This window comes from Ornithodoros turicata, chromosome 7 (assembly GCF_037126465.1).
Source record: "Ornithodoros turicata isolate Travis chromosome 7, ASM3712646v1, whole genome shotgun sequence".
Taxonomy (NCBI): domain Eukaryota; kingdom Metazoa; phylum Arthropoda; class Arachnida; order Ixodida; family Argasidae; genus Ornithodoros; species Ornithodoros turicata.
In genome coordinates, this window is record NC_088207.1 from 48,035,055 (window position 1) to 48,165,971 (window position 130,917).

The following is a 130,917-nucleotide window of genomic DNA, read 5'->3' on the forward strand; positions in this document are numbered from 1 at the left end:
AGGGGGGTCCGTGAAAAATGGTTGCCACAACGGAGTCACCGTTGTATTGCAACAGACGCGAAGAGCGGACTGCAATCAACAAACAAACACTGGGAAAGGAGAATGGGTGAAGAGGGAATCGGTGTAACGGCAACACTTATCGGAGGTACTTTGTTCTCATGCGGCTGAAAGAGAACAGTTTGACAGAGGGCGCTTTTTTCTGCGTTTAATGTCTTAAGGGGTTGAGCCTTGCGTAAAACTCGGGGAATGTCGAAAATGAGACAAGGATACGCTCAACGCGAGTAACAAAAAGATAGAAACAATGAAACCTTGAATACTGCGACGCTGAAAACATTGAAACATTGGTACCTACCTGATGAAATGCGGACCACTGCATGAAAGTTTGTACGATAATAAACAGTAGTGTCAGTGTGGAACAAAGTGAGAAATCGAGCTCTTTGGTGATCCATATAGGAAACGTTAAAAACCAAGCACATGTGGTGTTTGTCTCACATTGGAATGGGAGGGGCTTGAATTTTGGTATTTTAAGCGCAAGTATGTCTTGATTAAAATAATTGTTTGTCAGTCAGTGCCTTGTCGTGTTCCTCTTATTTATTTGTTTTTTTGAGTGTGTGTGTGTGTGTGTTCCCAAGCACTGGAGGTCTAAAATTTCCTAAATTTTCAATGTTTTTACCTTTTTAGCGCTTGTGAATGAATGAACGAACGAACGAACGAAGTTTGCAGTGCTGCTTGGAAACAAAGCCTAATCGAATGAAGGAATTGACATTCTGATTTGATAGGCGCAATAATTCATGCAGCTAATGTACTATTTTTTTATAATTACGAAATTCTTATGCCTCACTGACGGATACGACGCATGATTATAAGCATTCCTTCTTTTGTACCTAAGTGCTATCAAGGTAACCAAGTTGTGTTTCGCTATCGCTCCTTTACGTGCTCGTGTTGCCTGCTGCATCTGGGGGCATTTTCTTCTGTTATCGGACAAAAAATTCTGGCCGCGCGCAGTGACTGTCCTTACCTCTCTTCACCACGTTAGGACGCAATACGTAACTTTACTATCTCGGGGTGCAGGCAGATAAGCACGCATGCTGAGCGCATGCGTTGCATGACTTGCGCGTGAGAGGCACAGGACGAGAAAGAGCAAGCGGCATTGAAAGGCACTGAAGTCGTGTCATGTGCGACAAGTTTTGCGCCTTTTTCAGTCTGGTTCTATTGATGTGGTGTGAAGGCTGTGATGGTGATCAAATGGGAGTTAACTGTGACCGCGATACCGTCCTGGATGTGAGGCGTAATGGTTTGGGTTTCATGATTGCGTGCAGTTTCAATTTTCGCTGTTTTGAATAACTGAGACGTACTGTGGTTAACCATCAGAGATTTGAATGCCGGCCGAGAAGAACACACCTGGACGCCAAAGTGATGAGTAATGGCTGTCTTGGACTGTATGATCATCATGTTAGGCCACATGTTGGTGAGTAGTTGATGACAGTTATATCACGACGTAAAACCGCGAATTATCATCATAAATTCATGAATTCAAGCAACTCAGGGAAACGGGAAAGGGCCTTGGAGGCTTACGTGTTTGTGTCGTCCATATTTGTGGCCTGCCTCGGCTAATTCTCTTTATGATTACAAACTTATTTGTTACTGTCTACAACTTGTTCGCACACCGTGCTTAGTATCAACATTTCCACTGTCGGAATAATAGCACTTCAAATTATAGTTTTTACTTCATACCCGTGATGTGGCTTGTCAACGTGAACAGCTTGCATGCTTTAGACCTTTGATTTAGCGTGATTTTTTTACACGTTTCATCTTAAATTTCACATATCTTGGGCACCGTGGAAAATAGTAGTACGCAAGAAACTCTCGGCTTGTGATGTGCTTGGCACTATGGTATTGTGTACACGTTGCAGAAGTATGTTGGTATTGTTTCCTGTTATAGACTTCTAAAACTACCTCTTTACTATCTCCCACATTTTTTTCTCTTTCCTGTATGCGCGAACCTCATATTACCTGTTTTGCTCTATAGATGATTGATTGATTGGTAAAAGAAAAAGATGGAGATGTTAGTCCCAAACTACTCAATAGATGTGCTGATACGTAGAAGACAGAAGAAATGTGGAGTTCCTTGGTGTCTTTCTTTCATTGTGGTATCTTGCGGTCCACCTAAGGAAAAGGGGTGTTAGTAATCAAGAAAATAGTTGCGGCTCCATTTTATTTTCTCTTCCATCAAACTAAACAAAAACCATTATGAGAAGAGTACCCTCTTCCCGTTATGATTTTTGTTTTGCTTGTTTAGGGGTGTTGACATCCCTTAATGGGTGCAGGTACTGATGCTATGTCGCCTTTTGCAGCTTGATCCCCACAGAAGTTTTTGTGGTAACGTCGGTATTCACTGAACTAAATGCCCACCGACATAGCGGCATGCTGCCCGTGTGGAAATGGTGTGTCCAAAATATGCCGAAAAGAAATCCAGACGGCATAATCGGTGGCAGGAATCGGATGATACCGACTATGCTGTCTTGGAATACTGAAGCATTGAAGACAGACACCAAAAAGCCGGGAGACAAGTTATTGCATTGACAAAGTACACAGGCTTGACATAACTTGAGAAAACAAAATTAAAAGTTGCACGCTTCGATGCCTTTACGGGAGTTATCCTCAGCACAAAACAAGGGTATCAACAATGAAAAGGTATCAAACAACCTTGGTACAATGTTACCAGGGTATATTAAAAATGATTCCCGTTTTGGTTTCGTTCTTCAGCAAGACCTGGATACCGTCTTGTACATGTGCTGCTGATGATGCCCGTGTATGCATCGAAGCGTTCAACTTCTAGCTCTGATTTCTAAAAGCGGATGTATTTGATCAGTACAAGGATACTGAAACATTTTCACCTTTCTCGTTTAGTTATCTGCCTCTGCAGACACTTTCATACGTACTTAACAGTAATTTTTAACTGGGAAGTTTGAACATAACTTCGCTCCCTCTCCCCAAGCAAGGAGTCACATAAACTGAGCGCCAATCAGCATCGCGTTTTTTTCGAAACTCACTTTTGAAACATGGACCGTCTCCCGTCCAAATCTCATTCCACTTGCTCCTAATCGCCGCCCTTTCGTTTCGCACTGCTCATTCCAGAACCTGAACATAATGGAGATTAATTTCTGGCCATCTTTTCTTCTGGTATCACCGCCGCGCCGCCGGCATTATCGGCAATTACAAATCTGGGGATACGAAGTCGAGATCGTCAAAAACGACGCTATTATCGTGACGCTAATCTGCCGCATATGTGACGGGAGATTGCGCAAAAGTTCGTTTTTAGGAAGCTGATTTGTACTCCACGAGAGCGAGATGTTTTTTTCAGCTGAGTGAGCCGTATGTAGTTGTCGGGTGCCCCGAATATTTTTTTCCAGTGCAGTAATTTTGATGGTGCGAGTTATCAGCGTGAGGAGTGGGGTTGTGGGTTTGGCTGCGGCAATTTTCCGCGCGTGCGTTGGCGAGCCGCGCGTGTTGGAGGAAAGTTTAGACTCTATCCTGCAGTTTTGCAAATGAGTCTCTTGGACTTAATAATTTTGGGAAAGAGTTGCTTTGGAAAGAGATTTCCCCGCCTTGGGTATGTGTAAGGCGTTTCCTTCGAGATTGTCTAAATTGAGCCTCAGCAATTTAGACGATGTGAAGTAAGCGCTGCAGAGAAAACTGTATAAGGGGGGAAGTTGTGAGGCGAGAAGAGATGTCTTCTGCATAACTGCTATTGAATTTGGCAGCCGACCTCTGTTCGGGGCCGCAAAAACAGGGAATTCTTTTTACATGCGTTTTTACGCGTTTTACTCGTGTATGTTGGTCAAGAAAACGATGTGTTTCGTAACTACAGTAAGCGTTCTTTGTAAGCGAAACCGGCTTCATTTGAAATACACGCGTTTCGTACCAGTTTATTCGAGTTATTGTCGCCGGCTCGGCTTATACAGTGAAGAGTAAACCGACGGAAGCCTGTCAGACCCGTGGTGGCAGGCCCAGCACTCCTTTGCACTTCAACTAAAAGGCTGCCAAGGTGCTCACAACGAAGATTCGTTTATTTGCTTCAATATTTTCTTTAAGGTCCCCTCGCTGTTTCCACGCGCTGCCGAGGCTACTGCCACTGTATCGAATCATGCTCCACTTGTACCGAACTGCCTGTTATATCGAATTTCCCCTACCCAATCCAATCATGTATCGAATCATGGTCCGCTTGTATCGAACTGCCGTTTATACCGAATTTTCTCCCGCCCCCATGGAATTCGTTACAACGAAGCCTTACTGCATATCTTTTTCAGCCGATTACGCAACAAATATCAACATAAACAACTTTATTTTGGTGATGATGACTGGGGCGTTTGCCATACTGATGATGAGGATGGTACCTAGTGGAACAGTCTCTGTTCGAAATATCCGCGGCACCCGGCCTATGAGAGTACTGCTTCAATCTACTTGGGTTCTCAACGTGGTACATCTATCACGCATAAACCAGATCCTACCGGCCAGGACAGGGCACGGTAAAGTAAGCACCCATTCAACAGTTTTGTGACCCTTGCTTGAATGCCCTTCCGCAACCGTCCTCGCATTATCACAGCCGTACACACAGACGTCGGCAAAACGTGACAACGCCTCGTTCACCGTCCTTCTCGCCTGCAGCTTGTCCATATATCCTCTTCATTTAGACTCCCTGTTATCTGTCGCACATCTATAGTGTGATGTTCTCAAAGTCTTGGCATCACGTCACTCCTGTTCTGGCGAAATCCCTGGCAAAGCCGGCATCGCTTCTTTGTTTTCTGTTTTCAGGGCTCTAACGAGCGTCGTCGGCCGAAGCTTGTTTCGAAGCGAACTTCGAATGGTGTTTGATTTGTGGCACAAAGCCTATAAGGAACGTGTTTTTGGCCTTATTGGCGCAATCTGGGCCGGCTTGCTTGTCTGCTGTGGCGGGAAGCATTCTCCTTATGGGGCGGCATTGCGCTTTTTCCCTTGCCGGGGGAATTTGTGCAGCGGGATCCATTCTGATGACATTTGGGGTCGCTCTCGCGTTAGATGGCGTGGAGAATTAGTGGACAACAAATCTCTTTTCGGTCGCACCCGGTCTACTGCGTATTTCTTTCTTTCTTTTTTTCTGAGCTGCAGAAACGAGAAATGTACGGAGTTTAGTTTGCTGTTTGGTGTTTATGCCTCTGTCCTTTTTTTGTTCTCGTTGAATAGTGAGAGAGTGATTAACACCTGACAAAAAAAAAATCCCTGGACGATTACGGTTGGGTAACGCGAATTTCAGCGACAGCATCGCCGCTTGCCTCTGACGCCTCTTTGCTTCCGCGTCTTACCTCTTCTTTTCACCCTCCTTCTCTTTCCTTCATCTTCTCTCTAAGACTGTTACGGACGGACGGACGGACGGACGCGGCTGTCGATGTTGTTGGGCCATCGAGAAAGAGCGACATGAGGGTAGAGAGTCGCGTCAACCCATCCATATTTTTCTTTTTTGAACCAATCAGGTAGAAAGGTGTCCAAACGTATTAATTTTACCGTAGTTCAATGTGAAACGAAACTTGAGAGGGCTTTAAAAGAGCTGTAGAAGGCCCAAGAAAACTCCTAGTTTTATTGCGGTGGAACATTCGATCATGATGTACTTGAGCGACACATTTAGCAAAGCGCACAGCAGACATCTGCCTGCCCGTTACATCCTTCATACCGCTCACGTCACATGTCACGAGCACGTCAGGATGTGACGAATTGTGTGAACACTGTGGAAGGCAAGTGTCGCGTGTCCTGAGCCAATGAGGTGAGAGCAGGGTCACCTGTCGCAGTTCCCGAGCGCTAATGCCGTGATTGTCACTGCTCAGCAAAGGCAGTTTTCGGTTGGGAATTCCCACCACAACTCCTTTAAAAGGGCTGTATGCGACAACCACCAGAAGCACGTTCTGAGAAAAAAATATAATTTTGTTCAATACAGAGCCCACATCTGCATGTATGTGAACTTATTTCTTCGAACGCGGTATACAAAGTAGCACAGCATCCCTCATACAAGCAAAATAAAAATAAAGCGAAAGAAGACGAAGAAAAAGAAGAATACGGGAAATGAAGTAAACGAATGTCTTTACATCTCAACCTTCAAGAATGACCTGCCCGTCGCTGAAGCACCCATTCTATATGGAGCTCTTTCACATCTCAAGGTCTTCTGACGTCAGATTTACCGCCACTGACCCAGTACTCGCGTTTCCGAGTTACGTCTTCGACAATACGTTCTTGGACCGTCTTTCAAGTGATTTCCTTGTCCTCCGCAATGTCAGGTGGCCATCAATCAGAGAACCTAAACCTGGACCAAAACCCCACTCTCAGGTGCGTCTCCCATCACAAAATTGAAACTCTATTCAGAATAACAAACACTCAGATGGTATTGGATGACTCTCCGAATCGGGCGCAGCTATAAACGTTTAACAAATGGTCGCAATTCAAGAAATAGGATTCGTACAAACAGCCTGCGCATCCGCTATGACAAACACTCGACATGTATCGGCGGCAGAAAACCGACGAAAGCTCATCTGCAAGCGGACACTCCAAGGTCTCGTTTCGTTTTTGTCGGCTAAGCTCTGCTACCTTCTTCCAACCGCCAAAGAACTTTCTGCCTGCTGTGGAGGCTCGGGAACCTTGACGCGAACTTCCCTTTTGTGTCCAGCCCCACAGGCCGGGAGGACAAACAACAAGCTTCTCAAATGTCAGCCGATCGCAGCCACCAGTCTGTCATTTATGTCGGCTCCACCCTTTGGCTCGACTTTCAGCACAAACGAGTCGGACAAACAAGCCAAAACGAATCGTATCCGCCGGCAAAGCCCGGGGTTCGAAACCCGTCCTGTGGCGTATCGGGTTTCCGAGGGACCACTGTCGTCTGCTGGCCCGTTGTGTCTGCAATCTGTTGATCTGTTTTGCCGCTAGGGTGACTGGTTACTTATTGATGGCGTCGCTGTGCAGATATTCGCTTTAGTGGGGAGATTTCCTTTCAACTGGGGGTAATTCGTGCGGCTTTTAGTGTGCATGCGAACTAAAGGCCAGAATGGTATACGCAGTGTTTGGATAGGGTGAATGGCGGTTAATGTATTGGGGTACTTTCGGGTCCACGCTGGTAAAGGGTTTATGGAGGGCTAAATGAGCGTGATCCGTTGAGGATAGGAAGCGACCCACGAAATACATCCCGTGTTACACCGCGTCGTTGTGTTGCTGATAAGATTTTATAAAGTGGATAATGTGGCTAGAGCTTGTGAACTTCAGCCGTTGCTTGATTGGCCACAAGGGTCTTTTATGGAATGTGATGGTGGGCGGGCATGTCCCTCTCCTCACAACTTTCGGGTAACTGCGGCAGTAAAGCGTTCATGTTCCTGGGTATCTATATAGTCGACCTTCCACTTGTTTGATCAGAATGTCGAGGAGCTCATCTATCGCTATTTCAAATGTGTGGACTCTTGATGTGGTCGACTCCAGCATGCTAACGTTATACTTAGGATGCTGTAAAAACATGTCTCGAGTGGCACACAGGACACACTGCAGTTTGAAGGAGGAACGTTTTCAAGCTTGAATACACTCGGATGCTGCGAGTTACGTGTAGTAACACCCAATGGATGACTGCGTTAAAAGCGTGCTATTGCGTACCATCTGTGCGCCTCTTTCACGTTCACACTCGCAAACCATGTCTTTCCGCGTTTTCCATATGAAGCACACTCAACACTCCCAGATTCACACCTCATAATAATCATCACTCAGCCTGACACGTACGAGATGGTAACAAGCTGTTTACAGTGTGAGTAATCGTAACACGCGCGAACGTATCGGTGTACATTCGTGAACTTTTAACGAGTAATCTGCACATTCATTTAAAGCCATCTTGCACCAGGCCGCACGTATGGATATAGATACTTGGATAGCCATTCCGGTAGCGGGAGTGGGGACTTGGCAAGGCAGGCTTTCGGATAGAAGGGTACGAGGGGTTAATTATCGTATTAAAAGCTCATTTGTATCCAAATGAACCGTTGGATTCACCGCCCACCACTCGCCGCGCCTCGCGAATGGCTTTATGTCCCGCCGAAGTGCCACAGAGAACCACCAAATGGTCGGTGCTTCAAAGGCTCCCACCAGGCGGCCGAGTCCTCTTATTTTCTGCAGGAAATATGTGCGTAAAACGATGTCACTCTGTGTCAGCGTCATGTAGCGCAGGGTGCATGCTCCGCTCGTGACGAAGGGTTCTCCTTCTGTTGGAGTCACACTTAATTTCGTGTCACACTTAACCCGTAAATTGTATGAAAAATCTACTTGTCTGAACATTTTTATCTCAGGGGAGACTTTGCCATGACTTCTGAGCACTTTTATCAAATTTAATTAGCGAGAAATTGTATCTTCCCAACTAAATACCGAAATTTTACAAGTGGACCTCACGTTTTTTTGTTTTTTTTCTGGCAGAAACAGAAAGCGCATGCCGGGCGCAGGTGTCCTTTCTTGTGTGCTCCAGCCTCAGAACATCAATTTCCGCCATGTTCACATGAACGTTTTATCTCGTACGTGTGCTGTCCGTTCTTTTAACGGCCATGCAGCATATACGGACCCCAGCAGCAGACTATACGGGGATGTTCACACATTCTTTTTTTTTTTTTCTTCTTTCTTAGCGGAACTTAGCGCATAACCCGTTTCCGAGGAAAAGACATGCTGATGGACGGGCGTAAGCGGGGTGCAAACGAACCCTCGGTTTTTCGCGTCCAGTATTCCAGGGCGCAAAAAACGTCCCGTTAATTCGTATGAGTCCGGCCTAAATACGGACATAGGCGACCGTCTGTTTACAAACATGTGGTTCGAGGTTATATTTTGCTGTGGTGGGCAAGAAAAAGGGAAAAACGCGTCGGCTGATAGGCTCATGAAGGTGATAGTTTCTACCGCATGATTTGCGCGGCGGCGTTACGTAGTCAATGACGTAGGGACTCAGGGCGTCTATAGCCAGTTTTAGTAGATCGTAAGGTGCACACGATAACCGCAACGAAAACTTGATAAGCCAGTCGCCTTACCTCTTCAAAGGGGATCGGGTTGATGACATCGCGTTGCTGATCTTTGATTTGACAGCGTCGTTTATCGTATTGCTTTCATAGAGTGCTTACGATTTACTGAAACTCCCCCGTTTGTATGTCATTAGCGAGTTTTAGTGAATCGTTTTCAGTCAAAGGTTCGCGAACGGTTTCGCGGAGAGCCAATGAGAAGAGGGACAGACTGAAGCACGGAATCACCTGATTGGAGTCCAATTCCCTGTCCAATCCCATGCAGTCCCTGTCCAATCATTGGACAGGGGCCAAACCGTTCGCGAACCGTTTGAGCGAAAACGATTAACTAAAACTCGCTATTATCTTTGGCAGTCCCTTGGAACGAGACTTGCGCCTCCATTTCCTTCCTGTTCCCATCATCATCATTATCATCATCATCCCCTAGGAAGATAACCATCAGTTTTCCAGTACCGTAGAAAATCCAGCGAATCGATGAAGAATGTTTGAGACAGGGGCGAACAGAGACAGAGCCCAGAATAAGAAGAAACAGCCTTTGTTCGAAATATCTGCATCGTTTCTGCGACTAAATTCTTGACATGTACATTTCATGCGGTGAAACACCTCATCCCATCATCATACTAGTTGTTGTTGTTCACATGCATGTATTGGTTAAATGACGCAAAATGTACCTGTTTCGTCATTCTCTTTTTTTTTTTTTTTTTTTTCATTTGCAATATTCTAGACACTCCTACTGACAGCTGTTCGGCTTCTGGCAAAGCATCCAAGGTCATTTGAATCGTACATGTCGTGCATACTTTGGTTTCAGTCGTTATACCCTCGATACCTGCTCACGAACTTGCGATACAGATGCTTGTCATGCCCTTGACGCTCCCTGCAACATAGCAATACAACGCGTATCTACGATGTTGTTCCTCTCTGTATCGACACTGCCCTATATATAGGTGAACGGTTACGTATGCTGCACTCTGGGGTCACAAAGCCTGCTTGTGTCAGAGTCAAAACAGCTTTAGGACGTCACCGCAGCCTCCGTTTCGGTTTCCCATGTTGCTGAGTCATTACAAAGGGGAGAACCAATTGAACCACGGAACCTACAATCTGTATCCCCCCCACCCACCCCTACACAATCTCCTGAGTGCGATGTTCGGTTCCCCCCTCCCCTGTATATATACCCCGTAGAGCTGGTTGCGCAGATAAAAGCAAATTGGCCAACAAAGAGACAGGCCAACAGCATTGGGACTTTTAATAGACGGCTTCCATGAGATAGAATAAGCACTTATGCAGGGAGGGACCCCCGTCACTGTATATACCGTATTTCCCGATACGTAGTCCTAATCTATGCTTGCTCCCTTCATCCCCGGGCCTGATGTAATAATGATGGTACTTTATCGTGCAAATCCTCTTACACATAAACACGAGAAACAAACAGAAAAAGAAGGTCGTGTTTTAATATCGAGCATTCTCTACGGGGAATAATAAGGAGGACACGGAGAGCATTTTAAAATACTTTACTTTGTGGGCTCTTACTTTAAAGAACTACTCGTGCGTACTTACTCTAAGGGGTCAGTGATAACTCTAGAGATATTTTTTAAACAATTAAATACCATTGTGCCGTCATATTAAAGTTCGTTAAATTTTAGTGCACCCGAATACGTTCCCACGTCCGAATGAAATACGCACGTGCATGGGACGTACCGTACGATGCCTCTAACTGGCTGAGAATTTTCAATGAAAGTTTATTTCGCTTTCTGAAAAGAGGGTCTCTGCGGCGAACACGAAGCCATGGAAGTGTCTTTGCAGTCGCTGTTTGTGTGAGCGTATTTTTCAATAGGAGAAGCTGCACGCATCCGGGATTGTGGCACAAAAGACCGCTTTAAAGTCCATCATGTTGTTGCAGACAGAATGTCGTCTGCTTTCACTGGGAGCACAGAGTCTGACTCAGGCGCCTCTGCGAGCTTTGGAATGGGGAGGAAGCCGTTCGTTGAAGATGTGTTCAGATTTATGCTTTGAAAAGACCAATTGAAATCAATCGCTTGTCAGCAGCACCCCCTGGTGGCGTTCATTGACACCGTTCTTCGTCCATGCTTGAATGTCTGGTCTTTAGCTTCCTGTCTTTGATGAAATTCTGAAGTTTGTGAAGTATGATATATGGTGTTGTGATGTGATGTGATAAAGAAAAAAAATGGGGATGTGAGTTTCGACGAAGCCGAACTGGCCACCACAGTTCACTTACACACCGAAAGTTCAAACAGATGATGAGATGATGAAAAGCAGCGATGATGTCCAGAGAAGAACAGAGATGGTAATGGAGTCCAGCATGTAGGTCAAAAGTTTCGATCAAGTGAGAGTAAAATGTCGGAATCGCTGGGGGCACACACAGGACACAGCACCCATTCAGCGAGTCATAGAATGTCCATAAGCGCGGTTGTATACATAAAGTCTTCAAATGCCCTTAGCGCCTTGTCGGACGGCGGAGGGCCTAACAGTTTCGCGATGTCGAAGGCTCAGGAGTCCACACGAGAGAGGCCTATCCCTAATGCCCTTCGAGCATCAATGTATATCTGACACCTGAGAAGGATGTGTTCTGCATCCTCTACAACTCCACACTCACTACAGTTCGGAGAGCCTCACTTTCCAAGTTTGAAGAGGAGACGTGCGCTGTACGGTACATTGAGCCGTAGCCTATGTAGGACAGTCGTCGTTTGTCGCGTGAAGGAGGATGGTACTCGAAAGCGTAACTCTGGGTCGACCTTGTAGAGAAACGAATCCCGAGCCGATCCTGTTAACCAGGAGGTACTGTACATTTGTTGCTTGAGCTCGTTCAGCATTCGCCCCGCGTCGCCCTTGGTGAAATAAATGGGCATCATATATGGTGTTTATAATTGCTATACTGATTGGAAGCTGCAAGATGTCCTTATCTTCACGAGTCTGTTACGGCAAAGACACTCGATTCAGACGAGTATTCTTTTGACAGTATGCATGTCCCTTGAAAGTTCTTCGGATGTGAAGAGAGAGGCGATCGAATATCATTTGGTATGTAGTTGACTTTGTTCGGACGGCGGGAATCCGAAAGCTCGCACCTTTCCTTGTTCATCCGAAAAATATGTGCTTCGACAAAATGGCAGATATATCTGAACGTATACAGACCGATTGGAGCCCCCGAAATAGTAGACATCCAGGTATAGATCACCTCACGCGGTAAAAAGTGCCATATATGTTTCGATAGAGAATACAACATACATGAGAAACCGATGCAACGGAGACAGGACAACACGACGCATAAGACGTACTCTCTTCACACAGTCTTCTGTGTGGTGTTGTCCTTTCTCCTTTGCACTCGTTTATCACGTATACAGTAACTACCAACAAGTTGAGACTGTGTTGGATGTTTCAATACAACAAAAATACAATGGTTGATTGATTGATGAGGAAATTGCCGCTTAATGCCCTATGGTGCATTATAGTTAGTTCTTGGGTATGAAATTACGCCGTGATGGGTGAATAGTGGTTCAGGTTCTTGGTATGTCACAGCGCAGAATAACATGGAATACCTGTCATTTTAGGACCTCCAGGTTCCAGGTGAGTTCTAGGTGATCTGCTCGAGGGCATTCCGCGACGAAACCCACGTTCTTCAAAGTTTATTATAGTGCCAGAAAGGCTAAAGCAAGGACTTAATGATGTGTTATCTGTGGAAGTTTACGAAACGTCCTGGACTCATTTGGGCATCTTGTAGCAGTTAAGTGAACACCGATTGACACCGCAGTGAGTTACAATAGGTGTTACTTCACGTATAAGGTATTCCTGGCAGTGAGGAGTGGTGGGATTCTAGCATTCGTTAAAGAGCCCTCGGGTGGGTAAAATTAATCCACCTACTAACCCTGTCTCTCGTAATCATGTTGTCTCGCAAGACAAAGTCACGAATTACGCTCGTCGATTTGACGGTGACCACTAGTCTAGTCATGTTTCGTTTGCTAGTTACGTTGTACGTGGACAATGAAGCATGTCGAAGTATACGCGCCTTGGCCATGTTCTTTCCGAATACGCCGTGTGCTTTAATAACTCGACTCCATTATTTGACAACTCATTTGTCAGTGTGCATGGCACGTGTGGTCAAATTAGCTCACTGGGGCCCATTTCACATGACTTGATGCCTGCTGCACACCACTGGTTATGACTACGCGCACGAGGAAAATTGATTTGGCCTTTGGCTTCCTTTGCAGGGAGCACTGGCGATTTTTCAGTATTTTGACTTTGCAACTTTGCGTGCATCAACTGCGGGGCTTGATCCTCTGTGTCTTCTGCATCTTTTTGTAGACCCAGTCCCGTGAACGTATTTTAACCTACGAACATAATTTAGTCATAATTATCTCACGAGTGGGGCTAGCCTTGATGGCAGATGACAGTCACCCTTCAACATCATTTCTGTATCTATGTTTACGTGGTCAAATGGAAAATAGAAATGGTCAGTGGTCAATGCAAGTTGCTGCCAAATGATTGGGGTCTCCATACATTCAAGCACAGTAGAAAGACAACGTACCTTTCACGCCTTTCGCCTAAAATGCGATGTCTCACGCTCGTCTTTCCTTTTTATTCTTTAACGATAGTAGGAACTACGTGGCCTGGAGTCAATTACATTTCATCCAGTCCGTGTTGAATTCATCGTAATTTTTACCAGGCTTGTAAACACAATAAGCAACCTAGTAAATTATTGCAATTTATTTATTTATTTTCACACCACAAGTTAAAAAAAAAGTAAGCGGCTAGCTGTGGGACTAAAGGTCCCCTGTGCTATACCGGGCCCTGTAACGTGCATTTAATAGCGGACAGGAACAATACACACGGACCCACTTATAACAACGACGTGCAGCAAAACCCTGTCACGCGCCTCGCAGACCTTGTGTCGGAACCCACGCCAAAAAGTCACAGGCTTACGCCCCAGGGTCCTGCCAAATCACCTACAGGCGTGTACACATCCACAAACGCTGGCATTACGTCAAAAAAAATGAGGAAGGGAGGCCATCCAGTCACGCAACGCACACGCGTATTAGACTCTCCTCGTAATCCCGTTGCACTTCACCTCCTACCATTCGAGGAAAATTAATAAACCCTAACCACCCGCTGTTTGAGATTCAGCCACGTGCCCGTTTCCCAAGCGCACCCCCGCGAGCAGCGCCCCCTGACGATTCATTTTTAATATTCCCCGATATGTGGCGGCGTTGTTCTCACGGTATCCCGAAACGCCGGGAGTGACTTCGTGCTCACGCAGCGGTGGTGTGCCCCGGTCCAGCGTACCCACCCTTAACAACAAACGGTGATTCCTCGTACACAATGGAAAGCAGAGACGCCGGGGAGCCTCTGTTGGACCACAGAGGGTTTTGCTGCTATCTCGTTTAGAGAGTTCGGTGTGCTTGCAGTTGGATTCACTCGAAAAGTATCCACGTGGCCCGTTCGGCTACTGGGAGCAGAGGAAGTGCAGATAGGCATCAGGGTTAGAGAGATGGGACATTAAGTGTGAGTTAGCACGAAAAGAAAGGCTGGGGGAGGTAGCTCTTTAGCGACACTGCGTAAGCACTTATCCGGTGCATGTTCGACAGGATGAAGGATAAGCACATGTAACACCCGGATGTCGGAGCTCGTCGGACGTCCAATATGACGTGAGAGAGGTTGGAAGGATGTGGATGGTGTAAGCACAAGGACTTTTTTTTTGTGTGTGTGATCGTTAGTACTCGAAGATGGTACGTAGTTGTTGTGGTACTAGATTATATTTTTGGTTCAGGTCATGACTGACGACTTTGTAGCTTACGCGAAAACTTCTACAAGAGGTACTACCTCAGGGGGAGGAAATTGTACCTTAATATGAAAGTGTACCAAACTGTACCGTATTTATAACGTCACTGCTGTGGGAATTGTCCGATGAACCTTCCGGTAACTCTTCTGAAAATCAAAACGAAAGAAGAGAGGTGAAATTATGTTAACAGAACGGTCATATACTTCGCTTGAGAAATATGCAGGAAAATCTGTAAAGGTCTCGCTCGCATTGCGTCTCTATATTTTTTTCAGGGCCTCCCTAAAGGTACACGCGTCTTGCATATAACACGACGTCTTGCATATAACATCCCTTGCATATAACACGATGCCCTCAATACACGCGAGGGACACAAATTTGAAAACTTTGGTGGCGATGAAGCCATCATCCCCGCCTGCCACAAATGTGGGAGGCAACTCCACATACACAAATCAACAGTTTCCAGCAAAAGGCTTCAACAAAACAGTGCCCTCTTCAACACAAAGCAAACAAACCGATACTTCACAACAACCGAGCAGGGGAAATATTGTCCGTTGTCATCCCCGCTATTTATCTCTCCCAAGGCCCATCGTACACAGGTCCTCGTGCCACCAGTCCGCCAACAAAAGCGAACTCTTCTCATCGAGGCTGCTAAAATATCAATCCAACCCGTGACAGTAGCAAGGCCTTCTGATGGTAGGGGTCATCCACTTGATCTAGGAGCATGGTTGTTACGGGTCTGTCCACTGGACCACACCGCAGGGCTTGCGTTTTCTGTCGCAACTTCCTAAGGGTGCACCCCATGAATCATCCGCCCTCTCACAGTCCCATGCTCTGTCCGTCCCTATGTTGCCCATCCTGAGTAGATGGACGAGCTATAGGCTTGTTTTTGTAGTGCTTCTGTTGCTGTAAGGCTCACAGAGGGTCGTATATACTGTCACAGAAATGGTCAGCGTCTCGCGGGGCGGAAATGACGTGATGATTGTCGGAAGCTTAATTAGAGGCCTGCATCCACGGTTTGAGTGTTTCTGTCTTGCCTGTGAGCTTTTTGTCACGTTAGTGGGAAGATACCGTACGCGATTCTTTTTTTTTTCTCTCCCTCTCGCTCTTCGTTTTCAAGAATCGCGTCCCTTTTGTATGATTGAGATGAATGTAGTTATCTGGAAACAAGGTCTGACGTGTGATTTAGGTGAAAGGTATGCAGCGTAGGGCTGTTCCAATTATTTGACCGAACTGTTGGGTAAGCCGTGGAGGAATGAGTAATTTATTCTGGTACACGGACATCCGGACGGGTTCTTTTATTTCTTGTTGGCTTAGTACGGAGGGGAAGTTGTGTGGGGATTTGAAAGCGTACTGTGACATGGAGCTCTGCTTTATGCTGCTTGCTCATGTTTACGCATTGAGCTGCTATACTTGTTTAGCTTTGATATTACGTTTCTTGCCTCTTCCACATCATCATCATCCATTCATCTATGTTGTTGTTGTTGTTGTTGTTGTCAGGCTTCTTGGGGTGAGGCCATGTCCTGTAATGAGTACACTTTCCTCTATGACGGAATTGCTCTGTTTGAAAAAAAAAAAAAAAAAAAAGCCTAGTTCCTGTATAAGTCAGAGTAGTTTTCTCGTGGACAATAGCAGCATGGATGATACGCTTCCTGGCATAGGTGTTATCGGGAAACATCGGTAGGAGATAGTGGTACGGCTCGATAACAGAGATACTTGTTTCTGATAGGATGATAATGACAATTTTAAACACTTTCTAATACTAGCTGGCAGGATTTAACATTTTTGAATAGGTTTAAACTTCCTGTATTTCCTGTACTCGGAATCTTCCAGAATTATAAGTAAGAGAAAACAGTCCTGTACGTTCCTGAGTGTCGTGCTCATGAAACCTCACGTGCTCTTGTGAGATGCAGTGTTTGTTTAGATACTTTTCCCGCGGTGTGATTTTTTCTAACAGTTGTTGTTCTCCTGATACTTCGACGTTTAAGCACCGGTACTTGGTAACCCGATATATGGGCCAAAGATCCATCCCACGAAGCTGCTCGAGGACTTACAACCATATAATAATCTCCGTACGTTTGTTTAGACAGCATTCCATACAGTCATTCATTCATAATGTTAGATACCACAAGATAGTGTCTTGCTCATATCATGCCACCTCGGCAAAGCACAATTCGGCTGAAGTCTCTCAACTGTGTACTTGTGAATCTGGTCTTAGTACAGTGGCTCAGGAGCACGTGCTTGTATCCCAGCGGAGGTATAGATGGAGGCCTTCTTGTTGTGTGCCCACTGCTCTATTGTTCTCTTCTGACTAAACCTGAGTTTTGGGCCTCTCATCTGACTCTTTGACCCTTAACAAATTTTGTTCTGATACCTCCAAGCACGGAACGCACGTGAGCTGTCCATGCTCGTAAACCGCAGCCATTCTGCCATTCTTGGGACTTTCTTTCGCGCCTGTACTGCACTGCACTGCGTGCCTGTTTTTCTTTCATTTTTTTTCCTTTCATTTCTTTTTGTTTATTTTGCAGTTTCTTTTTCGGAATAGCAAGCTGGCAATAGCCTGGCTGACATTTTCGTTTTTCTTTTCTTCCTCTTTTTCTTTCACTCTATTAGACATATCCCCCCCCCCTCCCCTCAATTCTGCCCACGTCTGCTTCCTGGTAGCACAGCCAAGGCACGAGGTGAAGCACTCATGTACTCTGTTATGCTTCCAATTTCCATCCACATGTATCCACCTGGTCTGATGGAACAGGTGTGCTGTCGTTGTCCACAATGTACTTAATGTCATTGGGCAAATGTCTGTCGAAAGTCAGCTTGTGTTGTATGTCAGCGTTGTCGGGCCCTTGGCGTGGGTGGTCGGAATCATTCGGGTTCCCGCGCCTGCTATACCAGAAAGCACTTCCTAATTACGATTAGTCTCGGAGGTTCCGTTTGGCAACCCCTTTGCCGTTTCGAAAATGCCGCTGTCGGTTTCTCTTTGATGTGACTTCACGTACACGGTTATGTTCCTTTACACACTTCCGAGATGTCGCCCCTCATTCTGAATGTCGGTCGCGTTCTCTGTCGTAATCCGCATGGGAAAGAATGTGTCCCTTAAAGTGGCGACGATTAACTGATAGTCGGCACTCATTTGCATTAATTTATTGTGTAGCAGTCAAGGAGGGCCGGCGACATATGGGTTAGATGGAAGTTGATCAGCTGCGGACCTCTTAAAGTGCGTGGAAAACGAGCTGACGTCACAAACATAACAAAGACACCTTAGCCTTGCGTATTGTTTTTGGAAAAGAAGAAGAAGAAGAAAAAGAAGCCTAGTAAAGGGTCGCAGATGACGTATAGTCTAACCGCTAGAGGGACACATAGACACCCATGGAAGCACATGTTCCATGTCATCGTCATCATTTGTTCACGTTGACATCGGTGCTATAGGTTCTTGACCCAATGTCATAGCACCGTCACACACTGCTTTTCTACCCGGAGTCTAAAGCCTCCGATGTTTTTTAGTCTTGAGTAGAACTGAACTTACATCTTCGCCTTTATTCCTTTTTGGACTGACGTTATCTGACCATGAGGGCTCCATGCATTACGAGGGACAATGATTCAGTCATTATTCAACAATCACCCAATCACCTTATCTTTGATATCTCATACTGAACTGTGTTCAGTATAAGGCTCACTCACAATTCTCACTCCACACTCATCATGTGTCTGTTGCTGTTGTTCATTAATGGGTGCGGAAAATATGTCTGTTAGTTTGTATTCTTTATTTTTCAGAAAACTCGAGGAGGTGTTTTATGTCTTCTTCACGAGGTGATCTATTTGAGAATAAAACTGTGAAAGTACTTAAGCTATACTACCGCATTTACCGGTGGCCAACCTTTGCCCAAAAGTGAGTCTTCAGTGTCTGTTTCGAGCTGCTTGTACAGCTTTGCTTCTCGTACATCGTCCGACCTTGTATTCTTCCTTCATCTCACAAGCCACGCTATATACGCCCGCGACGCGTGAGTGCCCGCGAGCGCCTTCTATACATTGTTAGTGTTTCTATATAAATAACATTAGCCGGCTGGTGCGACCCTTAAAGTGTCCTCCGCTATATATGCGAGACCTCGGTGCACGAAAACAATCTGAGCGAGAAGAGAGCTGTTAGCCGTGACAGGCTGTTCAACGTGTCTCGCTTCGTTGTTACAAAGAAGTCTTTCAGTAGTCGTAATGCGGAGTAATCTATGGAGTAGACGAGTTTGTCTTTGGGCTTCTCGCTGTCGCGGCTTGCGAGCTTGTTCCACAGTTTCATTTAGGTCTGATGCAGCGGTACACTGATAAGAACGTATTTTAGCAGGCGTGGTATTTGGTATACTTCTGCGCGTGGTGTCGACGCGTATCAATTTTATGTTTGGGGTATGAACGCGGGCTTGCACAATATATTCAAACTTTGCATTTAGGTTAGGGTACTGAGTACCAGGTAAAAACGTAACTGAATAGATTATTAAATACTAAATACTCACGAAAGTAACTGGATACGTTTAAGGTACTATGAAGTCACAATTTGTGAAATTTTGCCAAACAAATAACAAAGTGAATATAAAAAAGGATACTCGTTCGGATACTTCTGTTTTAATAACTAAATTAATATAAATTTATTTACTCTTGTTTTCCCACGATATCTTCTTGGTGCATGCTCTTATCGTCGATCTTCTCCGCGGACAACTCACCCGACGATGTCCCTCGCGCAGATACCCAACGTTAACATCAACGAACGTAAGCGAGCAAACCACATGAAACTGCAACTATTGTTTTCATCAACTCTTCGCTTCAGTTATTAACATTCGTCCTCGCTCGCTATGACTTCATGAAAAAGCGGTCCTCTCCTCTAGGTTCCACGGAACCCGAGCATTCAGCAACATGCCCTTCATGCCGACACTGTTCCGTGTATCCACTAAACCTAAGCGCCGCCTTAGGTTTAATTAATTTAATTGAACATGCATTTAATAGACCTACTTTACCGTGTCTCGATTCCATTGGCAGACGTTAGCCGTGCCTTAATCCTTGTCCAGTACAGGAACAGAAACTGTGCCCGGTATACGCCTAGGCATCCGAATGAGGCTAATGTGTTTAATAAGTGCTGCAGTATACGAAGCTATACTTCAGCATAGACCGTCAAGGCAAAGGTAGGTACGCTAGATGATAATTTAGAATGTTGGTACACATAGAGATGCATAATTGATTATGTGGGACTGTCATTTGCCTTGAAGGTTATAACCTCGTCCCCCATTTGCTTCTGCAGAAGGCGGTGAGATAATTATGATTAGGTTATATTAATAGATTGCAGTTCGCTCGGATGACAAATCACATATAATTGTGCTTTGTTTCCTTTCTAAAGCGTACTCCCTGATTAAGCACTGCATACGTGCCAATTGTTGATGGAAACATCTGAGTTCAAATTGCTTCCCGCGCGTATATACAATATCAAGATGTTGGCGCTTTCCTTTCCTTTTCTTTCCTTTCTGAGGGCCACCGGCCTCCTTCACGAAATGTAGGGATTTCATTCCCTCGTCATCCTTTCATATGAACCTTTTTGGAATGGGGTAGGGTCCTGCACTCAACGCAGGGAAACATCCCACATCATCAACATCAGCCATTCATCTATGTTGTTTTTGTTGTCATAAGGCAGTTACTCGCGGTGCTTGAAAGTTGACAAAGAAACGTGGGTGAACAGGTTATGACGAGAATATTGAGAGAGAGTCACAAATTTAACTTAGTACACCAGCCGCCATATCCCCTTCCGTCCTCAAAAGTTTAGACTTGATTCGCCAAATTTCGCACTTTGTCTAACCCATCTGCCGTTGCCAAAGTTCCGCCGCAGCCTCAAACAAAGCAGCTATTTGTGCCGTTATTGTTTATATCTTACCCCTTTCTTCGCTTTGTCATTGTATGTTTTGATCTTGCCGAACCCAATCCGCTGTCTCGTGTATCTCTCACTGGTGGTCCACAACGAGTGAGTCAATGTGCAAGCATAAATGACCGCCGTGTTTGCGCCATGGTAGGGCCGTGTAAATAATTTTGTAGAGACCTTCGTACTCGCAGGCCGTCCTTCATAATAAACAGGCCCTGTTGTGGCATTCGTATAGTGAGGCTGCACAGGGTCCCTCTTCGGCCTATTCCCCGACGACTCTTGCTTGGTGCGAGGTGTCAGTTCTGATGAAGCACAGGGCAACTACGCTGCTGTTTGACGAACTTGTGACAGCGAAAGGGACCAGCATGGTTTTGGTGCGGGGGAGGGCGTTTGGCTGATGTGTTGGCGTTCTACTTAGTATATGTCTCCTTTTATCTTTGGCGAATTTTTTTTTTCTTTTTTTTTTGTTGCACGTATATTGCTCTGTGCATCTTGGTGCTTGGGCAACGAAAGCCTGTTTTGCGTAAAGCATGCGAGTTCGCGATTCGTGGCAGGCGTAGAAGATCACGTATGTTCTACGTACGAACAAGCCATGGAAGCTTTTTGCTCGACTTTTATGTGAGACACTTGGACGTATGTGCACACACATACGCCAAAGTGCCAGATACACCTGGGATACGAACACACACAAAAACTAATAGAAATAATAACAACAGCTGTTGCGAGAGAATACGTGATTAAGTATACACAGACGCTGGAATATGTCTGTGCTGGTAGTGCGTATTGATCTTCTTCAGAACTTCTTCCCGGTACTCGACCAAAAAATTTCGGTTTGATATGATCGAGTTGAACGGATAGTAGGATAGCTCAATTGGTCCATTGCCAACGCCAAAAAGAAAACAGCTTCGCAGGGATGATGGGAGAGAGGGGTACGCCATCATGCCTTAAACTATACCTCACCGCACTTCGATCGATGGAAGTCAATCATTGCCTGTAGGTACCACTGTCGAGTAACTCGTTAAGCATAATCAACGCCGAAGTGTAGTCCGCGCACACATAAAAAAAGAAGTACATTGTGGAGGAATTACAGCTTCTAATCCCCTATACACTTCAGAACAGAACTTCATTGCATAACACGACTCTAGATGCCCATCATTATTGAATGACATCAGCACACATCGTTCTCTCTCCTTATTTGTGCAAAACGGGAGTAGTACGCCTTTTCGTGACACTTATGCAGTTATGTTAGTTGCCAACGTTGCAATCACTCCCCATTTTGGTCTCCTGATCCAGATTGTTAGTCCCGAACACTGCAAATAGTTCTCAGGCTTTGCAGAAACTTTCGTGCATTTAGTCCCGAAAGGAAGTAATGGTTGTGGCAATGTGTCTAGCCACCAAGAGGACTAAAATTGTTTTTTTTTAAAGACTACAATAACTGCAGAAGAGTATGAACAAAAAAGTGGAAACGAAATACAGGACACACTGAGAAGAGCAGTTCTGAGCTACCATAACCTCCATCCCACCTGCTCGCTGACGTATCTCCCTTTAATACGTATTGGCCTCACATTAAGAACCTCAATGTTAACAACCTGTCTACAGCGCAAACCCCTTCGCACCGCCAGCAACAGCCTTTCACGCCTCGTCAATTAAACGCAGGCGATCACGCACGTCCAACCGCATCACGCACAAAACCGCGGGGAACTATATGACGTTATACCGAGACATGCCATCACAGCACGTCCTCGGCGTCCTCATTTGCTCGGTGATGCCTTCATCCACGATAAAACACTGACTCCCATTTTTTTCTTTGCTGCTTAGCATTTCTTCATTTCGAAGCGGGCAACATTGTTTGTCCTTCTCGATGACTGACACAGCAGCTTTGGTGCATGAAACATGCGTGACACCCAAGGATATATTCCCGTTGGTTCTGGCGGCGTTCTCAGCCCTCCCTGAGTTGGGGTCACTTTTTTTTCAAAGTTCGTAGCTTGTGGCATCGCTTGACAGCTCGCAGGGCATCGAGTCAGTGTGGCAGCTGTTTCCCGTGGTTTCTGACCCCTCTGTCTGGTGTCGACACCCCCGCGCCAACACCTCCTGTGCTCTTGCGCTTCTGGTGCCTCCCTGCCCTCAGAGCTGTTATGCGAAACGGAAAGTGCTAAATGTTATGCTTCGGGGGGTTATTGAAACGTCTAGTGCGTAGCCTTAATGATGATAAATGAAGGCTACATCGACGTTTGTACACAGGCGTCGGCTACCGACGCGTGCTGTTGCTTTGTGTTGTGGCTCGTGCGACGAATAAGCGATGAAATGTGTAACGGGTCGTGCGATGTTGTCCTTTTGGGTGTTGTGGGTGAGGTTTGTAAGCGGTAAACAGGATACAGATGGGGGGGAAAGAATGGGTAACGGTGTTGCGGTTTTGCGGTCTTTATACGACTGTCCAGTTTTCGTGGTAATATAATGTCTCTGCGCGGGTTTTGCACCGCGCTTGTATTAATGAATATTGAGTCAACGTCTATGTAGGTGCTATGTGTAGATGGTCTATGTATAAAGGTCATTATGCATCGTAAAAGGGAAGTTCCAAAGTACAATTACGTCATTGGTACTTTGCACCGAAAAAAGCAGTAATATACACTGTCATATAGATAGGAAATTTATGAAGATGAAGTTGGTGATAGCTCCAGTATCATGCTGAAGATTGAGGTTCTCTCTGGTCCTTCCGGAAGATTTTCTGCACAGTTCCCCGTGTCGTCTGCCCAGGATGCGAGCTATATCCCTAACATCCTATTTCTTCCTGCTGTCCTCCCTCCAACTTGATATTAGCGACATCGCTTACTTATGAACGATGATGTCATGAGGACAAGAAAAGAAGAAGAAAAAATAAAAAAGAAAGAAACGGATAAAAGAGATGATGATGGTAGGAGAAAAAAAAAATGGATATGTGAGCCCGCTCACCGCGGGGCAAGCTACTCCAGATCTAGTAGAGAGAGAGAGAGAAAAAAAAGAGGAAAAAGCAAAGTCTAAAAAGACGAGGGCTCTGCTATGCTCTAAACGAAGGAGGTGAGTGAGCGGTGTGCACCCTGACAATGAATCGCAGGCCATTCGCACAGCACTTTCACGACGTCAAAGGGTTGGCTATCAAGACCCAAGGGCCAAGCTACACTGTTTAGCTGGATGAAACGAGTAATTTTATCAATAGGTCCCCACGCATGATGATTGTGACGCAGTTACGTAATAAATGTATACGCAGATTGCGTTGTACACGCACGCAGCAAATGCATGTGTCATCGATAACAAACTGTCTCTTTCCAAGCTTCCAAGCATATATATACGATCGTGCATTGCCTTTAATTGTTGACGTTACTTTTTTCTTTTATTCTGCTTGTACGTTCAGATACCCAAGCGAGGCGGAGGCCGTCCATCTTCGGCGATAGCTCGGGACGTGCATAAACAGGTGATGGTTGGTATACACGCATATATGCTGCCAAGTATAGAACTACCCGTGATGGATGGACTGGCGACAGATTGGCAGAGTCTTTCCGTTGAGCCGCTTCTTGCGTCCCTCTCCTGTTGTTTCTGCTTTGTGATAATGATGTGTGTAAACGGAATGTGTTCTGCGTCGTGTATTCCGCCGCTGCCTGTTGTAAAAGATGCGATCGACGAGTACGTGTAGGCGTCTCTACCATATAACATGCCCTTACCGCGCCATTTCTCTTTTTTACATCGGATTATCATTATCACTTGGGAGAAATTTATGTGAAAGCGACAGTTCTATCTGGACTGATAAGGCCCTGATGCCTCCTCATTTTGAGCTTATGCGCCATACAGCGGATGTAAGTATCGCTTTTTCAACGAAACAAAACGTATTTGAATATTTTTAAATTGTGTGTTAGCGCCGCGAAGCAACTGTGGCTATGAGCTGCATACAGACGTGAACAGATGGAGACAAGACAGCAGGAAGGAGTGGGGAACAGAGGGTTGAGTGCGCGTCCTGGGCCGACTTCAAGGGGAACTGTGCCGTCATTTGTCTCATGTTAACCGTTAAAAATGCGATTTTTCATAACTAATTGCTCTGAGGCTTGAACACACGAACTGACAAACACAACACTTAGCTTCATCGGTAATCAAGAGGTACAGGCTCGATTCTTGCAGGTGCCCGGCTTTTCCGAAGACTGCTGCGTTTCAATAGTTGTAATATCAAGTACATGGAGGCATGTTACAATTTTTCTTCCTCAAGAACAGGCCGGTTTTCGGGGCGAGCGCAGCTCGATGGATGATTCTGTCCCTGATCTCGTCTCAGCCGCGGACAGTGTCATGCGTCAGAGGAGGATATCGGCGGCAATATTTCTGCACCTATAGAGAGCTTATAATACACATCCATTCTACAATATTCTCTACACGTCCATGCTGTGTGCGCCGTTCCAGAATGGAGTTTCACACAAGGCCCCGCTGTGGCTCAGAGACTCTCCGGTGACACAGAACAGCTCCACGTCCCTCAAGGAGCTCCACAAGGAAGCGTATTAAAGGTGGAATTAAGTGACTTTTAACGCTGCTCGGAATCCTGTTTCGTTCATCCTGGACGTTCCTATAGATAGGTCCTTCACACCAGAGAAACTGGCTGTCACTGTTGACCCATGGTGCATGGAAGAATGAATCTTTATTGTCGTCGTCTGCATATCAGTTCTAGACCTTGTTTTCTTCTGCAGGAAGCTCCTTCAACCCCCCGTTCCAATCCGGGATAGACGACAGTTCATTCTCTTAGCCGTAGAGATAAATTACCAAGTGTGGATTGCGCGCTGCATAGCAGTACACGGCGGTCGCGCTCGGGGGACGTCACACGTTCTAAGCCTCGTTCGAGCGGGTGTTCGCAGAGTCTTGCAGAGGGAGAGAGCAGTCCTTGGTGCTATGGAGTTCGGAAGACGCTGGCTAACTTCGTCTGTGCTATTCGAAGAAACGCATGGAAGGTATGTTGTTCATTACTAAGCGTTACTTTCTTTCGTGCCGTTATCCCGTACGCAACTCTCCGCAGTCTTGGTCTGTTGCATGGCGACGACAAGCACGAACAGCAATCCTTAACGTGACGTGATTTCACAAGCAGGAGTTGGCATTGCACCAGTTCTAGTTTTAGTTCTAGCTTGTTGAGATAGTTATATGGGAGCCAGTCCTTGTGACTGGTCTTCCGCCTCGATGCCAATACATGTCTGCAGGAAGCCTGCCCCTGTGGCCGGCCTTTCATTCATTTGATGCCACACACTGTAAATCAGTAAATTAAGGATATAGGGAGTGGTAGGCTCAAAAGATAAGGAAGATGGGCTCACTAATTTTGTGACTCATCTAATCAGTCAACAATACAACAACACACAGATGCAATACACTCTCTCTGTCTGTCTATAACAGCTCGAGACAGAGATATGGCTGGTCTTCCCATGAGCCCTTTCGTGTCAGAGGTGGCGCTTGCGATCCCAATGAAGGCTTCTGAGGGATCTCAGGCGGTTGCTATTTTGTGGTCTATTTTTGAAGCGTGATGTGGGCAAGCTAACGCTTGTCCCATCCTACAGTTGGCGATACATGGTCTTCCACCATGATGCCAATACATATATCTGTCCATAATCCATGTTACATCCCCCCTTCTAAGATACAAATATATACAAAAGAAGCAACATGAGAGAACAAATAAAACCCAAAACTTCGTCGTTCTCTGGATAGCGTTTAGGAGGGCGCCTTTCACGTGTTGACCTTCTGCATGAGGTTTGAGCTTCCGCGCTTTCGCTTTGGTGATGTTCTCATGGTTCGTTGACCAGCTCGCATGGCTCAGTGGTTAGCGTGCTTGCCATGTCACGTCGAGACTGGGAGGTAACCGGGTTCGAATCCCGGTGCCGGCTGTGTTGTCTGGTGTTTTTCCTGGGTTATCCTCAGACGCTTCCAGACGTATGTCGGCACAGTTCCCTTAGAAGTCGGCCCAGGACGCCCATTCCCCAGGGCGCGTCAGTTGTGACGTTGCCCACCTCTGTGAGGCCGACAACGGCAAGCCCTCTCGCCATCACCATCACCACTACCACCACCATGGTTCGTTGGCTTCAGGGGAAGCTGCTGTGGACATTCCAGTTTCTCGAAGGTGTTCTCGGGTGCGAACACAAGACCTTTCAGGCATCTGTACGATCTCGGTGTTTTTGCTTTGCCTACAACAACTGCCGGCGACCGCGTCTTGCTGAAGGTGTCGTAGACTGTGACGTTGGAGTTCCTTTCGAGATCCGGCGTGCGCTTGGAGGATCGATCGTAGTAGAACTTTTGCTGTGTTCGTATTTCTTCCAGTCTTTGTTTGACAGCTTTGGGTAGAACGACTCGCGGTTCCAATCGCTTTGCATTCGTTAGGAGAGTCCCTGCCATTCTACTCATGAGTCGTTGTGTCGGTGACTTGAGAATGTTCTCTCTTGGGAGTGTTCCTCCACTCCAGCATTGCGTAGAAAACTTCGTCCTCACTTTTTGTCTTCCGTAGAAGTTGTTTCGCTTAGCGCACCGCACGTTCGGCCATCCCATTTGATATTGGGTGGTATGGGCTGGAGTAGACATGTTTCACTTGTATTCTGGTTAAGAAGTCGTTGAATTCTGTACCGGAAAACGGTGGACCATTATCGGTAATCGAGGCAATTGGTAGGCCATGTGTTCCGAATGTCGTTCTACAAAACCTGATGATGGTACTTGTAGTTGTTGTTTTCAACTTTTTGACTTCGAAGGCCGGAGAAGGAATAAAAATCCGCCATCACAACGTATCTTTCTTGATTGTGTGTAAACAAGTCCATTGCGACACGTTCCCACGATAATGTGGGGACTTAATGGCTGAGTAATGGCATCTTGATGTTTTTCACTTGATATTTTTGACATTGATGACATTCGTTGCTCGATGTCCGCATTCATCTCGGGCCACTACTGTCTCTCGCGCCCTTCCTTTCATTTTCTCTATACTCCTGTGTGCGCAGCATGAAGCAACAGATAAGTTGATAACTAAATTTAAAAGAACGCAACTTGGTTACTGTCCCCCTTAATTTGCTCGGTGCTATGATTCGGTTTGATCTAAGCAATATTCCGTCTTCGAGATGAACGTTGTCTTTTGTTGTGGGCCACCCTGAGGTCGTATACTTGTTGAGCTGTTGTAACCCCTCACCTGTATGGGTCGCCCCCTTGATATCGCGAAGTTTTTCTTGTGAGACAGGCACGAATTCCAGAGCATTCACGTAGACATTTTCTTCAAGGCCGAGCATCCTCTCGGTGTCTGTAAACCTTGACAAAGCGTCCGACAGAACTTGTTCCTTTCCTGGCCTATACTTTACTTCGATTGAGTATAGGCTTGTCGTAAAAGGCGCATATATGCTTAAGCCTCAGCGGGCACTGGTGTAGTGGCTTCTTGAAGAGACTTGTAATCCGTTTCCACCGTACAGGCTGTCCAAATGGGTGCTGACGAAGCTTTGTGCATCCATGAACTATAGCTAACATTTCTTTTTCTATTTGAGCGTAGTTCTGCTGAGTCTTAGTCAACGTTCTCGAGGAATAGCTGAGGGGCTTGCCTCTTGCAGTATGACGGCTCCAACACCAGTCTCACTTGCATGCACCGATAAAGTGATCGTTTTTTTTTTCCGGCTAATAGTACTCCAGTACAGGGGCCATTGTTAAACTCTTCTTGAGGTCTTCAAGGGCGTGCTGGTGACTCTCAGGCCGTACCTACGCTATGTTCTTCTTCAGTAATTCTCGTAGTGGCGTTGCCCTTTCTGATAAACGTGCATGGGAGAAACTCGGAGAGGTATTAATCATTCCCAAGAATACTCTGAGTACATCCAGCCTTTAGCTGAGCTACCGCAGCTAACTTGGGTACTTTGCAGCATCTCCTTGTGCATCGTAAGCATCGCCATCTCGTTCACAAGCTACGTATAAAGACGACCGTACTCCTGCGGTGTTGTTCCCGGGTAGATTTTTTCCCTAAAAATCTACGCTTGCATTGGCTTGTGTTGGCTACTAACAGTAAGCACAAATCGGTCGTGCTGATGAGAGCCAACAAGCTCGAAACGGCCGCGTTCCTTCAGATCGGCGTTCTAATAATCGTCGTGGAGGGAGACAAAGTAGCGCATGCCTTCTCCTCGCTTTTAGGGCGAGGGCAGTACTATTTTTGAAGTGTGATGTGGGCAAGCATTGCGCTTGTCCTATCCTACAGTTGGTAATATAATCTGATATGGCGATCTACGCTTGCATTGCATCCCTGATGCCATGTAATCAGAAATTCATAGTGAGATCAACGTCGCACGATGAACGTTATCATCACTGGTCATCTCTGCTTCTGTTCCTGGCGTACCAAAATATGAGTACCAGCTCAGCGATCTCAAGCAGCTCCCACTCGATTTCATGCACGAGACATGAGGACACTGCTGCACATGCAGATGGCTCATCCACCAAAGGAACGTCATCCACAGTCTTTGCACTTCCTTTCCATTCACCAGCGCGTGGGCATCGGCCCTCGCATCGTACGTCGGCATTTACCGAGCTGGACGCAATCCTGCTGCTGTTTCTGCAGTATGTATTACAGTCGGGTCCCCTTCACTGATTCCAAGGCAGCCTTTCAGGGTATGGCAAGGGCATTCGCTGTTCACTCGCTCCGGTAGTGATCGACATCTTGCGTGGTCCTGAAGACTTTGCAAGACAGAGATCACATCTTCATATTCTAATTGATCAATGGACCCTAGGCTACTGCAGAGTATCCGGCAACAACGAGGCTCAGCTTCGCTCAGGCTACACGTTTGTGTCACACAGAAATCCGTGCTTCGATTCGTACGTACTCTTACACCGATCAGGACGAGCCTGAAGAAACCGACATTGCAGTACATTCAAGTAATTAAACAACGGTGTGTCGCAACCACGTCGGCACCCAGTTTATAATAATTGCAGCGCACTTATTAAAATGCTCGAAAACTTGTATTCGGGCACACTGTTTAGAACACCCCTTGGAAGTGCTTGACTTGCGATCCAAGCGTGAATTCGTTTTCCGGGTCAGACGGGCTCTGAACAAGGGGGAGGGGGGGGGGGTAGACGAGCTGTCCGACAAGGGATATTTATTATTCGAGCTGACACGTGCAATTGCTCTCCGTCGAGATTACGTTAGTGCTTCAATTACGTCCTTGTTAAGGAAAATTTGGATGGAAATGCCCGATGTCATGTTACAGAATTTGCTGTGTTTGCCCCAGCAGGTTTAGTCGTTGTCAAACCTGCTGTCGTTCAACAAATTCACTTCCCTTTGGTGTTGCGTCGTTGTCTCAGACTGCCCACTGCAAACGTGACAGCTCACTCACTAACTAAATCTACACGCACTTGATCTCACTAGAAGCACAGATGGTAGTTTGGCAACCGGCGTTTAAGTAATGCAAAAGTCTCGATTTATAACTTTGCACCCATCTTGCGAGTGTCGCTTAAGAACATAGTCGATTCACGAAGTAAAGATACGACCACGACTTATCGTCATCTTTATCATAATCAACTTACAGCGATATTGGCACATAACGCCGACGAAGTATTGTGCAGTTTTAAATAGTGAAATATTTTTAAACGTGTGCTATGTGTTAAAGATCCAGGATGATTTCGTGTGCGCGTCAAGAACACTGTAAAGATCAGACCCCGTCGAAGGTGCTTCAGATCATAATATGCCGTGTGTGCTTGACTTTAAACTGATATCAATCCAAATCTCATACGACTGGATATTTGACACACTATACGAGCTATGCTATAAGAGAGGTGTGTGTCGTTCATGATCATTCAGACACACATGTGAGTTCCCGCGCCAGGGATGATCACAGGGACTCTGAACTAATCCGCGTTTGACGAAGGATCCCTGGTCTAAATAATCCGCAGATCTGCGAACTACGCAGTCTCTCTGCTATCCCCGATTACTTCTCAAACTACAACGCTGTAGATGAATATTGTTGTAGATTATGATGTTGAAGATGAACAAAGAAATAGTGATCAGCCGACATTAATATTCGGTTATCAGTCGTAGTACCATTTTTTGTTCAAAACAAAAAAAAAAAAGTAAGAAATACGCAATTTTTGATTAATATTAGAAGTATATCATTTGTCGAGTTGTCGTTATTATGCATTGATGTAGACACGTATAATTAAGATATAATGATAGATTCCTACCGCAGGCTTGTCGTGGAGTATTATTCAATCTTCTTCTGCATTCACTGCTTCGCTCTACATCTCTTAAACAATGAGTGACAGTCGGTCGAAAGACTATAGTGCTATTCTCCACCAGCAAGACTGCATCGCGGTCCATCATGATTGCGTCCCTGCAGTCACTTCCTCGGAGCCCATATTGAGGGAGCGTAAACTTCCTCATCGGGGAGAATTTTTCGCGCTGCCCCGGCGCAATGAAGCCCAATTCGGATTTCCGCTCGCCCTGATGCCTCGCCCAAGCCGTGCCCTATACGAACCGTTTGTTGTCGCCCACCTCATCATGTGCTGACCTCTATACAGCGATCATATATACGGACGGCGGACGGTTCAGCCGCTTGAATATCGCTTTGTTTTAATAGATCTTGTATTGCTAACCGTATAGTGTGTTTCGTGTAGCATGCTATTTATCGTGAAAACACGAATCATGCGGTCCGCAGCGTTTTTATGTTCTCGTTGCCGGCAGGAGATCGGCTGATTTAGCCGAGAAGAAAAAAAAAAGGGGGGGGGGGGGTTATTGGTCCAACTCTACACTCTTAGAAATGAACTTCACTGCATAGCACGCTCCTAGCCAACCGCCATTTCGAATGATATCGTTATCTGCCCTGATTTGTTGAAAACGGGAGGCGTACGCCTTTTTTGTGACAATTATGAACAGCATAAGTGTCACAAAAAAGGCGTACGCCTACCGTTTTGAACAAATCAGGGCACATAGCGATATCATTCGAGATGATGGTTGGCTAGGAGCGTGCTATGCGGTGGAGTTCATTTTTAAGAGTGTAGATTGGTGCTGACTACTCTAGCAGGAGGTCTCGCTATTCCACGTTTTCAATAGTTTCTGCGCTGTGTCGTTTGCTAGCGTACCATTCCACCAGGAAGAGACGAAAAATGCACAGCGCTTCTTTTCCTTCAGTCGGTCTTTCTCGTATTGGTTGAATACATCGGCAGTACACTGAGGAATTAGAGAACTCGCCGTCCCTACGCTGCAGGGGGTTCAGCAGTCCGTGATGACAGAACTCTACTTACCAAGCGCACGTGCTACGCACGGCGGCGCCAGTAGGTAGTCTAGCCACAAGGAGCGATTTTTATTGGTAAAGATAACGAATGCAAAGAGATGACATCAGTCTGCACGGTTTCCCACGAAACCTGCACAAAATGCATGATTTTCAGCAGTAGCAGCCTGTATCCGCTGGACAGGCAGATTGCTCGGTAAACACATCTCGAGTGTGTGTGCATGCATGTAAGAAAGATATAGAGAAAGAAAGTGTAACTTGGGGGAATCATATTAGTCTACTACCCTGCACGAGGAAGTATTTAGTTGGCTTAAACTTTAAATAAGTCTTCATAAAAGCTTTAATAAAGCATCCGGGAAATAAAACGCTATATGCCAAATGATTGTCGAAGCAATGACGCCATTTATCAAAATAGGTGAGGCTCTACAACCCTAAAATCTACGTTTTGTATGTGATTTACTTGATATGTTTTATTTGAAATATTTTCATGTTTTTCTTTCTTCCAATTTCATTAATTCTTTATTTTTCGATACTCAGAACGCCTCAGAACGCCAGTCAACTTGCACAGGATTGCTGATATAACTTTTGTGTTTTTTTCTTTCCTTTGGTATGTGACTGTGTGGGTATATCAATTGAGTCATAACCGCCTTACGTATATCGCTCCTATATCAAACACTTCTCATGACACCTAAAACAGGTTATCGCATTATGAGTGCGATTTCTAGCGTGTAACCGCTTGCGTGAATTTCTCGTGCATCGAAAACTTAACCTCGCTTCACTTGTGTCCATTAAATTTCACAGGGAAGAACATGGACCTCCTTCTTGGTTAGCTCTCCAAACCCCATCCAACCCCTTTCTCTCCGACACCGCCCACTCTCGCATTCGCACAAAGGCTGTAAAGAGAAGGATTAATGGTTGTAACCGCAAACATCTGCTCCTCACCTCAATGATCACATCATGGGAGACTGTGTAACAAAACCGTTTTTGTTATGAACTGGTTCGTGATTCCTTTCTACCAGAGATGTCCTCTGTATAATTCTCTCTCTCTCTCTCTCTGTCTCTTGAAACGAGATGTAACGGATGGAATAAGACTTGAAGCATTCTACATGTAAGTGGGTGAATTATATGTCTCCTTTTTACACTGAGCAGAGAGAAAAGGCTGAAGCTGGTCCTCTGACTCTACGGGGTCATGCGCGTCAGCCACTGCTGACTGTTGCCCAATTGAGTATGACACGCTCAATTGGAAGTGATGTCGCCTAAATGGATCCGTCGACGCACAACTCGATGCCGTTTTGACGAGCACTGCCGCGTTTTTCTTCCTACGAGCTCTACCATCTGCTTTCTTCACTGTAAGAGCTAGAAGGAAACGTTCTTTCTGCAGCAAAGCATCGTTATAACGAAGTGAGCCGGACCGATAAAAAATTCGATATAAGCGCGGCAGTTCGATACAAGCGGATATCTCAGAAAAAAACCTATTCATCTATATAAACACCACTATATATATATATATATATATATATATATATATATATATATAGGCTAGTCTTAAATAATGAATTGAAGGAAGGGACGGAATGCTGGTTATGAGCACTTTTAATTTAATTTAATTTAGCACCTTTTACTTTAGGTGCGAGAAAGAAAAATGCATGAGCTGGTTTTCACCATACGGGCTTCTGTTGGCTCACCCTTCGCAAGTGGAGTAGGCGAGCAGAAGAATTCGAATAATACGGCTCCGAACGCATGCATCTCGGTCGGGTCTGCGTAACACTTCGAATAAAGCGATAATTTGAAGCGGTTTCGTTATAATGGGAGTTTACTGTGCGTATCTACTAAAGTTCCGTATACTTCAATTACGCATCAGTATGAAGTTTCCCATTAACTTCCATGATGATATAGTTCACGACTGGCAGTTAATTTCGGTCTATACCTCTCTGTTCGGATATTAAGATGTACAGAAACATCACGATGCAAGAAAAAAAAATATATGAAATTATAAAAATTGTGACTGTTGCCGTGCCTTCTTACGTATCAACTACTGCAAACATTGCTGCTTTTCATACTTAGAACAACGTATACAACCGAGTATAGGACCAACGCGAATGGGGTGCGTATATAATGCTTTTGTTTACCCCGTCTTGTTCCCAAACCCGATAGTATATCGTCATCATGCATTTGTTGTTGCTGTCGTTTGTCTTGTTCTGTGTTATCATCTTAAAACCCTAATATTCCTCGGGGTGGAATCTATCAGAGCTACAGTACGACAAAGGGGACACGCACTTGTTCTGGTTCGACAATCACTTCCTTTTTTTTTATGTTGTTATTACGCGAAACTGCTGGAGCAATCAATAGATTCCTATGAAAAATAGAAAGAAGAATAAGCAAATAAGAAGAGGGTTAGAGTTTTTATGCGATATGTGTAAATTGTGAGTGCCTCTTTTTATTTTTCCTTCCTTAAGTTAGCTTATGCGTCATTTCTTGAATTTCAATATGCTGTCATGTTATATGTGAGTCTTCGTGACTCATATGAGTCTTCAGTGAGTGAGTATTCGCAGTCTGCAATTGACAAAGACACATAATCGTCTAACGATACGCGGGCAAACAGCGCAGAAAGATGTTTTACTAGCCTGTAATTGTATTCATGTGAAACTATAGGAATAGTTTGTAGCCCCGGGTAATACAGCCTGTTGGAAATACTCGTTTACTGCTTATGAATTGCCTGGTAGACATCAAACCTCGTATCAAGACACAGGGAGGAGTATAGAGTGGTCTGTGAATATCCATATTTATTCGTACATGTGGTTTACAATTGCCTTCTTCAAGTGAAGTTGTAGAAGCACTAGAGGAAAACCGGATTAAAGGCGCACATCATCCAATAAACCCAGAACTGTCAAATCACTGTCTTGCACTTCAAACTGACGAACGCGTTACAGACGCTTTAATCCTTATTTCTCTATGCAAATGAGCGAATACGAAAGCACAAACCAGATTCTTTGACGCATTTAAAACCCCTCATGTCCCTCGCGATACACGTTTGCCATGACAGGCGTCTGTCTATGTCACATAGGCTGACATAAAAGGGCTTTGTGAACTTGCCTGTGACACCTTAAAGCCCTTCCTTCCAAGTCCCATCGCCGGATGGAGGTTGACACTTGAGGACTCTTTTCAGCATACGCTCGATATCGTTGCGGGATCAACAGACAGAAAGCGAGAATGGCAGCTCATCCGCTCCCCGCTTCAGCCCCTCCTCCCCGGCTCCATCCCGCCTTCAAACACCCCTCATTGGACGATTCTCTGTCATCATAGTCGACAAAACCTTCCACTTGTTCGTGATTGGTTGCAGCTGGCTTTGGAAGGCAGTAGCAGTTCCTTCTTGAATTCTTTCTACGCGTTCGGCTCCTCCTCCTCTATTTAACGGGTGAGTCTCCGGGTCGGGACTTTCAGTCTGTGCTGCTGCCTCTTCCGGAGCGGAGCGTGCTGCGTCTGTCTGTGTTTGAGAAAAAAAAAAAGTGATTTGAATGACGATGGTTCGTATGGACGGCTGCCCTGCGGCCTTGCCTACCACGGCTTTGAAGGAAGCTCGGAAGTCTTCATTCAGTATAAGTAGCCTTATAGATGATGATCATCCTGCTGCATCCAAGCCCGATGTTCCCGTTGCGGAGAAAAGTGGATCCTCAAGCAAGATGGCAGAAACAGTGAAGAAAGAAGATGGCAGGTCTACTAGTGAAAGTGACAACAAACCGTCCACAAAGAACGGAAAGTTCGAGAAGCCTCCTTTCAGCTACAACGCTCTCATCATGATGGCTATCCGACAGAGCCCCGAAAAGAGGTTGACCTTGAACGGTATCTACGAGTTTATCATGAAGAACTTTCCCTACTACCGTGAGAACAAGCAAGGATGGCAGAACTCCATTCGACATAATCTCAGCTTAAACAAGTGCTTCGTGAAAGTTCCCCGTCACTACGACGATCCTGGAAAGGGCAACTACTGGATGCTGGATCCATCAAGCGATGACGTCTTCATCGGTGGGACAACGGGCAAGCTCAGGAGGCGGTCCACAGCTGCTTCCAGGAGTCGACTAGCCGTGCTCAAGCGGGCCGGCGGTGTGGGGCCACCAGGACTGTTACCCGCCAACCTCTGCTGGCCACCGTACGCATCTGCGCTTCTCAAGTACCCCTTGTCGTCCTTTCATCACGCCCTGGGAGCGGCGAAGCTGTCCGCTGCTACATCGGCAGCAGGGGCTTCAGGATTCAGTGTGGATAGGCTACTCTCTGCCCCAGGGTTGGGAGCTCATCCTGGCGGTGTGACTTGTCTGTCCTCGGCGTGCTGCGGAGGGTACGTCATGGGACCGCAACCCAGCTTGTTTGGCTTAAGGTCTCTGGCAGCCTTTGGTGCTGCGGCTGCAGCTGCATCTTCACACGCGACATTTTCTGCGGCTGCTGCAGCAGCCTCCGCGGCTTGGGACTCCAGTTCACGTGGCGGTTCCCCCCCTACGATCTACAAGCCCATACCGATACTGTCGAAGCACAGTTAGTGCAGTGTATATACACTTATTGTTTTCATATTCTTTGCCAAAGCCACTGCTGCGAAACTGTCGGTGAATGCAAGCATGGCTGCGAACAGTCCCTATAGTTATGACAGAAAGATGCCGGAAGACTGTTCAACCTTGGTTGCAGTGCGTTTGTGTTACGTTTACCCTTCTAGTCTGATGTTGTAAAGTGTATATGATCTGGGCTCGTATGTTTGCGACATCCAGCAGTTTATTGTTTTCGTGCGGGCTTCGCCAACGAGAAGACTTCAACGGTGGCTGGTGCGCAAGAACTAAATACTGAACTGTGCCCTTCTCTGGTGTGCGCACTGTCACACAGTGGATGGTGCATAACAACCGTTGTGAATATGTGTAAATATCGTGGTATGTGTACGAGCGGCGACTGTAATTACTGCATGTACATCCTCGAGGGTGTCACATATAATGTGTAATACCGGTTGATATCTCAGATGTGCCTCTACTGTACAGATATGAAAGAATATAGGAAACAGTAAAATGTTTTGACCACTTCTATTTGGTGTTCGAAGCCGTTCTTTACCAGCAAACACTTATACTGCCGTATACGGTCAAATATGTTCCCGAAGCTTTATAGTCACTGAATCACGTCCGTCACTTCCGTGTGTCAATAATAACAGTACACATCTCACGAGTCAGTGAATTAGCGACCAGCAATGAAGATTTATTTCGTAACTACCTATCTCATGGTTTACGATGGCTTGTGTGTGGTATTGAGAGTGAAGATGTTATATGAGTTGCTGAAATACCACTCAGCGGTAGCATGTGAGATGATGGACCGACTGGGAAGCCCTTCTGGCCTCACTCATTCTTACGCTGTTGAATTCTTTTTGTCTTACGTCTAGTGTTCGGCTTATAGAAGCGCCATTTGCAAACAGGTTCAATCCAGTGCAACCAATTTACGAGCGAAGTCAAATGGAATTTATTTTCTTCTCTAAATACAGCTCAACGCACCCTCCGTATTTGATTTCGTTTTCGGATAATCATATCTTGAAGCAGCTTATGTACCGTGCCATCAATTTGTAAAGTCCCTGGAAGGGATAGAATCTGAGACTCAGGGGCCGGTGTAGATATTCCAAAAGCGTGAATTAGCGAAATCCGAATGTAAAGCAGAACACGAGAAAGCCGGCGTTGATCATCTTTGTTGAAGCGTGATGGTACGAAATTCTTCTGCTTCGGTTCTTTTCTGCCGGGACCTCGAAACGATATATTTTGGCGTTATGAAGGTTTCTTTTAACTTGATAACATCCGCCACATGCTTAAGTAATCCTGTCGACGTGCAGGCTCTCTTATTCCTGCCATGTACCAAACGGATCCTTACATTTCCTTCCTTTCTCTTATTCCATGCAGCTATTTATATTCGATTCCATTATGGAATAGTTTCACGCTTGCTTCCTTTCGTGCTTGTTTCTACCGCACGGGTTCTATTATACTGTACATAATATAATAATGACATTTGCATCAGCAGCTTTCGAATGCTGATATGCACGTGCTTTTTGCTTGCTCCGCATAAAGGGGTATATCGCCTGCTCAAATTGAGTACATTGGGTTGCGTATCCGATTTTTGTTTATTACACCGACTGTTAGTTATCCTTTACTTCCTAATTCTTTTCTTTTTTATTATTTTATTCTTCTTTCATTAATTTTCTTTGTTGCGGAATAGCAAACCGACGTCCCGTTTGGCTGACCTTTCCCTCGTTTTTTTTTCCTTTCGTCTAATAAATATCCCCCCCCCCCCGATTTTTGTTCAGTACATTTCTCAACCACTTGCTTTGGAGCACATACAATGGTACACAGTGATGAACGCGAAACTAAGTACATGGTGGTGCATCTCGAGCGCATCTGAACATGTTTGAGCACACAGCACATTTTTGTCTATAAATACGTGAGAGGCAATGGATTTTGCCTGTCTGTCGCAATTTGCTCCCGTCGTTAAACACGCCTTCCTTAAAGACAAGAAGAACTTCCGCGATGCCCTCGGCAGATTTCAAAGCCTATAGACGAAAAAGAGCAGTGCCAACTGTCGTCGTTATGGGTTACACGAAAAATTTACAAACACCAACTTACAGTGCCGATGAAGCATCCACATTTTTCCGACAAGTATCATCGTGCCTCGCACGAGGCCACCGTTTGTTGCTAGAAACCTCGCAATGTTTTATAACGTTTTTCGCAGCTGTCAGCTTGTGTCTTGTGTCTGCCGACGAGGGGCATCGTATAAAGTTGCGCTCCCGCTGTGGCTGTTCTCCCGCCGAGCAGCCACCGCATGGGTCATGCAAGCATTGCTGAGGCGGCGGCGGCGGGGAGCGGCCAATTGAGCTCGTCAGCGTTCGTTAGCGAAGAACCCCGGCGATGCTGGTCGTTCCACGCAGTCCCTTCTCATGTTGGAGATGTTCCGTCGGGAACAAAAAGCGCGGCTCTGCTTCGCGTCGCTTTTCCATTGGCAACAGTCTCGCCTCTTTCGTGATGTTGCTACTACGTACATCCTTTTTTGTACCGTATCTTTTGGCGTTGGTATTGTAACGTGGTGAGTAGGTGTGTAAATGAGTGGGTTACGTATGTCACGCACTCATAACGTACACATTTAGAAGAAAGAAATGTGAACATTTTGTAGACAAGCGAAATAAATATTCTATTCAGAAATGTGTACGGGAGTATGTTGGGGGAGCCCTTGTTAAGTTTTGCTACCACCTTCATCCCTCCAGTTTCGTTGGACGCGAGGACACTTTTATGGAAACGAAATCCCCCTGCTTTGTCTAACGAACCCCAAAACCGTATAAGACGTGTTGAGGGCACTTGAGAGTTTTCTACATACATCCGGACTTGTGGACATTCTATGACTCGCTGGATGTGTGCTGTGCGTGCCCCCAGTGATTCTGACATTTTACACTCACGTGGTCGAAACTTTCGAACTACACGTTGAACCCCATCATTTTGACTCTCTCATCTGTTTGTACTTTCAATGTGTAAGTGGGGTATTCAGTTCGAGTTCGTCGTAACTCACATCCCCAGTTTTTTTTCTTTATCACATCGCCATCATCATCAAGACATGTTCTTGTTCTGGAAACGGCTCCGCAGTTGTGGATGTGAAGAACATTCCAAGTTGTCTGTGAACTCTGGGCTGGTCGCTATCTGCAGTCGGAGCTGGCAGCCCTGGACGACCATGCCTTTTCATCATGGTCAAAATGATAGGGTCGTGGGACCCACATGGCAGGCATCGAAGGTTTCACGCTCTAGTCAGATATACCTCTGGGAGATTGGGGCGGACATTGCAGAGGCTGAAGTGAACACAAGTGGAACTTGTTCAGCTTCCTCGCTTTGTATAGTGTCGCATACTCATGCGACAACTCATTTGCTTCCTACATTGCATTTTTCTTTGTTTTTTCTCTTGACATTTTGCTGAGCACTCAGCTTTATATGTCATGGAGTAGATGTATCGACGTTTGTGGAACTACCTTCCCATACGCGTATATTGTTGTTGACGAGATACTGTTTGCAACACAACAGGAAGTTCAATTCTGAGAGTATGGCCTAGATGCAGGCCAACTGGTGGACAAACTCCATGCGTCTTTGTCCTGTCGCTTTAGTTGCTGCCAAGACTCAGGCTTTTCAAGTTTCAAGTTTATTAGGCATTAATTGACAATTTGTTACATTGGACATGAAATTTACAGAAGGAGGTCCCAAACATTTCACATCATGAAGGTGAATTCAATGTTCATTAACACAAGTGCGGGGGAAGACCCAGTTTATTGGGAAGAAGAGCATTTATTTCTTCATTTTTAAGTACGTACCCTTAATTCAGGGCAGATCATTACGGAAGGGACTGGGTTAGCACGTATTAAACAACAATGGGGGGGGGGGAAGCAAACAGGCAAGAAAATGACTACAATGCGGGAACAAACATATAATTACACACACTACGCATTGACAATGACTTGTGGCTAACAATTGATAATGTCTACTGTTTACAAGTTACATTCAAACTCAAAAACAGGTTACTATTTACAGTACCGCTCCGGTCAAGTTCGTGTGTATTGTTGCCCAGAGCAGACAGAGAGTGCTGAAAAATTATTAGCTGGGCAAAGTGATGCGTTAAGGCGGCGTATGGCGCGCAAGCGCCGAAGCCCTCGTGTTTTCAGAAACAGGAAGTGACGTCATCTTCGACAGGTAGCATATACTTCCATAACGCATGCACGAACTGTCGAAATTAGAATTAGGAGACCAAGAACGAATGAGCCTAAGAAGAAAGACTTAAGAAGGACACAAAATAAAAAAAGTGGGGCCGCCTTACTTCTTTGTCATCGACACAAATTTTGGCCGAATTTCGGTAAAAAATTTTTTTACGTTCAAGGGGCTGCGATCGTACCGTTCGGGCTCGTTCGAACGAATGTGACTCCAAAAGTGTTAACTTTCGTGCGAATGAGCATTCCTTACACTTCGCTTGCACTCTCGCATTTGCACGACTTTTTCAGCTTCAGTTTCTTCTCAAAAACGGACCTTGCAATGGGTTTCGCAGAACGCGCGCGCGGTTCGTAAAAGAAGAAGAAGACAAAGCGCCGGTGTGAGCAACGTAACAGACTTTATTGATGAAAGACGAAAGTCACTGAAAAGGTTAGCCAGCTGTAGGACTCGAACCCACATCTTCTGGATTACCGGTCCAGGGCTGGATTACAGGGCGGTCCAGGGCTGGATTACCGCTATTGGCTGTGCCTCTTCTTCTTTAAATGCGGGAACAGCACGAGCAAGAAATAAACGTTCGTGCGAAACAGCCCTTAAACTCAACGCCGTTACTCATATACAGCGCCAGATGTCACCTCACTGAATGCATACGGGCTTAACATGTTCTCCACGTGCCGCTTATTCCCAATCCGCTCACTTGAGCACTATAGAAGACATGCAAAGCCGTCTCACTCTTTCTCCCGAGCCGGTAAATCGCGAAGATCCGAATGTCATGCGCGGTAGCTGCGACCTCATCTCATTTAGGCAACCCTAATCGTTTATACGGATACGCACAAAATATTTATCCCCTCGTCTTCCCGGCAGGTGGCAGCGCATCCAACCGGCTCCCGCAGCGCACGGTCGCGTCGAAGCAACCACAGCTTTCAGGCTTCCTCCTCCTCTCTTCAAACCACGACTTCGTTACGTCCGATGTCTTCGTCTTTTCTCGGCTTGACGTCATTTGTCCCTCCTTTATTCCGCGCGCGCGTTTTCAAAGGCACCGACTGACACTTGTCAGCTGCAAAACTTCCCGCTCGGCTTCTTGCTCATTGACACCTCGCGACGCGCCGTCAATGCCACAATACCTGACACCATGACACGCCGAACGTCTCAATCGGTGCGCGGCCTTTTTCCGCTTCTTCTTTACAGCCTCGTTTATGCCTCATACCTGCGGCGTGGGGAAAGGCAAGGACACATGTACGTTGGAGTTATGTTTGTGTCCCGTCTTTTCAATTGGTGGCTACGGGGGGGCATGTGTTTGTGCCTGCGATTATGACACGACTTGACCTTTCCCTGCAGTCGGTTGCCGCCTTTGAAGTTGTGTGTGATCAGGCGCGAGGCTTCTTTGTGTGAGAAAAAGTATCCGTGTGGGCTACCGAGGAAGGTTTCAATATGGCGTCCTGTTTGGGGCTAGTCATATCCGTAAACGGTACCTACATGTGTCAGTTGGAGCATAAATGTCTTCATGTCGGCTTCCATCTCTATTGTGGGCTTCTTTCCTTGTCAGGAATGTTGTATGCTATTTCGGCGCGGCTCCGAGCGCGTCTACATATTCGACAGGAGTTTTTTTTCTTTCTTTCTTTCTTTTTTAGCGAACGGAATGCAAAAGCAAAGAGATGCGCGATTGCTCTTGTTGCCACAGTTTATCGTGCAGCAACCTATCCGCTGTCTTCCTTTCAGCAATCTTGGACAATTTAAAGAAACAAATTGGATATTTCTATGAACACTGGAATATGACTCGAAGAGAGTTGAGTAGCTTGAAGAAACATAAAAGTACCTGAAGAGTTGTCGGATCACTTGTCGGAAGACTGCGTTATGGGAGATGAGCAGGCTCACATCGCCGGCGTTTACTAGTTGTATTTGGTCATTGCATTCGCGTGATTCCATCGAGCGCCAAATGGTTTAGTATATATATAAAAAAGAAGAAAAGTAAGATCAATTAGTTCAGTGAAGTTTTTAAAACGAACAAATCAGTATGGTGCAAGAGCGCTGGTGTATACTGTAGAAACTGGTGCTGTTTCCTTGAGTTTGGGGGGTGCATGGACAAAACGATGCAAATTTCGCTACAACAATTTCTCATTGTAACATGTAAATGGGTCTGAAACGTGATTTGTTAGATCTGGCATGATTCGTGAAAGTCATAATTACCGTAGCGTTCGAGACGTTAAGATTTACTAAGGGCATCAGTGTCACAACCAATCCAATCCAATATCCAAATTTCATATTCAATCCAATCCAACCCAAAGCATCCGCAATAAAAAAACTATTGTGAACCTGCATTTTAAGTATGTAGGAGAAAGGGTGGCAGGCGGTGATATACTTTAAAGATTTGAAAGACTACAGAGCTCGCAGTACGTGTAGCCTAGGGTGTTATAGTATATCAGCTCATTGGAGGCAGCTCCAGCGCCATGGCGAAAGAGTGCTCGGTGATAACGGGGAATTAATACCTGCACCGCCTCTGCTGTCTGAGGTTCCCGTGACGTCGACGGTCCCATGGTCTACCACGTCTTCCTACTAACCTCTCTCCATGCGCCCCCGTCTGTACACCGGTATAGCTGCAGTTGCTTCGCAGTGCGAACAAGGAAATACAAGAGTACCACAGAGTTGACGTGCAGATACGCAGACTGGAAGGTCTCACTTTGTTTTGTACGCTACAAACAGAACAGGTCGCCCAGTTAGCGCAACCACACACGTCACCCGATGATGTTTCGGTTCTTTATCGTCGCCCTCCCAATCGAGCATATCAGCAACCGTTTCACGCTACCCGCTCCAACGCCCTTTGCCGCTTCATGGTAATTTTCCGAGCAGCCCTCGTCTAATCGTTTTGCATACTTGTAAAAAGTGAGCCAAAAGCCACTAGGGTTGCCCCACATCCGCCTGAACCGCTATAGCAGATGTCGCAACCACCAACAATGTGCTCACTTTCCGCTGCGTTGACTTCGATGAACATGACAACGCCTCTGATCCGACAAGCTCACGCGACGTTACGCGATGGCGGTGCCCTTTGACTCTAATTCTTTTCTCATCCCTCCTCGTCAGGGCTTGTACCTTAAAAAAGGAACTAATGACCCGAGCACTCTCGGAGCAAATCGTCGGGGTCAGACGGCAAATTCTGCTGGCGGAAGCGCGGGACCTGCAAAGGACGCCGACAAGGACATGCCCGACGTCCTCCTGGACGTCTCTTTCACCACCAGGCTTTCTTTCCAGAGGCCCATCTTTTACGTATATTTGCACTCTGACACCTACTCCTCCCCTCGTTGTGTGTACCCGCGGGCAAAGCATCTTTGTCGGCAACCATGTTGTATAGAGGAGGTTGCTTTGTCACCTTCTGGGAGCGGCTCTGTTTCCCTTGTCATGTTCTTGAGACTCGCCGCTTTCTTCGGAGAGCTTCAAAAATCGCTCCCGAGACCGCAAACTGCGACGGGGGCATAATCTCGTCCCTCGCCAAAATAGGGGTCGCCATCCTCTGCGGCCGGGTGTGGGGCTCGAAGCAGGCTAAGTAGCTGGCTGGGCATTTTTGTTGTTTACAAACACAGTCGACTTGTTTTGAATGGAAACACGGATAAAAGAGGTGGGGGGGGGGGGGGAATTTTGTGTTTTTCGAGAGTTCGAAACTCAGAAAGGGAGAGGGGGATTAAACCGCAGGATTCGGCAGACATTGTGCTCGCAACGCAAACAAATGACATGATTTTGAAAACTGTTCCACAAAGGCCGGTGTCTCAGCGCTGGTTGTCAGCTCAGCCCCTATTGTTCAGCTCACTTTGTGGATGGATGTAGGGTTTTGTAATCGGCTCTTTGGGGGTGTCATGATGCTAGCCCCCATCCCCCTCTCAATGGCTACCTTTCGTTGGTAGTCCCCTGCTTTGATCTTTTCTGCGCGGGGGAACCGGGGGATGGAACTAGCGGTCGGGGCTCTGCCAACAGGCGGCTTCTCTCGGAAAGAAGCGAAACGTGTTGGGGGAAACGTTGCACATGTTCCTCTGCGGAGCGAGAGACAAATGTGAAGGTGTTAAGTAGCCCCGCGTGTCGCATTGCGGGTGGCGCCACCGTCGGCGGCTTTAATCTCTCAGTCCCTTTCCGTCCCCTGTATAGGGCACAGCGGAAAGTGACGCGGTATGTCAAAGACTTTGCTGGACAACAAGTAAGCTGAGAGGGGCCCACTCCACTAGAATTGCGGAAAAGTGAGAAATGTTTCAAATGTAGCGGTAAAGAGCTGGGTCTCTTTCTCTCTCTTTCTCTGTCTTCTCCCTTGGTCTTCCTTCTTCTTGTAGGATCATACGGGAAAACGTGCCTTCTGCGAGAATAGTGCACGCTATACTTGAGCCCCAGAAAGAAACCATAACATATTGACGTCGATGTCTCATTGATGTCCTCCGCCAGAACAATCTGTATAGTGTTCATGTTATGGACGGCATTCGCCACTTCGTTAATAGTCTTTGTCGGGATTTGCTGTCGACTTCATTTCGACGGGTTTTTGGTGAGTCTGACACCTGCGAAGTGTAGACGATGAGGAGGCATGAGGTGGGACAGAGAAAAGGAGGAAAATAAGATTAGTCACGGTTAAGGTCTGCAAGGGAACAGGCCAACAGCACTGTTCATTAGGGACACAATACATAGTAAGACAGGCATTGCATGCGATCTTGTATACGAAACTTGAGTGAAATCCAAGTGGAAGTCGTAGGACAAGGGCTTAATTTCTGTGTCGATCGGGTACGTGATTCTGTGACGTGTCTGTGACGTGTCGATCTGGTACTATTAAAGAACAGCAGAAGCCTCATGTGCACCAACTCCTCCACTTCAGAATTGTTTCCAGTGGAATGCAGAAGTAAAGAACGGTCCACCTGCGCTGGCTGGCTTTTTCGACCACTGCGTCATGTTTCAATTGTCCAAGAAGATCCCCTGCTCGTTGAAAACCGTGCATGACTTAGTGCCCTTGACCAAGTATAGTCAGGCTAGGCCGTGAAGCCATTTCCCTGTCATTCATTCAACCTGTTCAGAGACCGGAGAACATTAGCAATAGATGATCGATACGCGGAAAGAGAGAATCTCAGGGGGAATGGATTTGTCATGAGAGCCGAAATCGGCGAACTGAGAGCGCTATATGCTCTTGGCCTTCTTCCAGTCGTATATACGGACAGTTGCCGCACACACGAAGACCTGATAAGAGGTAGGTATAAGAGGCATATCCCGCTCTTCCCTAAAATGTCCCGCCATCTAAGATAAACCTGCAACATTCCTGCTACATTCGGACTTAGCGCAGAAATTTGGAAACAGAGCTTATGACAATCTTGCTAGCTATTCGTAGAGTCCTCCCATCGTGCCCACTACTATTGCTAACGTTAGGCCCTCTAGCGGGCTCATCGACTATAACAGCGTCGAGTGCACACCAGCTCCTGGAGGGCCGTTCAGGGAATCTACCAGAACGTGCTCAAAATTATTCTTGCCTCAATCCCTGGACATGCTTTCATCTCCCTAAGCGGAACAGTGGATTCATCGGCTAACGTGCCTCTGGCGATGGTGGTGAGGGAGGGTGTGGTGATGGCATTGAATGATAGGCGCTGGTCGACTCGCACTTGTGCCAGCGGCAGCAAAAGCGTGCTAGGTTTCGGAGGCTATAGTAGGCTAGTTGTCTCGTAAAGTAAAGGAATTATATAATCTAATTATTATAATGAATTTCCCACGTGGTTAAGATGACAGTTATCACATACGTGTACCCCCAACGGCTGAACCCGTACAATTCAAGAGCACGCATCTCTGTGTAATTCCGAGACAGCGTGTTCTGTCCACCACTATGACGATGGCTTTCAGCTTCCTTCTTGAGTGGGCAAACGAGCGAATAAAGTCGTCAGCCCGCTGAAACATCACGCTCAAACGCCCAACAACAAAAAACGCCACCAAGGGGGCAACTACAACACTTCCCTTTTCTTTTCTGTTCTTTGCGTACTTTTCGTTTCTTCGGCGGTGGCGTGAAGGCGCTAACCACGGCACCCTCCTCTCCCATGTATCTCACCACACTTCATGGGCAAACATTCGAAACGGCCTTCTGTCTACCTTGAATACCTGAAAGTTTGCCCGCCTGTGTTATGCTTTCTTTGCCCTTGTTGTAAGCCTTTGTTAAGGGACCCCAGCTTTGCCGGCTGCGGCTTGCCTTTGTGGTCGCGACCCCAAACACGGTGTATGCTTGTTGAGGTTGACATCTTGCTCCGTGTTTTATGTCCGCCTGAGCAGCTCTATTGATTCGGCGGGAGCTTTGTGGCACCGCGTGGGGTTCGTGTTGTGGTTGCGTTTGTTTTCAGGTTTTAGCCTGCATATCCGATTTGCGTCTGGCCACTGTGGCTTTTATAGCGAAAAGGTTTGTGCTGTGTGAATCGCATCGTTGCGAAGTTCGCTTCTACGGCTTCTACAATGTAGCTGCGAAAGAGCAATGGTACGGATGAGGGACCCGATTGCAGCTGGCTGTTTTTAGAGGGCCGTGTTTTTGGTATGGAGGGGGATGTTCTTTGATAGCGGAGAAAATTGGGATTGCGTTAGGACGAATACAGACATCATGTCATTGTGGTGAAAGCATCTGGTTGGCCGGTGCCGTGGTTATGTGTTGCAGGAATTGTTTGCTGAGGGCAAAAAGGTAACAAGTTGTACGTTGATGTCTCTTGTTGCTGTTGTTGTGGACCGCCGAAGGTGAATTGAATCGTTGTATCTGAAAGACTGAAAGTGTGACGCGTTTAAAAAAAAGAACTTCGCCTTGTATCTAAAATCTGATTCTGATTGTCTGGAGTTCGTTGGTGCTTTGACATTGATTGAATGATGTGTGACATCTTTTTCTTCATCAAAAGGCACATATACACTTTCATTTTTCTTACATTAACTGGTCAGATAATCCCAAATCTGTCCTTCTGGTTGTGAATTTCGCCAGTATTATACTATGTGCACGAGCACAGCAAACTCAAAGAGTCTCTTCCGTAATTTGAATTTCCCTTGAAGGAGTTGAGCTTAAATTCCTGTATTGATATTAAAAGGACACTAAAGTGGCAAAAATTTCTCATCGCAGAATGAAAGATGTAGGTAAACCTTTACACGAACACAGAAGGAATGGAATTCACCGGTTGCGTCGTCCGTGATTTATGCGCGAAAGAAACCGCAATTTACGCTTTCCCTTTCCCTCTCAAGAAGGCCGTCAATGCGGACCGGGCCCTCATTCGTCCATCACAGGATTGCGGGAGGTGGATGGACCAATCCGAGGCCTCTCCGCATTGACGGCCTTCTTGAGAAGAAGGAGAGGGAAAGCGCGAATTGCAGTTTCTTTCGCTCATAAATCACGTGCGCTGGAAGCGGCGAATTCCGTTCCTTTTGTGTTGGTGTAAAGGTAACGACATCGTTCATTCCGCGAGGAGAAATTTTTGCACTTCAGTGCCCTTTAACGTCGTATTCTGGAAGCAAAATGGTTAATTCTGGCCACGCGCATTGCTGTCATCGACAGCAATCGACGTCTGTTGCTGTTGGCGACATTGCTGTTATCGACGGAAAGCACTTCAGCCACTACCCTTTTCTTAAACCATGCCGTCAACTTGCCTATTAAGATTCATTCTACTGATGCCTAAATATCGCAGAATTCAATTTTAAAAGTCGGTTCCGACGGCCGCTTTGACGGTACGGCCCGTTGGATGGATCGGAGAAATGTCGTCTGCTACACAGAGAGAACAACTGGGAGAGAAACGAAAAAAAGAAAAAAAAAAAACCCGGAAAGCTCTTGTCACCGTAATGACATTACCGGTGACGTTTTGCTTCCTCCTCCTCCTCCTCGTTTCATCCTGCAGAGCGAGACGAGCTGAAACGCGATCGTCGATGTTCGGGTGCGTTCTTTTTCGAGCAAAATATTGCATACAGATTTTTTTTTTTCTTTTACAGCGAGAGTCGTTAAATGCTCAATTTCGTGAAGATCCTGTCCCGTACGTCGCACCGCCGAAAACCCCTCTCTCTCTTGGTGCGAGATGAAACGAGAAAAAGCCGCGCGATGCAGATTGGTCATTTCTGAGAGTCACTTTGGCTGTGACGTCGGCGTCACGTGCCTCAGAGAAAAAGCGCCACCAGCGGCTGCCGGTTCACATGCCATGGCATGTGAAGAGTTGCGCCGCGCGCGTATCGGCTTCTCGTCACCCACAGCAGCAGCGCAGATGGTATGCGGAAGTGAATAGCGGAATTATGGGCCGTCCGACAGGAAGTATACGTACGGAAGAAGATCTTGCTGCCGACCACAATCGACAGGGCGAACCATGTACGTAGCGGCGACGGGCGAGCTCAAATTAACAACTCTGCCGCTGTCGTTGATTTGATGCCACCGTAACTTGCATCATGTCTGCCAGTTTTTTTTTTGTGTGTGTGTGTGTGTGTTATTCCCCTGTCACACGGCAAACTGAATGGCATTCCCAGCGAATGACAGTCGCACCGAAGGTCCCTCTTCTCGAAGAAAATTGTACACTCTTGAAAAAAGAAGGGTGTGTTGTAACTCCTTTTTGGGGAGTACACCCTTGCCACATATATCACTCCCTTTGCAGTGTACAATTACTCTCCATTACCCTCGTTAAGGAGTCGCACCACACCCTTGAGAAGTCTCATCACGTGGGAGTGAGGACTCTCCTTAACTAGGATGACGGAGAGTAATTGTACTCTCCAAAGGGAGTGATATATACAAGGGTATACTCCTCAAAATGGAGCTACAACACACGTTTTTTTTTTTTAACAGTGTACTTCTACCGCCTTATACGGTACACACCTGACGTGTCGTCTCTCCGTATTAAACAGACAAGGAGCCGTGTGATAATACGTATCGTAGCAAAAATCAGAACGCTGAAGACGTGGAAATCATATACGGACGATTCTCCCATATTTCCCCCACACACTGGCTTCTCCGCTGCACGGGAGGTACAGCTCCGGTCAACCTTAATAATAACACTGCAAAAAAATTCGTTCTCGCTTACCGGCGCGATAACAGCCACCCTGGCGGCACTGGCGGAATGTTAAGTGAACAGAATCCTCGCGTTAAACTAACAGAATAATTTTGTTCCAATCAAGATTTCCTCATGGCACCAGGAGTTGGTGTAATCGCGCTCGGGAACGAGACCACATTTTTTTTTTCTAGTGTTATTATTAAGGTTGACCGGAGCTGTACGTAATCGGTTGTTGGCCTTCGCTCCTCCCGCTCCACATACCTCTATAGCGGAAATCCATCCAGCGGTGCAGTTGAAACGTCCACCATATACTTTAAAAGCGGATCAATTTCAACGGGAGATGTTTTCCGCATCACTAAGCTCGTGTTGTCAAATGAGGCTTTCAAAGTTACACTTCTCAACTACCGGTATGAACTTCCAAAAACGGATCGTTCACGAGTGTATTTTCGTCCGTTGTGGAGCGTTTCACACTGATATTTGGTTCGTTGGTACGTGGGCGCACGGATATAATGTTCCTCGCCCGATTTACTTTCGCATCAATTTCGATCTCACCATTGTTGATCAATCAATAATTTATCTATCTTCTTCGTTTCTCGAGGAGGGGGGATTGTTCCGGCTGGCTTCGCCAGAAATGGCAAATATATATTTTCTAGTTTACACTAAAGAGCACATCACGATGCATTTCGATTGCTTGTGCCTAGAAGCACGTGGCGAGTGCGGAAATTGCCGCTCGATAAATGGGGTAGTTTTACAGGGCCATCGCTGGCGGTATAAGTATTTGGCGAAACTAAATTTCTGTCGAAAGCCGTTTAATGTTTCGTGAAATCGTGGATTTTTTTTTCCTTTTATTGTTACTGTGGTGGTTACACGGGGAGCAAATATCTCTATTATATTTATATACAGGAACAGGATCGAGCGGACAGTTAGCCACACAGGTACTAGTCGGCTTGATGAACTGTCTTGTCTGATGAAGGGTTGGAGAATGGGGTCATCCATTCCATTCCAATTCCATTTCGAGGAATTGATATTTCTGATAATTCCATTCCTTCCAATTCCTCGGAATGAAAAGATATGACCAATTCCCACTCCTGGAATGGGTTGCAACCCCATTCCATTCCGTTAATTCTATCAATAAAAGAAAAGGGACCGGTAACCGTACTGGCTAGCCCAGCAGCTACCTGGGCGCCCAGACCATTCCATTCCAATTCCATTCCAGAGAGAAAGACTGACTAATTCCATTCCCGTTCCATTCCTAGGATAGTTTCCGCCATTCCATTCCAATTCCATTCCAGCGAGAAAGACTGACTAATTCCATTCCCATTCCATTCCAATTCCATACCGGGCTCTGATAAATCTCTAATAATTCCGGAATCATTCCAACTCCGGAGTGGCAACCCTGGTCTGATGCACAATCATAATTTACACTGTTCCCTCACTGCTCGCTGTTGGTGGAGACATTTTAGGCTTGTCAAGAAGTTCTGTTTCCCTATGAGGAACCTGAGTATAGCGCTGCAGTCACATCACCGTATTGGGTATAGGGCCAAGCGATATCGGTAATGAGATGTCGTGATATTCCAGATAAAAGAGGCGGTGTCGGAGTCCTGTATACGGTGGCTCACATAGCGCTGGCAGTTGATGAGTTGATGAGGAATTGAAACGCATTCTGCTGGCGCTGCGTCACGTGGCCCTGTAAAGCCACGGACGGACCTACCCCTCTTAAAGCTTCAAAGAAAAATGTCAATAAAGCTTTAAAAGATCAAAAACGATTTTTTAACGATGGGCATAGCTATGGAGAGCTAGCCATTGCAGTAATGCATGCGTCGCTTCATAGTTCCCCGACAGCCATACGGAAAGTTACGTTGTGGTATTTCCAGGCGGTAACTGGAACCGTGTAATACATACGCATATTGCCAATGACAGCTTTGACGACCCTCTACCGCGTATCATCGTCACGTGATCGTTGTCTATCAACGTAGACGCCATCGCCTGCGGTTTTGGTTTCCGTGCGGGTCCCCCAACTGGAGGCCAAAAATATACGTGCTCACCAACCCAGCGCTATGGTATAACTTCGGGCAGCTGAGCTGAGAAGATACACGCGAGTACATACACATTTTATCCGTCTCATGTATTGCCTCGCACTACTATATATAAAGTATATGCGGAGATTATGGTGTAAGAAGTGCGACACAACTTCACAGGTGAAAGAAATGCGAATGCGAAATGCGAATGAGTTCGCTTCCTAAGCCGCTGTAAGACATACACGCAGGTATACATATGTCGCGTGTCCTATCCGGATAACGGACTTGCGTCTGCCACATTCGTATTCAGCTATATCGCAACTTGAAATAAATTACCTGGGTACGCTGCTGTCGTTAAACACAACAAAGGGACAGAAACAACCTTCTACTACACTCCAGGAAAAAATTAAAGGAGTGAAATGGGGAGTAATAATTGCAGCTTCTAGTCCCCTAGACTGCAATTGCTAATCATTTTTCAACTCAATTCACTTACAATTCATTTTTATTTTCACCAATCAGGTATGGAGGCACGGAGAAAAAGCTGTAAAGTACAGCTTGACGAGGGTCCGGCTCCGTACAGCATACGATTAGTATAACATAGAAATAAACTAAATCTCTAGAATTCACAATGCACATCCGAGTAACACATATTGAGCACATATTTTAGTCCCCTAACCCCGACATTTACTCTCCAGGACTGCAAATTGTCACTGAACTTCGCAAACGGTCTTCCGAATGCAACAGTCTACGTAAATATGTGCTCTTGGTCAATTTGATGGCATAAGGCTGCGAAACACAGCCAACTTAGCAATTTTCCAACCACACAGAGTAAGAAACAGTTAGCGCTTCTTTCTTCGCAAATTGTGCCCTATGTATGTCGCAAGATTTTATATCACTATTGACGGTTTGATTCCAAGTATTTTCATGCATGCACACGAATTATGTACCTGGGACTCTTAGCGTGAAGTGCAGTCCCCACTCTGTGACATTCATTTACTCCCGTGCATTTACTCTCGAAAGGGACTATTTTTTGTGGCAATGCATTTAGTCTCCAAAAGGAGTAAAATTACTCCTTTTTTTCATAGAGTGTACGGAAACAACCAGCTCACCGACCAACAAACGTACAAACCGGATAATTCCGTTCTGGTCCTAGGGGCTGTTCAAGAGCGACTCTCCTATACCTTCGCGGTGTACTAAGGGATCGGAAAAAAAAGGTGTCAGGTCTCTAATCCTCCACTTAGATGTGAGTCAAGAAACAGCTTCAGCCCCACATGTATTCAATCAAAGGACCGGAAAGGCCTAAGCACTATACGCATATCCTCTTCCCAGAGCCTTCTTTCGAAATGAATGCCGCGGTAGCCGACGATCCCATGGCTGTCGTCTGCTACCCGGAGGAATTATCACCCCTCGCTTATAGCCTCGGTGACAGTGTAAACAGATGGGGAACGTTTACACTCTGAGGTGCTTCATTTGCTGATGTATTTAGTGAGACGGGGAATGCACCTATCCACGTATACGTTGCATATTTTCTCTGCGCATCCTGCGACACTTCGTGAGAGAAATTGGAAGCCGTAAACGTCCGATATGACAGATGGTGTGACCGTACATGGAAGTAAAAGTGGGATCATACGTTGGTCAAATGAGGTTCTTAATCTTACAAGGCGGTGTCGTGTGTCATAGTTCCCGTGGAAAGAAACGGTTCACGTGGAAGTGACTTTTGAAGCGCTGAAGATACGTTATGCTCATGTGAAGAGCTGAAGACGGGGTAAGTTGTGCAAGCCAATAAGATGAAGCTGTGCGTTCTGAATTTCAGGAATAGCGGCAGCGGTATATTTTGAGGGCGACGAGGGTGAGTGATATTGTTCTATTTTATTTTTTTCTTCTTAATACCTATATTTATACGTTTTTTGGAGCTTTATAATATTGGTTTAATTCCACCACATCAAAACAATTATACTCACTACACAAGAAAAAAACGCAAAATCTGGTAGCAAAAACGTAATAGTAAAACCCCGAGACTAGGAACTACAAAAACAGACAGACACAGACAACGTCGTGTTTAGCGTTTCTGTATAAGGCACTACAGAGCTGATGAAGCTCTTTGTCAGCTTGGAACTTACATTGCTGCACTTCTCGAACTACATGAGGAGTTCCAAAATAGCGTTGATGCGAGCGAGTTGGTTAACGAGAACATGGCACACACGCACAACCGTTATATGTGTGACAAGAAAATAAACAAAGCTGGAAGGGTTCAGTGGAAAGCGTGTCGCAGGGAAGGCTATATAAAATTAGGTACATTTTGTGCCATTTTATGGATGCTAATCATTTGTAACAAGCACGGGCATCGTAGGGTGCAATGCTTTTCCAGAGATATGTTTCGGAAGCTACGAAGATGTCAACAACAAGAGGCGCAAGTGAAGCACAAACGTGCCGTCATTGGGTACGTTATTAAAAGAAAGCACCTAACTAACAGTTACAGCCTTCAGAAATAGTAACTAAGTTAAGTTTTATAGTTAACCAAAAGCGCTACAGCTACAAGCTACTTTTGTAGAAAACTAACTACTTACTGGAAAAAGGTCAATTGTAGTTACGGTTGCGAGATACTTGACACTTGATCACTACCGAAGACTGCGAACGCCATCCTGTCCTGTAGGAAGCTTAAAAGGATCGTGTAACGATTCTTCCACTTTTAGAGGAATTGGAATTGGACACGAAAGAAAAATATGGAGGTGTTACTCCGGACCCAGTCAGGACTGGCTACTCCAAAACGCGTTTGTGGATGGAACAATAGAGACAGAAAAAAAAAAGAAACAAACAAACAACCAGGAAAGAGGTAGAGTATAGAGTAGAGCTTTGGAGGAAGGTTGTTGCAGATAAGATATGGTGTTTTATCTCGTGTATATATACCAAGCAAAGGCATATGCTTATGTGACTGCGCGTTTGGAAGTTATCACACACAAGAAATCTGAAAATTGCGAGAGAGACTCCTTCGCACTCGCCCACAGTACACACGAAGATAATACGCATTGTCGTAGTAAACCACGCGTGCGCCTTCTCATGGGAAGGTGCGAAGCGAACCTGTTCCCATGGTATCTGACTGCTCCTCCGCAGAAACATCCCCGTTTGGGGTCGCGGTCTGTCTATGGAGTTTCTGAAAGCGCATTATTTGTAAATACCATTAAAGAAAGCAACGCTATTCAGAAACAAGTGTGGACTCATGTATTGCAATACATTACAAACAATGCACTGAGCGTACGTTGTCAGACATCATCTCTCAACCACTTCAGCAAATTTAGCCTTGTTGAGCTGAGCATTTGTAAACACAGAGTGTATTAACTCAATGCTTGAACATTCGTGGTGAGTTCAACTCCACATTGGCTCGCTGTTCTTCACCCTCCGGAACAGTGCCGTTGATCTGGGGCTCCGAAACGAAAGAAACGGTGCAGGTGCCTGACGTACCGCACGGAGCCTCTTCTTGCTCGACTACTATCAATTTGTTGTTCCGCTTCAAGTACACATATGGTACGTATAGTGTGACTTGAGGACCACGTTCCGGCCAGTAGCGGCCCAACGGATGCCCGTTCAGGTAAACGAATCCCTGTAAGACGATGAAAGACGGAAAATTAATTCTAGGAGCGCAGACATTTAAACTGCACGTGACTTGTATCAGTGCAGTATAACGATAGAAGGGGCATCCTCTCTTGAGGTCTTGCTGTTTCTCAAGCAGACACGATTGGAAAAAGCTTTGCTGCTGCTATACAGGGTGTTTGCTCTAACGTGTCCAGAAATTTTATTTAAAGCGAGCGGTAAAAGAGAAACGAGCGCTACTTTTTAGCTACTTGACTAAGAAACAGCTGCTACTAGTGAAGCAGTACCTGTTTCTTACTCAAGTAGCAGAAAAGTACCACTTGCTTTTCTTTTATTGCTCGCTTTAAATAAAATTTCTGGACATATCAGAGCAAACACCCTGTATAGGTTTATAATAGGTCAAGCAAGTTGGTGCTCAATATAATTAATTGAGCTACACTACTACAAACTACAAAACTACAACTACAAAACAGGAAGAGCTTTCGTGAAAGAGCGTTGGCTTCATATTCATGGGCGACAGCCTAGCTCACAACATAACACACTTCAAGCCTACCGTCATCCCGGCATCGTTTGTGTTGTCAACTCGTTTTGTTACCAAATCATTTGTTTTGGCAATCGTTCTGTTGGCAACGTGTTGTCCTTTCCCTTTTCTCTGTCTCCGTTTACAATTCCGTTGCCATGGTTGTCTCGACTGATTTGAAAACTAGAGGAGGAGCCTGCCTCCTTTGTGTCACACTTGACAGCTGCGTTAATTGTTACAAAGAAGCGTAAGCCCGCCGTTTTCCACAAGTCAGGATCATTCTGCGCAATGGTGATGTGGTAAAGTTCTGGTTCAAGGGTTCAAGAGTTGTAACCTATCGCAAATGTATTTCTACCACCATCGATTCATGCTTCGAAAGCCTAAGCACTTCAGCTACTTACTAACTACTAACTCAGCACGGACCTTTCTCCAGCCGTCTAGCCTCATAAAGGTGTCCAGTGGTTCAGGATGGGCCAATTCAAAATCGGCAAAGTATATCCCGAAGCCTTCGCGGTTTTGGAGATTGTTGCTTGCTGCAGTTACGTTGACCCTTTTGATCAAGGAACTGTAGTCAGGCTGTAGCATCGGCAACATTGCCCAGTCCGTTAGTACCTGCGACCCGAGGGTGACATCGCCGATGATGCCCTGTGACGGTGAAAAGCCAGGATGTGGAAAAACGAAAAAAGAAAAAAAATGAAGTGACGTGCTTTAATATTGTTTACCTTTCTGCCGAGTATCTCAGGACCCACGCTCACGCGTCCCTGATTTTCCACCAAAATCCATAAGGCTGATCCTCTCTTAACTGGAAGCAGCATTTCGTACACGTTGTCCATATGTGACAGCATTCCTTTGTATACCTTTTATAGGAGAAAGAAAACACGGTTGCAATTTGCTCGGACCTTCAGTTTTCTTTTAAATATGGATGACGAGCACTCCAGGTGGAACCAAAGAAATATGTCGAACAAATGCAGCGCTGATAAATTTCTGCTAATACATGAAGGGTAATAAGCTCGGGGAACTTTTCCTGGAAAATCTATTCAACATCAAATTCATCAATGATTTAACATCAAATCAAGGCGGGCCTTACTCAGGGCCCACCACATCACAACATCACCACAGCCCATCAACATCGTAATCCATCATTCAACAACAACATCACAACCCTTGAACTTTCAAACCCGTCATATTCGGTTTCATCACATCACATCACCCCATAGGCTGTCATTCAACATCACACCACAGGATTGGGTATCATTCGGCATCACGTGATTCTTCGTTTCTTCTTCATTTTTTTTTTTTTTTCAACTGTTGCTATAAGCGGCGTACAGATGTGAACAGATAGAGAGAGGACAGCAGGAAGGAGTGGGAGACAGGACGGTTAGTATCCGTCCTGTGCCGACATTCGTCTCTAAAGTCTTCGGAAAAACCAGGGAAAACCTCAGACAGCACAGCCGATGGTAGGATTCGAACCCACTACCTCCCAGTCTTCCCAGGCTTTGGCTACCACAACGAGCGGGTCACCTTAATCCGCCCGGTCATGCCGCTGGTCTCTCCATGCTGTAATGCCGAATGATGTTCTTGATGGCCATCACGAGTGAATTTTCTAATGTATGCTATGGGTTTTTGTTCCTGTATTTCCTGTGGATGCTTCTGGCAACCATCTTCCTTGGCATAGTTTGGATAGTATAACAACTAGCTTCTACCTAACAGTAACGTGCGGTTAGCTTTATATCTGTGATGTATAGTTCACTTACACCATCAACGTATACGTAGCCTCTGTCACGTAGTCCTGGTACCTTTAACACTGCAGGATAACGAGCTCGAAAGGTAACGTTTGTCATATACACCATAAGACCATGGCCCTGTAAAAACGTGACTCCATTTTATTAGGAACTGGGTAATGGGTAATTGGAACTGGGTAATTAGAAACTGGGTAATAGTGCGAAGGTGAACGTGGATGACTTACGTGGCCCACATCCTCAAAAGAAAGCGGATGCTTTGATGGTATTGATGTGTCACCAGTCTCCCGTATGATTAGCGGTAAGCTGAGCACCTGGAACATGCAATCGTTGATGATAGTTATTTACCGAATAGACATTATGGCCTTCGTCGCATATGCGCCAAGAAAATCTGAATCATCATCATCATCATCACCATCACCGAATAGACGCGCGTACCTGCAACGCCTGCTTCATCGTCTGGTTTAATATTTTTGTCAACAGGAGTCGCGGGTCACGCTTTTATTGGCCTTGAGTATCAAGCTATGCCGAATTCATTCTCTCGTATAGCTCCGCCAACACTGTGCTATTACTGTGCACTATACTGTTATGTCACATCTTAAACATGGCGTTACATTAACATTGAATGTAGTCTTCATTGTCATTGCTCGTGTCGTCGTCAGTCTTTTGAGTGGCTCGGTAGACATCGGATCCCTCCGTGTTGCTGAACCTCAAGAAAGCATCCAATTCAGTCCTGATTTCTTTGACCAAATATCTCCTGCCTTGTAGAGGGTGTGCAACGGAGGTACCGTGTGCCTGGGCTTCTGGTTGCAGGGCCATATAATTACTGAGTGCAGTTATGCAGCGATATATATCGTCCGTTTTATTCCCCACAGCGAAGAAAGAAGTCAAGGAGGAAAAATTCCGAGTTCATGCGTGCGTGAAAATGCCTTCTGCATGATTGCGTTGATTCCTCGATATCTCAAATACTGACTCCCCACCCGTCTATGCAATATACGAAATGACTGCTTTTGCATAATTTGCTTCATTGGCATAATCATTCAAGGAGTTTTTCACCAAAATAACTGGTGCAAGTGATGTGGAGTTGCGGGCCTCACATTAGTGAGGCCACATTTATTTTTTCCTTAAAACCAACCAACCAACTGCTTTTGCGTGACTTTAATTTCCACTTACTGTCACAGAGGCCATTCATACAAAGGACACTTCACTGCAGCAAGGCTCGCATTGATGCGAAGCCTCCTTTACAACAATGACCGGTACATTTTTCGCTACCAAGAACAAAATGCAGCAGGACCGTTAGTGCGCTATACCGAACATCGACCACTAAAGTTTCTATCACTCGTTTTATGCAGGGATGTTACCACAAGAGTGTGGCGTGGACGTTCGGGTTGTCCGTGCTGCATGAATAGGGAAGAAATGCTTACATAGGTAAACTCGACAGGCCCCAGGCTTATCTTGGGCTTTGGACGTGGTTCTGGCATGTGAGGCAGGGGTAGAAACTGCAACAAGAGCGTTTAACGTGGTTGTTAGTAAAATATTGTAGTGAGAGAGTCTGTCACTGGGGAACGTGTTCATAAAACACACGCACGCACGTACGCAAACAAACACACAAACAAAAAACAAAACAGAAACAAACAAAACGGATAATGGGAGCGTCACTATCACAACCGCACGGCGTGTTATTGTTTTTAACGAATGTCTCTGGGTACGATCACCTGTCTGACACAGGTCCTATGGATATATGAATAAATGGCTGTAGGTACGGCCTCCTGTTGTTGAGTTTGGGAGTTTGAGCTTGATTAAAAAAAAAAAAAGAAAAACACAGGCCCCCTGTTGTCTTCATATAGTTCGGACATACTGAAGGCCAAATAGGGGTGTTAGAGTCGAAAAGACAAAAACCACGGTAACAGGAAGCACGGTTCCGGAAAAAGCGTAATATATAGGACACACACAGGATCTGAAGCCTCTGCGATCAGCATAGCACATTTTTACCTATCTATCATAAAACACACAAGGGTCTGAAATTGCGAATAACAACTCGCACCTGGCTAATCACTTTGCGCATGAGAAAATATTTTGGTGTTGGGTCTCCAGCTTCCGTCATAGGTGCGTCGTAGTCATAGCTCGTGACGCAGGGCTGGTACTTGCCACCAGACATAATGGCTCCTGGGGTGATCAATCGATCAATCATGGGGTGATCAGAAAGTCTCCTCGTCGAAGGTAACCAATCTGGTGGTGTTTGTTCCTTACCTGATGTGAATCCAAATGATGTTCCTCCGTGAAACATGTACCTGAAAAATATCCGCTCGTACGTAACTGCGTGGCAATTTCTCCAGGTTCCGCAGCGAAAAATTAGGGGTGTTTCCGCTGTTTATCCTCAGGACAGTTTTGTTTTCTTCATCTTCGTGTCGAGTCTAATGCGTTTGAAGTGAAGTGTTTTTGGGGGTGGTATCATCTCTTAAGGTCGTCAGGACTCTTCATTTATATTTTTCCTGCTGGTTTGCTGTAAATTGCCCCGAACTAGCAAACGCTCTGCCCTCAAAGCGCTTTTGGCATTTTTGGTCATTATTTTATTCCCCACATCACCACAAGCGATGGGGGAGAGTTAAAGTTGTTAAAAAAACAAAGTTATAGTTTGAGCTCTATATCTCCATATTTTTTACTCCCAACACCACAATCGTCATAGTCGTCAATCCTTTATCAAGAACCTTAACTGCCTACAGGTGACGAGACACGGCGTTCGATATAAACCGGATGCTTCGGTAGAAAAGTGATAAAAGCTTTGTACGTTTTAGATGCGATATTATGAACTATACTCACACGTTGACAGAAGCATTCCGACGAAGCATGGCCTCCAGTGTTAACGCAACTAGTACTGAAGGCACTTGCACGTGAGGTTGTCCCCACACGTCAAGCCATCCAGGGTAGTATTCAGAATTGACCAATGGTCCTCTCAACTGGTGTCGTCGTTGCACTGCATACGCTTCTATCACGTCGGTTGCTGCAATACAGAGGCGCATTCCTCACAAATATACCAACATATTCCGCAGGCAGTGCTACCTATATTGCTTTGCAAGAGGGATTCAAGTCTGGTGCTTGGTATTACCTGGTCCAAAGTCAACTGTGGTGTACACCCCCTCGTTCTTTCCGCACTTGACCAGGGAGTCACTATCGCCATCGGTAGAATACAGTATGACGTCGTCACCTACATAGCTTCTCACCACGTCTCGCAAGTGTGCAGTGTATTTGAAGTCGCAAGCCGGATAGCTACCGTATTCGTTTTCTACCTGGAAGACAAGATGCACTCAGGGTTTCGATGGTTCAACAGGAACAGAGGTGCGTCGAGGTAGTCCCGTACAGGTGTCTCGTCTCCCCATCGCGTTTCGGATAGGAATAAAGTTTAACCTGTAAGAAGTACCTAACTTTATTGCCAAGATTTTGTATAGAGACTACCAGGTATCATGAAGTGTAGTTCGTACAGAAGAGCAAGTTTATAAAGACCGGTATTCTCGAGAATTACATCCTTCGCGGACCTGGTGGCTTTTTATATTTTGTTGAGTTCCGTGTCCGGTCGTCAAGTGTGACGTCAGTTAGAGATTAGTTGTATAGAAAACAACCCAGGGGGCACGCAAGAAGAGATTCGTTAAGCATCCTGCCCAAATTGCTACCCCTTGGGTTCTTTCCGTGGAATGCAGATCTGAGCTTGTAGAGATTCTGGAGAAGCCAGGGGAATCCTGGAGCTCAAGACTGCTAAAGTTGTCTGATACAGTCAACTTATTGTTCCTGGTCACATCACCGTTGCTACTGTGATCTTTCGTTCTACCGTTCGTCAAATAGACAAATACAACACGCACCTGCAGCATAATCACCGGTCCACCATTGGAATACAAAAGTGGCTTCAGCAGAGGCAAGAGCTTGCTGTAGTACCTATCAACGTACTGAAGGTACGCTTGTTACGGAGTCAAAGCATGAAAGAGAATTAAAAGAGGCGAATTCGTATCCCATAATTAACTTTATTCGGACGGAGCTGCTAAGGGAAAGAAGGATAAAAGACTTACATTTACTGCTGGTTCTAAGTTTGATGTCCGTATTGTTCGACATCAACCAGAATGGAAAGCCACCCTAGAAAATATGAAGTGGTTTCAGCGCATGCTCGAGAGGCACAAACAAGATATTCCGTGGTCACTTGCCATGTCTCTCTCGGCGTCTATGAAAGGGCCCAGCCTTAGGAGGACCAGAAAACCGACGGATTCAGCTGTTCTTATGAACTTGACGATGTCATTCTGGCCTTCGAAGCTAAATTGGCCGTTCAGTGGTTCGTGCGTACTCCACTCGATGTACCTGCAAGATTAACGTGTTACTTGCGTTTCAGTACCAGTACAATACGCAGCATTTCATGGAGCTGTCATGGCTATGTACCTACGTGAACTCGGACCATTGCTGGTGTGAACACCCAGCTATGTGGACTGTCATAAGCGATATGTGTGTTGTAACTTCAAAAACGTTATTGACTGTAATTTGACTGGCCAAATCTATACTCATAATCACCTACCAAATTGGGTAGCCGTCCGCCTTGATAATGGGCAACTTCGTACACATGTGTGTCTATGCATGCACGTTATTGTGTTATATTGTTTGAGTAAAAGGTTCTGAAAGAATAGTAGTAAGACGGGAAATATTAAACACGCTTTGTTCTGTTCTACGCAAGTCATGATGCCGCGCTTGCGGAGAACCAGAACTTGTTACGAGAAAAATGAAATAGAAATCATGCGGCTAATCAACACATGATTTGATTCAGGGGTAATTTTTATTAAATTTCTTTATCAAGTTTCTAAATATTTATTCAGTCTTAAATATTTTCGTATGCTATAAAGAAAATAATTTAGGTGACCTGATTAATACAAGAAAGCGGGAAACAGATTATTTCAACTTGAGATGCCTATGTGCATTGTCACTTAAAATACGATTTTGGTTCCAGAATCCCAAATATTGAGAGCCTAAAAAATGCGTGGTAGATAAAAGACAAACTTGCTTTCCTGCCATGCATTTCTGCTGTACACACTGCATCGCCCGCATTTGCGCAGTTTCGTCGGATGTGTTCAAACAACAAAGACAACACAACATTAAGTTGCCACTACAGACAAAAACAACTTATCCATTGTTTATATTACATTACATTACGTATAATTATTATTATAATTATTACATTATAATTATAATATAATTTAAACATGTAACAATGTAAACATTATTAATTATTATTATTACGAAATTATTACATTAATTTCGTATAATGTATCAACCTCGTTCCGATATTCTGTACGGGAAATGAAAATGCAATCTGTGAACATCACGCCGCTTCCACAAAAAAAAAAAAAAATAAAAAAAGGAAATCAAAATAACCGCAACGCTTCATGATTTCGGATGTTCTAAGAGTTAGGGTGACGTCACAGAGACCCTCGGCGTCTTTCTCCTACAGCGCGCGTACCTTTATGGTCTCCGCTCTCCACTCCACGTTGGAAGACTGCAAACAGCTCTCGTGAGGAGACGCAAATCGGCGTTGGAAGAGCAATGTTGCCAGACGTGTGGCAGATCGTCCTACACTATGCCGTCATACCTTTCAAAACTCGAAATTAATTTTTGTGATACTTCCGCGTCACATCGAAAAAAAATAACAATATACATTGTAAGACACGTGTATTGCAATGTCATAAATTGGATAGGATTCTGAAGTCACGAGACTCATTGTCATAGTCCGTAGTGATAGTCTAACTAGAACTACGTCGTACGTCATCCAGAAAGTGACACATCAATCCAACTTACGTTTGAATGGCGTTCAGTCCAGCGGCCCTCATGGTTTGCAGTCTGTCCAACCAAAGCTCATGGGGAACTCTGAAGTAGTGGATGGAGCCCGACACATAACGGAACGGTTTCCCATCCTTGAGAAACACGTCTCTCTCGTAGTCGATGGTAAAAGACCGGCTTTCCTATTGTATAGGGCAGAACGTCATGATTGTCATGACGTTGTATGACTGTATTGGGCGACTTCGACATCATCGCGTTCAATGTCATTCCAATCTGACGCGTAGCACGACTGTCGTAAGAAATGGCATTCGGGACTCGACAGACATTACACGCTAATGTCATTGTTTTTGCTCGTGGCGCACGGGTATTAGCTTGCAATTTGAAGCACGAACATCTTACTCATTAGTCAATAATGTGCAGATACTGACCGACAAGGTGAAGAACCCGCATAACAGGAACAGCACACTCGTTAGCATCTTCTCAGGGGCCATGTTTCATTGACACTGAACTACACAAGCAGATAGTCTGGACTCGTATGTTATCACATTCTAATCTGAAGCACTTGTGATACAGTTGGCTTCCTTAGGTGTCGAGTAGACACTCAGTCTTTATCTCCTCTCATTCCCAACAACATAAGAAAGTGGTGCCAACGACTCAACGTCTTTTGAATAGCTCAGTATCACGACGGTCTTTGAGGCTATACAATGCAAACACTTTGAGGCTAGTTTCAAAGTGTCGTACATATACGCAAGTGAGATGGAGCGTTGGAAAGAATGTCCCTGGAAGAGGTTTCCTGGAGGAAATGTCCATAGCTATTGTCGTTATACTTGGTGTTCACGGAAGAGCAGCAGGGTTCTTCCGTTCTTTCTGACACCTAGCCATTCCGGAAATTCGTAAGGGTGAAGGAATTCCGCGTGTATATTACTAGAACGTTTATTTTTCAAAAGCTTAAAGCTGTCGTGTATCTTTGAAATGCCCAAGCATATAACCACTGCTGAAGACAAACAGTGGCATCGATCCTGTAATTCAATGAAAGAAAACACTAAAACCTGGCATGAAGAGAAGATAATGGAGACGTAGTCACATTTATTAACACGATTTTCCTCTTCATTCTATCGGTGTCTACATATATCATCAGATTGAGTACTAGAAGCGGATTGTGCAGTCGGTGCCTCGGGGACATTGCTTCACTGTCTTCTCGTAGTGACGGTGGTGGTGATGTGATGAAGAGAAAAATCGGGTTGTGAGTTTTGACGAAGTCGAACTGGCTACCCCAGTACGCTTACACACAGCACAGGGGTTTCGCAGCTTTGTCCGAAAATGCACAGCCGCCATCGCACCTCATCCTTTTTTCTGGAAAAATTCCTGTGGATTCTCCTCGAATCGAGGCGGACACAACAGCTGATTACATACCCTATGACAATGTTCCTGAACAGTACAGACTGGGAGCCACAGGGACAAGGACACAAGCCACAACATGAGTCTGCACTCTAAGAAAAAACGAGTAAAACTGGGAGTAATTGCAGCTTCTACTCCCCTAGTCTGCCAATTACTCCCCATTTTAGTCCCCTAACCCGACATTTAGCCCCGACATTTACTCCCCAGGACTGCAAATTGTCACTAAACTTCGCGAATGGGTCTCCTGAATGCAACAGTCTACGTAAATATGTGCCCTTGGTCAATTTGAACGACAGAAGGCTGTATAACTCAGACAACGTAGCAATTTTCCAGCCACACAGAGTAAGAAACAGTTAGCGCATCTTTCTTCGCAAATTGTGCCCTAGTATGGCGCAAGATTTTATATCACACGATATATCACGGTTGACGGTTTGCTTCAAAGTATTTTCATGCATGCACACCAATTATGTACCTGGGACTCTTACAACAGCGTGTGAAATGCAGTCTCCACCCTGTGACATTCATTTACTCCCGTGCATTTACCCCCGAAAGGGACTATTTTTTGTGGCAATGCATTTAGTCCCCAAAAAGAGTAAAAGTACTCCTTTTTTTCTTAAAGTGTGGGCACGCAGTCTGGGCCACAAAACGATATCCGGTTTCGTTTTGATGGTCCCTGCCTTTTTCGTATTATTCCTCATAACGTTGGCTCTATCCCAGACGGCTCACCCATTTACATATGGTGTGTAACTTCTCGGCTAGAACCAGGTTCCATCCCATGCCAACCCTGCGAGTCAGTTTTCGTGTGTCCCGTGTAAAAACCCTGTCTGTCCTACAGATTAACTTTCGACTTCACAACTACAGTGCACTAATGGAGCATACAAACGCTATGATCGTCATAGGCGACATTCACACACCTGGTGCGTGAGCGAATCAAGTACACCGACTGATACCAAGAGACCAGCACTCAGAGACTCGACTCAGTGTTGCCAGCCTACATTCACATTTTTCCCCCGGATTGGACGAAAAATTTCCCCAGATTTCCCTAGACTGCGAGTTTCTCCGGTGGCGGCTCATACACTCAGTGAACTACCGGCGACGGCGTCGAGAACAAATACGAGTAAACGATATCACCTAAGCCCAACCTTGTCCTGTGGTGACAAGCCAGTCGGAGAATACGAATAAATGTGTGAGAAAGTTGTATTTGCGTCGTGCTTTCATAGTACACTCAACACTTCATAACAGTTTCTCTCCCATCAGAAACAACCATGAGATGCCAAGGGCGACTTGGTGGGCAGCGGCAAGCGGAAAGGAAAACAAAGCGTGGTTCCCTGCCCGAGAGTCGACATGTGGAGCACATCGGCGCGCCGATCTTGAAGTACCTGCCGTCGGTGCTTGGGAAAATTACGGTACGGAGTGAGATCAGCGATCAGCCGAAGTCCTTCTGTGGTTGCGTTTTTCCTTTGCTTGGGGCAGGGAAAATTGCGCATCATGAAATTTTCGGCAGTAAAATTCCCTAGATTTCGAAGGAAGTGTTTTTCCCCCAAGCAGACTTCAAATCTCCTAGATCTGGGGAAGTTTCCCTAGAGCAGGCAACACCAGACTGGCAGCGCCACCTCTGAGCCGGCGTCACAATCAGACAGAGCTACTACTCCCGTTCAAAAATGGTTCAGGAAGATTAATGGCGCCTGAAGAGAAAGGAGAATGTCTTCCTGACAAGCGGTAGAACGGGATGGAGATTTACGACGCACGTTAAGGAGACTGAGGCGCCGGTGGTGAGGGAAAGCAGGTCGTAGTCGGAATTATCCGGAGTCCTACCCTGCGCGGCACGGGCAAATTTAGCCACACCAGTGTAGGCGGACTCGCTTTACGTGCAAACCTTCGCGATTATTAATATACGATCCCTTTAATCGTATCTCAGTAACTTCACATGATTCAGTCCAGTTCTTTCCTTTACGTATGATAGTTCGGTCGGCATGTCATATCAGATATTTCACGTACTCCTTATCGACACCATTCAGCCTTACCACAGTCTTGGCACTCTATGGCCTTTGTTGCTTTTGTGCCGATAAACTTCAATCATCATCATTATCATCATCACACCTTTCAGCAACACAGTTTCGTATGCCTCAGAAGTGAAAGGAAATTTGGGACATTGGACGCTTCTGATGTCCCATTGGAAATCTTTTCAGTACTCCCCACAAAGTTCACAGGCAAAGAGGAATACAGTATATGAGGAGGAATGCACGATGCTATGCACATGCGTGCGACAGACAGAAGAAGGAAGAAGAAAAGCTTTCGAATACCTAGGCATCATCCCTCATTGTCGCACCGCTACGAACTCCATGACCTTCTGCAGGACGCGAGCGATGGATATACCCGGTTTATCCCCCGTACCAGCACCGAGAACAATATTTACGAAGTCAACGGATGAAGCGAAGGCAAACTCTTCAAGATTTCGAAGCGAAATACCAACTTCAGAACCATTCACAGACGGTGTCACTGTCACGTTGCATCGTTCGTCTAGTGACTCTCTTCACGGAAGTCCTGATTGCCTCTCTGCAAGAAGCAACGCAACCTATGTGCTTACCCCGTCGGGAATGTCCTCATGTGCAAGTATTACAAGTCGATGCAGCGCCGCAAATGCCCCTATGGAAACTTCAGCCGACATACCTGAAAAGCCAGCTCCCGTGGAAATGGAACACGAAGAAAAGCAAGAACATCTATCACTAAATTTCCTAGAGCCAAGCGCAGAACATGGCAACGCAGCAGCTTCGAGGTCGGAACAGGTGAGAAATGACAGCAGCTCGAAAGAGATCCTTCAATGCCGCAATATTGGAAAGCGCACTCTCCAGGTTGAGCTTCATATTGATGACAGCAGAGCTGTAGATAGAACAGCACAGAAGGTGAGCATGAGGTCGATCGCATCTTATCTGCAAAAAATGGTTCACAGCATTCTCGGTCAAAAACAAGAGGACGAACGTCTTGTGGGCAGCAAATATGAACTCGGCACTGCGGGTGCTGAAGGAACGCCAAGAGTCCCTCGTTTGCCGTCGTTGGGCCACGTTCCTGCTACAGCGCATCAAAGTACGGCGAGGATGAATGAAGGTTCAGACAATCTGTTTTCTGTCCGTGCTCTTTCCAATGCCACAGAACGAAAGCCGTCACAAAAACCGCAACCGTCTGCCATGAAAACCGACACCAATGGGAGACGGGTCAGCGACCAAACGTCAGCACGAGCGGCCAGCAAATCTCTTCATCAGCCATCAACTCCCATTACAGATCGCACACACGCAATCAAGTCCTGCGACGACGGCCTTTTAGCCGACATCGGGGAAACTCCACGCAGAAAGGGAACCATTCACCGGGACCTGGAGGATGGCACTTCTTGTCAGGTAGCCACAGCACCGATGTCTTGCGATGGTAGTAGTACGTCTACGAAAGGTTTGCCACAGATGCTTCACCATACAACCCAGGGAGGTAGCGTACGCAAGACGAAAAGTACGGGCGAAGAGTACATCGCCCCGAGAAGCGCCGCATCGGTTGGCCTTCGTCAAGTAGAACTAGCGAGAGATTACAAAAGTGCTTGTCCTCTGCTTCGTGATCCGGAGGTTGGATTAATTGTTGCACAATGTGCTGATGCACCTAGACAAACTGCGAAGCCGTGCATCAGCGTGTCCTTTCGCGACGATCGTAACCCTTCGCAAATTGCCACTTCAGTGGCGTGGAAAATGACGTGCGCAGAGGGCGCGCAGGACAGAGGTGACGACGAGAAATTCTCGAATGACGCGCCGTTGATGCCTCCTGTGGCTGCGCAGCAGCAAAGTTCGGAAGAACCATCAAGAGCAAAGGGAAGCCGTGGAATGGTCGACAGCAAGATTGACTACCAGCGCGAAGACACCGACGAATTGATGCAACGACCTGCAGTTTCATCGCAGCATACACCTGGCAGTGTACAGATCACTCAGGCCAGATATGATTACCAGATGCGTAACCAAGACACACTGCTGCACGACAAGATTGACGTTCCGCAAGCCAGCAAGAGCATGTACGAGTACCACGCAGAAAATGCTGTCGAACCGTCACAGACTCCTGCAGTGGCGCTGCACCGTATAACTGACAACCAACAACCCGTTGAGACCAAGAATGCGTACCAAAGCGATAATATGGAAGCGCCGTTCCTTACTGCGTGGGAACGCTCTGAGCGTCTAACCGGGAAATCTAACGCAGAGAAGAGTACCGCGCAGCGCGTTCATGAAGCTGCTAGGACGCTAGCTGAAATTCACCGCAAGAAGGGTTCACGCTTCGTCAAGCTAGAATACTGCCCGAGTCACAGTGTGGCCAGAGAAAGACGTGCTCTTGTGGAAGGTAAGCCACAAGAGAACGGGCTCGATTCTGCCGAACCGCCCATCACAAAATACGTAGTTCTTGTTCGCGCAGAAAGTTCTGAGAAAGCTCCTGCTGAAGCCGCTGCTTACAAAGGGAAAGGAGTACAGAATGCACAGCTCATTTCAAAACAAACGTTTCAAAAGGAAGTTGAAGTAGAACATCGCGACGCTGATTTCAATACAATATTGATTGCATTCTGTTGCTGTATTGCGTTGATCGTAGCACTCCTGTTGCTCCTGCTTACTTTGAAGTTCAGTGTCTTCTTCAGGCCGCGCACAACGACAACGGTTACTGGAGGCACCACGACCGTCAATCCTGGACCCACTGTGTACCAGTGTTCCACCACTGTGTGCGCCCTCGAAGGTGAATACATCAAGTCACTGCTTAGCACGAATACGAAGCCGTGTGATAATTTCTATGACCATGTCTGCGGGGAATGGTTAAAGCAACACCCACATGAAGCAACGGGAGTCGGCAGCTCCATGTCGTCAGACGCCGTATTGGAGTCCGTCATTGCCAATCAAACGCTGCCTTATCTTATCAACAGTACTCTGAATGATGTGCGGTTAGCATCCAGCTTGTACAAAGACTGCGCAGACAGATCTAAAGTGGGAACTGCTGTTGTTTCAGCCAAGGAGGTGTTTCGGCAGTGGACCATCAGAGACTGGCCTCGCACTGGTGGCACGTCAAGCTTAGACCAAGTATGGACCTTGGCTGGGGAACTGTTTCGTGACCTAGGAATCGGAGGCATTGTGGGCATAGAAATAGGTGTGAACCCTCAGGACACGTACCGTAGCATTATCGAAATGGAAGAACCTCAACTCATATTCTTCAGGGGTGAGGAGACTCAGAAACAGATTGTCGACGTTTTTCGGGGAGCTGTCAAGGAAATGGCTGAAGATTTTGGACTAGACAGTGCCGCGCAGGAAAGCACGGCAGATGAGGTGATGACGGTGCTCGTAAGAATGGCGTATACGGTTCACTCCGTGAACATCAAGGGTCAAGCTCCAGGACCGCCTGTCGTTCAGCTGACAGACCTTGATGGAGGAATGCAGACGATGTTAAATGTCGTGTTAAAAAACGTCGTCCTTATACAGCCTTCTGCTTCAGTAGTCCTAAGGTCCCCAAGGTTTCTTCGATACGAACTTCCGAACGCCATGAGAGACCTGAATCCGAGACACATTTTGAACTACTTAGGGTTCTTGGCACTAATACGTCTTGCACCCTTCTTTCCGGAAAGGATGCAAAATGTAAGGCTGCTGTTCAGCAAGAAAGTTCTTCGTCGCGCTAGCAACGTTGCCACCGATTCCAGGTCACTGTGCCTGAGGCTCGTCGACAAACTCCTTCCTGCTTGCCTGTCCAAATCGTTCATGGAATTCAGCAGTGCCACTGGATCACCCGTCGTTGCCCGTGAGTGGTTGTCCCAGCTAGAGTCCGTTTTTCAGAAACAGATATATCACTTGCAGTGGATGGACGACTTGTCTGCATTACTGGTGCGATATCGCATGAAGCATTGGCAGTTAGTCCGCTACTCGCCATACATGGTACGAGGTGAATGCTCACCTAGCTATCGTACACCTGCAACCAGTCCGCTTCATTTTTACCACGGAGTATCTATTTTACGACAGCAGGAGGAGATACAAAACATACTGAGGAAAGGCGAACCCCGATTCTGGAGATCGACACCATCCATTTTTGAGACAGATTCGACTTACGACCACATGAGACAGGTGGTCTACGTTCCTGCAGGCATTGTCAACTCTTCAGTTTCTGCTTCTAGTACGCTGTTTACGTTTCACCTGGCCCGCTTTGCGGTGCGCGTTTACCGGTCACTGGCAGAAGTTCTCTTTGATGACAACATCTACGTGCGTGAATACCCCCTGCGTTTTACTGAAGAGTCTCGCCGGAGTCTCAGCGAATTGCTCGACTGCTTTGAGCGCGATATCAGACAGCTTCCTTTCTCGCTTGGACCTGGTAGCATTGTAATGGACAGGGACTCTGTTCGACGTGCTGCCTTGGCGCAAACCGTTGCGGTACGTCTGGCATTCCGCGCGTTCCGGCAACTTTTGCATGCAAGACGTATTTGGAAGTTGGACTTCCGTTTCAGTACCCTGCCCGGAGTGTCTGCTGATATGTTGTTTTTTGTTTATTTCGCTCTTGACAACTGCGAGTCTGCGGATGACGTGTACCAGATGGAGAAGGCCCGCTTCCGGTTGCCTGCTGAACATATGGTTAACGTGCCGTTGCGGCACCTCCCTGAGTTCGCGGGGCTATTCTCCTGCAAGAATGATACCAGTATGATTTTGCCCAAGATTGCTATCTGCGATGTAGGGAAACAACCTTGAGAGGCTTCGTACAATGAATTAGGCAGAGCATACAAAATATGCATCTGCCAATCTTACCTCCATATGGCGACCCTATTTTATATGAGGCCTTTGATCACCAGGTATCGATTTATATTAAACACAACATCATATTGTTTGGCTTGTCAGTGTTCCATGTATTTTGCATGTGAGGTGGGGAACCTATGTCTGCAAGTTGAATCTGACCATCAGAACAAGCATGACTGGTTCGTGGACTGGGTGGTGTTGGTCCTCCGAAGGGCCGTAGGATGTCCCGAACGGGCCGAATGGGCTGGGGAGCTGCTCCACTCCCAGAGCGTTAGTCGTGATGTTGCCCAGCTCTGATGCCGACAACGGCGAGTCCTTTCACCATCACCTGCGGCGACATTGCCTTGTTCTTTGGCGCGCGCGGTCCGCGTCGTCGTCGTACCCGGGCCGCCAGAGGTTCTTCGGTGTTAGGTCACGTGGGGTCACTCTGCTGGAACATTCACTTTCTTTCATACCCACTGACACATACCGAGCGACTGCGTTCGCTTGGTCAAAACGTAGAAATCTCGTGTGTTCTCGGTGGCGCTTTCCGAGCGCGAGAGTTTGCTATAGCTAGCATTTTTTTTCTCGCCCGGCCTCGAAGTGACCGGCCAGCGGATTGCCAAGTATATATCCGGTGTCATCACCTTAGCACCGCGAGGATGGCAAGGACCCCCATTGGCCCCCACGTCGATGGTCACGTGGGTTAGCAGACGACGGTACCCGAAGACGAGCAACCGCGCTGCCCCTTTAGCGTGATCCAAGCGATTAAAACCGGTACATTCCTGGCACTCATATTCAGGAGGCAAGTGTCACGTGATTCGAGCGCTAGGCCATGTTACGACGAAATGACCACCCGAATCCGCCATTAGATTTGCTTGAGTGTAGAATATGGGCACAGGACGTCTTGACACAGGACAGGACAGAACATGAACGCCTGACGTCATTTATTTCTATAGCCCATACGCGATAGTTTATTGTGTACTATAATTTTCTTACTCGAAACTATTGAAGTGAAAAATGACAAGACACGCAAGCATGGTGAGTGAGGTGGGGCAACTCGTGGTAGTCGCCCTTTGACTGGGGATGAACCGAAAGGAGCGGTAGATGGGTCGAGCGCTTCCCCGTGCCGGTGCTATTCTTGTGTTGCCGGCTATGTCCAGTTTACATCGGGCGTGCTTCAGCTGACCCTTCAGGGTGCGGAGCGCCTCCAACTGTGCAGAAGTATACATATAGGCAAACGATGGAAACAGTCCGTCGTGCAGAAATCGCGAAAGAAGCTCGCTTACTTGGCTTTTACCGATGCTGACTGCCCTCTCGAACACGACGGTGATGAGACGTTCGGTACAGGGCGGAAATGTGAGTGAGCCGGAGTAGAGGTAGAAGTTGATGGTAGACTGGGGCATGAATGACGACAGGTAGAAGTTTGGAATGGTTGTGGGTTTGTCGGCGCTGGCACGCACTTGTGGAATGTTCGATATAAATTCATCCAGTTCGGAGTTGTTGGCCGGAACTTGCTGCGGACGAGAAATTGTTGATGAAAGATTGAAAGTTGTTGATGAAAGTTGATGAAAGAGAAATTGTTATTCGGCGCACGCGTGTTCCTCGTATGGTTTTCAGTTAATGGGGTTACACAGTATTGACCACGGTGCTTGACTTCTGTGGATCCTTTCACATACTTGATTCGGTTTCAATTGCGACTGACTTGAGCAATCATAAGGTTTGTGTCCATGCATTGTGTCCAGATGCCTTTCCGGGCACAGACGAAAGCAATATTTGTAGGTAGAGTATATAGGGTGTTTGCTCTAACGTGTCAGAAATTATACTTAAAGCGAGCGATAAAAGAAAAGCAAGTGGTACTTTTCTTGATTACTTTACTTGAGTAAGAAACATGTACTGCTTCAGTAGTAGCACCTCTTTCTTCGTCAAGTAGCTGAAAAGTAGCGCTGGTTTCTCTTTTATCGCTCCCTTTAAATAACATTTCAGGATACGTTAGAGCAAACACCCTGTATGGTAAAGGCTGAAAGTGCAAAGGCATAAACAAGCAAAATCCCGAGACACAGGGACGTGTGTCGTCCTTTTCGTTCCTGTATATACAACAGCATGTTTTGCGCTTTGACCTGATGGCTGGCGCAAGGAAGCAATAACACCATCGCAAAACGCAAAGAAAGCTTACAGATTGCAGATTACATGAAATAAAATAAAAAAGTGTGATTATCTAGACGGGCAACAACAATGGCGAATTTCGGTGTAACGCGTAAAGTGTGGAACGCGTGCTCCCTACCTTAAATAGTATGGCGAGCGCCAAGAGGCCATTGACGCCTTTGAAGCAGTTGATTCCAATGTTGGTCTCCGTGTAGTGGATCAACTGCAACTGCATCCATCGGGATTAGCTCTACAGTAAGAGAAGAGGGGGCAGCAAGGTTGGTACCTCTGCAGCGTAGCCCGTACTGTCTATCTTGTGTTCGGACCCGTCGAATTCGCCTTTGCCAAAATGAAAGGCGCCCATGACGAAGGTATACTCCACTTTAAGCGGTCCTCCGAACACGGCCAGACGAGACGAGTTTGGAAATAGCAACACTGAAAAAGGACTTTGATAGAGTCGCCTATCTGTGGCCGCGCGAAGCGATGTTTTGCACTTTTCATAATTTGATGGTAAAATTGCTATATAATCGTTGCAATATTACAAACATCGCTGAAAGGACTGCTTAGACGAAGACTAACACAGCAACTGTCTCCAGATTTAATCAGCTTGGCGTCGTCATCCTGCCCTTACATATGCATACAAAGATCACATGATGTGTCCAGACAGACAGACACATACAATTTATGAATTCACATTAAACTTGAATATAGATAGGACTTGGAGCAATATGGCAGTGTGCAATTCTAGGATGGGTTATGTGAACGTGCCCTTGACTCACACGAATACCGGGCATGTGCCACAGACTAATTCTTACAAACATTTACACACGAAGATGATCAGGCGTAACTACAGCTTCTAGTCCCCTATAGATTGGAGCTACCCCCTAGTTTACTCCCCTGATCCTGAAGTTTACTCCTCAGTACTGAAAAAATCCCTAAACTTCGCATAAACATCCGTGCAATTAGTCCCGAAGGAGACTAATAGTTGTGGCATTGCATCTTGTCCTAAAACGCACTAAAATGTATCTATAGTGTGTTGTTTAGACTGAATAAGACCTACGGTTAGTGCCGATAATTTGAACATCAAGCGCCATCTCATAGTCGTAGTTGAAGAAATGCATAGGGCTCATGGGTTTGTAGACGGACTGCAGGAAACGGAGTTCAACCGGCGACTGCATGCTTCCACCGCACAAAGGAAAAGTGGCAGGCCAGGTGTCGGGAGCTGCACAGCGGTCTCGGGGTTACCTCCTCTTCATAGTAAAAACTGTCGCAATAAACCACTTAAATCGACAGTTTGTGGCCCACTCCAGTGGAGCCTCAGCTCGTGCAACTGACTGTCCGTCCTGTATAGGCTAGCGAGGTATTCACTGCGAAGAACCGCGATTTCGCTCAAGAATAATGATATTAACTGTTAAGTGCGCACTTCGTCACGTCGCTAACGCCTTACTGAGGGGTACAGAAAAGATGACCTATCACCAACTTGAAACGGTGCTCGATGTGCAGTCTGCAGGAAATGATGACGTGTAACCCCACTCATCCATTCCACAGCTACGAAGGCTCTCTAATAGAAAGACTGTCATTGCCAGGTACACTATTACCCATGGCTACCTACCTACAACATTGCTGACACTAAACATGCTGTAAGTATTAGTGAACTTCTCGTGTTCAGCTGCAAGAAGTTGAAGGTAGAATAAGCTTAGAACTTCTGTGCAGGGCTGTGCATATCAAGGAAATGTTTATTTAGTTTCATATTTTGCTGACAGGTGCTTACCTGGTTCGGTCCTGGTGCACGCGTGCAAAAGTAAAGTCAAGGACTGCAATGGACAAGAGTGGTCAGATACAGGGGAATATTACATATTTGAAGGCCTTTGCAGTTTCCGAGAGCACCGCAAAAAAATGAACATTGTGTACGGGTAAAACGAAGTAATATAAAGGAGAATGGAAGGCAGGCGATTCTTCAGGCAGAAACACATATATGCATGCTCTCCTGACTTCAGGAGGACCGCACGGCCATTAACGCTTTTCTACGAGCGAAGTTTTTTATTTGCGTTCATGCTCAGCAAACAAGGCCCGTTCTTTTGCTCGTCTTGGCACAACGCAAGGCGCTCAACAGTGCAGATCGGGATCGACTTGAGTATCGCCTCTTTTCAAGAGTACATATCTTACGTTTCGAGAATACCTTGCTGGTACCAAAGGCAAGGAACTGACTGCTTTACAAGTATTTCATTGACGAATCATTCTTGACGCCTACAAGTGCCTAGTCAGCAAAATGTGTTGCAGTAATATTGCAGCAATGTTGCCATGTCATAATGATGTTATATTGCTAATGTCCGCCCTTGTTATATTGTAGGAACATTATACACCCAACGTTGCAGGAACACACTTCGTTGACACATTGCACCAATACTCCACGAACAACATTCACTGGTAACCACGCCCTCTTATCTCCTAGAACTCAACATTTTATACGTGTGCAGTGCATCTGTACTAAAAACAGGAAAGCAATAACGCCGCCGATCTGCTTGTCTGAGTCATTTTTTGCTCCTTTCTGATTACTCTGTCTTTTTTCATATCGAGCTTCAGCAATGTTCCTGTGACACTGCCCCAACACTGTCGACATAACTGTATCAGCAACCTTGCTGCAATGTTACATCACAGTTGCGTTAGAAACATTGCTGCAGAAGCAAACTAACAATGTTTCCCGAACATAACATCCGCAGCATTGTTTCAACATTGAGAAATTGATGTTGTGGTAATGGTTGCGCTTGGTTGTGAAACATTGCTGCAACGCAGCAACATTACGGCATCACTTCTGCAACTTTCTGTGTTGACTGGGTGAGCCGATCAACGAGGTTCGGAGCTTCGATGCGATGAAACTGTCAGCGACTTGGAAAAACCTAACGAACAGATTGGCCAGGAGCTCCATTCCGCCAGGCACGCGGCAGTCATGGCAAAGTGAACTGATAAATCAGACTTCAAACTCCACTATGCCACAAGCATCAGCTCTGAACCTCCATAAAGAATGACTACACATGCAAGATCTAGGCCGTGTGGTTGATAACCCATCATACGTTGCCTAAAGAGAAAGACCCCAAAACAGGAAGGTTGTCTTTTTGCGCTGCTTTTGAGGGGTACTAGAGGGTACTCACCAGGAGCTCGACTGGACGCCTTTTGTTCATATTTTCCTCTTCACGTCACGAGCCCGTCGATTCCTCTTCTTCTTCCTCTTCTTCAGCCACAAAGGAAATGGCCCTTAACCCTTCTTCTACTCCTTCTCCAGGCGTTCTGGTCTTCTTTGTCATCTTACACTCAGTGGCGGTGATCCTCGAAGATTGGCCAGTGCTAGACATTCTCTAGAGGGCGATAAGGAGGATGAAGGCAATCCTAACTGGAAGAAATGCAACAACTGAGAAGGTCAAGGGGTCAGGGAACAACGAAAAACCATGTGAACGAATAATGAACGCCACGATGCCAAAGGACATGGACCTACTCCACCTCGCAGTGTGATTTGCCCAAATGAAAGAACTCACGTTAATGAAACGGACTCCCGTTCTGCCCAAAGATACAATTACACATTTCTAACGGAGGTGAACGTCGACAGTGGAGAAGAAAGTGCATGTGCAAGGGTTTCTGCAAGAAAAATAATGGGGCCTTCTCCTTTTAATGCCCAGGGGATGCGATAATCTCAGATTCCGAAAGAGCCTATGTACTTTCAGGCTGGGAACTTGCGAACGTGATCCCTTTGAGTTGATTAAGTTGCTTAAAATTCGAAGCAGTATGCTAAGTTAAGAATATAAGAATGAGTTTCAACGGATAGGCTGTAGAGCTGGACGTGAGAAGCCTTCAGTATCTATGCCGCATGGATCTAAAACGACTACGAAGAGAAAATGTAAGATGACGAATCCTGAGGGTTTGTTTTACTCGCAAGTATTTGTCACAAAAGAAAACAAATGTCTTTCAGTCGTTCACAGAAGAAAGTAACGTAACAAGTACAGAACTAGATCGTTATGACTCCAGGTGGTCGGAATTAACCGCAGTCCTACCCTGCGGCACGTGCAGCATGTCGCCGTATAGGCTCACACACCTTACGTGTAAAACTAGTCCAGTTGCCGAGATCGTTATGCTCGCTCTCATCTATAGCACGCTGCACGTATTCGTGGCAATAACTACTATGTTATATGTGCATAACTAGGATAGCAGTATAGGTGGCAACAATGGCATTGGGTGCTTTTAAGAAATTAGTTATTGAGGAGTCTTCTAAAGGAGCCTCTTCAAAACTTCTACGAGTCTCAGAGAGAAACGTAATGGCGCACGAGGATCTTATCTGTGATACGGTGAATGAATACTAACTGTTCCTCTGTGTATGCAGAGGGAGCCAGTATTGAGGGACCCTAGTATTTTCTGTACCTATCCACATCTGACTTGACTGACACACTTGATAGCATCGTAGTCCTTTTCTTTTGCCGCCTCTTTCTTTTTCGTGCTCCATTTGTATTCCCGATAACTCTGGTACGCTAGTAGCTCTGGCCGATCCCCCTTCGTGAATCACACAAACAGGTTGTCCCACCTTACGTGCAAATCTGCTCCCCCATAGTGGCTCACGGCCGTCTTTTTAGAGGAAGAGGTCCCTAGGGATTGCCCTGCACGAAACCCTGGCCAATCGCCCTGTGTGGCTTGTGGCCACTGTGTTTAGTGGTGGAAGAAGAAGGTAGAAGAAGAGGTCGTGTTCGGTATCGGACAGTGACGTACGCCATTCGACCAGTTCATTATTCCGACTGTAACGAGCGCTTATGGACAAGTCTCAGCATCCGAGCGAGGACAAGCTGGAAAGCCCTACAAGAGGTGTTTCTGACGATGGAAAGAGCGACGCTGCGGGGTCCCATCGCAGCTGCCATCCTGCAGTACCACCAGCCGACGAAAAGAACAAAACAGCTCGACGACTTTCCGACAAGATCTGCTCACTCGGAGGGAAGATAGCACAACGATCATCTATGGGAGATACCGTATATACAGTGGCTGCTGCTGAAGTACTCCCGGAACAGCCTAAGCTGCCACCAAAGGAAAGCGCAGATGTACGAAGCCCCAGCGATAAGAAAGACAAAAAGTCGGAGGGACCGCAGAGACGCCCTTCTCGAACTTCAAGTCGCCGCACTAGCCGAGAGTCGGTACAGAAGAAACAAGATGGGAAAGACGATGAAGGGCCGCAGAGTCAGTCTTCTCGAACCCCAAGTCACCCCGGTAGTCCCGTATCGCTGGAGATGACAATAGATGGGAGAAACAAATTGGGGACTCGGCGTGATAGTGGTGGACCAAACCTTCCTTCAGCGGCCGGATCGCCTGGCAAGCAGGACGAGTCTCCAAGCTCTTCGAATCCTCTAGGGAAGAGTTCTTTCCAGGTTGAAATAGAGATCATAAAGGGAAAGCACGGAGGCGAGAAAGCTGCGAAGTCCATAGGAATGAAGCCAGTCCTGTTGACCGTAGAAGGAATCATGCGGCGCCTCCTCCGACAGAAGATCAAGGACGACGCCGGAGTAAAGGGTGCGAGTCCAGGAGATTTGAAACCCGGCGACGACCAGGAAGATGAAGGCGGCGCAAAGTTAGAAAAACTGGTGATCAAGACGAATCTTGCTGACGCAAAACCTACGAGTGACTTGCCGAAGCACCGCTCTGATCAGTTGGAATCTGAAGCCAGGACCCCTCCCAAGAAGGCTGGACATCCGGAGGATGCACCCTTAGCGGATGATGTACAAGTCAACGCTACCTATGCAGGTGATGTAGGCGAAACCGGATTATCCGCTCATGTCGGAGTAGCGTCGTCGGCAGATGTTGCCGTCGCGTCTTTTCATAAGACGAGGGACATGACTCCTGATGAAGTGGAGAAGATTCGCGAGAAGCAACCTCGTTTGACCGCAGCTGTTCCTAGTGGAGCAAGCATACATAAGAAGGATAATTTACAACCCGGCCTCCCGAAGCCGAAGGACAAAGTAAAGCGTCAAGCTGAACCATCGAAACCCGAACCATCAGTACTTGAACCATTAAAGCAGGAAGTCGAACCAGCAAAAACTGAACCTGCAGTAACCAAAACTGAAACCACCAAACCAGTAACATCGAAATTGGCAGTAGCTTCGTCTAGTAAGTCCGCGAAGAGTGAAGGTGTTACTAAGGAGAGCGCGTTCACTTGGAGGTCGCCAAAGGGGCCGCAAGTTCAGCCAATCGTATGGAAGACTCCAACGATGAAGCCTGAGGGGCGCACCAAGAGCATAGTGTGGAAGACTCCAACGATGAAGCCTGAGGAGCGCACCCAGACCATAGCGTGGAAGACTCCAACGTTGAAACCTGAGGATCGCACCCAGAAATTGGCCTGGAGTACTCCCACGGTTCGGTCTCGCGAATTAGTGTGGTCGACGGATAAGATCCTGAAGACGGAAGAACCTGGTATATTAAAGGTTGGACCGACAAAGTCGCATATGAAGCCACCCGAAGAAGGTGAGCCATATGCGGAAAATGCAGAACTTGCGTTCATAGAATTTGGCAGTCCCGGTGAGGAACTAATACAAGAAGCGCCAAAGGAAAACGAACTGGTTACTCAAAAAGAGGTCCTGAAAGCAAGTGAAAACGTCCTAGGCACAGGCGACATTGGAGAAAATATCGCATTTCAGCAATTCCAGGCCGGGGAGGCGCTCGGCGGAGAGGGGGTAAAAGCAATGAGCTTAACAGAAGACATGAAAGCCGCGCAAGAAACGAGAGGATATCTTTACCGCGAATCATATCTGAAAGAAGAGGTTCAGGAGGAAGACGTAGGACCTGCTGCATTCATATTAGGCATCCTACTATGTCTCCTTTTGATATTATTCGTAATTCTTGTTTTTCTCCTTCTCCACTTCAAAGTCTTTAGTGAGGATAGGTCCTCGCCCGCAACAGGCTTTCCTGGAGCCAATACAAGCGACGGCTCAGGGTTAACACTTTATTACTGTTCCACAACGGCCTGCAACAGTGAAGGACACTACTTGAAATCTTTGCTCAGTGCGAATATTAAACCGTGCGAGAACTTCTACGATCACGTATGTGATGTATGGGCAAAGAACCATCCACACGATGATTCCAAAGTTGGATCGGTTGTGTCCACTGACACCTTGTTGCAAAACTCTATCGAGGAGCACGTGACACCATTCTTATTGAACACCACCACGCCTGATGTGAGAGTAGCCGCAAGTCTCTATCAACAATGCGTAGATCGATCTAAAGTAGGCCAGGCTCTTTCTTCAGCTCGTGAACTATTCCGACTCTGGACCATTGGCGACTGGCCAAGAACAGGTGCCAGGAGCACAATGAGCCAAGTCTGGTCTTTCGCAGGAGAACTTATTCGAGACTTGGATGTCAACGGATTAGTAAGCGCGAAAGTAGGAGTCAATCCAAACGCTTTGCATGAACCCATTATTGAATTGGCCGAGCCTGAACTGGTGTACCTCAGGGGAGATGAAGGTGTACCGACTTTGGTCACGCTGTTCCGAGGCGCTGTCAAAGAAATCGCCAGCGCATTAGGGGTGGATGTAAGCGTACAGAACGACCTAGCCGATGACGTAATGGATGTTCTGCAAAAAATGGCGTACACTGTTGAGGAAGTCAACCTAAAAGGTAGCGATTCAGGACCACCAACATTTACAGTCTACAGTTTGGATGGTGGAATGCAGAATATGCTGAAGGTCGTATTCGCCAATGTTTATCAGATAGGACTGTCTACTCCCGTTGCAGTGAAGTCGCCGAAGTACGTTCGCTCCGCCCTTCCCAATACACTGAGCAACATGTCACCTGGACCAGTCTTGAACTACTTGGGTTTCTTGGCTTTGATACGTATGGCACCGTTCTTTCCCGAAAGGCTCCGAGATTTGCGGCAGGTTTTCAGCAGGAGCATTATGGGGCGGGCAAGCAGCGATGTTACCGACACCGGTTCTTTGTGTCTGCGACTCGTTGATAAGCTGCTACCTGGATGCCTCACGACAGCGTACTCGAAGTTCATGTCGCGCACTGGAGCCGCATCTAGTACACGACAGTGGGTGTCGCAGGTTGGAACAGTATTCGGAGACTCCATATCAAATCTTCACTGGATCGACGAACTGTCTTCTTTGTTCATCCGTTACCGCATCAAACAATGGCAATTGCTCCGCTTCTCATCTACTTCGGGCGCGTGTTCTCCAACCTATCGGCCAAGTGCTGCGAGTCCCCTCCGTTCCTTCCACGAGGTGTCAATTCTGCGCCAACAGCAAGATCTGCAGAGCATTCTGAGAAGGGGCGACTCCAGAAAGTGGCGCTTACCACAATCAGTGTTTAACACTCGCGCTACGTACGACCCTTCGAGGCAGGACGTGTATGCGCCACAGGGCTTGGTGAACTCGTCAGTGTCCCCAAGTAGCACACTTTTCGCCTTCCATCTTGCTCGTGTTGCAGTGCGTGCCTATCAAGCGCTGGGAGAGGTCACTCTGAATGACAACATATACGTGGGCGAAACGGCGATATCCTTCTCCGAAGAAACTCGAAGGATCCTCAACGGTCTCCTGGATTGCTTCGAACGTGATGTTCGGTACCTGCCCAGTGGACTGGGTCCAGGTAACATTAAAATGAACTCTCGTTCAATGAAGCGTGCAGTACTGCTTCAGACTGTTGCCGTGCATATGGGATTCCGTGCATTTCGTGAGCTTCTTCATGCCCGGCGTATCTGGAATCTTGATTTTCGATTGAGCGCCCTTCCGAAGGTATCCGCTGATCAGTTGTTTTTTATCTACTATGCCCTTGATAACTGTGAGTCTGCTGACGACGTTTATCAGTTCAGTGCGGCGCGCGACGCCCTGTCAGCTCAATATATGGTCAACGTTCCACTGCGGCACCTCCAGGAGTTCAAGACACTATTTGGTTGCTCAGACAGCACGAATATGGCTGTCCCTAAATTGTCAACATGCGAAGTGGGCAGGCCATTGCAGGTTTGGTATCCCAATTAGGGCACGGAGGTCATGCGCTTGCAGTTCCCCAGTCCTATCCTACTGCGCAATGTGATTTTATAGATATAATGTCGTCATTTCGTGTTCCTGCTCAATAGACAGATGATGTAGTAAAGATTACAGAATAAACAGCTTTATTGCAACAGTATTGAACACGATTCAGGTCCACAACCACAATATCTGCGGTGTTCTCTGTGTACAAGGAAGTGAACACTCTCTCAGACTGAAATTCATTTTGTCGCACGTGGACCTGTGGAGCCTGCAAAACGCTACTTTCAGTTCTTCGTATGTTACATACTGTGTGACATGAGGCTTTCTGCTATGGTTGGTGTGCACGTGAACTGAGCTAGGCTTCGACGGTTGCTGACACGTGCCGGTACTTCAGGTACTTCAGCTGCATTCCGCCTTCTGGGACAGGGCCGTTGATTTCTGGTTCCGAAACGAAAGAAATAGTGCACGACTCGGGCGATCCGCATGGTGCTTCCTCTTGTTCGATGACCACAACTCTATTGTGCTGCTGGAAGTACAGAGAAGGCACATAGAGCGTCACTTGTGGTCCCTGTCCTGGCCAGTACCGACCCAAGGGTTGTCCGTTTAAGTATGCGAAGCCCTGCAAGCGAGCATTCATTACGTTCTAATCGGGGTATCGGTGGGGATTTAAACTGGTATCATTTTTGCGTAAGCACCTTTGTATTTTAGAGTCATAGCTTTTTATGGCCTCCTAACCTTGACAAGTTATGGTGAGAGAAGAAAAGTAAGAAGTAGTTACACCGAAGAGAGTGCGAGAGCCTGGAGAGCCGCGTTCCTCGCAAGTTCGCGTTTGCTCCGCCCTTATAAGCGTTTTACCACAGGCTGTCTGATAGCCGGGAGGTTCATGTTGATATTCAAGTCTTATCATTCGTCAATGATATGACACCACAAACAGCTTGCTTGGGTTTTGTACAAGTTTAGTATTAACACAACGCTAACAGCTAGTATTAATTCCAAGTGATTTTGTCACCATGCCCTCTCTGTTCCTTCTCCCCCACGTGGTAGCGAGGGCGTCTCTATCTTAAGAGCACATGAAAGATTTGTATCCGACGCGAACGTGGCACATAGAACACATTTTCGTCGTTCATTCTCCTCTACCAACGACAACGATCATAGGCCCACGAACTGACAGGGAACGGCTCTTTAGCGTACACCCCGCGAAGTGTACCACGTGCCCCACCTGTTGCTATGGTGATGGGTGGAGTCAACGCAAACTTGCGAATCTGCACGTCTCTGGATCGAAAGATGGTCCCGTAAAGCCACCGTTTAGCAGAATGTCCAAAGATGCAGAACGTTTTTCTTTGCTTTCTGGACAACGTCTAGGAACGTTGTCTCGCAGTGATATTTACCTTTGTCCACCCATCTAACCTTAGAAACGTATCCTGTGGTTCAGACACAAGTAGGCTAAATACTGCAAAATACACTGCGAGCCCTGCACTACTCTGGTTGACCCTCGGTGTTGTTCCAATCGCTCTTCCAACCAGGGCTTCGTGAACGTTCGTTGAAACTGGCAGCATCATCCAGTGCGTAAGAGTTCGTGTTCCAAGAGTGACGTTGCTTATGATTCCCTGCGTGAAGAACAGGGAGAAAAGCTTCATAGGTAACTTCTCGTGCTCATGCAGTTGATATTCTGTTTAGTTAGACGAAATCCTATGTTCCGGTGCGTTACCTTTCTGTCTAGCGTACCCGGGCCAACGCTCACTCGTCCTTGATTTTCGACGAGTATTGCTAAGGTGGATCCTTGCTTGATAGGGAGAAGGATTTCGAACACATTGTCCATGCGAGATAGTATGCCTTTGAATACCTTTAGACACCAGAAAAGAAATAACAATGTTCCTACGAAAAGCCATCAGATCATCGAAGACAACCAACAGCATTCAGTGCAACGCAATATTAGTAAGCCTCGCGCTCACGCCCACGTTCACACGTGACACAAAACTTACCTCAACTTAACAGTAAGCTATTTTCGATCACCAATAAAAGTCAATAGTCCTCTTACACCATCGACGTAAACGTAACCTCTGTCTCTGAGTCCAGACACCCTCAGCACGGCCGGGTTAGCAGTTCGAAACGTAATATTTGTCATGTACACCATGAGTCCATAACCCTGAAAGCATTAAAGGAACAGGAAAGTGAATGTAACATGGCGCGAACCCCTGTTTCATTCATCATGTAGACAATCAAGAGCCACAATATTTTCGCTGTTGTCACTGCGCAATCAGAAAACGCCCGGAGAAATGAAAAGTCAAACAAAAAACGCCCGAATAAGAAAGCAGCCATCTTCTGCGTGACATCAGCAGGCCTACCTGGCATCAGCAGCCGTAAGCCGAAATACGTCCGCTGCTTCCACGGCGCTTCGGCCCCGCCTGACCACGTCACGTGATCGGACCACCCATACGGACCCGTCATGAAGTGACGTCGACTTCCCTCCTTTACTTATACGCTCTTTGAAGGAGTGGAAGGGTTCCTAGAGGACGAACAGATCGGGTGGCCCCTCTTGCACGTGCTCCAGGTCAGCTGCTCTCGTCGTTCTGTCGCAAGAGCAAGAGTTGTGTGTTGCCGAACACACCGCGGCCAAAGACGGTACATTTATGGAGGGGTATTTCGCTGCTTCTTTAATAGCGTACATCTCAAGTGCGATCTCAACTGTGACTCTTCATTACCTACAAACGATCTACGTAAACGTCGTCTTTTAAAGGGGCACTAAAAGGTAAACATTTCTCCTCAAGGAACGATAGATGCCGTTACGTTTACACCAACGCAAACGGAACGGGATTCATCGGTTGCGTCGTTCGTGATTTATGTGCCAAAGAAACAGCGCCTTACCTCTCACCCTCCTTCACAAGAAGGCCAACAATGCGGAGCGGCCTCTCATTGGTCTCCTCAAACGATTTGTCCAATCATCGCGAGAGATCGACTGAGGAGAACCAATCCGAGGCATCTCCGCATTGTTGCGCTTCTTGAGAAGGAGAGCGAAAGTTTAAATTGGCTCTGCTGTAAAAATTTGGGTTCACTTCTACTTACATGGTTAACGTCCTCGAAAGACAGTGGGTACGTTGATTGTACTGCAGCTTTCCAAGTCGCTCGTATAATCGCCTGTAAGCCGCCAGCCTGAAATATGCGCGCACCTGTTACGCATGTATACCAACGGTAGATTCGCACTGCCCAGTAACGTGCGAAAAAATTGTTCATTTCTCCATCATTTTCTTTGCGTTTTTTCTTTTCTTCTTTTCTTTTCTTTGTTTTACTCTCTGCTTTGGTTTATGTACTTATCAGTTGTACTACTGTTATACTATAAGTTAGCCATAGTTGCTTGTCCCACTGAACATCAACTCATCATCATCATCATCACCATCATCTTCATTCTATAGGGGACGTGCGCTTCTCCAGGTGGCACGTCGAACACTGTGGCGACAGCGCCAAAGTGGTAGAATTTTAACTCTCCGGTCGCTCCCTGCATCACTTTTTCGTCACTACCGACTTCACTGCCATTCAGAAGAAACAGATAACGGAAGCAAACGAAATGCGGACGATTCTTGCGAACAAAGCACGGCACGTTCGTGAGCGTTCGTTTGCGGAAGCTACACGACCGCTCAGCGCCCTTTTTCTTCGCTCCGAAACTTTACTGCACGGTCCCTACAGGTACTCTGTGGCATCATTGTCGCATGGAGGTTGTCATATTTTCATAACGCCAAGTTATGAATTTTAATAATTTTAAAGATAATTAATATAGATAATTTTAAAGAAGGTTAGTGCGCCTGACTAATGTGGCGAATGGTCGTGGTAAAAAGGTCCCCAATGCATGCCTGTTTTCTTATTTAGATTTGTAATCTAGCTGTAGGAATACATTGTGGCGGAACTTTCACATGAACATTGTGAACTATACAGTTGACGCGCGTGTTCTTTCCGCAACAACAACAACAACAAGAAATAAGTAATGATGTAGTGGGATGTTTCGCCGCTGAGGCGGCACCCTATCCCATTGCTTGAGGGGGAGAAGATGGTGAATGATGATGAATATTCAGAATTCACGCAGGAGGCCTGTTGCTGCTAAGAAAGTGATGAGGGCTTGAGGAGCTCGTAGCTGATGCGCAGGATTGCCCGGAGGCCCAAGCAGTTGAGGAAGGGCAAGTGAGGGTGAGAGTTTCCACAGCTAGTACAGTTAACCTCGAATTATTTGGCATAGGTAGACAATTCGAGCTCGAAATATTTCTCGATCTGAGCGTATGCAATACGCTTATCTTGGAGACTTGTTGTGACAAAGGCAACTCACAAAATGCAGCGTAATTGGTCCAACACTCATCTTGGGCTTCGAATGCGGAGGGGGAACAGGAGGCAAAGGTATGAACTACGAAAAAAGAGTCGGATATTAATTGATTAATTGGCGTTTCGACGTTATCGTCATGAATGAATCATTGCTGCTTTGCAGCTATCTCTCGATAACCATGTGCGTTCCAGCTAGGTACGTATATTCAACGTGTCATAGCTAACGTGCACCGGGGTATTTAAAATAAAAATTTCGCGCGCGTTCTTTCTTACTAGAAAAAAAAGAAAGAAAGAAAAACTCCACGCAAAGCGTCTCGGCACGCTCTACAACTTTCCAATTCACATATCTGCCCTAAGACGAATGATTAAAAAGTTAGCCAATTAATTGCGTCCAATTAATTAATCAGCCACCATGAAAAAATACAGACGATTAGCGTACGCGTATCCTCACAATATTTTGCAGTTCTCATTCGCTTATGACGCACCGTGTTTTTTTAGACTCCGGTGCACTTTAGCTTGGACACCCTGTATGTGTACTTCGCATTATCGTCACCTGGCTGATGGTATTGCGTATGTCGAAATATTTAGGCGTTGGGTCTCCGGCTTCTGTCATCGGAGCATCGAAGTCGTAGCTCGTAACGCAGGGCCGATAATTACCGTCCGATATAACAGCACCTGATAACGAGGATGAATCTTCTTCAAGGCGTGATTAAACAAGAGCTCAGGACTGACCTGCAGTGAATGCGAATGATGTTCCTCCATGGAAAGGGTATCTGAAAATCCACGTTACGTAGTAGGTGTACTGCATCAGGGGATACTACATTCTCTAATCACGAATAACGGCAGCAGAGATACGCTTACTTGGTAAAATTCGCTTACATGTTAAACGAAGCGTTTCTGAGCAGCATGTCTTTCAGAGTCTTCACAACATCGGCTGCGGGTACAGTCGAGTGTGGAATCCCCCATAGATCGAGCCATCCAGGATAGAACTCCGAATTCGCGAATGGTCCTTTCCATTGATGGCGTCTTTGTACTGCAAATGCTTCAGACACGTTTGTTCCTGGCAAAAAAAATAAATAAATAAAAAGTCGCGGTTTAATACCAACTATAGTCGTGTTCAATTTAGGAAAGGCACGTTTAAGCCCTGTCCTGCACTAGCTACTCGCATCGGTCTGCGTCAAAATAAGTAATGCACCGACACCGAAACTATAAGAGTCCTATTGGCGACACCTGGTGGCACTGCAATGTAATTATTTATCTGTCGGAGCAACTCTGTTATGGTTGACAGACTACATTTCGTGTCGTTCTTATAGGCTTGAAGACGAGCAGGATGTCAGGAATTTCTTCTAAAAAAATGTAAAATCTCACCTGTTCCAAAGTCAATGGTAGTATACACTCCATCGTTTTTTCCGCACTTGAGGAAGTCGTCATCGTTGCCGTCAGTAGAGTAAAGAATGACGTCTTTACCGACATAACTAAGTACTAGGTCACGCAAGTGAGACGTGTACTTGAAGTCACAGGCCGGATAGCTACCATATTCGTTTTCAATCTGTGAAGTGAGTATATGATGTGAAGCGGCCGATTCTTCGCTTGTACCAACAATGTTGCAATATGACTCAGCTCACTCCGAACCACGACCTATTAGATTATAGCGACCATGTCATAGGCACCCCTTCCCAGCGCCGCATTTGGAGGCTAGCGGTGGCGCTACTCATCGGCCCGGTTATTGCTTCCTCTATTTCTACAATACTTTGTACTTCAGGTTACCTTAGTATTTTTGTACGAGCGGTGGTTGCCCATGGGAAATGCTTCATTCTAAATTTGATTATCATCATCATCATTCTGCGGTTTTCATAGGAACTGTTACTGTCGTCTGCTACGCTTGACTACGTCCACTTCTGCGCGTTCAAAATTTAAATTTCCACTGTCCAATCATGATGTAGATCTCGCGGGCCGATGTGTAGCGCTCCTAGCGGATCGTTCGGACGGGCTCCTCATTGAGGTTCCCGATTATGACATGGTCGGTATAATCTATAGTAGGTCGTGCTCCAAACATAACTGTATATGCGTTATGTATACCTGTAGCATAATCACGGGTCCACCGTTGCAATACAAAAGTGGCTTTAATAGAGGTAGGAGTTTGCTGTAATAGCGATCCACGTATCGAAGGTATGCTACAGTTGCATGAAAGATACATTAGTCAGCGTCGTAAAACTTCACCGTATAACACACTCGTATCGTAGCCAACCAACGTCCCGAGTGACATCGTTGTCTCCCTTAATTTCACTAATATGGGAGACGTACGCCTTTCTCTGACACTTATGCAATTAGGTTAACTGTCACGAAAGGGCGTACGTCTTGCGCTTTCCACAAATCGGGAGTGATAAGACGTATCATACTCTGTGTAATGTGTTATGTGGTGAAGTTCTGTCTTAAGAGTTTCTGGAAGGGACATCGTAAAGAACTCACCTGGGCTGCTGGTTCTTAGTGCAACGTTCGAGTTATTTGTCATTAGCCAAAAAGGCAGTCCACCCTAGAGTATCAGAGAAAGGAAAGCCATTGCGATCAACTTCGGTACAGTAACATAAAAAGATCAATAAATAACATGCCATATCTCGCTCAGCATCGATGAAGGGACCTAGCCTGAGGAGGACGAGAAACCCGAGAGACTCAGCCGTCTGGATAAATTTCACGATATCACTCTGACCTTCGAAGCTGAAATGTCCGTTGGTGGGTTCGTGAGTGCTCCATTCGATGTACCTGCAAATTGACATTCCTCCTTTATGAAGGTCTATTACAGGCCTTGCATGCATATACGATACAGGGTAATGATGAGTGTATTGACCTGCGAATACCACACGCACATACGTATATGGGATAATGACGACGATTAAAAGTCAGAAATAACGCTGTACAAACAAGTAGAAGAAACACCCCTCGTTCATGTGCCTGTATGTGAAATACGTCATGTCGCAGACATGTTTCACTGCACATAGATGTTCTATTCATGTAGATATCAGTAAAGCTTTTTACGCCGTTTTTAAACTTTGCCCATGGCGAACACCTTTGGGGATGTTTCTGAGCACCCTGCAATAGGGAGTTCATGTGGACACCCTTTCAAAAATTGTGTTATTTTGAGAAAGACGCCATTTCAGTATGTGTGCTACTAATAATAATTGGAGTAGATCTACACGTGACATGCAACATTCGACCACCTGGGTTTCATGACGTGCGCAGGAAACAACAACAACAAATAAATAGACTGATGACGACGAATGGGGATATTTCCACCTGGCACAGGAAATCTCCGGCAGACGGTGCTGGAAGCAAAGTTTACCTCAGCTAGCCAACACGTTACCGACGGAGCTACCGAAACCGTTTTTTTTTTTTTAGTCATTATAGGATATGCATTTAGGTGCTACCGGCGGCGCATTGGTACGAAATTACCAGCGAAATAGCGTATAACGAGGACAACAGCAGGTCCACTTGAACAATCGTGGGAATTCAGTCACACGCAGTCAGCGCTTTCATAAGGCACTCTTGGGGTGTTCTTAAGGTGTGTTTCTAATGTACACCAATTTTACAGTCAGAAAACACCCTCGTAGTTTCACGAAGGTGTAGCGAAGGGCGTAACTGAAAAAAAAAAAAAAAGAAGTGTTATCCGCAAATTACATCCATTTTATACCCTAAGGGGTGCAAAAAGCGCTACTACTACGCAATTGACAGTTGTAGTTTCCCAACATTCAAAGTACAGGGTGCTCAGAGATGACACTTCACGGTTATGCGCATCACCATTCGCCATCCGGCAACCATGTTTCATAGATTGTAAAAATGAAAAAAAAAATACTGAAAGAGAACTACGATATGGCTTACGTTTGAATGGCGTTCAGTCCGGCAGCTCTCATGGTTTGCAGTCGGTCCAACCAGAGCTCATGGGGAACCCGGAAATAGTGAAGTGAGCCCGACACATACCGAAACGGTTTCCCGTCTTTGAGGAACGTGTTTCTCTCGTAGTCGATCGTAAAGGTCCGGCCTTCCTAAGTTACAAAAAGAAATATTAAAGAATGTAGAAATATCTGTTTGTGCGGTAGGCTAATATGTTGATTCAGACTATACCCTCAAATTATTAACAGATACATACTGGACTGCGTGATAGTAAGCTATGATAGCGATTTAAAAATCTATTCCAAGTTGTCCGTGAATTATTGTTCAAGGGCTGTTGGAATGATAAGCATTCACGAATTACTTGTCATAGTTCTTCTAAACTGTCGCTAGGACTAACCGGTTGACGCATAGTCCTTGATTGTCTTTCACAGGATATCAACTTGCCGTCGTACTCGAATTCAGTACGCCCAGTATACTCTTTGGAAACGCGTGAATACTCACCGATAAAATAAAGAACCCCCAAAGCAGAAGCCAGACACTTCGTTTTTCCAACCACCAGTCCTGTGGCATTCTTCGCTTCGGACTGAACAACTAAACCCCAATGGTCGATGACACCACGCAAGGATTCACCGATCTTGTCCTGACAACCTGTCAATATCGGATACACTATTGAATAATCTCGTTTCACGCAGTAGAATTCGTACAAACATCCATGGAAGACGTGAAAAAGTAGATAACTTATAGTAACAAGACAGGCTTCAATTTAGTGTTGATTAGTTTGCACATCTCGAGCCGAAGTCGGCACACAATATTTTTTATCCAGCCAGACACACCCTACGAATGGAAAATCAAAGTTGTTTCTGCTATGTTCAAATTTCTCAATCAAAATAAAAGCGGTACAAAGACCATACCGTATCATACCGTGTACGCACCTGTACCGTCGGAATTGGGGCAGTGGTCTCCGCTGCATCGGCCGGGCCTGTGAACACCGCTTTGACCTAAACCTCGAACTATTTCAATTATGTCATCACATGCACGTTCAAGATAGTTAATATCCGAAAGAAACTTGAAGCCGTTCCACGTGAGAAATACGAGAAGTCCATACACCTACGAGGATCAAAGTACCCGGAAAGGACAGGTGGGCTGTTCACGATCACGAGCAGACGACGTGCTGCTAAAGTCGCTGAAGTAAAGGACCCTGCTGGACTGGTAGCGCCATCTCTGATGGGGCAACGCAAGTGACACTGGATATTGTGAAATACCCTGTGAGATGTTTATGTGAAATACCCTGTATGAGAGAGAGAGTCTGAATGGGAGAAAGGTTTCCGTACCCGCTCAGACAAAGAAAGAAAGGAAGGAAGATCGGGATGGCTAGAGAACTGATGTCCCGTTCGGATATGATCACCTGACTACTCTTCCAAATCATTTAGATCAAAGACGTCGAGGGGAAGTCAAGACCGCGGTTTGAAGAACGTGGAACACAAACGCGCTGATTACGTTCGTGAATCTATTAAAGTACAAGCTTGATAAATTCACGAACGTTTTCAGCGCTTTTGTGTTCTATTTAGCTGCGAAATGAAGTGCTTTTCGTGTAGTAGTTTCTCATTTCGCGAAGTGGACAGAAAATGTTACCTATACCTGACACATTAATGTGTGGTCAATCCTATCTCTATATTATATATATGTATATATCTATATATATTGCCACCTTCAAATGTGGTATTTCGCCCTAAGTTTGCTTTTAAAATTTCTGGTCTGCATTGATCCCCTTCTCAATACTCCCAGCAAAACCACTTGGTACTTGTACCTGGTACCTGTCGGCGATTGTGTGAACCACTGTTTTTGGAAACACCTGTGCAGTGTCACGTGAGCTGAATGTTTAGGTACACTCTCCCAATGCACGTTGTCTCTCCACTCGTATTGGTGAACGTACAAAAAGGGTCTTGATGTTCTATTACAAACAATATTCATCAACAACAATTTGCGTACAGTTTTCTTAGAGCAATAACGTTCTCAAAGTTCCTAGGAATTTGTTTGCGAGACTAAGCTGCATATCTAACTGTAGATGAGCAATGAAATGTTGCTTAGACGTGTTATGCTTTCGTCCGTCTTGAAGTAGCAGACGACGCGACGACCCCGAGACGTCTGCTTTGGAGGCGCGACAACGCCAAAGAACGCTGGCTTATTCTTGAAAACGTGTTAAGATCATTACTCTTTATTGCTCGTGATGGAATACACTGAAGAATGAGTTCATTTTAACAAATTGTTGCTCAAGGGCGTCATTGCTCGCCTGCCTTAGGCAGCAAAGCATCACGGTTGGCTTTCATTGCTGGGCAAAGAATATGGAAACATTTGTCACATGCGTTCCAGAAATAGGCAGTCATTTCAGGAAGCCTGTTTTTCTTTTTTTTTTTTTTTTTTCGTTTTCTGCTTCTCATTTTGTGTGGTGTGTGTTGCAAAGTTCAACACATAAGACTATAGGGCACGGCAGTGCATATGATTGGAATCTTCTTTGAGCTTTCGAAAAACTGTCTTAAAATTGATTCTATCCAGTTACAGATAGGCATCAAAAGTAATCGACGTCATTTTTTAGGGCTACTAGACGCATAAGCCACAAATATTCCGCTACAGCGCAGAGAACAACCAGCGCAGTATGTTATCAGATGGAACATTATTGACCACCAATCACAATCAGAAGCACGAACTGTTCCTCACACTGATTATCATCACTGACGTCAACAACAACAAAAGATGATCAACATGGGATGGGGTGTTTCACCGCGGTGGTGCGCTACCCTATCCCATTGCATGTGGAACATAATATGAAGATGATGAAGGAAGGATGAAAATACGTCACAAAATTAAAGCGTCTGGAGCAATCCACGAACAGATGAAGAACCCGACGATGGAGCACAGGATCTTCATAGGGGCCAATGAGTGCAGGTAAGTCGAGCAGTCCCTTGCTGGTAAGCCCATCACACAGTATCCGCCTTTGCGGGCAGCAGAATGCACATTCCATTAGAATGTGCAGGGTATTCGCCACGACACTGCAGATGGAACAGAGGCTCGTGTCACAGCATTTGATCACTTGAATTGTGGGGTGAAAGCCACATTGAGGCGGAGTCTACTCAGGAGGGAGGTAAAACGGCGTAATAAACGGACAGGGAAACTACACGACAAATTTGGGTCTATACCGAATACATGAGAGGTTGAGCCGTGATGTCCCGGCGCCAATTGCTGCAGAGCCACGGATTGAAACGACGCAGTTAGTAGGGTCCTTCTGTCACCTCTCGACAGCACAATGGGCACGGCTCTCGGGGACTCATGGGCAGCCGTTGCCCCCCTCATTGCCTGTTAAACCGCAGTGTCCAGGAATCCACTGCAGAGATATATGATGACCTTCATCATGTAGACGCTAAACTCGGTGGAGAATGTCTACTACGATGGGGGCTAGCGGCCCACGAAGCCCCATGGTTGCCACACATTGCAGAGCAGCCCTTGCACCAACCTTGCAGACCAACCAGACACGCGGGGGAACTTGGTATATCTGCTGCAGAAAGAGTAGGATGGCGTACAGCTCCGCCGATGTTGATGACGTACGATGTGAGAGAAGACATCCACGTGAGACTGCATCAGATGGGATGACAAAAGCTGACGACGAGGCATTTCACATTTCGCTCAGCAGCAGTACTAACTCACAATGCAAGCATCGTTTTTTGCTACATCAATATTACACCCAAAACACATCCTTCTTTCACCTTTTGTTAGATTATCTTTTATTTCCTAATTTTATTTTGATTTCATTTAATTTCCTTTTTTCATTTCTCATTTTCTTTTTCTTTCTTTTTTCCGGAATAGCAAGCCGACGTCACGTTTGGCTGACCTTTCCTCCATTTTTTTTTTCTTTGTTCAAATAAATATATCCCCCCCTCCTCCTCCCGGAACGAATATGAATAAATGGTGGTTCTGGTATCGTGGCAACGGCAACGAAGGCGCCCCCGATATTAATTTTGTTGCCGCGACACTATGCGCACTGCAATGTACGTTATTAAGATACTTGGCTCAGGCAATAAGGCATAACATTTGTAGAGGTTGGGAGGGGTAGCGTAAGTGTGTCAACGCGACAAGAGGTCGCGACCACTCTCTCGTCGCTAACTAGTGTCACGTGGACTGTACACGTTCAACAGCAATGCCATAGCTTGAGAACGCGTTCTTCAAGTGACGCCGCATGTCAACCGCTCCTTCAGTGCAACCTCAGGAAGTGACGGAACGGCAGACTTCTATTGTTGACCAGCACCTGGTAAGGACTGTTATCTTTGCTGTCACTATCATTTTTGCTTTGGCGTTTTTGAGTTAAAGGAGAATTTATTAAACTCAAGAACGGAATATGAACAGCTACTTCACACCTTATAGTTGACATACGCCTTACATACGCACACACATAGTGAGTTACATAGTGTATCGCACATATCTATGTTGTGTTCTTTCGGATGCCCTGCACTGTAAGTTCTTAACCTAATTACCTAGGACATTCACGAGGAACCGCTGAACAATGTTGCGGTTAGCGAATCTGTATAACCTCGTATGCTGCAGGGCAAATGTCGTCACAGTTCTTCGTGAAGTCGACCCAAGACGCACCAGTCATTTCCTTGTGCAAATGACAGACACAAAATACATCCGCTAACCGCAGATACTCAGTCCTTTTCAGAAACTAGCCGAACGTTGAACAAGTAAGTCCTGTAAGTCCTGGATAGGATAGTTCGCGGATCAGGGAGTGACTACCTTTGAAGTACCCAGATAATTTCGCATCTCATTAAGGTCATCATTAAAGCCTCCAGGGATATTAAAGGGTCCAAGCTATGAATGGCGCACGTGGAAGCTTCCGTCGGCAGCCAATTGGTAACGCCGAGGGAAAGTATGAGAGCGCTACCTTGTCCCGTATCCTTTGTCGAGAACTGTACGCTGCTTGGCTATACTCGTACGACTGGGACTGGTGTTAATCGTCGCATGTATTTTCTTTGGCACTTCTAGGACATCAACTCGTACAGAACATACCACGCACGTTTAGAGTCATCACAGTGAAAGCACCATGGCCACTCCTGGTGAGGACAATCGAGTAGCCAAATAGCATGTCATCTCACGAGCAATGTCGATAAAACAGGGTGTGATTGTTTTATCCTTTACAGATTTTTTTTAAAGCAGCACTGATGTCGCTTTTACAGGCGGGTTATGCGGCCATCCTCTGGGAAAGCTCATGTAACTACTGGACGACTAGTTAACTAAAATTCACTAATTCCCTTTTAAATTAGATGCTTTCCGGAAAGTGCGAGACATCAGAATTGGAGGCGACCATTATTTGAATCCTCCCTCATAATTAAAAAAACCTCAAACGCGCACGTACTTTGAGCTATAAACTTTAACTAACTACATAATAATAATAATTTATTAATGAGTTAATAAACTTTAACTACAAACGCCAAACTTTGGTATGCAAATGAGGCGAAACCAGAACTACACACTTCACGAGCGCAGAAACGTCATCGCTTTGGCTTATCTCGTCCGGAAAGTTGTCTATCTGCCAACACATGAGCGTTTATTCCGATCAGCTCGATCGCTACAAAACACGTGACCTTCCGACGCGAACACTCTATCCCTCTTTTTGGGCTCCGGAAGTGCCTCGTACTCAAAAGACGCGCTGGTTTCTCCGCAATGCCAATTTCCCCATTCATCATCATTCATTTATTTGTTGTTGTTGAGAAAGAGGACGGATTCGAATAATGGTCACTTGCAATACTGCCGTCTCCCATTTTCGCGAAAATATGTAATTAAAAAGTTAATTAATGAATTTTAGCGAATTATTCGTCCAGCATATTCGCAGTCTCTTTCCCACAGGGCGTCCGCCTCGCCGTGTAACCCGCCCGTGAAAATGACATCAGTGCAGCTCTCACAGATATCTTTTTCTGTTTATATATACAGGGTGTTTGCACTAACGTGTCCAGAAATTATATTTAAAGCGAGCGATAAAAGAAGAGCAAGTGGTACTTTTCTGCTACTTGAGTAAGAAACAGGTATACTGCTTCACTAGTAGCACCTGTTTCTTAGACAAGCAGCCGAAAAGTAGCGCTGGTTTCTCTTTTATCGCTCGCTTCAAATAAAATTTCTGGACACGTTAGAGCAAACACTCGGTATATCTTTATTCGATGAGAAAGAACAGCCTTACAAATCAGCATGGAGATATTTTACATGTCAGAGTGTGAATCAACACATTTGTCATGACTATGACATGGGGGGATGCTGGGTGAGTCTGAACCAATCTTTTGTTGCGTTCATTAGAAGTTGGTGGGTCTGCCCTCCCCCTCCCCCTCAAGGGAGAGGAAAGCCGGAAAGCAGCCCCTGTTAAAGACGCGTAGCGTCAATGAGGTCATGCAACAGCATCCTTCCAGAATTCCAAAGCCAGCACTGATTGAAGTACACTGATGTCAGGGACAAAATATCGCTCGGAGAAAAACACAGAACGGACTAGATCCTACACAACTCGTGTTCCTTCACAAACTAGCCATTCGGTGATAGCTTCAAATTTTATAAATGCGCCACTATGCAACCGTCCAAATGAATATTACTTCACTTGTACGCTTCATGAATCAGTATGGAAGATGGAAAATACACTGAGACCCAAGAAAAGTTTCAATGTTCTTTCTGTTTCCACCGATTTCTGAACTGCATACAGAGACAGACAAACCTATCTGTACAAGAAGTACTTCTCATAAGCATTGCTAAGTGACTGTCCAGGCCCCACTAATGACAGAAACAACAACAACAACTAGATGTGACATGGAGTGTTTTACCGCTCGGGTGCAGTACCCATATCCCATTACAGGTCACACATTAGCTTACTCTGATGTACTGATACTGATCTGATCTGATATACTGATACTCTGGTACTGATATGAGGATGAAGCGAAACAAGTTAGTATGTATGATTTCTTCACGGAACAGTACAGGTGTCATCGGGTAACTGTGGATTACTCAATAAAAAGACGACGAAATCGAGCAAAAGCGTCGAAGGGAGCTGAGAGAGTTATTGGAAAACATAGTATAACCCTAGAGTGTCTGGCGCAAAATCGGTGACCTCGAACTTCATAAACATTTGACAGACGTCGACGGTGTTGCACGAGGCCAGTCTACAAGCGCCCGTAATTGAAGGCGTCTCGAAGGACTTCCTGCCCATATACTATTCAACTGAGCAGTCTCCGTTTCGTGTAGCTCACAAGCCATATAACTCGAAATCTACAGAATGGCGTTATAATACAAAATGCGATATTTATATGTATATGCTTATGCACAAAAAAAAAAAACATTTCTTTTACTTTTATAATTCCCAAGACTGACGACCGCTTGCAGAACGTGCATGGAGAGAATTATTTCACACTCGCACCACATCTGTTCTTTACACATTTATAAATGGATGTTCCGTCTAATCGAAGAATCGTTTCCATTCATTAAACAGCTGGACCAAGACCGTCTCTAATAGCTCGGATGCGCGATGCAATAATTGGAGCTTGCGGTCCAAAAACATTTGTGGGAGGAGTACTTGGAGTCGTCTGCATGAGCGCCTGTTGTAAATGTAAGTTTATCAAATTATGTTACACCTAAAAACACGTAAGGCTAAATATAGCGCATTTGGAGTGCATGCCTGTTGCAATCGCTATGTGCTATCCCTGAGGAAAAGACAACGAAAAGGAAATTGTTCAAGGAATATTGTTCTGAAGAAATTGTTCTAACGTTCCTGCGAACCACCGAATCGCCTACTGAAAACACGAAACGTTACGAACGATCGGTGTCGTTTTTCTTGCTGCTTTATTGGTTATAATACTGTCTAGCGAGGCTAAAAACAGAGCTGGCAAGATTGTTCGCACCACCTTTTTTCTTTTTTTTTCCTCGTTGACCCGGAATCGGGAAACTGAAACCAGAAGCAATATCTGCTAGTGTTCACCCAGAGTAGAGTAGAGGGAAACTAGGCTCATGGAGTTGGGTGAGACACATCTGCTGCTCCATTTCGTTTAGTAGATGGTAGAAACCTTTTTTCCTTAGTCAAGTATGTAAGGAGAGGGAACCGGAGAAAAGGGGAGAAAACGGGGCAGGCTGCGTCTACCATGCAACTTGAATGAACCGCGTTATTTATTTATTTATTTATTTACTTATTGCAAAATACCCTGCAGCGCCAGGGGGCAAGGGGGTGTTCCTCAAAGATTGTGCTTTCTGAAGTCAGCTAGAGATTGAACTGTGGAGTAAAAACCGTCTCCTTTACTTCGCAGTTATAGAAGTCATCCTGCTGTCACTCTTACTCCCTTTACATATTGCCATGATCGTAGTAGGTAAGTCGTGATATCATTTATCCGTCGATCCGTAAATGCTGCATGGTCGGTGACCGCGCTGTCAAAGGAATGAGATTGTAAACGTGCGGACTCGCGCACTTTAGCCCGAAGAGGAAAAGCACGGTGCCAGTCCGCCGCGTGACTCACAAGAGGCCCCCGAACTGTTTATGTGAACCTGTGCACCTATATCACACATCATGTACATCCTCGAAAGAGAAATAAATATGCTGCCGAGCAGTCGTGTGTTTTGAGCCTCTAGACAAGCGGGAGAATTGTCTACAAGATGATACTAAGAAGCCTGCCCGTTTCAACTCGGAAATCTACGAAACGGCATGTTATAAAATTTTATTCACGAAAAAAAAAAAAAGAGAAACTCGCGAGAAATAGGAATATAACATTCTTGAAAAAACAACAAGTATAGGTAAATTGTTTACCTTACGCGGACCTCAGGTGTCAAATTTTGAAATATAAGGTGACGCGTGTGCAATTACTGTGCGCTTGTTCAACCTCACAACGCCACGACATGTACTCTAATTCGTATCGGGTTACTCTACCGGAGAAATTATACTGCAGCGCCACCAGGTATGCTCCCCATGTAGCTCTGTCATAGAGCCTCTACTACTATAACTACTACTATAATGTTATAGACTGTATGCCCGCGACCACTTGATGAGTTGGGAACTCTAAGGGTCTAATTCTTAAACGATCCTTGACTCTACCCTCCACTCCAGACCGGTTTTGTGCTTCAAAAACTTGCCTTAACTCGAAAGGTCCTCAGAGCGGAGGAACTCCTTCGCCCCCCTTTCCTGGAATGCCGTACGGTAGGGCCAGTGTTTACTGTCTCCTTAGAGTACAATGGCGCATCATGTAGAGGAGCGCTTCTTTCCTCCACTCACTGGAGTGGAGGACCGTTCAAGAATACGGCCGTAAGTTTGAGCATAAGTTCTTCGTTCTTGTTCTGTGGAGTCTTCACGCATTTCGTGGTAAATAGTGATTTGCAACGTAATTTCCGTAAAAGTTAACAAAGCCAAACGCTATCTGAATTCCCAGCCCAAGGATCGAATCACTTCAGTGTTGTGTATATAGCGCGGGTGAAACAATTTGTGCTGAATATTTCAGGAGCCTTATATCTGAACGACTGCCCCGTTGAGAAATTTATCCCCATCTTCCTGGTGACTGGAGGGACAGTAGGAACCGTGAAGGACATTTTGAACATCTGCAAGAGACGATCGGAGAATGAAGAAGGCACCGCTCAGATCGGAATTTCGTGCTGCACTGGCATTCTCTACACCTTCATGTTTGGATGGTTTATAGCAGGTAAGCTGTGGAAAGCATATACGTATTAATAATGCGTCCTGGAGTAGCCAGTCCCGAGTGGTTCGAGACTAATATCTCCATTTTTTTTTCTTTTAAAAATCAATCAATCAATGCAAACTGAACAGACACTCAGAAAAGGAAGCCTCTCACATTCGCGGTCACGTGTTCGTCGATGTTTTAAGGGCACAGATCCGAAGCAGACAACGATATTCGAAAAAACTAAACATTGCGTTTTATTTCATTTAGCTATGCGAGCTCTCCGCCGTCCGCCCAAAAATTAGGCGGTTGAAAGACGATCCATATCCTTTGTCTTACAAAGACGGTTCACAAAATTAAATATGCAAAAATATTATTGTAACATTCGCGTAAATATATTTTGGTCACACGTGACATTATCATCATCATTATCACGATCATCACCATCCTGCGCGCTGCTGCTGTGGTATGAAATAGCACGCTAAACAGTAAAACAAAAGACGAAATGAAACACGAAATAATTAACTCGAGTTAATGAACCGTTTTCATCATTACGTTTTTCCCTTTTGGTGCATGTTCTCGGAAATTTTGATTCATGAAATAACTGACGTTCTGAGGCTGGAACAACATAAAGGACAAATACATACAAAACCTCATATTGCATTGTATTTGTCCTTTCTATGTTGTTCCAGCCCCAGAACATCAGTTCTCTTAGAGCCTGGACCGGTAATCCACAAGTTGTGGGTTCAAGTCCTACAGCTGGCTTCAGTGATTTCCGTCTTTCATCGTTTGGTGCATGATTTCATAGTTATCACATAGACTTTAAATACATCTTCATGGTTCATTGATGACATGTCGGTTTTCTGTATAGGTTGCGTGTGGGTGTTCGGAAACTACCAGCCAGACTTCGATGACCCTACGAGCGCTAAATACTGCAACAAGACACTCTATAACTTCGCATTTGGAACCCTCATCGCTTCATTCGCATTGACTGGCTTCATGTGCCTCCGAGAATGCTGCATGAAGGCATGCGCATCGTGTATGGTGGCTGACTAGCAGTTATGTTACTACTGGTAGCTTTCTAGTGGTCAGACATTTTCGTTATCTATAGAGGTAGGCTCTAAAGCATGACTTACCTGTTTATCAAGTCGGCATCTTATGCTATGTGAGTGATACTTTCTGCTTCCGCTATCGAAGCTGCTCCACTGCCATTTTCGTTTGTTTGAATACATATTTCGTAAGAACTTTGAGGATCAGCATTGTGATCAGTGTAAAAAAAAGTCATATAAAATAAAATTATGTGAATGACGGTGACATGGTGTGTATCCCAGCTTCATCTGCGTGACTCTTCCAGTGGATATAATTTGATGAGTTAGCACATCAAACAGGTGTAAAGAGACTGAGAGGTGACACGGGTTCGAATCCTGTCGCCGGTTGTGCTGTCTGAGGTTTTCCCTGGGTTTTCCCTGGGTTTTCCGAAGACTCTCCGGACGAATGTCGGCACAGTTCCCCCTGAAGTCTGCCCAGGATGCATACTAACCCTGCTGTCCCCCCTCCTTCCTGCTGTCCTCTCTCCATCTGTCCATGTCTGTACGCCGCTCATAGCCACAGTTGCTTCGCGGCGCTAACACTGTATTAAAAAAACAGTTGTAAACAGAAGCACTGAATTATCGGCGTGATTGACGTCAACGGAGACCGAAATGCTGCCGACATGTAGGCACGCCTTCTCGATGTGCTCTCCCATCAGACGAAATAAAAGAACAGTCACTTCGTAGCCACAGTTTCTATCCATGCAGATTAGGTCGGGCACAGTTTGCAAAAAGAGCTTCAGCACATAACACGTTCCCACGCAGTCATCATTTCGAATGATAATTGTTCTCTCTCCCGTTGTTGAAAGCGCCAAGCGTACGTCTTTCGTGATACTTGTTACCTTTATATCAAACGACACGAAATGGCGTGTGCTCCACCGCACTCTCCTCAAATCAGGAGCGATAAAAATATCGGTCTGTGCGGAGATTATCCTGCCTCCTGTTCTCGTAAGTGATGCGCGATTTCCTGGCCCCAGATGACGAAGTAAACTGCTACACAGATGGTTAACGACATACCATATGCTCAGCAGAATCGTGCGCTACGTCGCAGAACGAGAATTTTCATGCGGTATCAGAAATTCTACTTTTGAAAATCACTTTCACTTCGAAGCATGGTGTTCAAATTCAAGTGAACAGCTACGTTTTCTTTTTCTTTTTTCAGTAACAGCTTTTTCAGTTCGTGGCTGTTCAAGCACCGAGATGTGTAGAACGTGATGTCTCTTGCAATACCGGCGTATCTGGTGTTTTTTGAGAGAAAAAATAAAAACACGGATCTCGTCTCATCAAACAGCCGTGAAGTGTTGATATTAGGGAGTAGCGCGTGTTAGTAGATAGCTGATAACGTGGTTCCCGAAGAATCGTATCTATCGTATTCAATCAACGGATAAGATTTAAAGTCATGCACGCTGCCATTGGTTGCGGTATGTGCGATAACGTCACCATGAATCTACCGTGCTTACCGGAACCAATGGCAGCGTGCATGACTGACTCGTATCAGTTCGTATCAATGACTCGTATCATGATGCCAGCCACTCGAAGGGAGTCAGGCGATTGGCTTATCATGTTTTCGGATACGTTATCGTGAAACTTCTACGTTTTTATAAAACTACCTATTGGTTCTGCTAGGTACGGTAGCTTCTTGGTAACGTTATAAGCGGACTGCTAACACTATCGACTAGGGAGTTTTTGGGAAACCGTTGACAACGTGGCTTGAGTCGAACCGTATCAATCGGAATGAATCAGTGCACAAGATTCTGAGTCACACGCGACTGCGATTGGCTCCGATAGGCACGATAACCTTACCAACGGTGTGCACAAACTGCCTATCCACGCGGTAACCGGAATGCCGTTGTACCCTTGCGCCAGAATTTTCCCCCGTAATAAAGCCTAGGGCATCGGGACTTCCAGTACATCCTGATCTATATAGCGATCACAGTTGGCCATACAGCATTTCGTGTCCTCATGAGCGACACACATGCTACAACTTGCAGACACGCGCGCGAAGATTACGTGGCTTACAAAAACACATGTTTCCAAAGTGACGTATGGGTATCGGCGCCAAAGTGAGAGGCCCAGCTGTTGTTCGCTCTTTTCTGAAGTCCTGTCGTCTGTTGTGCTTCAGTTCGGTGCGCTATGCTATACGCTGCTAAGAAGATTTGTTTCTGAGAAGAGTTTGAAATGTGACATTCGCCACGAAAAGGTAACGCCTATTGTTAACCGGAGCTTTCCAGTGGTCATTGACGTCTTAAATGCAGTAAACTTTGCTATGCATTTGTAACCTAAATCACAGTTGTCTCGCGACGTGAAGCCACGAATCGTTATTAGGCAAAAACTGAACATGAAATGAAGAAAAGCAACGCGCAGCGAAAACACTAGACATTACCACAGATGAAAGAGATTGATTCTTTGGTAGAAATTTGTGACGAGAATCCCCGCGGACAACGGGAAATAGAAGTGTTAATATTTACACATTTTACGTTAGCTGATAGACTTTCCTTCGTGACGGTGACATCAGGCCTTCTTACATTGGTAACTGAGCTTTGATCTTGACATCGTTGCACGATTTCATAAAAATATCGCCAATTTTGACGCAAAACTTAGCGTTGATACGATGCGATTTCTTAGCAGCCATGTCAAACACATGGAAGAGTCGGAAATACTCCGAAAGGCATAGGCTAGAGCGACGGCTAGTACTTATATAGTACTTGCAGATCAAGGATACGCAGGGTTATCAACCTCACGTCTTTACTACACTTCGTTGGTGCGCAATTATTAAGTAGACCGGGACCTGTATTGCGCAGAATTGTGTTCTGGCCCGAATATTGTGTATAATTTTTTTGTAATTAGCAACATTCGGAAGAGTTTACGGTGTGTTCCATTCCTGTTGAGTGTCCCCGTCCTGCTAGCAACTGTGTTATCATTTTCAATTCTCCTTTACACTGTTGAGTTCTAATGTGCACACAATAAACACGTCCGTAGGCATTCAATCAAGCACAAAGCAAGTACGATGAACACTTCCGGTAAGAGCGACCGTATATAGAGCACTTGTTACAGTGCGGAACGATGTTCTGTCCCATTGTTGACGGTATCCGATAATTTATGCTTACTGCAGCTCCACGAGGTACATCGACGATTGCGCGGATACGAGATGCGAACAGAGACTCCAAGAACCTTAAAGAGTTTGTGACAGCGGTGCTGGCCATCATATGGGGATCAAGTGAGTCCATTGTCGAGTCGTCATCTTCAAGGTCCGTGTTTGTGTGGGAGGTATAACAGCGCAAGGTTCTGGATACGAAACTTTGCGCAAGAAAATATTCAGGATCAAGTGCTTCTGTTACAAAGGGACATTCGGGAGTTCCGAATTCAGATGATCAACTGACAGATGGAAATTATCAGCTGACTGGTCTTTTCTCCTCAAATTTAATACAATCTATACCAGCTTGGTGTGCTGTCGTTTGAGACTTCTGAACCTGCATATAAATGTTCTGGTCAGGATATTTAACGTGCCAAAGTACACAGTAGTACAATTTCAATGCAATGTCCGATGTTCTTTTGGCAGATGGGTGTTATAAATGGCGCATCATATTCAGAAAGCTAGTCCTTCCCGACGCCTCTTGAGCCTCCTGGTGATATATAGTGCGGCGTCTCCTGCGTTTTCATTGCGTTCTCGATGTAGCAACATCTGCGTAGTGAATATTTATGCGTACCAATACTTACACATACCTACTATTGTTAGCTGGACTGCATGAATCTTGCACTATCTTGCTATAAACGGCTGAACCATGCAACCCTGAATGAAGACATTGTTAGCCCTTCTTACTTTGGTACCATACTCTGCCCAGCACACCTTCCCTTCACACCGAAGATGTCCAGCGAATGCCCACACAGTTAGACAGCCACAGTTGCTGAACTGTATTAACAGGGAGTCGCTAAACTACTGTATACAAAGGTCACCAAGCTGACAACACATTTATTTCTTTCGCAGTCTTTGTGCTGATTTTGAAGGCATTCATCGCAGGACTGCAGATTGCCATGATAGTGATAGGTGAGTGAATTTTTAGCTCTGAAATCCGAACGCTCTTAGTTTGCTATGTGAATGTTGTGTTGTGCTCTCAGTAACACTACAAAGACACACTGTTGACGTTCGCATCGGTGGTAGGTCCCCAGCTAGCCCATCCTGTAGCACCGTCACTCACTGCTTTTCTTCTCGGATTTTCTAAGGGACAGTTGCCTCCTTTATACTGGCGGCGGTGAATCGCCCACCCCATCACCATTAATGTATGCGTGTGTGTGTTTATACTGGTTGGTTGGTGGTTGGTTAAATAACACAGGGAGGTTGAATTCGCGCAAGCGAATCCTGCTACCCCCAAACTCCTTTATACTCTTTAATAGAGCTGTTCCCATTTTGTGACTTTGATGTCCTCCTGCACTGACATTATCTGGCCGCAAGGAGTTCATGTCACTCCAGTTGCAACGATCTCATATCATTATTCGTCCACCGTCCCATCATGTGATATATCATGCAAAACATTGTGCCCTGGAGAGTTGAGCCACAAATGAAGTGGTTAATTTCGTCGTTCACCGTCACAGCTGTACTTGTGGTTGTCTTTTACGCAAACGAACCACTTCGTTGCTGAATATTTCAGGCGCCTTGTACTTGAATGACTGCCCCGTTGAGAGATTCATCCCCATATACCTGGTTACCGGAGGAACTATAGGAACTGTGAAGATCATTCTAGGTGTCGCCCGGAAGCTATACGAAAACGACGAACGTCCCGTTCCCACTAATATTGAACGCTGTGGGGCAATCCTCGACTGCTTCCTCGCTGGATGGTTCATAGCAGGTATACTTTGTTTCGACTGTGACGAATCAAATTATGGTGCAAGTGCCAGTTGCTCCGATACTGAGCTCAATACTGGCAATTTTTATCTCCGTTTCATTGCTTTCTTGGTACTAAGTCATGTAAAAGTAAAGTAAGCGGAAATATATTATCGGCGTCTGTGAGATGCCTTCCTTGAGGACTTAGCTGAAAAAGAAAAGTTTTATTGAAGCCTACCCTGTGGATACCATGTGGATACTCATAGGTATTACACTAAATGAAAAAAGCAGGAAAATTGGGAGTAATTGAAGCTTCTAGTTCACTAGATTGCAGTTACTCCCCATTTGAGTCCCCTGACCCCGAAATTTAGTCCCCCCAGCACTGCAAATGGTCAAATTCGCAAATGGTCTCTTGATTGCAACAGTCTTCGTGAATATGCGCTCTCCGTGAATTTGATGAAATACAAGGCTGTAGAACTTAGCTATATCTTAGCGATTTCCCATCTGCACAGAGTAAGAAATATACCGGTTCTTTCTTGACAAATCGTGCCCTGTGCGTGTCGCAAGGTTTTATATCACTCGACATGTCACGGTTGACGGTCTAATTCGAAGTACTTTCATTTATGCACACGAGTTATGTACCTGGGACTGTTGGAAGATAGCGTGAAATGCTGTCCCACTCTGACGTTCATTTAATCCCATGCATTTACTTCCTAACGGGACAAATTTTTGTCGCAATGCATTTAGCCCACCATTACTCCATTTTTTCCCCCTTAGACTGTATATACTGCTACATTGACCTCACTAGGTCACTGTATACGGCACAACCTCGCCGTCGCTCTTCACAAACTGTTTTGACGCGTATATAGGTTCCGATTTGATGTTGCCACTTTGTGGGCTCACTATGTGTCGCTTTTCCGCAGGTTGCATTTGGGTGTACGGGAACTACCTACCAGACTTCGATAGCTCCAAAGGTGCCGGGTATTGCAACAAAACCCTGTACTACTTCGCTTTTGGAACAGTTACCGGGACGATCGCGATTGCTATTTTCGGCTGTCTGTGCTCCACATGCGTGGTGACGTGCGTTTCTTTGAAAAAATAGGCACGCGTGGCAACATCTATACAGAGCGCTCAATGAGCGGAAGTCATCCCCATATCATCGTCATCATGTATTTTTCCCTCTCTCTCTATACAGAGCGCTCTGCATCTATATAGGCTGCCAGATACTGCTATTCTTCAGAGCTTGCATGGTCAAAGATTTATCAGTGTAGTTTGTTCTGTTCTTTTTATTTTTTTCAGTCAGGATATTTTGACGATGATTCCCGTTCTTAACCCCTTATTGGCTTATTATACACCATATGTTTTACGTATACGGTATAAGTAAAACATATGGTGTATGAGACGGGATAATCGGCAAAATATACTGACTGCAAAAAAAGAAAGAATGAAGAAAACAGAACTATATAACTACACTTATAAATATTATAAATAAATTATACCATATATCTTCACGGCGAATGCGAATTCGCTTTGCGGAACGTACTGGCAAATTTCGGCGCTTAGAAAGATATTTATTGCTCGAAACCCAATATTCATTAATCAAGCAAACCATGCAGAATATTTTCGCTGTGCTGTACAGCAGTCACTGCGCAATTCAATTTATCAAAACGCCCTGAAAAGGCAGACACGAGCAGTTCGGCGCGACCTTGGAAATCCGACTCGATTGCTTGGCTTGACGTAATCACGTCCCCATGATGTAGCACAAGCGTGTGGAGCAGCCTTTGAAGTCTTCTTAATTCCTCACCGAGAGTTCGTCTGCTACGGATACGGTGCGGCGCTATTTGCGGGGCGCTGTCTACGTCACTGAGTGACGTTAGCAGCATTCCAGGTCTTGAAGGAGTTCAAGAGTTTATAGATGGTGTGGTACATCAAAGACCCTCCGCTCGCTACGCCGCAACGAGAAACAAACAAATTATTTCTGGAAAGTATCTTCACTGTCCGTTTAAAGCTGACCGCTTAGTGACAGCATGAAGTTTGGGAAGACGAGAGCTCATGAAAGTAATAATGAGTTTTAGTATACCGTACGCTATCGCCTTTGCGTACGCAAGGAATAGCGCTGGTGGTTCTGCGCATGTGCAAGCCATAAAGAGAGCTTTGAGCATTGCGCAGAACTGCCTTAAGAACTGTCTTATGAACTGCCTTATGAACTGCCTTACGAACGCAAAGGCGATACAGCGCACGATATACTAAAATTCACTAATTTCACAAACGTCCGTAAGGGGGTGGGGGGTATGTTTATTACGAAAAAGAAAGGAAAGGTCAGCCAGACGAAGGTCGGCTTGCTATTCCAAACAAAAAAAAGGCAAAGAAGGGAAGAAGGAAAGAAAAGGGGACGAAAAGAAAGGGGCAACGTGCGTTTGCGATGTCTTGGTGCAAAATCACAGGGACAAACACGAAAAAGCGGTGCTACAAGGGTCTTTTCGTGGCAAAGCTATGAACTGCGGCATTCTTTCGAGGTCAAGCGACAACTGGATGTTGCCGACGATGCAATATTCATATTTCTATCCTCGTTAAGCTTATTACTCCTCGTTGCTCATGATGAATAAACTAATTTTAGCAAATCCTCGCTCAAGGACTAACTGTACTATCTTGCAAGCGGAGAGCTGAAGGAATTAACAAACGACCCGGTGTGGCGGTGGGGATACACTTAATAGAGTGAAAGAAAAAAACGAAAATGTCAGCCCGGCTATTGCAAGCTTGCTATTGCGAAAAAGAACCTGAAAAATAAACAAAAAGACAAACTGAGAATAAACAAAAGGAAAAGAAAAAAATGAAAGAAGAACAGGCACGCAGTGCAGTGCTGTACAGGCACGAAAGAAAGTCCCAAGAATGTCCAGTCAGAGGGCAGACGCAAGGCCAGGGTCATTTAAGAAGTGGAGCAGGGCTGTGGTGACGGCCAAGGGCATCGCCTATAGCAGATTATGGCGTCCCGCTCGTTGGTGGTAGCCGAGGTCGTGCTGAAGACTGGGAGGTTGTAGGTTCGAACCCTACCACCGGCTGTACTGCCAGAGGTTTTCCCTGGGTTTTCCGAAAACTTTCCAGGCGAATGTCGGCGCAGTTCCCTCTGAAGTCGGCCGAGGACGCGTACTAACCACCGTGTCCCCCACACCTTCCTGTTTTCCCCTCTCCATCTGTCAACGTGTGTACGCCTCTCATAGCCACAGTTGCTTCGCGGCGGTAACAATAAACTTAAACGACTAACAAACGATTCAAATGACACAGCACTAGCTGCATGACATGTAAAGCAGACAGCACTTGTTGGCTTGTCATTCCAAAAAAAAGTGAAAGGGGGAAGACAAAAAAGGCAAAGAAAAGAAGGAAAGAAAAGGAAAAGAAAAATGAAGAACACAAAACTAAAGCTGAAGAATCACACACTCTGGCGGGATCCTATGATGTATGCACAACTGGTATAGAAATAAGAGGAAGGAAGAACAGAAAAAAAAAAGAAGAAAAACAGAGAGAACGTAAACAGTGAACGTGTACACAATTGAAGCATCACGCCTTCGAAAACTGAGTGCAAAAGGAACGAAATGCATTGAATCCTCTGTGTTCGACCCGCAATGCGCGCAATATAATGAATATGGTCAATGAAATGGAGCAGCGGAAGTTGAACCCGCTCGGAACAGATATGCGTTCCGAAGATCCTACCGTTACACCTCACTGGCAGCTGCTGGTACCTTTTCGACTGCTTCGTTTCATTGATCTGATTGCTTTAGGCGAAATTCAGGCTATGTGTTGTGTCATCCTCTATGTTTCTTCGCCTCACCTTCTACTGTGATAATGGTGGGCGGATACATATTTTACAAATTTCAAGATGTATTTTGGGGGTTGGTGCCTCTTCGCTCTATTGACCGGGACGCGCCGTGCCCCAAAGGTTGGTGTCAGCCTAGTGAGTTTTAGTATACCGTTGGTAAAGTTATCGTGTCTATATCGGAACCAATCGCACTCGTGCGTGACTCAGAATCTTATCCAGTGATTGGATCCGGTTGATACGGTGAGACGCTAGCCACGTTATCAACGGTGTGCTAAAACTCTCTATTGACAACGGGGATGCCACGATATTCCACCGTTAAGAATCCACCGTTTAAAATCTCAGGTGTTCAAAATCCCAGGTTTCTAAAAAGCTTTAATATGAAGAATGACGGGATGATAGTGTTGAATAATACATAATACTGACAAACCTCGCAGTATTGCGTGATTTTGACGTCACTAGAAGTCAGAGCCGTGAATAAAAATCAGGTTCTTGGCGACAGTTATAGGTTTAGCATGGCGGTCACATCAGAGCAGCAAAAATTATTAGATTTTCGTTTGGTTAGGTTAGTTTTCAGAGGATAGGTTAGTTTAGGTGTTTTTTGACAGTTCACCACGCCGTTGGGGGGCTCTCCACAGTTGGGCACGCACGCAACGCTACGCCAGCCCCGTTTGGGATTTTGAGCATATGGGATTCTAAACGGTGGATTCTTAACGGTGGCAATTCGGGATACCCCCATTGACAACACATACCCTCCTTGCGTATAATACACACTGTCCTTGCTGTCCGTGCCTTAGATGCTGACACTGTTCTCATGTCACGCTAAAGGTTGTATGTTTTTGTAACGCAGTGTGGTCAAACATTGTAACACCTCCCATCCTCCATGACCCATTTCTACAAAAGTTTAGCATGAGTCTCAGGCTCATTCTCAATAGCCTTGAGACTCTCACCCTGACGGGAGGACATCACGTTCCATGTGACCTTCTGACGCCGCCCACTCAAAAGTCTTTTCTTTCTTTTCTTTTGTTTCTATTAAGAGGGGATATCACCGAGGAGCCATCTCCGATTCACGACTTTGTCGCATGTAGATGGCGCCACAGAAACATCCGGGTCTCATCAAGGTGAAAGCTCTAATGAATACCCCTGTTACGAGTTTCTCCTCCGCGGGATTGTGTAGTTCCATAAACACGTGTGACCTCCTTGACTATTGAGGTGCAGGGATCTCCCGTCTTGTGTGGGTTGCCAAGGTCAACTGAGCTAAAGGAAAAAAGACAGGTCCGACCAAGGCGAATTCTTCTTCATTGTCTCTTTGTGGACAGCATCTCCTGACTTCTGGGGTTGATGTTATCTTAGCTTTCCTAAGCTTTCCATGTCTGAGTTCTTCGACACCAGCACGCAAAGTCGAAGTGTTACGTTTCGTTCGCCGCGCTTATTTCTTTAAAATTATATTGACCTGCTGATGTTTCTTTGGCTGGGAGTTGCAAAACATTTCGCAGATAGAAGCTAGGCTTTCGTAAAGCCAAGTGCTGTGTATTCACAGAAAAAAAATGTGGTGCATTGATTGATTGATTGATTACATTACCATATAGAATTTCTCCAATCTGCAAAACACACACGCAAGCGAACCTATGCTTGATTAACGATGAAAGGAGAAAGTCACTGAAAAGGTTAGCCAGCTGTAGGACTCGAACCCACATCTTAGTTCTTTCATGTCTATGCTTGATGTTTACGAGTCTCGGGATCCGGACAAAACGTCCCCGGACGAAATGTCCCCGGACGAAATGGTCCCCGGACGAAATGTCCCCAGATGCCGTCCGGTTGCACAGCCGTTGGTACCTCAAATGTGACCAATGTTTTTCATGCTACCATGTGCAGGGTTGATTGATTTAAATCACCGATTTTAATCGCGATTTAAGTCATGAATATTAATCAAGATTTAAATCACCTCCCTTATGTTATGTTTGAATTCGAATAGTAACATAAAACTGGAGACGCTGGGGAAGATGAGACTGAGCCTGGAAATGAACCACAGCCTGAAATATATTATACTTCAGTGACTTTTAGCACAAACAGCGTCACGTGACCCCTTCAGTGGCTCTCTGGCTCACTGGCAATCAATTTGGTTACACATGGCGGGTGGTCATTCTACGAGCGTAGAACTTTTCCAGTTATTTCTTTTTCCTATTACTATTCGGTGTAATTCATAATATATAGTTTTCAAATAGATCTCCATTTGCATTAGCTAGTAACTGTTAGCCGCACTGTTAGAAGTCTAGACGCCCTTCTTTGTATGTGCTCAAAAAGTGATTTCGCTACTACGAGGTGGCACACGGAAGCCATGAGGTGAAGCTCTGTCTTAGAAGACAAAAATCAACTCAGTGATTTAATCAATATTCATCATATTTAAATGAAAAAAAATCTGAATAATTTGATTTTTTAATCCGCCGAACAAGAATGCAGTTAAGCTACCCGAAATCTGCGGGTGCTACGAAGATAATTTCGCCATGGTACAACGAAAAATAATGACTTTTTCGATTTTCGGTTTCGGTGAATCTGCGTTTGATGAAACGTTCATTCGACGTTCATTCAGCCTTAGTTGAGCCGTTCTTCTTTTTTAGTGACTCTAGTTCTACTAGCAAGCGGAGGTCATTGTAATAACGTTCTGGAATCTCAGGGTCGCTCTCCCAAATCCCTTCCTACACCAGAGGTGTGGTACATGAAGCTTTTGGGGTTTAGTGAGTCATGGGGAAGTTCCACGCAATGTTCTCCCACAATCGGGTCAATGGCCGAAAGTCGTTTGATCGAACGCAGGACATTTGGTCGAAAACCATTTGATCGAACGCCGTTTGATCGAAACGGCAGCGGTCGTTTGATCGATTTTTTTAAATGGTTCACTTGGAGTGTCGAAAATGACAAAAAAAAAAAAAGACAAGAAAAAAAAAGCTGCAGTTCTAAATGCAGTTATCCTAGGGAACATTTAACTTTGTGTAATTTGCTTCCCCGTAAACACATTTCTCATGCTAACCCACTTTTTAGTGTCCAAAAAGCAGGACAAGGGTCAGGGTTGTTCACCGTTAACCCGTTGGACAACCGAATCGGTCTTTCCGCTCTGACACATAGTGAGTAAACATGCTGTACTTGTCAATCCCCCAACCCTTTGTGAAATAATAATAGATGTCAAATATTAAACATTTTGGCAAATGAATTAAAAAATAAGTAAATGAGATTTTTGATGATTTATTCCCGTCGAATGTGAACAAATTTTAACAGTAGATTATTGTTTGCAATCAACTGACCACTGTATAGGAGAAAGAGCAGTTTCAGTTTATTTACGTTTCGCCTATGTGCAAGTGAACCTAAATTTAGTTCTTGCAACAGACATGTAACCGAAGAAGTCCTTCGAAACTTAGACAAGATTATAGGGCAGCAGATCTTTGTACTTTCTCTATTTTTTCGGATATCGTGCATGTGTAGTGATTCGAGGCTGCAGATGCATACTTTAAGGTCGAACTATGGTTTTACATGCTGTTAATTTAATAGCTCTCGTTGTACCATGGCGAAATTTCGTTCTTAGCACCCACAGACTTCGAGTGGCTTTGCACATATGACTATCCCGTTCCAGACCGTTCCCTTTAAATATGTCGCCAGCAATAAGAAGGGTGCCCAGAACAAGGATAGACTATCGGCTGCTCTCAACCTGGGGCAGCTTTCTTCAATATGTGTCCTACTGATTCGTAAATGACAAACGCCTGCAACTAACCAGTGGTCTCCCCTCTTCGGCTGCAAAAAGCAAAAAAAAAAAAGAAGAAATAAAAAAGCAGAGGACACTGATTGCCTGCTCCGTATGCTCGAGTCAAAAGTTACAGAAAAAGTGGTGCGGACAACACAGTGCATGCAGCTTTGAATTCCCTTCGAACAAACGTCTTTCGAACAAACGGCGTCGATCAACCGGCTTTCGATCAAACGGCTTTCGACCAAGCGGCGTTCGATCAAACGCCTTCGATCAAACGGCGTTCGACCAAACGGCGTTCGACCAAATGGGCGGACACCGTCGAGTAATTGGTAACGGTAATCAATTAGCTTTTGCGTAGAAGTAACGGTAACGGTAATCAATTACTTTTGTCGAGTAACGGGCACAAGACTGCTTGAGGGGCCATTTTTTGCCGACCATTTTTTTCTACACCCGTACGCATGGTATCCACCACATGCGAAATCATTATTCAGCATGAAACGGACGTAATCTTTAAATTTCCTTATCAACTTAGCTTATCTTGCTACAATTTACCTAGACGTTTCGTGTCCTCCGTTGCTTTCCATGCTGGAGCAGCGCTCACATTATTTTATGCCCTCTAGTCTAACGTGTGCAGCTTCGACATTATTGAAATGTTTCTCCCTGGTTTTCTTTTAAATAATCAATCAATCAATTATTGAAATGTGTTTGGAAGAAACATCGATGCGATTAGGAATTCGAACGTTGAATTGCATGTTTGATTCGGAATTCAAACAGAATATACGACTACTCGCTTCGGTTGACCTTTCCTTTTTTCCCTTTTTCTTTAATTCATCTTCATATCCCCCCCCCCCCCCGTGTTTATTCACACTGTAGCAAAAAGCCGACGTCCAAAGTGAACAATCCCAGGCGCATCAATATTGGATGTCCCTCAGGGGACATTTTTTGTGTGCACATTTCTTCCAGCTGATAATTTTTTCAGTAGCATTTTGATTATTTGGGGGGTGGGGGCATTTTTTCCTAAAACCCTGCACCGGAGCAACTAATAACAAAAGCAGTGCCGATTTTCATACTCAGTGCAATTAAAAACCTGTATGCTTTCAAAGACAGCACCATATAAAAGTAGGATACATGGTCCTTTCACCGAAAAATTGGCGGCCACTGTGCACAGAAAACAAACTGCCTGCCGGAAAACTTGCATTGCCATACCGATCAGGTCGGAAAAACCCTAGGCAGGGAACAGACTGGGAGATTGCGACACACATACTATCTCCAACAATCCCAAACAGCAGACGCTTTTGTCATTCCCTTACCTAATCTCCCATAAAGAGCTGTTTCAAAGACTTCATAAGAGGGAATGGAACCTTTCAGGAAAGGGAATCTAGGATAGGGTGTTGGATTTACGCTGCTGTGTGGCGGAGGGATTCTTTGTACCCCTTAAGCCCGCGATATGGCGCCACAGGAAGGCGCAAAATGCAGCGCGTTACCAACCTTCACATTTTATCATATATCGAGAGAACAGATAATCGGATGTGGATGATCCCCGTGTTAAAATGCTCTAGAAAGATTTTTGCTTTGCCGCTCCAGGAAAATTTCCGCATAGGTCTCTTAGTTTTTTTATCAGAGCGTGTCAAAGCTTGTGTATCCAATTTTGGTAATTTTTTGTACTTCAATAACGCGTTTAGAAAAATGTCTTGAGAAAAGCAATATTTTTTCCTGAAGCGACAAAGCGCATTTCCGAATACTATCAAACAAGACCAGTCTCGTGAAAATCGGTTCAATATTTACCGAAAGAGACTGCAAAGTTTGTCCCATAGAAAATACATGGGGCCGCCGGAGGTGGTATCCCCTCTTAAACACATCCTCCCACACACACACACACACACACACACACACACACACACACACACACACACACACTCAAACGTTGCCCACCTGGGCACTCCTGATGATGGTCCAAGAAATCTGAAACAGTGCTGGTGTGGCGACGTTTGGGACTTGTACGCACATGGTCCACGTGGAGCCAAAGGGCTTCAGCTACTTGTCTTCCCAACAGGGCCGTCGCGATGTCAAAGTTCTCCTGGGCAAGACCCCCTCGCCTTTCGCTCTTCCGGGATGAAGACGCGGGAGGTGGCAGTCGACCGTGACTTACCGTCGCCGGTGTCTCTTGCGTCGCAGTCGCACGCAGTGCAGTCGCACGCATGTAGCAACCAGTAGCAACGAACTTCGACACGAAAAATTTAAATCCCCCCTTTTTTTTCCTTTGTCACATCGCATCACATCACGAAAAATTTCATGGGTGTGAATTTTACTAGTTCGTCGCACAAGTGTGCTACGATGAGAATACGAGTATATAACGCCGGCCTGGCTTCTTCTTCTTCTTCATCTTCTTCTTCTGTTTTGCTTCTTCTTCTGTTTTCTTCTTCTTCTTCTCTTTCTTTATTTTGTTTTTTTATTTTTTGCAGTTTATAGGAGCAACACTGAAGCCAATATTTTTGGGTGTGGGTGACAATTATGCCGGCTGTCCCCTTATTTCCCACTGTGCTCTCCAGAATTGCCGTGCGGTGGCACCAGGGACGCCTGCTCCCCCCCCCCCCCCTCAAGAAACGGCTGTGCTTCATCATACTGGTTGTTGCACCTAAAGTGATAGAAAATTCTCACTGGCGACGTACTCGCCGGAGGATTGTGAGACTCTCGGCAATTACGTTCTGGAAACTTTTGCCACCATTGAGGAAGGCTTTGGACAATTTTTAATTGAGGGAAATTTATCTTTGTCAATTGAACTTTGAAAATTGCCATGCGAACCTCGTTTTTTTTTTTTTTTTTTTTTTGTAACAGAAATATGAAGTCCTCCACAGATAACCGCAGACTCAACAAAACGTATGCGCAGTATCGGAACAGAAATGGTCGAAAAAAAATTAGAGAAAGTTATATTTTAACCCGGCCTGCTTGATTTTCGTAAAGAAGGGCGCGCGAAATGTGCATCTAGGCGAGGAAGTATCCCCGCCTTCATTTGTTTTGCTTTCTTTGTGATGATTTCTCTGTGAGAAGTCGGTTGCCACCGATATCAAGGTCAAGGTCTCTGCGGCAGAGCCGTAGCGAGGCAAGTTAGCGCCCAGGGCAGGGTAAATCTGAAGCGCCCCCACCCTCTTTCCCACTGCCGTCAGAAGCCCCGTAAACAAAGAAATGAAAATGCTTATTTGCACAGCCGAGATCGTAAATTCAAATTTTCTTCTTTCCCGCTTTATGCTGTCTAACCAACCTGCAAGGGCCTGCCATTCTGCGCCTCGATGCCCAGCAATTCGGGACAGAAACGTAAAGCAGGCTTCATCTGATAATGCTCCCATAGAAGCCATGTACTCTAGGAATCGAAAAGCGCGTGCAGCACGTGCTGTTGATACGGCTTTGCATTCGTTCGCTAGTGGAACGTTGCCTGTGTGATAGGGAAACATTTCGTGCAGGTTGCGTTGGTGAATATTAGGGTCTTCGAGGTTCCGTTTTGGTTCAAAATTTCCAAACCGTAAAAGAGGCTTCACACGATGCACTGAAGCGCTAGTTGAAAAAACCCTCCACCTGGTGAGTTAACGAACGCAAATGCCCTATGCATTATTTTGCAAGAAACGCGTGAGTTGACTGCTTTGTGCGGCTTCTCAAACACCGTTCCAGTAGACAAATTCGCAGATGCAAAAAAAAGAAAACAATTGCTATCGCGAGACTCTTTCTTCGGTGTACGCAGCTTGAGAGAAAATTTGCCAGTGGCGCGGGCAAGGAATATCGTGATAAACAGGCGGTGGTAAACAAGCACAGAGGGCGATATTAGTTGATTTCTTTCGCTTTCTAAGAGGTTGGGAGTAAATGTAAGGCACATATCACCAGCCTATACTGCCGTGGGATATGCGCGCACTGAAAATCGAAGAGCGTGTTTAGCACGTTTTGCTGACACTGCTCTTCATTGGAAAGCCCTGTCTTGTTTTTCTTATGGTGATGCTTTCAAATGCAGATTTGTGGGTGAATTTTGTGAGGTTCCTTTAAAGTTCCAAGCTTTTCAGCTCGACTTGTTGAGGAAGGTACACTTGGGTGCCCCAACGTGCGGGTTCCTTTTCACGCTTCCGCAGGAACTTCACGCGCTCCAAATACCGCTTGCGTCAATTCGAAATACGAAACAGATCCAGCTGCTCCTTCAACGCCAAGTGCTCAATAATCTGTGAAAAGGTAAACGAGAATGGACAACGAAAATGAGATGGAAATATTCTAAGGATAATGGTACAGTCCCAGCCCCGAACACTTGTTTGCTATGTCCCGAACCAATGCCCCCTGTATGTCTATGCCTGTCAAGTCAGCGGGCTCCCCGTTCTCCGCGTATGTCCGCGTTAGTATGCGGGGCCTCCGTCTGGTGGCGCCAAATCCCTAGGATACGCATACGGACCGAGTGATAAAAACGCAGCAGCTGTAGCTGCAGCAGCCGTCCGCAAGCAGAATTTATCCTCGCGTTGCGAGAAGAAGCCCTTCAATTCGAAAAATTTCGAAAACATTCGAAACAATTCGAAAAACGACGGACCGATAGCAGACGACAGTTCTCGCGACCCTCGGGAACTAGCGCCACCGCTGCATGAAGGGGGCCGCGGGAGAGGAGGAACAGGAAAGGTGCGGTGGAGTACGGAACGACCGTTTTGCCAGGCATTACATATATAGGAGGCATCGCCCGAACCATGGCCCGAACGCACACAACCGGACTCGTCACGTTTAGTGCCCTCTATGATTCTTCTTGAAACAAGTGGTTTACGCAGCCATATTTGTGTATGAATGACGTTTTGTTTGCGCTAATTGACTGCAGGCGTTTCTGATCGTTTTCCCTCTGTTTTGTAGGTAACGTGCATTGCTCAATATTTATTTATGTGTCGTTCAGTTGTCGTTATTCAGTCTTATTTTGTACGAGCCTGACGTTCTACTGCCCCACACAAAAGAAAAGAAAGAAGTATTTCAGACATAGCAGCTACATTATGGCGGGCATAGCAGCTACATTATGGCGGGCTAGAATGCCCTTCTCGCCCGCCATAGCTACATCAAGCGGAAGACCAACCGTCCAGCAACGCACTACAACCTGCAAAAATTCAAGCACAGCTCTCTTTGATGCGTATATGACGGTCATCGTAGGTCAGGGCGCAGTGCCTGTAAGATTCGTCGAAATATCTCTGTGTTTTTCTGAAACTCTGCAGGAAGAGCGCCCAGAACTTCGAGAAGTATATTTTTTATGTAGCTTTTTATTTAGCTATTTATATAGCTTTTGTCCATAAGAAAGTGTTCACGATAACGATCCCGAGAGCGTGATATAGCCGGTCGCTCTATTTCTTTGAAGTGGGTGACGTCGCCTAGCAACTTCCTTTACCATATCGTTTTCGTAGAATTCTTGGCATGGACCCGGTAGTAGGGAGATATCAATGTGGTACGTCCCAAGCAGCAAACTGTAGTGAAAGTCGAGTGCAATAGGGGTGGGCGGTGTGTGTCTTATCAGTGTTCTTTAGTTTCACGACTCTCTTCAAGCCCTTCCACCTACCCGTCCACCCATAATGCGCTCGACTTTCAGTGCATTGTGCTGCGTGGGGTGTGACTCATTCCCAAGAAAGAGGATTATTAGGTTATCATGTTTTCGGAACTATTATCCTGAAAACCTTCCAATCAACTAGAACTCGCACGATAATGGCGCCTCGTGCAAATAAGGCACTCTTAGCATTGAACATTGATCGCTTGATGGTGAAAACTAAAGCTAGCAAATGTAATGAAGGGCGCTTTTCCTTTTTCTTTTTTCTTTTTATACGCAGCGTGTTGCATGAATCGATTGCAAGCAGGTGAAGTGCATGTCTTCCGTAAAACAACCTACCACAATTACAGTAACAGCAATTCCCCTACCGAAGCGTGATGTACAATATTATTCTGACTGCAGTCACTGCGGTGCTGTTGACGATCTCGAGCACATTCTTCTCCCATTGCCCACACTACCACCCTTCCTACTCCGTACTCTCCGCCTCCCTCAACGAGCTAGGCTCCCGTCCCCTCTCCCTCAGAAAATGGCCTGGCCCCTGGCCGCATCCAGCTCACCAACGCTCTGCCCTCAAGGCTCTCTTCGCCTTTTTGGACGCCACAGGACTTCGATCCTCATTGTAACGGGACTCATTCCTTCATTCTCCGCTTCACATCCAGCAGTAGGGTAGAGTATCGCCCCCCGGCGATGAAACCCCACACCCATCATCCTGAAGTAAAGTTGTTGTTAACACGATTCTGACTCGCCGTTTTGATTTTCCTTTTTGACGTACGGGTGATCCACACTTTTTGAGGCGCCTCAGTCTGTATTTTCGTTTCTTAATTTCCTTTTATTTTTTTTTATTTTTTTGTAAGGGAAAGAAAGGTCACTTTTTCAGGCTGGCGTTCCAATGGCTACTTCCCTCCACTGTGTTGACATGGCCCGAAAGGCGGAAAGCCCAAATGGGAAAGCCCGAGGAGACGTCGCACTGGGCTTCAATGGCAGGAACGATAACTCAGTATATAAAGCGGGTATATAAAGAACGTAGGAACAGAAATTATATTTTCGATTCAAACTCTCGTATTCAGTGCAGTTACGGCTCACTGAGACAGAGAAGTACAAAAAGTTGAAACAAGACATTCGGGGGGTCGAAGGCGGTCCTGACCGAATGCAGATGCGGGGTAACGTTGCGCAATGTCATAGAGGCAATGGGCGGGATGGCGGGCAAGATAGCGTGTGTACGTGTGTACGAGTGTCCGCCAAAAGAGAGGTGTCCGTGGTCTTTGGCACCAAACAGAGTCGGAGGCTTCTTGCTTGAATATTGAGCAGCTCCCTGTCGTGGGTGTTGGAGATCCCATAGAAGACAGCCAGGCAATTGCGCGTAATGCCAAGCAACAGGGAGCAATGCACACGATTCAGGTCAGCGCAGGACGGACCTCATGTGGCTCCACAGAGGTGCCGGAGCACATTACAGTAGATGCGGGCGCTAGCAGAGAGAGAGTTGATCTGCAACGACCATGTCGGTCCCTTACCAATGACTATGCCTAGGTACTGATAATACGAGACGTAGCTCAGTCTAGAGTCAGCTAGCAGTAGGGGGTATTTGGTGAAGGAGCGGCGCATGAATGCCATAGTGGAACAGTGCCCTGTGGAACTCCACTATGCACAGAGTAGTTGGCACTGTCAGTCTCTGCTGTGCGTACGAACAGAGACGTGTTAGAGAGGAAGGCTTGCAACCAGGTACAGCCGTCCACACCAGCTTCTTGAAGCGATGCAACAGCGACATTATGGAGAACACTGTCGTATGCTTTCACCACATAGAGGAAGACAGCGGCCGTTCTGAGCCCATCAGGCTTTGCTTGCTGGATAGGGGAGACGACATTGTCAATTGCAGACCGCGGTTCAGGAAAGAATCGGGTGCTCTCAGAATACCAGTTCAGTCGTGTGGATATCATCCGTTCCATAATCTTCCCGACACACCTGGTGAGGGCGATTGGGCGGAAGGTATCAATGGCGTGCGGAGACTTGCCTGGCTTCAGGAGCTGCCCTATCATTGCACTCTTCGATTCTGCTCGGAAAACACCATCCCGCCAACAATCATTGTAGAGCCTGAGGAGAGCGTGTCGGCCTTGGAAGGGTAGAGTTTGGGGCTCTTTGTACGTAATACAGTCAGGCCCTGGAGAGGTGTGAGGGGGTGATCTCCTCAGAGCATCCCCTAACTCCATGACGGCGAACGGAGCATCCAGAGAATGCTCCTGCAAGGATTCCAGGGCGATCGGAATGACGATCTGACAGCTGACGATCCCTGTGACATCGAAGCTGTCGTTAGACGGGCACAGTATTCGTTTGCAACGTCGATTTCCGAACGTGCGGCTGCTAGCGCGAGTGCCTGAAAAGGGCGCCGTTGGGTAACAGGTGTGGAGAGTGCCGTGAGTAGGCTCCATATTCGGGAAAGTGGCGTCCGCGAAGACAAAGAGCTCGCAAAGCGCCGCCAACCGTTTCTTGCAAGGAAAAGGCGTATTGATGTCAGCCTTATGCAGGGAGATGCTTCAACAAAATTTAGTGTAACGGTGCGCTGGACTATACGATGACCGTCACACACAACAAATGGAGTTGTGCTTCACTTTTACGGATTCTACTCCGGTGCTGGATAATACAAATTGTGCACTATGTCTGAAATTATTTCCTTCTTTCTTTTCTTTTGTGTGCAGCAGCAGAATGTCAAGCTTGTACAAAATGAGACGGGATGACGGACAATGGATGACAAAGGACATAAATAATTGTGGGGTAATTCATGTTAAAAACCAAACACAAGACAAACGATCCGACGCACCCGTAGCCAACAAAACGTCATCAATATACGCAAATATGGCTGCATAAATCAGTTGTTTCCAGAACGAATCGTAGAGAACATTAAAGGTGACGAGCCGGTTCGTTCGGGACCTTGGAAACAGATGTTTACGGCTGGGGTGTTACAATTACACTTGGAATACATCTTTCTATCTGTTTTTTTCCTATAATTTTCACACCTTATTCAGGCTTTGTAAGAGCAGCTGGAAATGTTTCGTATTTCAAATTCACGCAATTGGAGCACGCGAAGTTCATGGTCAAGTGTATAAAGGAATCCCACACTGGGGCACCCAAGTGTAGCTTCCAACCAGGGACAGCGAGATGCCTATTCTTTTTTTCTTTTTTTTTATCTTCTTTTCTCTCTCTTTTTTGTGTGTGTGTGTGTGGGCCAAACAAATTTGTGAACTTGTCTTCCTGTACGGCGTTTGAGAAGCCGTACAGAGCAGTCAACTCACGCGCTTCTTGCGAAATGCATGGTGCATTTACGTTAACTCACCAGGTCGGGGGCTTGAACAAGCGCATCAGTGCATCGCGTGTAGTCTCCTTTACCGGTTGGAAGTTTGGAACGAAAATGGATCCTCGAAGACCCCCAATATTCGCTAACGAAACTTGTGTCAGATGTTTCGCCATGACACAGGCAATGCCCCGTTAGTGAACGAATGCAAGGCATTATCAACGGGATGTGCTGCACGCGCTTTCCTATTCCTAATAGTACATGGCTTCGATGGGAGCATTATCAGGTGAATCCTGCTTTACGTTTTGTCCCAAATTGCCTGTGAACTCAAGTCGTGCTGTCTCATTCTTCAGTGCCCCACTCTCACACTCAACGCATTAGCCTCCTGTTCTTTTTTTTTTTTTTTTTTTTAAGTCGTCTTTTTCTGTAATCCAACTCATCCTTCTTTCACCGTTTGTTAGTTTATCCTTTATTTCCTAATTCTTTTCTTTTCTTCTTTATTTTTTATTAGTTCGTTTCTCTTCTTCTTTTCTTTGTAGGATAACAAGCCGGCGTCCCGTTTGGCTGACCTTTCCCCCCTTTCTTTTTCCTTTGTTCTAATAACTGGCCATGCTAAATACTGGGCATGCTCTCTGGCGAGGGCGCCAGGGGCGGATGCCCCTCTCGCTCCCCAGTCACCACGGCTCTGCTCTGCGGTGAAGTTCAGGTGCGTAACAAAGGCGTAGAAGCGCAGGCGGACTCGCTACACGCTATCGCGTACATCTAATCACGTGAAGCCGTCCCGCCTGCAAGACCACAGACGCCTGCTTTGCTACGCGCGCTGCCGACGGCTCCACTTGACGCTGCTGTTCACGTTTGTCTGTTTCTAAGTGCCTCAGATTGCCTCGCGGCTTGCTCCGATCGTCCTTGGGTAAGAAGAGCTTTCTATTTTGCGCAGCGACTTTTCTTTTCGGCTCAGAGTCTTCAAGACATGCTGCTCTGCGAAAATTTGACATACTTCTGGAGCGGGATTGGCCACCTTTAGCTGGTTGTTAGCAAGCTTCTTCTTCGTTTTAGGTTTTAAGAGAGGCCAGCCAATCATCGGGAGGAAGGAGTCGTATCGTCCGCTTGGGGTGTGGTGAACCTTGTTACCTTTCACCCGTTTATTTTTCACGCTGGAAAATCAGAGATTTTGTTCTGTTTGTGCACTGTTGCCACAGATTTTGGCCAGAAGACTGGAGCACACACACATACACACAAATGGGATGATGATGTGGTGGGTCATTCTCCGCCGTTATGGCGGTACACTGCCCCATTGCGCATGTGGGAGGGTTGAGAAAGTGGTGATGATGAAGAGGTGTCCTATTCGAGTTCGTCTATTAGTCCAGTGCTGGAGAGGAACGACGCCCTCGTCAGAAATCATGGCTCACTTTTCATCACAGCAGACCACATCGAGGTACTTGAAATCTGCTGGCGGACTTTCGGAATCTGAAGTTCCTTCCTTCCTCTGCAGCTTCAAGCTACCGGTCTGGTCATCGCTCCGCACGGGCACAAAGGGAAAAAGGGAAATCGTTGAAGCATAGTACGGAGTAGTTTACTCTACCCTCAATGTTGACGCCCCGCTAGAGTCACTAAATAGGAAGCAGAGTAACGACACCGAGCCACGCCCACACCGGCGAACGAGGCCGCCATCTTGAGTCCGGCGCGACTGCGTCGCCTAGCAACACGACGCCAACCCCCGGTGGAGAACAACGCGCAGTCGAGCCAGCTCGCAAATTCGCAACTCGGGAAACCGGTTTTGGATGGAGGTGACACAATATGGATGGCGAGTTCTTGGAAGGAGAAATTCTTATACGAGTACCTCTATTTAGTGACTCTATAGACCCTCTGGCGAAAATGTATGTCGCACACTGACTCTGACCCAAGATCGCATAAGTGAGGCAGGTTGTCGGGTACTTTCCTATAGTGGTTACTGAAAACTCTTGTCCGGAAGCCGAAGCCCGGATAAATGAAGCTAAAGTGCGACCGACGACGTAGCACGACGTAATTCCTGTTACTACGTCGGTTGCGCGTTCACGTCGTCAGCATCCTCCAGCGGGATTTGATGCCTTGCTGTTGTACATAATGTACTTTCTTTTTGTTGGTTTTGCTGTATATACTTTCAGCTTTGCTCTTGCATGTTCTCTTGAGGTTTTATCGCACATAGTTGGGTTGATGCCTCGCTGTCCACGTGCAATGGGGTAGGGTACCGCACCACCGCGGTGAAACACCCCATCTCATCGTCATCATTTATTGTTGTTGTTATTGTGTTGCCTTGCTGTGAGGCCAGCCCTATTTACAACGAGTGTGGTGTACTTGCCAACGTAGAGCACATACTATAGGTGTACACAGCAATCACAGCTTGCCACCCTTGGCTGCCGCCCCTTCAACTTGTCGTGCATCTCCGGCCCTTGGGACACCGCGGTCCACTCCAGGGTGGCCTTAAGTCGCGTAGTTGTTTTTATTTTTATTTTATTTTTTATGCGACTGGCCTAAAGGGCTCATTGTGACCCCGACAGCCCTCTCGGACATTCCCACCATCACGATCAGGATCGCCATCGCCACTCCGATCATCACTGTCGCCTCTCATCATCGTCGTCGCTCATCATCGTCATCACTCATCACTGTCATCACTCATATTAGATCCCCTAGCTATGCGGTAGCGTTTCACTCCTAAAGTGGAAAACCTCCCCACTTCATCGCCAGAATAAAATTGTTGTTGCTGCCTTGCTGTTGTACATATAGTGTATTCTTTGTTTGTTTGTGTGTGTGTGTGTGTGTGTGTGTGTGTGTAAATACTCTGGTGTCTTGCGGTTGCATGTCACTTGCGCAGATGTTGCATGTAATGAACTGTATACAGGGTGTCCCACCGAAAAAGGGCCAGGGGCTAATGAAAAAACAGAGTGATCTACACAAATGGAACCAACTGTACGTGCTTGGCTGTTGTGTGGTCTATCCAAAAATGTATTTTTCATCGCCCCTTGTCAATTAATTAGCGGTAATTAATTTTCCAACTTTTTAATTATCGGTTTTAGCTCTCAGATGTCAATGAGGAAGTTGTAGTACGTGTCGAAAAAGACGCAATTGAAGTGGTTCGAGGTTGCTATGGCTTGTGGTTTAGTTTTTTCCCAGGTTTAAAAATTGGCTTCTGAAGCCGCGCGCACCACAGAGCGCTTCCCATAATTCGGCGCCCGCGTGCGACGATTGCAGTGCACTCTGATAGCTGTGCCGTGAAACAGGTGAAATATCTTTCTCTTGTGTGAAGTGGCCCAAGGATGGTCTCCAAGTGCTAATATCAAAGTCAATGTACGCCGGAGGGCGCTGGAATCGTCGCGCGCGGGTGCCGGATTGCCGGACTTTTAAGCTCGGGAAAAAACGAAACCACAAGCCATAGCGACCTCGAACCACTTCAGTTGTGTCTCTTTCGACATCTACTACAACCTCCTCATTGACATCTGAGAGCTAAAACCGATGATTAAAAAGTTGAAAAATTAATTACCGCTAATTAATTGACAAGGGGCGATGAAAACTTTTTTTTGGATAGACCACACAACTGCCAAGCACGTACAGTTGGTTGCATTTGTGTAAAGCACTCCGTTTTTTTTTAGCCCTTGGCCCTCTTTCGGTGGGACACCCTGTATAGTTTGATTTGTACTGACTTGTGCTCTTTGTAGCTGTGAGATTTGCTGAAAATATTTATCTGAATGTTTCACTGTAGTACTTCGTCGGCGCAAAGTTAGATATCCTGAACTGTACGAATTGTCCTGTTCATACTTGTATGTATTGCCACGTTATATTAAATTTTCCTCAAACAAAATGCGTGGACAGAGGTCTGCCCCTACTAATTTTGTCCAGATTGCGCGGAATCCGTATAAGTGAAGCCCGGATAAACGGGGGTCGATTGTTTGTGGTTCATGACGCGATTTGTAAATGATTGTCTCCTTGGGGATCGATAACTCAACTCGTCAGTCGTCACCAACTGTTGATGTGAAACGAAAGAGGAATTCAAACATATAAAACCCGAAAAACTGTTGCGTGGCGTCACCAGTTGGTAGCCTCGCATCACGTTGGGCAATTAAAAAAAAAAAAGAACATAGAAATGTTACCTCTTTTTTTTTATCTTCTCTTTCTATGGTCTGGGTTTGTACTTGCACTAATCCTGTTTTTGTTGTTGTTGTTGCTTGATCCTAGGTCAATATCATCGTTTCGCATACGGTATACCATCCTTCAAGCCACCCAAGAAGTGCTCAAGAAAGCAGTATGGCGTGTAAGAGAAACTCAGACTCACCAGTTGATATAAATATTTGGCGTAATCCTTCTCGAATCAACCTACGGGTGGAGCCTTTCTGTGGTCCAACGTGTGTTTTACGGGAGAGGTTTTTCGCAGTAGCTTCCAGAAGGGGAGCCCGCTTTACTGACCTAACTGACGGCACAGTCTCACGCCCGCACAGCCTAGCGCGAACCCGGGGGGGGGCGCCCCCCCAGACCCCCCAATCTGTTAAACCTAAACTGAAACCTAAACCTGAACAGATTGGGGGAGGGCCCCCCCCCCAAATCTGTGAAACCTAAACTGACCTTACCTTACTAAAGTGAGGTGAGCGCCTTCTGGAAGCTACTGCAAAAAACCAAAACCGTGTTTTATACCTCATTCGAGGTTATATGTACATAGCGCCTTCACGTCAATCTCAACTGATCGAAGCACAATGCAGTCCCGGCTGAGTCAATCTCCTTCACATGGAGGGGAGGGAGGGGGGGATTTAACTGTGTCATATCCTGTGCGTCTCGTACTCCTCGATAAGTTTTTTGTCACTCGTTCGCGTGGTTATGAACAAGACTGAATATCCTTGTACGAGCATATTGACCGGATGATGGGTTGGGTTGGGTAGGTTTCCCCCAAACTATACCTTGCACGAAGACGAAATAGCATTGACCAAAAACAATCTTACGTGCACAGAAAAAAAAAAGATAGAGAGAGAGAGAGAGAGAAAGAAAGAGAAAGCATTCCGATTGCTGGTGCGTGCCCAACGTATAACTATTCATGTATAACTGTTCATGTGTAACTACACACAAAAACGCGATTCAAGGAATGGGCGCCGCCATTAATGCTGCCACCCCGTGGGGGTGTAGGACAAAATGTCCCCGGACAAAATGTCCCCGGACAAAATGTCCCCCGAAAAGGCCCCGGACAAAATGTCCCCAGCTGCCGTCACTCAGCCGTCTGCCAGTCCTCAACTCCGTTCTTGTTCGGCGGATTAAAAAATCAAATTATTCATATTTTTTTCATTTAAATATGATGAATATTGATTAAATCACTGAGTTGATTTTTGTCTTCTAAGACAGATCTTCACCTCATGGCTTCCGTGTGCCACCTCGTAGTAGCGAAATCACTTTTTGAGCACATACAAAGAAGGGCGTCTCGACTTCTAACAGTGCGGCTAACAGTTACTAGCTAATGCAAATGGAGATCTATTTGAAAACTATATATTATGAATTACACCGAATAGTAATAGGAAAAAGAAATAACTGGAAAAGTTCTACGCTCGTGGAACGACCGCCCGCCATGTGTAACCAAATTGTTTGCCAGTGTGCCGGAGGGGATCCTGACATTTCGGTGCAGGACATTTCGGTGGGGACATTTCGGTGCACGGACATTTCGGTGCACGGACGTTTCGGTGCACGGACGTTTCGGTGCACGGATGTTTCGGTGCACGGACATTTTGGTGCAAAACGTTGCTGAGGGGTCCCGGAAAAATGGTCCTGGGAATGGCTGTCACAATATCGACATACCGTAATAAAACAAAGGGAAGAGGGCGGTTGGCATCGAAGGTAGTGTTGTCAAGAAATTTGGTTTACATAGAGAAGAACGTGCGTTACGTATTTTTTGTGCACTATTATAGATTCAAGACCTGATCTGCATGTGTTCGTGGTCTGTCGTGGCTTTTAAACTTTTGGGGCATTTTCTTTTTTAATATTTTGCGCCCCACGTTCTGGTCGGTGCTGTACAGAAATTATTATTTTTATTTCTTTTTCAAGAGTAGATGAAGAATTGCTTTTTAATTTTGTAGTGAGTATTATCTCGAAGGGGGCATCTTCAAGGTACGGACATTATGCAATTTGAATTTCATTTGTTGAGGACGTGCCGGTTACATCTTTGGTGGAAGAATTTGATTAAACGTTATTCCCCCTGTATTTCTACATAATTTTTCCTCGGTGATGGCCGCGTATGTTCAAGGCCTAAGCAAGCATATAATATTACCGTGGTGCCCCTCCAAAAGCTGTTAGACTCGCTAACCATAAACTGGTCGTCTTTTCAACAGTAAGAACAGTGCTTTCATAGGTAATGCATTTATGCTTCATAGGTATGTCGAAGAGGCGGTTGTGGAAAGTATTGCTAAAGTAAGATGCGATAGTCATAAATTTAATTTTAATAATCAACAATTTTTTGCTCGTTTATTTTTAACATAGTTCATCACAAATCACTCACAGGGTGGCCATGATGCGATAAAACTGCTTATTTCATGCTTGAAGACTTTTGTTCCATTTATGGAAACTTGAAGAGCCACGGGAAGGTGCACAGCTTTTATCCAAACGGGAACACGTACAGGAACTGCTATATTCCCTTCTGAACACCGGGACATGGTAACTTGGTAATTTTTTGGAATACAAGGGGAATAACGTCTAATCATATGCTTCCACCAAAGATGTAACCGGCACGTCCTCAACAAATGGAATTCAAATTTTATATTATCCATACCTTGAATATGCCCTCTTCGAGATAATACTCACTATGACAAAGCAATTCTTCAGTTACCCTTGAAAAAAGAAAAAAAAATGAACAGCACCGACTAGAGAGTGGGGCGAAAACTATTAAAGAAGAAAATGCCCCAAAAGTTTAAAATCCACGAGAGACCACGAACACATGCAGATCATGTCCTAAATCTGTAATAGTGCACAAAAAATACATAAAGCACGTTCTTCTCTACGTAAACCAAATTTCCTGACAACACTACTTTTGATGCCAAGCCGCCCTGTTCTTTTTGTTTTATTACGATATGTCGACATCGTGACAGCCATTCCCGGGACTATTTTTCCCGGAACCCACGTTGCAGTGATCCCCCGCCGCTGTAGCGCTTTGCACCGAAATGTCCGTGCACCGAAACGTCCGTGCACCGAAACGTCCGTGCACCGAAATGTCCGTGTACCGAAATGTCCGTGCACCGAAACGTCCGTGCGCCGAAATGTCCGCACCGAAATGTCCTGCACCGAAATGTCCTGCACCGAAATGTCCTGGACCCGTGCCGGAGAGCCACTGAAGGGACCCCGTGACGCTGTTTGCGCTAAAAGTCACTGAAGTATAATATATTTCAGGCTGTGGTTCATTTCCAGGCTCAGTCTCATCTTCCCCAGCGTCTCCAGTTTTATGTTACTATTCGAGTTCAAACATAACATAAGGGAGGTGATTTAAATCTTGATTAATATTCATGACATAAATCGCGATTAAAATCGGTGATTTAAATCTGGCTGATTTAAATCCTTAAATCAATCAACCCTGCACATGATAGCATGAAAAACATTTGTCACATTTGAGGTACCAACGGCTGTACAACCGGACGGCATCTGGCGACATTTTGTCCGGGGACATTTCCGGGGACATTTCCGGGGACGTTTTGTCCGGGGACATTTCGTCCGGATCCCACCCCGTGGTAGTCACAGGAACTGTGCACGCGTAGACTGCCGTTTGCCGAGTTCCTCCATTTTCCCGTGTTTGTTTTCGTTCATTTTCACGTCCGTTCGTGTTCATTTCGTGCCGGTTCATTTTCTCCATCTCGGGAACCCGTGTAGAACAGATATCGCAACGGCCAGCACTCCCCATGTGAACAACTGTGCATATCGCACGCGGAAACAACCAATCATCTTTTTTCGTCGATGGTTCGAGCCTTGATACGATACTCAGATGTTTACCGGATGACTAGTGATATGGAATATTACGTTATCGTCCGTCATACTCTTTAAAGACTTAAAGACGGCGGCCACCAGTATTCATCCCAATGGGAAGAGCGACTTTTGCAGTCCACTCCTGTTGTGTAGTTGCTGGGAACGAGGCGAAGGTGGGCACGGAGACTAATGGTTAGAGAGTAACGCGACAAAGTCTATAGAGCTCC

The 130,917-nt window shown here is 45.8% G+C and overlaps 7 protein-coding genes across 16 annotated transcripts in view; 4 read left to right on the plus strand and 3 right to left on the minus strand.

The window, feature by feature from the left end:
• Positions 1–1,146: 1,146 nt before the first annotated feature.
• Positions 1,147–101,781, plus strand: LOC135401339 (transmembrane protein 272-like). Of its 2 annotated transcripts, none has more exons than XM_064633689.1 (6): positions 1,147–1,468; positions 95,831–95,901; positions 98,307–98,423; positions 99,115–99,174; positions 100,294–100,491; positions 101,339–101,781. In XM_064633689.1, the coding sequence occupies exons 2-6, from the start codon at positions 95,889–95,891 to the stop codon at positions 101,521–101,523; spliced, it is 573 nt and encodes a 190-aa protein (XP_064489759.1). In that variant the 5' UTR covers positions 1,147–1,468; positions 95,831–95,888; the 3' UTR covers positions 101,524–101,781. The 2 variants fall into 2 exon arrangements, with proteins under 2 accessions (XP_064489759.1, XP_064489758.1); XM_064633688.1 differs by lacking the exon at positions 1,147–1,468 and adding an exon at positions 94,990–95,099.
• On the plus strand, positions 35,341–36,995 carry LOC135399979 (forkhead box protein G1-like). Its single transcript, XM_064631713.1, has one exon. It carries the CDS (start codon positions 35,451–35,453, stop codon positions 36,465–36,467), a length of 1,017 nt encoding a protein of 338 aa, XP_064487783.1. The 5' UTR covers positions 35,341–35,450; the 3' UTR covers positions 36,468–36,995.
• On the minus strand, positions 54,880–63,845 carry LOC135401332 (beta-galactosidase-like). Its single transcript, XM_064633677.1, has 15 exons — positions 63,756–63,845; positions 63,346–63,509; positions 61,713–61,863; positions 61,581–61,644; positions 61,377–61,471; positions 60,629–60,809; positions 60,343–60,523; positions 59,773–59,813; positions 59,567–59,688; positions 58,947–59,021; positions 57,750–57,836; positions 57,538–57,645; positions 56,506–56,640; positions 56,207–56,428; positions 54,880–55,273 (listed from the first exon to the last, which is right to left on the minus strand). The coding sequence occupies exons 1-15, from the start codon at positions 63,816–63,818 to the stop codon at positions 55,013–55,015; spliced, it is 1,950 nt and encodes a 649-aa protein (XP_064489747.1). The 5' UTR covers positions 63,819–63,845; the 3' UTR covers positions 54,880–55,012.
• On the minus strand, positions 72,393–76,811 carry LOC135399980 (carbonic anhydrase 1-like). 5 transcript variants are annotated; one of them, XM_064631714.1, is made up of 9 exons: positions 76,775–76,811; positions 75,397–75,439; positions 75,238–75,294; positions 75,106–75,186; positions 74,686–74,847; positions 73,912–74,060; positions 73,765–73,854; positions 72,770–72,997; positions 72,393–72,694 (listed from the first exon to the last, which is right to left on the minus strand). In XM_064631714.1, the coding sequence occupies exons 1-9, from the start codon at positions 76,802–76,804 to the stop codon at positions 72,476–72,478; spliced, it is 1,059 nt and encodes a 352-aa protein (XP_064487784.1). In that variant the 5' UTR covers positions 76,805–76,811; the 3' UTR covers positions 72,393–72,475. The 5 variants fall into 5 exon arrangements, with proteins under 5 accessions (XP_064487784.1, XP_064487787.1, XP_064487785.1 ...); XM_064631718.1 differs by having other exon boundaries at positions 72,583–72,694; positions 72,770–72,993; XM_064631717.1 differs by lacking the exon at positions 74,686–74,847.
• LOC135401333 (beta-galactosidase-like) lies at positions 82,730–91,445 on the minus strand. Of its 3 annotated transcripts, none has more exons than XM_064633678.1 (15): positions 91,301–91,445; positions 90,788–90,951; positions 89,524–89,674; positions 89,384–89,447; positions 88,994–89,088; positions 88,283–88,463; positions 87,794–87,974; positions 87,647–87,687; positions 87,468–87,589; positions 86,922–86,996; positions 85,673–85,759; positions 84,648–84,755; positions 84,318–84,452; positions 83,998–84,216; positions 82,730–83,228 (listed from the first exon to the last, which is right to left on the minus strand). In XM_064633678.1, exons 1-15 carry the CDS (start codon positions 91,367–91,369, stop codon positions 82,965–82,967), a joined length of 1,956 nt encoding a protein of 651 aa, XP_064489748.1. In that variant the 5' UTR covers positions 91,370–91,445; the 3' UTR covers positions 82,730–82,964. The 3 variants fall into 3 exon arrangements, 2 of the variants coding, with proteins under 2 accessions (XP_064489748.1, XP_064489749.1); XM_064633679.1 differs by lacking the exon at positions 91,301–91,445 and having other exon boundaries at positions 89,524–89,557; positions 89,622–89,674; positions 90,788–90,875; XR_010424787.1 differs by having other exon boundaries at positions 83,142–83,228; positions 83,829–84,216.
• Positions 101,782–103,634: 1,853 nt separating the features above from the next.
• Positions 103,635–109,000, plus strand: LOC135401334 (transmembrane protein 272-like). The gene is made up of 6 exons (XM_064633680.1): positions 103,635–103,755; positions 104,535–104,575; positions 104,668–104,772; positions 105,541–105,600; positions 106,202–106,399; positions 107,298–109,000. The coding sequence occupies exons 2-6, from the start codon at positions 104,563–104,565 to the stop codon at positions 107,474–107,476; spliced, it is 555 nt and encodes a 184-aa protein (XP_064489750.1). The 5' UTR covers positions 103,635–103,755; positions 104,535–104,562; the 3' UTR covers positions 107,477–109,000.
• Positions 109,001–123,496: 14,496 nt separating this feature from the next.
• Positions 123,497–130,917, plus strand: part of LOC135401340 (transmembrane protein 272-like) — an 11,149-nt gene continuing 3,728 nt past the window's right edge. Inside the window, exons 1-3 of one of the 3 annotated variants that reach the window (XM_064633692.1) lie at positions 123,500–123,647; positions 123,794–123,849; positions 126,947–127,022. In XM_064633692.1, the coding sequence (XP_064489762.1) occupies positions 127,016–127,022 (7 nt within the window). In that variant the 5' untranslated portion in view covers positions 123,500–123,647; positions 123,794–123,849; positions 126,947–127,015. Of the gene's footprint in view, positions 123,648–123,793; positions 123,850–126,946; positions 127,023–130,917 lie in introns of all 3 variants that reach the window. The other 2 variants (XM_064633691.1, XM_064633693.1) reach the window with 2 other exon arrangements.

What these genes read in the sequence shown, in the direction of transcription:
- LOC135399979 (XM_064631713.1), top strand. Translation starts at nt 35,451, where the DNA reads ATGACGATGGTTCGTATGGACGGCTGCCCTGCGGCCTTGCCTACCACG.
- LOC135401332 (XM_064633677.1), bottom strand. Translation starts at nt 63,818, where the DNA reads ATGGCCCCTGAGAAGATGCTAACGAGTGTGCTGTTCCTGTTATGCGGG. An exon ending in CGGAATGCTTCTGTCAACGT is followed by an intron (nt 59,814 to 60,342) that starts GTGAGTATAGTT and finishes GATATTTTTCAG; the next exon opens with GTACATGTTTCACGGAGGAA. An exon ending in GGCTAGACGGCTGGAGAAAG is followed by an intron (nt 55,274 to 56,206) that starts GTCCGTGCTGAG and finishes ATCGTCTTACAG; the next exon opens with GGATTCGTTTACCTGAACGG.
- LOC135399980 (XM_064631714.1), bottom strand. Translation starts at nt 76,804, where the DNA reads ATGAACAAAAGGCGTCCAGTCGAGCTCCTG. An exon ending in GTGCACCAGGACCGAACCAG is followed by an intron (nt 75,295 to 75,396) that starts GTAAGCACCTGT and finishes AACTTCTTGCAG; the next exon opens with CTGAACACGAGAAGTTCACT. An exon ending in GTACGGGCTACGCTGCAGAG is followed by an intron (nt 73,855 to 73,911) that starts GTACCAACCTTG and finishes CGATGGATGCAG; the next exon opens with TTGCAGTTGATCCACTACAC.
- LOC135401333 (XM_064633678.1), bottom strand. Translation starts at nt 91,369, where the DNA reads ATGCCACAGGACTGGTGGTTGGAAAAACGAAGTGTCTGGCTTCTGCTT. An exon ending in ATCATTCGCATTCACTGCAG is followed by an intron (nt 87,590 to 87,646) that starts GTCAGTCCTGAG and finishes CCTCGTTATCAG; the next exon opens with GTGCTGTTATATCGGACGGT. An exon ending in CGGGTACGCTAGACAGAAAG is followed by an intron (nt 84,217 to 84,317) that starts GTAACGCACCGG and finishes TTCTTCACGCAG; the next exon opens with GGAATCATAAGCAACGTCAC.
- LOC135401339 (XM_064633689.1), top strand. An exon ending in CATGAGCGCCTGTTGTAAAT is followed by an intron (nt 98,424 to 99,114) that starts GTAAGTTTATCA and finishes TTTACTTCGCAG; the next exon opens with TTATAGAAGTCATCCTGCTG. An exon ending in TATTGCCATGATCGTAGTAG is followed by an intron (nt 99,175 to 100,293) that starts GTAAGTCGTGAT and finishes TGAATATTTCAG; the next exon opens with GAGCCTTATATCTGAACGAC.
- LOC135401334 (XM_064633680.1), top strand. An exon ending in GATTGCCATGATAGTGATAG is followed by an intron (nt 105,601 to 106,201) that starts GTGAGTGAATTT and finishes TGAATATTTCAG; the next exon opens with GCGCCTTGTACTTGAATGAC. An exon ending in CGCTGGATGGTTCATAGCAG is followed by an intron (nt 106,400 to 107,297) that starts GTATACTTTGTT and finishes GCTTTTCCGCAG; the next exon opens with GTTGCATTTGGGTGTACGGG.